Source organism: Pelodiscus sinensis, chromosome 26 (assembly GCF_049634645.1).
Source record: "Pelodiscus sinensis isolate JC-2024 chromosome 26, ASM4963464v1, whole genome shotgun sequence".
Lineage (NCBI taxonomy): Eukaryota > Metazoa > Chordata > Testudines > Trionychidae > Pelodiscus > Pelodiscus sinensis.
This window is the reverse complement of record NC_134736.1, coordinates 17,117,643-17,239,538: the sequence shown is the minus strand read 5'-3', so window position 1 is coordinate 17,239,538 and position 121,896 is coordinate 17,117,643. Positions and strand designations below refer to the sequence as shown.

The 121,896-nt window shown below is 48.9% G+C and overlaps 4 protein-coding genes and 4 long non-coding RNA genes across 8 annotated transcripts; all 8 read right to left on the bottom strand.

Moving 5' to 3' along the window:
* Positions 1–857: 857 nt before the first annotated feature.
* Positions 858–10,032, bottom strand: LOC142820520 (uncharacterized protein CXorf65 homolog). The gene is made up of 6 exons (XM_075909674.1): positions 9,449–10,032; positions 6,803–6,889; positions 4,539–4,655; positions 4,299–4,373; positions 2,073–2,177; positions 858–1,973 (listed from the first exon to the last, which is right to left on the bottom strand). The coding sequence occupies exons 1-6, from the start codon at positions 9,471–9,473 to the stop codon at positions 1,897–1,899; spliced, it is 486 nt and encodes a 161-aa protein (XP_075765789.1). The 5' UTR covers positions 9,474–10,032; the 3' UTR covers positions 858–1,896.
* Positions 10,033–10,915: 883 nt separating this feature from the next.
* Positions 10,916–44,414, bottom strand: LOC142820499 (uncharacterized). The gene is made up of 17 exons (XM_075909530.1): positions 43,811–44,414; positions 43,094–43,306; positions 42,492–42,618; positions 41,951–42,162; positions 39,775–39,937; positions 39,030–39,112; positions 35,649–35,809; positions 34,003–34,156; positions 32,216–32,391; positions 32,050–32,119; positions 30,922–31,074; positions 28,844–29,179; positions 26,701–26,810; positions 25,661–25,776; positions 18,319–18,448; positions 15,839–15,970; positions 10,916–12,280 (listed from the first exon to the last, which is right to left on the bottom strand). Exons 4-17 carry the CDS (start codon positions 42,066–42,068, stop codon positions 12,065–12,067), a joined length of 2,118 nt encoding a protein of 705 aa, XP_075765645.1. The 5' UTR covers positions 42,069–42,162; positions 42,492–42,618; positions 43,094–43,306; positions 43,811–44,414; the 3' UTR covers positions 10,916–12,064.
* Positions 42,488–67,971, bottom strand: LOC112544722 (uncharacterized). The gene is made up of 18 exons (XM_075909274.1): positions 65,300–67,971; positions 65,036–65,182; positions 64,125–64,289; positions 62,538–62,689; positions 62,079–62,247; positions 58,810–58,918; positions 57,815–57,960; positions 56,832–56,957; positions 56,161–56,340; positions 55,758–55,982; positions 54,779–54,905; positions 53,658–53,857; positions 52,631–52,843; positions 46,464–46,609; positions 45,814–45,941; positions 44,301–44,433; positions 43,811–43,943; positions 42,488–42,618 (listed from the first exon to the last, which is right to left on the bottom strand). The coding sequence occupies exons 1-18, from the start codon at positions 65,385–65,387 to the stop codon at positions 42,488–42,490; spliced, it is 2,718 nt and encodes a 905-aa protein (XP_075765389.1). The 5' UTR covers positions 65,388–67,971.
* A 1,261-nt stretch (positions 67,972–69,232) lies between these two features.
* On the bottom strand, positions 69,233–73,123 carry LOC142820561 (uncharacterized). The gene is made up of 4 exons (XR_012897788.1): positions 72,882–73,123; positions 72,323–72,514; positions 71,011–71,235; positions 69,233–69,374 (listed from the first exon to the last, which is right to left on the bottom strand). It is a non-coding gene; the product is annotated as an uncharacterized LOC142820561 (long non-coding RNA).
* A 6,827-nt stretch (positions 73,124–79,950) lies between these two features.
* On the bottom strand, positions 79,951–82,997 carry LOC142820458 (uncharacterized). The gene is made up of 4 exons (XR_012897689.1): positions 82,815–82,997; positions 81,892–81,989; positions 80,462–80,639; positions 79,951–80,160 (listed from the first exon to the last, which is right to left on the bottom strand). It is a non-coding gene; the product is annotated as an uncharacterized LOC142820458 (long non-coding RNA).
* A 2,114-nt stretch (positions 82,998–85,111) lies between these two features.
* On the bottom strand, positions 85,112–104,114 carry LOC106731521 (uncharacterized). Its single transcript, XM_075909721.1, has 14 exons — positions 104,053–104,114; positions 101,706–101,832; positions 100,960–101,099; positions 99,392–99,595; positions 98,965–99,114; positions 98,641–98,820; positions 96,109–96,225; positions 95,326–95,475; positions 91,900–92,888; positions 90,827–90,971; positions 88,767–88,981; positions 88,282–88,500; positions 87,635–87,741; positions 85,112–85,239 (listed from the first exon to the last, which is right to left on the bottom strand). The coding sequence occupies exons 4-9, from the start codon at positions 99,564–99,566 to the stop codon at positions 92,626–92,628; spliced, it is 1,035 nt and encodes a 344-aa protein (XP_075765836.1). The 5' UTR covers positions 99,567–99,595; positions 100,960–101,099; positions 101,706–101,832; positions 104,053–104,114; the 3' UTR covers positions 85,112–85,239; positions 87,635–87,741; positions 88,282–88,500; positions 88,767–88,981; positions 90,827–90,971; positions 91,900–92,625.
* A 1,557-nt stretch (positions 104,115–105,671) lies between these two features.
* Positions 105,672–107,414, bottom strand: LOC142820508 (uncharacterized). Its single transcript, XR_012897729.1, has 3 exons — positions 107,254–107,414; positions 106,967–107,107; positions 105,672–105,848 (listed from the first exon to the last, which is right to left on the bottom strand). It is a non-coding gene; the product is annotated as an uncharacterized LOC142820508 (long non-coding RNA).
* An 11,000-nt stretch (positions 107,415–118,414) lies between these two features.
* Positions 118,415–121,262, bottom strand: LOC142820465 (uncharacterized). The gene is made up of 3 exons (XR_012897701.1): positions 121,080–121,262; positions 119,332–119,468; positions 118,415–118,616 (listed from the first exon to the last, which is right to left on the bottom strand). It is a non-coding gene; the product is annotated as an uncharacterized LOC142820465 (long non-coding RNA).
* Positions 121,263–121,896: the final 634 nt, after the last annotated feature.

Below are 121,896 nucleotides of genomic sequence, written 5' to 3'. Positions count from 1 at the left end.
CTCACTCTACAGCACAGCAAAGCAAGACGGCAGCAGCCAGCAGCAGGGGGACACGCTGACAAAGTCATTGAAACAAAAAACAGGACGATGTAGCACTTTATAGACTAACAAGATGGTTTATTAGGTGATGAGCTTTTGTGGGCCAGACCCACTTCCTCAGATCAAACAGTGGAAGAAAATTGGCACAACCATATATACCAAAGGATACAATCAAAAAAATGAACACATATGAAAAGAACAAATCAAATTTCAGAACAGAAGGAGGATGGGGAGCGGGGGGGGGGGGGGGAAGATAAATGTCTGTGAGCTAATGATATTAGAGGTGATAACTGGGGGTGCTATCTTTGTAATGGGTAAGATAATTAATGTCTTTGTTTAGGCCTAAGCATAAAGTGTCGAATTTAAGCATGAATGACAGTTCAGAGGATTCTCTTTCAAGTCTGGCATTAAAAGGTCTTTGAAGCAGGTAATCAAGTCGTTGAGATAATGAGAATCCTCTGAACTGTCATTCATGCTTAAATTTGACACTTTACGCTTAGGTCTAAACAAAGACATTAATTCTCACCCATTACAAAGATAGCACCCCCAGTTATCACCTCTAATATCATTAGCTCACAGACATTTACCTCCCCCCCGACCCCCATCCTCCTTCTGTTCTGAAATTTGATTTGTCCTTTTCATATGTGTTCATTTTTTTTATTGTATCCTTTGGTATATACGGTTGTGCCAATTTTCTTCCACTATTGGATGTGAGGAAGTGGGTCTGGCCCACGAAAGCTCATCATCTAATAAACCATTTTGTTAGTCTATAAAGTGCTACATAGTCCTGTTTTTTGTTTCAGCTACACCAGACTAACACGGCTACATTTCTATCACTATTTGACAGAGTCATTGTTCTCCTGGGTAGGTGGCAGAGAGCTGAAGTGACCCGAGTCCCCAAGGATTGCATAGTTTCCCAAATATGACAGTTACAGCTGGGTCCTCTTGGGTTGCAGGGCTCTACCATGGAGGGACAGTGTCAAAATTGCACGTGTTGGGGCCAATTCTGTTGTTGATTGCTCGGGTATAAATGCCAAGTAACTTCAAAGAAATCTACTATTGTGAAGTTTCTCTCTGTAAGGGAGAGACATTCAACACAAATAGCCCTTGTGGTTCAAGGACACACCAAAGGAAGAAGTACAGAGCACAAAGCAAATGTTACATCAATCAGAAGGAACAAAGTAGAATTCTGAATCACACAGAGAAAGTAGACAAGCAACAACAGAATCTCCAACTAGTACCCATAAAACCGGTTACACAATAACAAGGACATCAGTGCAGGTTGCATTTTACAGTTTGCATCCAATAATCTTCTAGGCCCTGAACTTGTGGACCTTACACAGAGAAAGTAGACAAGCAACAACAGAATCTCCAACTAGTACCCATAAAACTGGTTACACAATAACAAAGACATCAGTGCAGGTTGCATTTTACAGTTTGCATCCAATAATCTAGTAATCTTCTAGGCCCTGAACTTGTGGACCTTACTCAGCTGCTGAATTAACAGTTAATCAGTCCAGTATTGAGCCCCACTCCAAAAGGACCCCTTTCATGCCTAGGCTTAGATTACAGTATGCCCTCTTGATGCAACTTTACATTCTTCCTTGAGCCATCAGAAAGGAATCCATTATCTCACGTCCTTTCCAATTGGCTAGCAGAGAATGGAGGAGTTTTTCCACAGCAAATCTGGGATCATTCAGAATCAATGTACGCATGGAACGCTCCGAGTGGCTCAGACTCCTGGAGTCAGCCCTAAAAGGCACTTCTCCAAGGAACAAGCCAGAAGACATCAAACATTTTCAAATAGCAGCTGGGAAGGAGAGGTCAGCATCAACCATCCCTTGGGATATGCCACTCTCAGTGTCTCCTGGATTGTTTCGGAGAGGACACTATAATTTTAGTCCTGTTGCCTTGGGGCGATGGATTCTGTTTACCTGCAGCAGAAACACACAGAGCAGATGGGTGGGTCCTGGAAATTCAAAGGGAATGAACAGGATTAAGCTCTCTGGCCTCATTAGGTTTCAGAGACTCACCTTCTTCTGATGGAATCTCTAAGAGCACACTTGTCTTTTTGCCTGCTTTTTTGGCTTTCACTCCGGTTGAAGAGACCTTGGAATCTTCCCAGTTCCCCAATTTAGCTTCACAGAGAGGAGAAAAGCACTCGGATTAGGAAAGTTCGGAAATGTCAACACTTGTACCTCCCTGGCACTCATCTGATTTCACCCAAACCAACTATTACACTAATTGTGCAATTAATATCACAACACACACAAATAAAAGGCTAAAAATAATAAAAGAAAGATTAAGGAGCAATCTAGTAGTTATTCTGAGAGACTGAGTCCAGCCTCCTCTAGGAGTGATTACAAACAGCACCAGTGCCATGAGAACTCCTGGGTTTTATTTCCAACTCTGCCACTGACTCACTGGGTGACTTTGTGCAAGTCATTTAACAGTTCTGTACTTCAATTTCACCACTGTATGACGAGGATAATAATACTGATCAGAAAAAGTGGGAGGAGTGTCATTACTTAGTTACTTAACATTTGTGAAGTGCCTAGAGAGCTACAGATAAAATATTCCATATAATTTCAAAATACAAATCAACAACAGTACTCCTGAATGTGAATGAGTGCGACAAAATGGGGATTATATGCACTCTATAGTAACCCTATGTATGGGCCTCAGTTTCCCTGGGCACTGTACCAATATGAAGATGATGGTGGGAATGTTGGTGTTCCCATGTATACAATGGCTGATGCCTTCTGTAAAGGAGGTAAACAGGGGACACCTTTCGCCCAGGAAGCTGGACAAAGGCTGGAAATGGGGCTGGCTGCAGGGGGTAGATGGGCGCTGTGTGTGAGTGTGACTCTCATTGATTTGGGGGAGGCAGAAATGGGGGGCAGGGCCCTTGGTTCTAAGGCCTCTCTCCTCAGTGTGGATTACACTGACTGCTTCTGGTTTCTGTGCTAACAAGTCTGGTTGACGCAGTGTCCCTGTGGGCTAATAAACTTTTTGTTTCACCTGCTGGCTGAGAGTCACATCTGTCTGCAGAGGGGGTGCAGGGCCTGGTGACCCCACACTTGTGAGACAGGGAGTCTATGCAGTAAATCAATCATCTCAGTCACTGATTGACATTATGGTGGACTTTTACACTGGCTACCTATCTTGAGCTGATCCAACCATTGTTCAAGAGCTCCATCAGGCCATAAAGCTCCTAGGTAACTGGTTTTGGCCATGGCAAAGCCACATGGGCCATCAGCAAGGCTGTTGCCCAGACAAGCTCTTCCTGCTCTCTGCATCCCTCTCTATGGTCTGCAGTGTGCTGGCCAAAACACATGTCACTCCCAGGATAGGCTGGGCCAGTTCAATCCTAGATCAAAATACTTTCCCAGGAGAGAAACGCGTTGCCTGCAGCACACAAACTTTCCTTAACCAAGTCAGAGACAAGTCTGCTCCTGTCTAAGATGCCAGTAAACCACCCCGACTGGAAAGAAATTCAGAGGCACTTTGGAAGTAAACACCCATAAGGAAGAGCACCATTGCTTCCTAAGCACCACACCCCCTGGCATGGTGCTAGCAGGGGTTAATCCATCCAAAGTATCCAAAGTTAGGAGCTTCTGCTCTTAAAAAAAAACCCTCCCTGGAATAGATATGGGAGCTCAGGCCAACCCACTCCCCGAGTTCCAGCTCTGGCCCCTTGTTTGAAGGGTTAGAACCAGTCCTTCTCCATCCCTTCTTTTCTGAGCTATTTCCTACCTCTCTAATCTTTCTTCCATAGCTCTAATCTGTTTCTCCCTCTTTGGGGTGTTGGTTTTGTCTAGCAGTTTCTCAACAGTCTGCTGGAAGGAGTGTCTCTCTGTAATCCCTCAGTCTCAGAAGCAGCAACAGCCTTTCTGCTTAGAAGTTCCTTTGCTAATTAAGATCGTTATCCTTGATACATGCCCAGGTGTTTTACTGCCTAAGAGACTGCCTCCCAGTTACTCAGCGAGTTAACTATTCTCAGGTGACTCAGAGCTGCCTCAGCCCCCGATATGCTAGGCCTGCTGCCCTCCTCTGACAATGCCAATTTGTCTCCAAGAAACTGCAAAGAAATATTTCTAGTACAAATTTAAATCATTCTTGCTTGGCTTGGGCTTTGATTCCTTCCTGAGAAATACAACTGAGATGGTATATTCCTTTCTCTTGGAAATACACCCAACATCCTAATACATTTTGTACATTAGTCTCATAAAACTATCTAGCTTAGCAGCACTACTTACCAAGGAATTTAGGATTAATTATGCCTTCATCTTTCAGCAGTGGGGTAAATACTGCCTCTGAAGAACCTCCACCATCTGTGAGGGACAAAGGAATTTCATAGAGAGAGAAACATTTCTCCTGCAGATGTGCTATCTAGTGGCCAGAACTGGGACTGGGCATTGCTTTTGTAGCCATCACAATGCTTGTGGCCAAAATGCAGAGGCATTTTCCTCTCGTGGCGCTGGCTATGCTGTACCTACTTGTGACACGGAGGAGGACACAGATCTCTCGCTCGCTCAGAAGCTCCGAGGCACAGCGATGTTGGTTCTGAAGCAAATTCTTCACCTGGCCACTCACATCTGCCAGCTCAATGTCATCTGCAATGCATAACGTGGGTAAGAGCTGAAGGCCAGTGAGCAAATAAAACCTGGGAGCAGGAAGAGCATCTTTAAAATGAACACATTGCTCATTCAGAGCATGAACATTGACACAGAAGCAGCTATTATCCACAACAGGTAAATATAAACATACCACTGGGGCAGACTGAAGGCAGTGGGCTGCAGGAGTTTGGTCCTATTGGGTCAGGGAGGTGGATGGGCATTCGCCCACCCCCATTAAAGGACCCTCCCCCAACCTACAGGGAAGATCCAAAGAGCCCTAGATGCCAACTAATTCCAGGGGACCAAGAAAAAAGAAAAAACAGGGACGGGGTGAAGGTCAAAGGGCTAAAACGAGGGAACCAGATAGGAACACCGATCAGAGAGCCCCGGACAGTGCCCACTGCCCCTTGAAGGTCTCAAGAGAGCCAGCGGATGCCACCCAGTGGAACTCTGCCGGGATGCATGAACAGATGCAGGAGCGGAAATAGGCTCCACAGTCACAGCCTCCCCCCACCCCCATACCTAATCTCTGCTCCCTGGTTTTATAAATTGCCAGTTTGGCAGTAGCCAGGAGGTCGATGAGGAGGTCCCGCGACTGTGTGAGGCTATGGATGGGGTGTGTGTAAATTAATAGGTGAGGGGAGAAGTGTAGCCAGAACCTCAACAAGAGGTTCTGGAGGAGCTGAAAGAGGGACTGTAAGCAGGCGCACTCGAGATAAACGTGCGCCAGGGTCTCTCTAATGCCACAGAAGGGGCAAGTGTCGGGAACAGGGGTGAACTGTGCCAAGTACATGCTCGTGCTCCCAGCACCGTGGAAGATTCTCCAGCTGATGTCTCTTGTGAGACGTAGAACCAAGGTGGAATAGAGATTGGTCCATTCGGGTTCCCCACCCTCTATTGGCGGAAGGAGGTCCTGCCACTCGGTATCTGGGTGGGACACGAGGGTGGGGAAGTGAAGAGTGTGAAGCACGAGTGTGTACAGATGACTCTTTAGTGTGGTTCGAAAGGGGACCGACTGCAACGTGTGCAGCCGGCTTGGGTAAGGAGGGGGTGGCGGTCGGGAAGGTACGCGGGGTTGGGGGCCTATGGAGAGATCAGGGGGGCGGGCAGGGTGTACCCTCTCACAGGATCCTGTCGAGATAAACCCGAGCAGCAGGCAGCAAAGCGTCCTTCACCTCCTGAAGCATGCACTGGGGAGTACGTAGGGTGGAGAGCCCCGTGTGCTGGGCAGTGCCAGAGGATCCACCCAGTCTTCCTGGTCGTAGTCTAGGAGGTGTCTGATTCTGGCGACTTCTGCCAGGACCAACCTGTGGTGCCCAAGAGGGACTCTGCCACCTGTGCACGTAGATGGGGGTTGTGTAGCAGGGGCTCCATGAGGAGGTCTGCCCCCATGGTGGCTCCCAAGGACCTGGCCACTGAAAGCATCTTCTAGGTCTGAAGGAGGTCCTGGTAGACGGTCGGCAGCTTGGAGAGGTCTCGCGGAAGACCTCTCAAATGAAGGTCATATCGGAGCCCTCAGAGGTGGCACAGGAAAGCGTGCAGCAGCATGGTCCGCACCAGAGGACATGGACCCATGTGCGCAAACACATCAGGCCCTGCCCCCCTGCCTGAGACCCCACCACTTCTGAGAATGTGGAGCTGGCCTCTCCCATCTTGCCCAGGGGCCTGGCAAGTCTGTTGGTCCCCCTGCCCACAGACACTGCTCCCTCAGCTCCCTTTGGCTGGGAACTAGCCAATGGGAATGCAGAGCAAGGGCCCAGGGTGGGGGTGGAGCCCATGATTCTCCCATCCAGCAGCCAGAACCACTGGCTGCATTGGGGCTGCAGCACGGTGCCAGGACAGAAGAGGACTAGCCTGTCTCACCCCTGCAGCACGGCTGACTGGACTTTTAATGGTCGGGTTGGTGGTGCAGACTGGAGACACCAGTGTCCCTTTTTGATTGGATGTTCCACTTGAAAACTAGATACCTGGTCATCCTGAGAAAGTCAGTGTGAAGGTTCTGCCAGATTTCAACCCTACATGGCTTGGTGACACCCCACCCTGCAACTGAAGGGCAGCAGAAGCTTGGTCTTATCCCAGTCTGCATGGTCAAGCAGAGCCGTAACAAGATGGAGCCCTTGGCAGGGCTCCATGACCTACCGTACCTTCATTCTCACAGCTACAGCCGTGTTTGATGCTCTCCAGGAGTAGCTGGACTTTGCAATGAATGTTGAAAAGAGCCTTTTCATTTTCTGTTGAGAGACATAATTCATGGAGCAAAACTGAAACCTCCTTGAGGTCGCAGGGAGCCGGCCCATCAAGAGAAATATGGGGCCCTAGGACGTGTTCACTGTGACCCCATCCCTACCATTTTGCTCCCGTTTTCACCCTTGTTACAAGATACTAAGCTTGGGGCACAAGTACAAATGTCTGTCTTCCCTCTTCCCCCATATCAGTCCTCTCCAGGAGCTCAGCACCAAACCAAAAGCTTTGTCCCTAAGGGTATGTTTGCACTGCCACCCTACTTCGAACTAGGGTGGCTAATGTAGGCATTCGAACTTGCAAATGAAGCCCGGGATTAAAATATCCCTGGCTTTATTTGCATTTTCCCAGGCACCACCATATTTAAATGCCCGGTAATTCGGACTCCCTGCCCATGGCTACACGTGGCATGGGCTAGGTAGTTCAAATTAAAGCTCCTAATTCGAACTACCGTTACTCCTCCTGCAATGAGTAGTTATAGTTAGCAGGGTATCAGCACCCTCCTTTTCCTGTGCTTCACAGGGCACATACCAGGGATGCACCAGCAGACCAATAATGCACATCCTTGTTTGAGTTTATTGCTATGGTAAAATCCAGGATCCTAACACCCAGCACAGAGAGAATTTGGGGTCTGGTTGTGGTTCCAGCATTTGCATCTTATCTCCATCTCCAGTTGCTGGACGACTTTGTCCCAGGCCTCAACCATCAAAAATGCCTATGTAACTTAAGAGCGGTAAGCGCTATATTCAATGTGATTTATGTGCCTAGGGGACAAAGGCCCAGGCCCTCAAGGATATTTAGATGGCAATCTCACTGAAAGCAGTGGGAGTGAGGCAGCTGAATAGCTTTGAGGAGCTGGGTCTAAGACCCACTGACTCTGAGGTCAAGTATCAGAGGGGTAGCCGTGTTAGTCTGAATCTGCAAAAGCGGCGAGGTGTCCTGTGGCACCTTATAGACTAACAGAAGTGTTGGAGCATAAGCTTTTGTGGGCAAAGACCCACTTTGTCAGATGCATGACTCTGAGGGCATCTCTATACTTCCCAGAAGATTGACGCTCCAGCTGTCGATCTTCTGGGCTACGTCTACACTGGCACCCTTTTCCGGAAATGCTTAAAACAGAACAGTTTTCTGTTATAAGTATTTCCAGAAAAAGCACGTCTACATTGGCAGGATGCTTTTCCGGAAAAGCACTTTTTCCGGAAAAGCGTCCGTGCCAATGTAGACGCGCTTTTCCGCAAAAAAACCCCAATCGTCATTTTTGCGATTGGGGCTTTTTTTGCAGAAAAGAAGTCTGTGCTGTCTTCACTGGCCCTTTTCGGGAACAGTTTTCCAGAAAAGGACTTTTGTCCGAACGGGAGCAGCATAGTTTTTCCGGAAAAGCACTGATGATTTTACAGTAGATCGTCATTGCTTTTCCGGAAATTCAAGGGGCCAGTGTAGACAGCTGGCAAGTTATTCTGGAAAAGCGGCTGATTTTCCGGAATAAGTGGCCAGTGTAGACACAGCCCTGGTGTTTGATTTAGTCTAGTATAGACCCATAAATCGAACACTGAGGGCAGCTCCTTCCAGCGGCCAGTATTCCTCCTTTTGCAAGCAGTAAGGGAAGCCACTGGGAATGTTTGCTCCCATCAGTCTCCTGCAATGTGCCAAAGCTCAGCTTAATATAAGCCAACTCCAGCTACACATGCTGTGTAGCTGGACTTGCATACCTTAAACTGAGCTGCCGGGTCTAGTGTAAACCTGTCCTCAGTGAGGCTAAGGATATGTCTGCACTACATACTCTCAACAGTTGTAGCGCATACATTTCCTATACAAACAGAAGAGGAAGTGTTTTCCATTGCTGTAATCCACCCCCATCAAGAGGAAATCACTATGTTGACAGAAGAATTCACGTGCTGACCTAGCTACATTTACAATAAGACCTAAGAGCAGCACACAGGGTGTGAATTTTTCACAGTGCTAGAGTGACCTACATTTTAGGTATAGATGAAGCCTTAGGCTCTTTCAGGCCCTTAGGGACAGATTTTTAAAGGTACTGAGGAACTGTTGTGCTCTGCATTTCAATGCCTTACTGATTTAGTTTTAAACTGTGATTTAGACATGTGAATTATAAATTCATCACTGTCAAGGAGATTTTGTCTATAAAGATCTTAAATCCCTTTTGGAAATGAGATTTAGGTGCCCGAATCAGTTAGGGATTGCAGTGCTGAGCCTAGTAATGCCTAAATAGCTTTTGAAAATCTGAGTCAAAATAATTTTTGAAAAGTCACTTAGGCATTCTTGAAAATTTCACCCAGAAAACTTTTCACTTATCTTCTCCTAATATTGGCATTGGCGGGGGGGGGGGGGGGGGGGGGGAACAAGTATTTTTGTAGGAACTTTTGAAAAAGAAAACCACTTCCCATGCAATATATATTTCCCCCCTGTCAAAACCAGTATATCCAGGAGGGAAAGGAATGCAGGCTTCATTGCCTCTTGTCTTGAGTAGCTAAACATTCCTTATGGACAAGAAAGAGGCAACAGAAATCAGAGGCTGGAAAGTCACTTACCTCCATGAAGCACTGTTATAAACATTTCTGCCAATAGCCTAGGAAAAGGAAGAGACCAATGACAACATTCCCACTGTCTTATATTGACACAGAAAAGCAATCCCAGAGCCAGACTTAAGAGCCCCTTGCAAATGCTTGGAGTTAGCTGTTTGCTCCCAGACAAGTTGTGTTCCCTGGACTTCTCTTGCTCTATCCTTGGCTAAAAACTCACCCAGGATGCTGGTAAGTGACTGTATCTTCCCAAGGTGGAGCTGCAACAGTAATACCAGCCATCGTGTTCCAGTTTGCCTGTGCAGGCCAGGGAAAGTCACAATCAACCGGCACAGAATGAGGGAAATAATATCTAAGAAGGGTGAGTACCTGGAAAAACTTCCCTCAGGAGAAGGACCCTGAAATTCCTTCACATCCGACCAGGCAATCACCCTGTAGAAGCCAAACTGAACATGTCTGTCCCGACTGCCAGGTGCCAGCATGACTTGTTACTCTCCCTGATGATGCCACCTGTAGAATTGCCCTGTAATCATTGTTTGTGCTTAGGAACCAGCGGGGCTCAAAAGCCTCTTCATGAGGCAACAGCTGAATAAATATTGTTTCTATCCACTAAAGGGACCAGGCAGAGGCTGCTGGAATCTACTAGTGGGCACCTGCTTGTGCAGGTTGCCATGGTGTTATGCTGGCTTCTCGCCAGGAAACTTTCCCTTACTTTCCCTTGCTTCGAATTGACAGGAAGGCACCCGGGGAGAAAGGGAGAGAGGAGGCTCCTGACTTGCACTACAGAACTCAGGCACATTTCACAGCCACGACAGACTCCATTTGCCCTTCTTTACAGGCAGGGCTGACAAGTGGAAGAGACGGATTTTTTTAAAAAGATCATAAATCTTCTGTTTCAAGATCCGTGCTGCAGGCGCTGGGATAGGTGTGTTTGATGCCCAGATGGGAGTTCTCTCTACTATGCACCAACCCCACCCTCTCAGCCGGAGAAGCTGTCCAGAACAACGTGGGCACACTGGCTGCAGAGAGAGTTTGTGGCTACTCCAGTCCTAGCCACTGGCAGCAGAGAGAGATCCAAGGAATTGTACTGGGAAAGAATTTACAACTACTGTGCTCTCATGCTCCCCCAGCAGGAGTCCCTTCAGGAAAAGAGGCTGAATGTCAGGGAATTGTCCAACCCTTTCCCAGCCTGACTAGAGAGCGGAGTTACTCCTTTCCCGTTATTACACAGCACAAACAGTTGAAAGTAGGGCGAGAACAGTGACAATTTAAAAGAGATTTGAAACATCCCATTTAAGTTCATTGCAAAATCTTTCCTTGCTAGCAGGAGATACTGAATATGAAGCTCAAAGAAGTAAGACTTGGTAGTTGTGTGTAAAGCTGACGAACTGGGGTCGCCGGCAGGTGGGCTAAAGTCCATGAGCTGAAAGCCACTTGGCTGTCTGCTAAAGCTGTAGAGCACGCTTCACTCTCCCTTGTAGTGGTCTCAGTGCCTCTGGATTACATGTTTATGGTACAAAAGAGCCTCATGAAACAAGGGGGATAACAACAAGGACAAAAATAGCTAAAATTCTGTCCATTTGTTTTCCTATTTCTTCATTTAACTTGGTTTTTGAGACATGAAAAATTTACAATACAAAACTGTCACATTAACCTCCAATGATCAGAATTCTCCAGAACAAAAATGATCTGGACGCCAAAGTATGTTTTAAATCTGAAGGTTTTCAAATATGTTAATTTAAAATCACTCCGTAAATCACAGCAACCATTCCCCTTTACACACACACTTGCATTTTTACCTTCTAGAACATTCTTTCTTTCTAAATTTGTAATTCACCATGCCAATGTAAATTGCTTTGAGATTCATGGATGAAAAGGGCCAAGCTTTATTATTAATTAGCAATTTGGTAACAGATCTATGAAATTCAGCATGAGGGGCAACAATCCATTATTGTTACAGACATCTTTGGTATTTCCTGATCCACCCTTCTTGGAACTGACATTGCTGCTTGAGTTCATGTTCACAAGCTATTAAAGTCAGACCATGCAGGACCAAAATACCCTTTTTTTTCTCCAGGAAAACAAATAACCTTAATGGTGCAACCTGCATGAGATACGCATTATTTATTTTGCTGATGGATTACCTACAACGTATGTGAAGAGTCTAATTTCCTATTCTGTTTTTGTGTCTCCAATTGAGAGTGGTATATTCAGAATCAGTGAACCATGTTAAGAACATTATGTTATTTTCAAGCCTGCAGAATTAGGGATGACTAACAGCAAGTAGGAATACATTTAAGTCTATGTCTTCACAGCTGGAATGAATGCATATATAGGAATCACAGTGTGTATCTATCAATGTGCATATGAAAATCTCTTTGTACATGTACATCTCTTCATGAACATATGTATTTCTCTCAAATTATATCCATCAGTGTCTTTGTTTCTGTGCATGTATTTCTGCCATCTGTGCCCCCAGAAGCCACATCATGCATGTGCTGATGGCTAAGTGTCTCTATATATGTACTATGTTTGCAATGTGTGAATTCCTCATGGAAATTAGGATTTATGTGCGCACAGGGCTGTTAGCCCCAGCAATGATGGAATGTCATCAGCCGGATGCTTTTAGCTAGTACAGTAGGATTGCTGGACTCCAGGAGATGAACTGATGGCTGTTGTGGTTTGCAGAAGGTGAAAAAGTTCAGATTCTATGTCTTGAATTCTCTGAGCAATACAGCTCCTCTTAATTTCCAGCAACTGGGCCTGGTCTTTCTTTGTGGCCCAGAATTCCAGCTGCTCTGCGAAGTGTTGTGCCTCTTCTTCATGAATCATGCCCCGTGTCTGCCACAAAAATGTAAAACAAAACAATAGCGCACTCCTATGGAGTTAGACTACAGCAAGTAACTAGTCCAACTTTTCTGAGGCAGCCTGGCCCAGTGGGTAGAACGTAGCACTAAGAACCAAGGGACCTGGATTTTAGTCCCAGTTTGTCCTTTGACTCACTTTTGAGTGAAAAACTGTCATTTGTGTGATTGCAGCACATATAGACCTTTCCACTGTAGTGAAGATGTGGCAGAACACAAATCTGTGCAATTAGTTCAGTTAATTGGATCAAAGGTAACCCGGGCACATCTATATGTATTGCCCTCACTCTTCCATTTGCAATGTAGATACTACCCAGTATCTCACACCAACTATTTTCGGGTCTGTTTACGCTACAGCGCTAATTCGAACTAACTTAATTCGAATTAGTTAATTCGAACTAAGCTAATTCGAACTAGTGCATCTAGACCTAAAAACTAGTTCGAATTAGCGTTTTGCTAATTCGAACTAACATGTCCACATTGAGTGGACCCTGAACCGAGGTTAAGGATGGCCGGAAGCAGTGCCGGCAGGGCATCAGATTAGGACTTAGAGTGTGGAGTTGCTGTCTCAGGCTAGCCGAGGGCTGTGCTTAAAGGGTCCCGACCTCCACCCCAGACAGACAGTTCTCAGGGGTTCCCTGCTCGCTTGTCTAACTCGATGAGGGACAGCAAAGCAGTCCTGTCTTGGAGTGCCCTGAATGCCCACACTCGGCACATCACAGCACTCGGCCATCAGCCCGGCTACACTTGCAGCAGGCTGCCATTCAGGGGGGGTCAATCAGGGGGCTGCAGGAGAGGAGCCCGCAGAGCCACCCCAGTCCTCCCCATCGGGGGCTCGTACCCCATTCCTCCCTCACCTCCTTCCACTTACCCTTCCCTAGCCCCCCTTCCTGATGTACAAAATAAAGGACACGTGTGTTCAAAAATAGAAACTCTCTTTATTTAACAAAACTTGGGGAGACTGGGAAAAGGAGGTGGGAGAGGGGAAGAGAGAGGGTGGGAGAGGGGAGGGCAACTAAAATGATCAGGGGTTTGGAACAGGTCCCATATGAAGAGAGGCTAAAGAGACTGGGACTTCTCAGCTTAGAAAAGAGGAGACCGAGGGGGGATATGATAGAGGTCTATAAAAGCATGAGTGGTGTGGAGAGGATGCATAAAGAAAAGTTCTTCATTAGTTCCCGTAATAGAAGGACTAGAGGACACTAAATGAAATGAATGGGTAGCAGGCTTCAAACTAATAAAAGAAAGTTGTTCTTCACAAAGCAAAGAGTCAACCTGTGGAACTCCTTGCTGCAGGAGGCTGTGAAGGCTAGAACTATAACAGAATTTAAAGAGAAGTTAGATAAATTCATGGAGGCTGGGTCTGTGGAGTGCTATTAGCCAGGGGATAGAAATGGTGTCCCTGGCCTCTGTTTTGGAAGTCTGGAGATGGATGGCACGAGACAAATGGCTTGGTCATTGTCTTCGGTCCATCCCCTCCAGGGTCCCTAGTGTTGGCCGCTGTCAGCAGACAGGCTACTGGGCTAGATGGACCTTTGGTCTGACCCAGTACGGCCATTCTAAGCTCAGGGTTCAGGGTCGGGGGTTTCACTGGACCACCTTGATTTTCATGGACACCTGCTCCTGGGTGGCCAGGCTGGCAGCTATCCTGCCCTAGACGGCCACTTTCCTGTGCCTAGTGTGGAGGTCATGGATGAGGTCCACGATGTCCGCACTAGACCAGGCAGGCACCCGCCTCTTGCAGCCCCGGGCAGGCTCCTGGGAGCTGCCAGCCTGGTCCTGGGAAGAGGCAGAGGGCTGTGTGGCAGCAGGTGGCTGGCTCGTGCCGTGCCAGGTGCAGGGTCTGCTGGCTGGGTGCTGGCAGGCTTGTAACTGGCACGGGCACTGTAGTCAGCTCGTGCCCCTTTAAGGGGGCCGGGGCCGGGAGGCGGGCAGAAGAGGTTCCCTGGTGGTGCCCAGAGTGGCCACCAGGGAAAGCTGGGGAGGGCTAGCCTCCCACTAGTTCGAATTAAGTGGCTACACAGCCCTTAATTCGAACTACTTAATTTGAACTAGGCGTTAGTCCTCGTAGAATGAGGTTTACCTAGTTCGAATTAAGCGCTCCGCTAGTTCGAATTAAGTTCGAACTAGCGGTTTCCCTGTGTAGCGCCTATCAAAGTTAATTCGAACTAACTTTTGTTTGTTTGAATTAACTTTGTAGTGTAGACATACCCTTAGTTACCAAATTTTAAAACTGGACATTGTCTCAAAGATTCACATCTATCTCCTGGAGTATTTTCCATCTAGAAGCCATTCTGTTTATTTGCAAACTTTTGTTCTCTCATTTATTGCCAGGGATGCATTCGCATAAAGAAAACCAGGATCTTCATCCTCCTGCAGGTTATTCCCCTCTGAAAGTCACAAACTTCGGTTGCATCATAATCCATCTCCACAGCAACTATCTGTGATGATACTAACGGAAAGTTCTGACAGACGAGCTCTTAGTAAACAGAAAATCTGTATTCATGCAACTACCCATAGTGACAAGATATGAAGGGGAAGAACAACAAGAAATAAGACACAGAAGCAGGATGCTTTTTCAACTGAATGTTTTTTCCAAATTTTCTACAGAGGGCTCTGGAAAGTTGCAATTTCCTCTGGGCGCTGTAGCTCATTCATGCAATGTTTGAAATGTGATTAATTATCTTATTTGGTTGCAACATAAAAGTCTGCAAAGTTTTTTACATGTTCCAATGAATAAACCCTCATAGCCGCTGTGAAAGTAATACTTACAGCCCATTTTATGGATGCAGAAATTGAGGGATAGGGAAGTTATGACATGTCCAAGATCATACATGGAAACTGGCAAAGAGCTAGGAATAGAACTGAAGATGCCTGGTGCTGTTCCCTGCTCCAACCACTAGTCTACACTGCTTCCATGTTCCAGTAAAAGCTGATCTGATGGACTCCCACAGACAATAAAATTATGAAACGCTCTAAATCACAGAATGCCCTGCGAAGGCCCCAGAGAAATTTGGGTTCTGCTAATGATCACAAAGCTCAATACACTTGCATAATCCAATCCCAGCCACCTTCTCCTTTTCGCTGTGCTTCAGCAGATATCTCGTTTGGTGGGATGCATAGGGAAGTGTCTCACTGACCTTGTTACGCCACCTATCTTCTGGGGCTAGATGCCTGAAGCACAGAGTTGTCAGCCTGCATGCAGCATGATGCAATGTCATGTGTGTCACAATGGAAGACTAAGTGATTGGAACACAACCTTACAGTGTAAAGTGCACGATACAAGACTTTATCCTGGAGGAAAAACTTTCCCTTTGTTCAGTGAATTAAACTCCAGATACTGGAGTTAAGGGTCTGCAGGGGAAAAGGAAATTGGTTGGAGGATGTCTGAATTGTTCACCTAACCTGGCTCTCCTCCCTGACCTTCTGCAGCATAGGAGACTGAATCATTAAGGGTTGCACCCAAGGTGAAGGTCAGCTGTTGTGGACACTTCTGTTTGGTCAATGCACCAAATCGATTAAAAGTGGCTCATACCGCAAATGATTCCTCCCGGATTTTGAGCTTCTGGTCCAGTAGTTCCTCCTCCTCCTGGCTTGCCAACGCCTGCACTGTAAGCTGGAAGAACTCCTCATTCAGCCCATCCAGCGTCTCCTCCAGCTTTGCAGCCTTCCACAAGAGAACATAGGCTACTGAGACCCTTCAGTCAAAGAGCCCTCCAGTGCATGATCAAGTCAATTAACATAACCCACACACCAAGGCTATGTCTACACTCGCGGCTTCTTGCACGAGTAATATGCAAATGAGGCTAAGTGTGGAATATCGCCGAGCCTCATTTGCATACCTAATGAGCCACCGTTTTTTTCAGAAGAGGCTCTTGCGCAAGAAGGAGCGTCTACACTGCCCCTCGTGCAAGAAAAACCCTCTTGCGCAATGTCGTTACACCTACTACTTGACAGGAAGAACGGCATTGCACAAGAGGGGTTTTCTTGCGCAAGAAGGGGCAGTGTAGACTCTCCTTCTTGCGCAAGAGCCTCTTCTGAAAAAAATGGTGGCTCATTAGGTATGCAAATGAGGCTCGGCGATATTCCACGCTTAGCCTCATTTGCATATTACTCGCAGAAGAAGCCACGAGTGTAGACATAGCCCTAGTGTGGTTACTGAACAATCCAAGTGGTACCTAGACCACAGCAACAGTTAAGACCAAGAGAACTCTACAGCATGGGCTGAGAGCCAGCTGGCTTTTAGCTCAGAGGATAGAGGCTCCTAAACTCTGCTTCCCAGGTTCAAATCCACCTGGTGGTGGTTACATTAACACTGAAAGGAACTGAAGCCCTGAACCTTTCCACATGGAAATACATAGTGCTTGGATGCAGAGGTGGAATAAATATGAAAAAAGCACCAGGAAGATCACACTACCTAATACAGCTTTTCCTAGCAGCAGTCTGTGCTGGGGACAGTTAGACATGCAAGCCATGTGGGAGATCACAGGTGCTGTAAAACCCACAAGAAGAAAGGGTAGCAGAGCAGTGGCTGTGAGTAGAGCCCCAGGCTCTCTTAGCAAGAGTGACACTAAAGAGTGCAGGGCAGAGCACCTACTCACAGACAAGCCAATTCTTGGAAGAACGTCTCCTCGTCTGTCACACTAACAAGGCTTTCCAAAGTTACTAGAGCTTTTGAGTGCCTGTCTACCAAGAGGACAGGTCCTTGGCACTTTCAGAACTTCACGCTCCTTTAGGAGGTGTCAAACTGGGCATCCAAACTGAGCCAGAGACAGGCAAGCCCAGAGAAACCTGAACTCTGAGAGCAGCAGAGGAAGATGCTTTCTGGCTCTTGGAGTCAGAGAGCTGAAGCCAGCAGGCCATAGAGGCTGTTCTGAAGAGCCGGAGCATGGTGAGGGATGTTGGGGAGGGATCAGGAAGTCGGGTCATGGAGAGGGACTCTGGTATGTGTTGCGGGGCACTGTGGCTGGGCTGGAGAGCCAGGGTGTGGTGAGGGACACCACGGTTGGGCCAGAGAGTGAGGGCAGGGGACACCGTAACTCTATCTGATGTACAGTAAACTTCCGATAATCTGGCACCTTTAGGACTCAGGGGGTGCCGGATTATCAAATATGCCGGACTATTGGAAGGGGGGTCAATGAGGGGTCTGGAGTGGGGTGGGAGGGATGCCATCCCAGACCCCTCATAGCCCCCCCTTCCAATAGTCCGGCTCTGCCGCAGGCATCCCCGATTCAGCCGCTGCTGGTCTGTTTCAGCAGCGGCTGAATCTGGGACGCCTGGGGCAGAGCAGCTGGGGTGCTGCTGGGTTGGTCTGGTAGCGCCGAGGGGCAGCACTATGGGACCAACCCGGCAGCACCCCAGCGGCTCTGCCCCCGGCGTCCCCAATTCAGCTGCTGGTCAGTTTCAGCAGCAGCTGAATCGGGGAAGCCGGGCGCAGAACAGCTCCAATTGTCCAGAAGCCAGAGCACTTCCAGGTTCCTGATGGTGCCGGACCATCAGGAGTGCCGGAGCATTGGATGCCGGACCAATGGAGTTTTACTGTAGTGCCTGGATTACAGTGTTAGTATTTGTTATGTGCATGATCCTTTCTTTTGTAGAAGTAATTCCCAAAAGGGCCTTTTGTACTGAAGGACACATTGGACTATTTCTGGCACTCTGGCGGATGGAGGATGGGTGGGCCCATCATGCTATGGCTGCAGGAGAGTATACCAAGCGGGGTCACCTTCTGAGACAGGCCCACAGCCTATGAATCAAAGAATCATAGAATACTAGGACTGGAAGGGACCTCGAGAGGTCATCAAGTCCAGTCCCCTGCCCCCATGGCAGGACCAAATACTGTCTAGACCATCCCTGATGAACATTTATCTAACTTACTCTTAAATATCTCCATAGATGGGGATTCCACAACTTCCCTGGGCAATTTATTCCAGTGTTTAACCACCCTGACAGTTAGGAACTTTTTCCTAATGTCCAACCTAAACCTCCCTTGCTGCAGTTTAAGCCCAAATGACTGACCTGAATGCCAGAGGAATCAGCATTTTTATTATCCCCCTCGCCATGCCATTTCATTATTTCTTTTCTGTTTGAGCTTTCCATCATAGCCTGAATCTCCGCCTGAAGCTGAAAACATCGGTAATGTTGCAACCTAGACACAGAAAACACAACAGGCCCTTCCATCACTCTCCAGAGTTTCCACTTTAGTTCCTTGTTCACCTGCGATAGATGGGAGGGGAGTTGGGGAAAGAGGATGAATGAACTGATTCACTTGCAATCTCATCTCAAGCCTGGAAACAAGTCTGACAGGGTATGCCTACACAGGCAAAGGCTATGGATCTGGGCTAGCAGGGCTAGCTGTGTAGACAGTGTTTTGAAGTTGTGTGTGGAGCTCTGAATCTCACCCCCTCCCTAGGGCTTCAGTAAAGCACACTAACTTCTTCACACTTTTCTTGCTCCAGAAAAAGTTACAACTAACAAAGTTACTCAGTAGCCAGCATGTTCCAATTCTCCCACCTCTGGGTGGCTATGACATTTAGAGCATCTTTTGCAGGTCTGTATAACATGAGTACACGGTGAAATTTGTCCCACAGAGAATATTCATGTAGCATAAGGGGTGGAACCAAAAGCAGGCAACGAGGCTTCCACCATTATTATTATTATTTTGGGGGAGATGGCGATCTAATAATACTATCCGTTGGGAATTTCACCTGCTATTCAGCTTAAATATTCCTGAGTGCAGGCTCATCTCATTGTTCCTTCAGTGGTCTGTCCTATCTCAATCCTCCTCACCCCTTGGTATTAACATCTTCATTTACCCGTAGACAGCTGTCATATCACCCTCAAACTACGCTGCCCATTTTCAGTGGTGCCTCTGAGTAAATCATTGCAGAAAGCCTGCACTGTTATTTGGCTCACAGGACTCTTCCTGTAAGACTGAGGGAGAAGGAGCTGCTGTATCCCTCGTCCGCATTACAACTTTATATTTATTTAGCAATAATTTTAATAGAATATTTTACAAATATTAATCAATTACACCTGATAGCTCCTGCTGTGAAATAAATAAGTCATATTTAGCCCTATTTCTGCAAAACAAGGCTCAGACAGGGCAGGGCAAATCACTTGCTTGACTATTAGAATCCTAGAGAGCATAGGCCACTAGACCACATCTCTCTCACTGCACACAAAGCATTCTCGGGGCTCCTGGCCACAGCTCATTCAGAAATGCTGCTAGGATTTAATATCAGTGGTAATAATGGCACCCATGGCTTAGATCTGTATCCAAACGAACTTTGAAAGCAAAAGCAGAAGAGTTTAATGCAAGAGTAGGTGAGATAGATGTCAATTATGTAATTAGGCAAAAACTCAATATAGCCATGTACAAACTGAAGTTTCACTCTATGCTTCCATATGGAGCAATTAATAGATTTACAGGTTCCAAGGCCAGAAGGGTTCATTCTGATTATCTACTCTAATCTCTGGTCAGATCTATGCTAGACCTAGAAGGTCGGCTTAACGTACTCAACTCCAGGTTTGTAAATAATTTAGCTGGAGTTGACAAGTATGGTGCCATGTTGACAGCAGGAGGTCTACGGGAGCAAACACTGTCGTTGACTTCCCTTACTCCTCGCAAATTGAGTACCACCAGAGCTGACCAGGTGTGTTCTCTACATTTGATTTATCGAGTCTTTACTAGACCCGCTAAATCAAACGCCAGAAGATCAATCTCTGGCGTGGTAAGTTTAGATGTGGCCTCTGGTACAATACAGGTTAGAGAGCTTCCACCAAGCCCATGGCTACTGGGCTGTGCTTCTGGCTCCTACTCGGCCTCTTCCCCTAGCATCCCGCTATGATCCCCACTCTTCTCCCTTCCTCACTGAGCTTGAGTGCTGCACATGAGCTATTTGTGGCTCTCTGGAAACTCTAGGAAGGCAGGGGAGGAGTTGTTGAACATGGGACCTGTTTTTTCCCCAGGAGTGTTCCAGCTAAGCTATGTAGTTTGAGCTCCTTGAGTCTATCACTTTAAGGCAGGTTTTCTAATCCTTTAATCATTCTTGCGGATCTTCTCTGAACCTGCTCCAATTTATCAACATCCTTCTTGAATTGTGGATGTCACAACAGGACACACTATTCTAGCAATGGTTGCTCTACAGAGGAAAATTATTCTCTCTACTCCCTGTTTATGACTCCAAGGAGCACATTAGTCCTTTTGGCCACAATATTGTACTGGTAAATAAGGAGATAAGAACGGCCATACTGGGTCAGACCAAAGGTCCATCTAGCCTAGTATCCTGTCTGCCAACAGTGGAGCAATGCCAGATGCCTTAGAGGGAGTGAAGAAAACAGTTAATCATCAAGTGATCCTTCACCTGTCATCCATTTCCAGCCCTTGACAGAGGCTAGGGACACCCTTCCTACTCATCCTGACTAATAAGTATTGATGGACTAACCTCCATGAATTTATCTAGTTCTTTTTTGAATGCTGTTAATGTCTTGGTCTTCACAACATCTTCTAGCAAGGAATTCCACAGGTTGTCTGTACTGCATGTAGAAAAACTTCAATTTGTTTTTTAAACACTGCTACCTATTAATTTCATTTGGTGATCCCTAGTTCTCATGTTATGCAAACATTGAATAACTTTTTCTTATTTACTTTCTCCAAAGCTGTCATGATTTTATAGACCTCTCTCATATCTCTCCTTAGTGTCCTCTTTTCCAAGATGCAATATCTCAGTCTTTTAAATCTCTTTTCACATGGTAACCTATTCCAAACCCCACATCATTTTTGTTGCCTTATTTCTGAACCCTTTCCAGTGCCACTATATCTTTTCTGAGATGAGGCAACCACATCTGTACACAGTATTCAAGATGTGAGCGTACCATGGATTTATATAGAGGCCATAAGATATTCTATGTCTTATTCTCTATCCCTTTTTAATTATGCCTAACATTGTTTGCTTTTTTGACTACTGCTGCACATAGAGTGGATGTTTTCAGAGAACTATCCACAATGACTCCAAGATCTCTCTCTTGAGTGGTTACAACTAAATTAGTCCCCATCATTTTGTATGTATAGTTGGGATTATTTTTCCAGTGTGCATTACTTTACATTTATCACCATTAAAATTCATTGGCAACAAAATGGCAAATCATTTAGTTTGGTGAGATCCTTTTGAAGGTTTTCACAATCTGCTTTGGTTTTTAATATCTTGAGCAGTTTAGTATTATCTGCAAATTTTGCCACCTGATTACTCCTTTCTCCAGATCATTTATAAATAGGTTGAATAGGATTGGTCCTAGTACAGACCCTTATGGGACACCACTAGTTACCTCTCTCCATTATGAAAACTGACCATTTATTCCTACCCTTTGTTTCCTGTCTTTTAACCAGTTATCAGTCCATGAGAGGACCTTCCCTCTTATCTCATGACAACTGGTAGTTTATGTTCAACTCATTATCCACCAGTGGCTTCCAAATCTTTTTCACAGGCACTGCTTCCCAGCATAGCATCCCTCATCTTGTAGGAATGATCTATGTTCTTTGTATCTCCAGGTATATATTTACGTTTAGCTGAATTAATATGGAAGAAAAGATCCGAGGACTGGAGATGCAGGTGGAAACTCTGGTCGAGTTTAGAAGGGGGTTTGAGCAGATGATGGAGCAAAGGCATGAGGTGGCTGAAGGGGAAAGCTTAGACATGCAGACTGAAGCAGGATCAAAGGCCTCTGAGGGGGGACTGATGGGTGAAGAAAATGGACAGTGGAAGCATGTGACTATGAGAACCAGGCAGAGGAAAAGATGGGCCAGTGAAGGAGAAATAGGGTATGTCTACACTACCCCCCCAGTTCGAACTAGGGGGGGTAATGTAGTCATACGGAGTTGCAAATGAAGCCCGGGATTTGAATTTCCCGGGCTTCATTTGCATAAAGCCGGCCGGCGCCATTTTTAAATGCCGGCTAGTTCGAACCCCGTGCCGCGCGGCTACATGCGGCACGGACTAGCTAGTTCGGATTAATCCTAATCCGAACTAGCTAGTCCGTGCCGCGTGTAGCCACGCGGCATGGGGTCCGAACTAGCCGGCATTTAAAAATGGCGCCGGCCGGCTTTATGCAAATGAAGCCCGGGAAATTCAAATCCCGGGCTTCATTTGCAACTCCGTATGACTACATTACCCCCCCTAGTTCGAACTAGGGGGGGGGAATGTAGACATACCCATAGAGCTCAAGAACAGGTATGTGGAGTTGGAGAATGGAGAAGGGATACAGCAGGTGGCCACTGAAGGTGGAAAGGCAAGGAAGAAGAGAAGAGTAGCTAGTCCCATACATAAAGGGGAAGAGTCGATGGAGACAACACCAATAAAGAACACCAGGAGGATACAGGATGTGTTGAAGAAGATTACAAGGGAAGATAGGAATGGAAAAGACTTGCAGCCAGAGGAAAGAAGGGATAGACCAGAGAATCGCACTGTCACCAGGAAAAGGCAGGTCTATGTGATTGGGGACTCCTTATTGAGAAGAATAGACAGGCTTGTAACCAGAGCTGATCCAGAGAACAGAAGGGTGTGCTGTCTGCCAGGTGCTAAGATACGGGATGTGGAACTGAGGTTGAAGAGGATCCTAAAGGGAGCAGGAAAGAATCCACTGATCATCCTTCATGTAGGAACAAATGATACGGCTAGATTCTCGCTGGAACGAATCAAGGGAGACTATGCCAGGTTGGGGAGGATGCTTAAGGAAATCGAGGCTCAGGTGATCTTCAGTGGGATTCTGCCTGTTCCTAGAGAAGGGCAACAAAGGTGTGACAGGATTATGGTGCTCAGGAGGTGGCTCAGGCAGTGGTGCTATAAGGAGGCTTTGGGATGTATGGCCACTGGGAAGCATTCATGGACAGATGACTGTTTTCTCGGGATGGACTTCACTTAAGTAGGGAAGGAAATAGACTTCTAGGATGGAGGCTGGCTCAACTGATTAAGGGTACGTCTACACTACAGCGCTAGTTCGAACTAACTTAGTTCGAATTAGTTAATTCGAACTAAGCTAGTTCGAACTAACGCATCTAGAACTAAAAACTAGTTCGAACTAGCGTTTTGCTAGTTCGAACTAGCAAGTCCACATTGAGTGGACTCTGAACAGGGCTTAAGGATGGCCGGAAGCAGTGCCGGCAGGGCATAAAAGGAGGACTTAGAGCATGGAGATGCTGTCTCAGGCTAGCCGAGGGCTGCGCTTAAAGGGTCCCGACCCCCACCCCGGACACACAGTTCTAAGGGGTGCCCCGCTTGCAAAGAAGTTCTGGCTTGGAGTGCCCGGAGTACCCACACTGGGCACATCACACCACTGGGCCATCAGCCCGGCTGCACTTGCCGCAGGCTGCCATCTGGGGAGAGGAGGCAATCGGGGGGCTGCAGGAGAGCTTCCACCCCCAGAAGCCCGCAGAGCCAGCCCAGTCCTCCCCATCGGGGACTTGTACCCCATTCCTCCCTCACCTCCTTCCACTTACCCTTCCCTAGCCCCCCTTCTTATTGATGTACAAAATAAAGATAACGTTTCTTCCAACATTGACTCTGTCTTTATTGAACAAAACTGGGGGAGACTGGGAAAAGGAGGTGGGAGAGGGGAAGAGAGAGGGTGGGAGAGGGGAGGGCAACTAAAATGATCAAGGGTTGGGAACAGGTCCCATATGAAGAGAGGCTAAAGAGACTGGGACTTCTCAGCTTAGAAAAGAGGAGACAGAGGGGGGACAGGATAGAGGTCTCTAAAAGCAGGAGTTGGGTGGAGAGGGTGCAATCAGAAAAGTTCTTCCTGAGTTCCCATAAAGAAGGACTAGAGGACACCAAAGGAAAGGAATGGGTAGCAGGCTTGAAACTAGTAAGAGAAAGTTGTTGTTCTTCCCAAAGCAAATAGTTAACCTGCGGAACTCCTTGCTGCAGGAGGCTGTGAAGGCTACAACTAGAACAGAATTTAAAGGGAAGTGAGATCAAGTCATGGAGGTTGGGTCCATGGAGTGGTATTAGCCAGAGGGTAGGAGTTGTGTCCCTGCCCAAAGTTTGTGGAAGGCTGGAGAGGGATGGCACGAGACAAATGGCTTGGTCACTGTCTTCGGTCCATCCCCTCCAGGGTCCCTAGGGTTGGCCGCTGTCGGCAGACAGGCTACTGGGCTAGATGGACCTTTGGTCTGACCCAGGATGGCCATTGTAAGCTCAGGGCTCAGTGTCGGGGGTCTCAGTGGACCCCCTTGATTTTCATGCACACCTGCTCCTGGGTGGCCAGGCTGGCAGCTCTCCTGCCCTAGACGGCCACTTTCCTGTGCCTAGTGCGGAGATCGTGGACGAGGTCCACGATGTCCGCACTAGCCCAGGAAGGTGCCCGCCTCTTGCGGTCCAGGGCAAGCTCCCGGGAGCCGCCAGCCTGGTCCCGGCAAGAGGGGGTGGGCTGGGGGGCATCGGGTGGGTGGCTCTGTGCCGTGCCAGGTGCAGGGTCTGCTAGCTGGGTGCTGGCAGGCTTGCACCTGGCACGGGCACCGTAGCCAGCCCGTGCCCCTTTAAGGGGTCCGGGGCCGGGAGGGGGGCATAGAGTTTCCCTGGTGTTGGCCAGAGTGGCCACCAGGGAAACCTGGGGAGGGCTAGCCTCCCACTAGTTCGAACTAAAGGGCTACACAGCCCTTAGTTCGAACTAGCTAGTTCGAACTAGGCGTTAGTCCTCGTAAAATGAGGTTTACCTAGTTCGAACTAAGCGCTCCGCTAGTTCGATTCAAATTCGAACTAGCGGAGCGCTAGTGTAGCACCTATTAAAGTTAGTTCGAACTAACGTCCGTTAGTTCGAACTAACTTTGTAGTGTAGACATACCCTAAGAGAGCTTTAAACTAGGAATTTGGAGGAGACAGTTGGGAGATCTCCAGGTAATCTCTACGCCAGATTTTAGCATTGAGAGGGAGGAAAACAAAGTAAGAAAGGATATAGCTGGGGGTAGGAGAATGGACATAAGGAGGAAGGGAAGAGTGGATACTAGTCTAACAGGTCATATTGGAGGTACAATGTCCATGCCAAATGGGGTAAAGAATGTGAGTGAGGTGAAACAGCAAAAATTAAGATGTTTGTACACCAATGCAAGGAGCCTAGGTAAGAAAATGGAGGAACTAGAGCTTAATTTTTCTACAAATCTTAACTTCACTACTATCAGTCTTGTCTGACTGTCCCCTCTAAACCAGGTGGGTTTTTTTAACCAATACAGCCCTTCTTCCTTGACTATGACATTGTGTCTTTTGGGGCATGCAGTAAAAGTGTTACTTCCCAGTTATCATTCACATTTTTCTGATTAAATTCTTCCTCCCATAATTGTTTTCAGCATTGTGTTGATCTCCAGTACCTGTCATTTTGGGATTTCTCAAGGAATTGGGGATCTGGTGACATTCGGATGCTCAGAAGTTCTTTGAATATTGTCTGGCAGTCAGAGCAAGTGGGTGATTTGTCTTCTGCAGGATCCTAGAATGGGCACAAAGAGAAAGGAAAGAACCTATGGGAATCACAGTTCCAGAGCCTTATTTCCAGAGACGCTGAGTACCTGCAATCTTCCACTGATTTCCGTAGGAATTGTGGGTATTCAGCATATCTGAAAAAAATCAGGCATGCAGACTCTCTCTCACAGAGTAAACACCAGAGGGTCAATCAAAATAGCAACATTTCTTCTGTGATTACACTGGATACTTCAAAAGTCTTACAGGAAAATTAACTAATGAAGCTCACAAGGGATTGGCTGCCTCCCATTGCAGAATTATTGCCATTCAGAGATTCTTTAAACTAGAGAAGGATATACACCATGAAGTTCAGATCCAGATTTCAAATTTGAACCATCCCCATGGTTTATGAGAGTTTAGAACTGAGGTTTTATTGTATGTCTGGTTCTAATTCACGTACAAACCAAATACTAGGGATAGTAGATGGACACATGTCTAAAGAAGGCATTGTTTAAACTTTGTAGACTAAGGGAAAATTTCTACTCGCTGTGGATCACTATTCATCCCTGAGATTAAAGAGCATTTTGGATGTGGAATGTGAGCAGAGTATGAAGTATAGACTTCCCCTGAAGTTTGAGGATTATGCTTCCCAACTTACACTTCTAGGTAAAAGTGACATTCACCAGCAACTCACAGCTTGGTGCTGATACCATATAATCCACTAGACTCTAAAGAATTCAAGTCAAAACCATGAATCAGCCCCAGGTATGCTCAGAAGATTTCTTAATGCAACAACAAACCTTACATTAAGTTTGAGTTTGCACCACACCCCGCTCAACCAGGCAAGTTTTGGGTGGATTTGAACAATTCCACACTGCTGTAATCCACTGTCCCCTTGCTCTGCAAGTATAATTGTCACGGCCACTAACAGAAGTCACATTGTCTCAACTACCTTCTCTACTGCTCCCCAGGAACACTGGAAAAAGGCATTAGCTAGAGCTGTGATGCCTCTGTTGAGTTCCATCTGAAAGCAAGAACGAGCAGTGGCAGCTGCTGTAGAACCTGGAAAAAAGACAAAAGTTGATGGAGTCACATCCCAGTTGCACTGCTCATCTGTAGCTACCATCGGCCTTTTAATCCCACGGTGCAGCCTCTTTAGCTAGTCTGTCCACTGAGCCCATAGCAGACAAAAGAGCAGCAAGGGCAGAAATAACCAAAGCATCTGTTCAGCAGAAGCGGTTTTAGAAAGAATGGAGGATGACAATGGGATTTACCAAGTTTTGTCACCAAAAACTGCCTTTTGGTGACAAAACAATAAGAACGTACATGCTGCAATGAGACTGGTCTTGGGGAAAATGCCCAGTTTTGATGACAAAAATCTTCCACCCCTACAAGAGATTCTCCCCCCCAACAACTTCATTGATCTATTGTCAGAGGACACAAATGTGAAGACCCTCTGCCTATTTCTGTTTTGTCGACTTCTGAGTGGTTACACGAGGGTATGTCTACACTACCACCCTAGTTCGAACTAGGGTGGTTATTGTAGTCATACGAACTTGCAAATGAAGCCTGGGATTTGAATTTCCCGGGCTTCATTTGCATGTTGCCGGGTGCCGCCATTTTTAAATGTCCGCTAGTGCGGACTCCATGCCCGCGGCTACACGCGGCACGAACTAGATAGTTCGGATTAGGCTTCCTATTCCGAACTATCTGTACACCTCGTTCCAGAGGGAAGTAAATTAGACATACCAAAATTGCTAATGATTTTTAAATATCCCGCGCTTCATTAGAATAAAAACGGCTCCAGCTTTTTGCCGACGTGGCACTTTTCCGGCTACAAGCGGCAGTCTAGATGGGGATCGGTCGACAAGGAAAGCCTTTTCCAACCGATCCCTTATGCCTCGTGCAATGAGGTTTACAGGACTGGTCGGAAAAGGCTTTCCTTGTTGACCGATCCCCATCTAGACTGCCGCTTGTTGCCAGCAAAGTGCTACGTCAGCAAAAAGCGGGGCCATTTTTATTCTAATGAAGCGCGGGATATTTAAATCCCCGCTTAATTAGCAATTTCTGTATGTCTACTTTACATCCCTCTGGCGACAGAGGGATGTAGTCTAAACATACCCATAGCGTGTTCCAATAGGACTCAAAGATGTCCTACACTCTATGGGCACGTCTGCACAGCAGCGTTATTTCGGAATAATGGATATTATTCTGAAATAATGAAGTGAGCATCTACACAGCAAGCCCGTTATTTCCAAATATATTATCAAAATAACGGGTGTCTTATTCCAGATTCTGGAACCCTCATTTTACGAGGAATAACGCCCATTCCAAACTAGCTATTTCAGAATAGGGCTTGAGTAGCTGGGGCAGCTAGGGTTATTTCAAAATAAGAGGCCTCCAGTAAATCCCACGGGTACCTAGCTGGCCACTCTGGCCACACTCATCAGAATTCTATTGCCTCGCTTCCCCTGTAGTCCTTAAAGCTGCAGCCATAGGGGTAAGGGCTTGTGGCACACAGCAGGTCCTGACAGCAGTGAGCCACAGAGTAGCAGACTGCACAGTGTTGGCAGCTGCCATGGGCCACCCTGTTGCACCCACTGAGCCCTTTACAGCTGCAAGGGAGCTCCCAGGACCTTGCCTGGGGACGAAAGAGGCTCTCGCCTTCCTGGTCTGGTGCAGAGCTCCTGGATCACTGAGGTTGACCCGACTCTCAAAAAATCCAAACGTTAAATGAAAGCTTCCCTTTTACTTGGGCTGCAATCCCACTGCTGGGGAGTGCCCTGTGCCTTCGAAGCTACTCCTCTGTTCCTAGTTTTGGGTCTCAGCACGAGGGCCAGAAAGGACCCAAAGCACCTGGGAAAAGGAGATAACACGTGAGGTCATGTAGAGCAGTACGGCAAGGCTGGAGATAGAGCTGTGTCCAGGAGCAAAGAAAACCAAACTGTGCCCAGACAGCAAACTCTTACTAAGAAATGAAGAAATGATTGGGACTATGAAGCCATCCCTGTAAAAGAATCTGTTCTTTCCCATTGCGTCGCAGATAGAGTATAAATAGCAGACATCCTGATCCCATCGATTGCTGAAACTCATACCTGCTTTGATCCATGCCATGGCATTCAGAAGGATGGCTATAAATTCACCGGCATTCTCCAGGCAGGCTGAACATATATACAGGAACCTGTTGGTGGCATCATAGTAAGAATCTCTAGGGCATTGGAGAACTTCTTGGACCCTTTCTGAGCTTTGGTCTGGGACTGTCTGAGCCAACATGAGTACTACGCCTGGGTGGGAGCAGGCCCTGCTTAGCAGGCGAACCACAGTGCAGCCGAAGCGGTAAACCACAAACTGGCGAGGGGACAGGCTGGCTAAATCCATTGTGACCAATGTATTCCCGGTGGACCCTGGAGAACTGTCACTCCGATGTGCCTCTGGAAAGGAAAAGACACAGGTAAGCAATCTAGCGTCATTCGCTGCTCCCTGGAGCGGTCTTCTTCCCTCTGCAAATCAACACCACTTACTGCTCCCTAGGGAAGTCCACCATCTGGGAACTAGCACCATGCCCCACAATGCACTGCTCTCCTCCTTCCTCTGTGAACTTCTCCACCACAAGCTACAATTCCACCAGTTATTTCCTTCCCTTTGTCACAGGCTTCCAGAGATAGTTCTGGAGAAGCACAGAGTGTAGCTGCAAAGGCACCGTACACAGCAGGCTATGTCAGTATAAACGGCTGGGTTCCTGAAAGCAGGCAGGGGCCAGTGAGTCCAGTGTCCTCTGCCAGACCATGCTTTTGTGGTCTCCTTGTACAAATCGACCACATGGGGATACCTCCCGCCCCCACCCACCTCACCACGATCGAAGGCTCCATGCAGCTCCAGGGTTGGCAGTTTGCCTCTGACATGTCCAATGCCCCAGGAGAGGTATCCTCAGTCTCCCCTAAGCCCTGTCCCTCTCACTGTCATTATCAGCAGGGAAGCCAAGTGGCAAATGGGACCCAGAGATTAATTTTTCCTCCAATCTTTCTTAGGCGGGAGTGAGACGCATTGCCAGGGAAGCTTGCCCTTCTAATACCTATGCCAGGAGGAGTGGGCAATAATTTTTGCCCAGGGGTCATTTCAAAACTTTTTGAAGTAGCCCCGGGCCACCCCAGAAGGGGTGGGGCCGAAACAGGAAGGGGTAGGCGTGATTGGTCTGGGGGTTGGCGAGCCCCTTTGCCCCTCCTCCCACTAGGCACCCATGCCCTTTAAGAGGCTTGGCACGCTTCCCCACCCCCAGGCGAATCAGGGTCTGGGGCGGGGGAGTGCAGGAAGCCTCCTCCCACCCTGCAAGAAGCACGTGGCACTTTGAAGTGACGCGGGCTCCTCCCAGGGCTGTGGCAGGGTGAAGGAAACTTCACGCAGCTTCCCCACTCCCAAGCCCTGATTGGCCTGGGGACAGGGGAGCACGCGAAGTCTCCTCGCTCTCCCCCCTGCCCTGTGAGCAGCACACAGTGCTTTAAAGCGCCATGTGCTCCTGGCAGAGCGGGAGGAGGCTTCAGGTGCTCCCCCGCCCCCAGGTCCTAATTGGTCTCCGCAGGCCAGCCAGACCCCTGACCCTTGCTCTATATATGGATCACTAAGGCTATGTCTAGACTGCAAGCCTCTTTCAAAAGAGAGCGTCTAGACTGCACGTTGAACTTTCGAAAGAGCAAGCCGCTTTTTCGAAAGAAAGCACCCAGTGAGTCTGGATGCTCTTTCGAAGAAGCCCTATTTACATTCAAGAACGCCTTCTTTCGAAAGAAGCACTTTCGAAAGAAGGCGTTCTTCCTCGTGAAATGAGGTTTACTGCCGTCGAAAGAAAAGCCGCGTTCTTTCGATTTAATTTCGAAAGAACGCGGCTGCAGTCTAGACGCAGGTGAAGTTTTTTCGGAAAAAGGCTACTTTTCCCAAAAAAAACCCTGAGTCTGGACACAGCCTAGGAGGACTTCATTCTCCACCAGCTCCAACCTATGCTAAGCTATTTAATGACCTGCTGAGATATTTCATCTATGAAAAAGTCCCTCATCTGAGCACAAATGTAGAGTGAACTTGAGAATTACTCATTCCTTTCCCTGGCACCAGTCCTGTATGTTTGCACTCTGCACTTCAAGAGGGACGGGCTGGAGGACATGCAAGAGGAATTTTGCTACTTTACCTGAAGCAGAAGCAATAGGATGTTGTTGCTGCTTCTCCAAAGCCTGCCTGATCTCACGCAGAGTCTTGGCGAGGGGGGAAGTCGCCAGCAGACTCTCCACCTCAAGCTCAGTCAGACAGGCCAGCGTGGCCCTCCCAGGCTGTGGACATAGCTCTATGGAACACAGACATGGCGTGTCATCTAGCAATGCACCTCCCAGGCGGGAGAAAGGAAGAGGATTCATGATGACGGAGGGGCAGGTGGACAGTTAGAGTATGTCTACACTAGCCCCCTAGTTCGAACTAGGGTGGTAATGTAGGCAACCGGAGTTGCAAATGAAGCCCAGGATTTGAATTTCCCGGGCTTCATTTGCATATTGCCGGGCACCGCCATTTTTAAATGTCCACTAGTGCGGACTCCGTGCCGTGCGGCTACACGCGGCACGGACTAGGTAGTTTGGATTAGGCTTCCTAGTCCGAACTACCGTTACTCCTCGTTCCACGGATGTGTACTGCCTACAGCCTCGAGAGAATGCTGCTCCTGAACCCCACCTGCTAAAGAGCCATGAGTTCATGCTCCTTCATATCGAGCTGGTGATCAGTTTTCCTGAGAGCGTCCACCCAGTGGCTGATCAGTGCATGGCATCCAACATCTTTCACAGCAGATGCTTGCAGCATGCACGGCTGCAAAGTGGCTAGGAGTGCTGTGGGTCTCTGAGGGCTGCCGACAGGATTGCCAGGCCCATGGGCAAGGCAGGGTGACCTGCAAGGGGTGGGGTTGAGATTAGCCTCCCCCAGCCTGTCCTTCAGTACTGCCCAGTCTGCACAACCCACAGCGCTAGAGGTGATTTAAAGGGCATGGGGCAGCTGTCCCTTTCCCTTCCATCATGGTTCTAGGATCTCCCTCATCACAGTATAGTTCTCTGCAGGGCCTTTCCTGGACTGATGAGCAATGGGAGCTTACTGAGTAATGCTCCTTCACCGTCCCACCATCACAAAAAGACCTCTCCATACATACTAACCATGAAACACCAAAGAACATTTTAAGTGTCACTACTCATATACTCTGGGGATTATTTTAACCAAGTATCAGTCTCCTACAGCACCCCCAGACTTGTTACTGTGTCCACAGCTGGACCATCACTCTTACCTTGTTCTTCACAGGTGACAAAAGTGCCTTTCTTATTGGAGTGTTCATGCTGCTGGAGCATGCCGGGATCCTGTAGGATATAAAAGGGCCAAGTGTCAGACATGGACAGAGACACAAGTCATTGGGAATAAGGCAGATGTCTATTTGGGGTCAGCTCCTTCTTCACCTGCCCTTGCTCTGCTCCTGCTTTCCTTTGATGGGTTCGGCTGGATTCTGCTGTCCCATCCTGTCCCTGAACAAGCTGTAGTGGCTCTTGCTTCACCATCATCTTCCCACAATGGACTTTGCCAATCAGGATTTTCAGAGCTTTCATTAACTCTGTTGCCTCCCGCCACTCAGCACCTAGTGAGTGATTCAGCAACAGCAATAATCAAGGATTGTTCCACACTTTTATAAAGCCCTGCTCATTCTCAAGTGCTTATGAACCCATGCACAAGTCTCATCATTCTAGCACTGACATACAGCCACGTAGCTGTGCTTTGCAAGTGCATGGCATTTTAGAATAGGAAGCTAGGAATGCTGTGCCACCCTACAGGGAGACTATACAGAAGCGCAGTGGGGTTTAGAGAGCTGGGAATGGATTCAGGCACGGAGGTTGGGATTAACAACCATAGCAGAGCCTCTACTGTATGTCTCTTTTGCAAAGGAGCTCTGGGAGACACGGTTCCAGGTTTCAGCTTCTCTGCAGACCTACTGCTGATGGCAATAGGTTCATTGAGGATCAGCCCATCAGTGGCTTTTAGCCAAGATAGTTTGGGGCACAACCCCATGGTCCGGATGACCAAAAGCATCTGACTGCCAAAAGCTGGGACTGGACAATAGGGGATAGGTCACTTGCAAATTGCTCATTTCTGTTCATCCTTCTGAGCCACCTGGCACTGGCCACTGTCAGGGTACGTCTACACTAGCTCGTTAGTTGGAGCTAGGTAGGGTAATTAGGGCAAGCGGAGTTGCAAATGAAGCCCGGGATTTAAATATCCCGGGCTGAAACCTGGAACCGTGTCTCCCAGAGCTCCTTTGCAAAAGAGACGTACAGTAGAGGCTCTGCTATGGTTGTTAATCCCAACCTCCGTGCCTGAATCCGTTCCCAGCTCTCTAAACCCCACTGCGCTTCTGTATAGTCTCCCTGTAGGGTAGCACAGCATTCCTAGCTTCCTATTCTAAAATGCCATGCACTTGCAAAGCACGTTAGAGATCCTAATTCGAACTACCTACTCTGTGCTGCGTGTAGCCGCGGGCACGGAGTTCGGACTAAGGGGGATTTAAAAATGGCGGTGCCTGGGAACATGCAAATGAACCCCCGGAATATTTAAATCCTGGGCTTCATTTGCAACTCCGCTTGCCCTAATTAGCCTACCTAGCTCGAACTAACGAGCTAGTGTAGACGTACCCTCAGAAACCAGGATACTGGGCTAAATGGACCATTGGTCTGACCCAGGATGGTTGTTCTTATGTTCTTACTACCTGTCTAACACTGCACAGCCAGCACATCTCCCCTCCAGCCCTTGTGGAAGAATCCCACAGATTGGAGTTTGATAGGGCTGATGTCTCTTAAAATTAGAACTCTGTGGAGCTGGTTGGAGAATTATAACATATCTTGTGCCATTCCACAGAATTTAATAAAGAATTATAACTCTGCTATGGAATCCTACAGGCTGGGTTGAATAAAGCCAATGTAAAATGTCGAACGTTCCCTATTGAATTTCTTAAGGTTTACAGTAATTTCTATAGACAGTTCTACACGTCTATAGGACTCTATTGATTTCACCGTTTGATAGGCCACTTCCGCAAGGGAACTCACCTCGGAAGCTGCCATCCATTCTTATGGAAATTGTGACCGCCAGTGACATGGAGAGCTGTGATACTGGAGTCATCTCTGCTCTCCATTAGCACGAACGATGGTTTTCCTAACCAGTCCCTGCAGCTCTCTTTCCCCCATTGTGGATCTCTCACCTGTGTAGAACATTGCTTGAAAATCTTGGCTGGTCAATGTGTCATTTTGCCCAGTGTCCATGGCGACCTGGGTGCTGCCCTGGGCTCTATCCACAGAGATGCTTTGCCTGGTGAGGTCTTTCAGCCCTTCAGAGTCCAGAGTTTGCACCAAGTCCTAGTTACAGAGAACAGCAATGTCATGCTCTACCGCTCAGTCTCTCCAACGAAGCATAGAGACACCACGGGCTACCTGCTACCTTCACACTCAGCAAGTCCTATGCTGGCATTCCAGGGCAGAATTTGACCCCAGATCATCTGTATGTGTAAGGACACTATAGTATCAGGGGAGCTTTGTGTGGCTTTGAATACGAGGCCAAGAGTACGCTATACCACAACTGACAGGTGCCACAGTGGATGTGCATCTCCGAAACCCTGGAAAGCTCCAGAAAGGGTTACAGGAGCCACAATGGCTGTGCCTACATGCTCTATGGAGCCCTCAGGGAGGAAAGGCACTGCAGCTCCTTGAAGAATTACAACTGCTACCCCATGCTGCTGCTGCCTTATAGTGCAAAGAAATCTAGCACCTCCCTTCTGGACCAGGCCATAGTACGAGACGCAGAGCAAGGGGTCATGCTTTCAGCAAAAACGTAGTAGGTAGCAGAAACAGATATAATTGTGAAAACCACCCTGGGCATTTCAAATGAGCTGCCCTTCTGATCACCATGACTCAGGGCAGCTGAGTTCCAAAGTGCTACTTGAGAGGTCACTCCTGAAAGGAATGATGCATTATGGGATTACAGCTAGAGAACCGTTTAGACAGTAGCACAGTGTCCACACTGCTACTGTGCTAACAAAACTGCAGTGACAGAATCTCATGTCCCTCCCCAAAGGGAGAAGAAATGACAGAAATAGCAGAGGGTTCATAGTCTGGGGACAGATATAAGGGATAATCACCACCAAGTGCTGAAACGGATCCATTTTGCTGGTACAACTTTCTAGCACAGACCAGACCTAATAATCTATTAGCTAGATTCTCAGTGTCTAAGTGGTAGGGATCCAGAGCTGAGAGGTAGCTGGGTCCAAGAGTTTAATCCAATACTGCACTAATACATGGCCAAGATCAGGCTCAGAAGAATTTCCACCGGGAGCAAATTCCAAAACTGAAAGTGAGGAAATGCTTTTCGCTGGCTGTTATGCATGTCACGCTAGGGATGGGGAGTAAAAACAATCCAGTTGCTAGGGGAAGCTTTTGCTTGAGATAGGTGGGCTCTGTGCACTTCAGTGCTCTGTAATCACTAGCTCCCTCACTAGCTCCCTAACCTTCACCGAGAAGTGGGCTGGTAGCCAGTGCAGAATGAGATATTCCTGCGGGTCTGCCCTGCTCAGAGTGGACAGCTGTATGCTGCACCTGGTAGCCTTTTATGGGTAGCTCCAACACGCTGCTGCAGTTTAGCTTATATGGAGGTAACAGAGGCATTGCTAACCTTAGTGAAATGAGAACAGAAGGAGGGACTCTCTTGCCCAGCTGCATGCGTCTCGACCATTGCTGTTACTGGGAATCCTCAGCCACAGCAGCTGTGCTGAGCCAATCCCTACCCAGTAAATGATCTATGCTACAAGTTCCAAGGCTCTGAGATCCCTTTGGTTAAGCTCCTTCCCATACTGACCATCAGACCCTGTATCCTCTGGCTGATCCCCCTGTAAAAGGCCAAGGCATCCGTCCTGTGTTTTGCCATTTGAGAAGCCAGATGAAGATTTTGGTCCTCCAGTTTATCATACAAGGTGCGGACACTGAAGTCTTCCAGATCCCTCAGTGCAGCCTGCTCACCTGAAACACAAAACACCTCTCATTTCCATTGCTGTTTGAAAGGCCTGAAGATATTTCTCCCCTTGAGAGGCACCTGCTGAATCTCAAGTGGCTATTATCTCATGATACATCATTGCATTACGGGCCAGGACTTTAATAGCGACCTATATCCCAGCATGCTTCACAAAGTGTAATAAATAATAATGGGGGAGAGAGAAATGTGGTGCAAAGGAGGAAAGGAGAGTCAATGAGGCAGGGGACACAGGGAGGCTATTTCACATGGCTGGAGCTCCCAATGGCTGCAAAACAGATGTCCCTCACCCCAACAATAGCAAGACTGTGAGGGTCAGCGTCAATGCTAGACACCTGTGGGAATGGAGTAGAGCGAGATAACACCCATCAGGGTGTCTGGATAAAATGCCTCAAGCGTTCTAATAACCAAGAATCCTCCATGGGTCGGTCTTCTGAAACTGAAGGGGAGACGCCATGGCTCTGTGGATACGGGTGATGTAGTCTGATACTTTTATATGGGAGAAGAGAGCAGTGGGCTTCCTATGAACTGCACATTTGTTTTACAAAGCCCACTGGTTTCAGCTCCACTGCCCTTTCCTTGTCCTCAAGGAAGAGGCTTAGAGAACAGAATCCCTGTCTCAAAGGGAAAGCAGAAGGAATGCCAACCCTAAGGGCCAGATACAGCCTATTCACAACTCTGCCCTGTGCTTCATGGGTCCTTAAGTCACATCTCCGGCAGGGACCTTATTCTGCTGGGCTCCCCACAGGAATAAAGACATCAGCCTCTGTAATGCACTTTGAGGCCTGGAGGCTTGTGGCTGAAAAGAGGCGGTTACTCACCCTGTACAGTAACTCATGTCCCTGTGGGTGCTCCACTCCCAGTCAATGTGCATCTCCACATCTTCGATTGCAGCAGTTCATGTAAGGGCTGCGCATGCACGGAGCCAACCTCATGAGCTGTCAGTGCTTGAATAGCACGTGCATGGCCCAGACTGCTCAGTTCCTTCTCTACAACGGAGCATGCTGCAAAGTCCAAACCAGAGGGGAGGAGGGTGGGTAGTGGAGCACCCACAGGGACTTCTCTCAAAAGACATCTAATCTTGTTTTCTGTACCACTCCGTACAGCAGAGTTATTGGCGGGAATACATACAGCACAGTGTTCATGTGATTATGAATTCATCTCCCAGAGAGCACTTCCCAGACCAGCTCTGGAGCAGAATTTGGGACATTTCTTGTTTGTTGCAGTTGCAAAGAGATCCAGTTGGCGATAGCCCCCAGTTCTGGGGTCAGGGAAGTAATAACTGAACCTTATCTAAAAACCCCCATTAAAACTAACGAACAGCTAGAACCAAATAAAGGTGCAAAGTGTGAAATTAGCAAGACTGCTAGACTCTGTCTCTAGCCAGGAATGGTAGTAAAGGAACTGAGGAGTCTGGGCTTTGCATGTGCTACTTGGGCACTGACAGCTCACGAGGCAGACACTTTGTGTGCATGGCCCTTATGGGAACTGCTATGAAAGTCTCTGATCAAAGGCCCAGGGCTGACCTGGAGTGGAGCACCCAGACTGACATCTCTAGAAGTGCCAGTGAAATGCTAAAGTGCCATTCATTTTCTGATCTTACCATTGGGCTTGTGTGATTTAGGCTGCTGCAGCTTTTTCCTCTTTGTATGTTCTGACTCTTGCAGTGCCTAGCTGTAATCACACTAAATATCTATTTATTATTGTTTTTCTAGGAGATGCAAACGAACAAGTGCATGATGCAAGGACCTGGGTATGACAGCGCTCTCCTGTCTGTCTCAGAGCAGGTGCCAGTAAAGAGACAGCCACGGAGCAGGGACAGCAGGTACCGTTTTTTCAGAACTTCAGGCATTCTTTTGCTGAACAGAGAATAGAATCATCCCCCCTTGGAAGTTCCAGTCTCCACAGCACCAACCCACTGGCTACGTCTACACTGGCATGATTTTCCGGAAATTCTTTTAATGGAAAAGTTTTCCGTTAAAAGCATTTTCGGAAAAGTGCGTCTAGATTGGCAGGATGCTTTTCCGCACAAGCACTTTTTGCGGAAAAGCGTCCATGGCCAATCTAGACGCGCTTTTCCACAAAAAAGCCCCGATCGCCATTTTCACGATCGGGGCTTTTTTGCGGAAAACAAATCTCTGCTGCCTACACTGGCCCTTTTGCGCAAAAGTTTTCCGGAAAAAGACTTTTGCCCGAACGGGAGCAGCATAGTATTTCCGCAAAAGCACTGACAATCTTACATGAGATCGTCAATGTTCTTGCGGAAATTCAAGCAGCCAGTGTAGACAGCTGGCAAGTTTTTCCACAAAAGCAGATGATTTTGCGGAAAAACTTGCCAGTCTAGACACAGCCACTGTGTCCTGTTGGGCTCTTAAAGTTAGCTTTTTACAGCACAAGAATTCCCAGAGCTAGTAGATGGTGCCACCTGCTGGGCCCTAAATTTATTGCATTAGCATGAACCATGTCTTGAGACCATCACCTCAGGGGTGTCACTGAAGGAGGGGAAGAAAGACTGTAGGTCACTGGGCACTTGGAGAACATCAGAGCCAACATGAGGCTCTTGTTTTCAGTAGCTTGGCTTTGCTCATTAACGCTGTGCATCCCTCCCCCACCTCAGATGTCCTTCCTTTATATGAGGGTGGACCTCTTAATCTCATCACACAGCTGGCAGGCTAGTGTGAAAGGCAAGTGTTGGAATGGAAGGAGGAGCCCATGAGATGTCTGTGTCTGCGAGTGCATGGCAGACTGAGTGAATGTGTGACCACAAGTGACTGGGCAGCAGCAGGAGTTCCCAAATGTGCAAGCACTTGGTAAGGGTGTGGTACATGAATGAGAACACAACAGAATTGGTGGGAATGAGGACGAGCAAGTCTAAAGGAAAGTCTGGCCTTAACAAAGTGCTTTACCCAGGACTGGCGACACATTTTGCTTGGTCATGGCCAAATGTGTGTGTGGTGAAGAGAGGGGAGGCTTGGCTTTGGGTCCCAAGAAGGGGTGAGGACTCAGGCAGAAGGGGTGAGACTAGCAGCAGCCAGACCTCAGAGCTGCCTGGACCCTGCCACGTGGGTCTCTGGTGGCAATTTAAAGGTCCTAAGGGCTCTGGCTGCTGTAGAAGCAGCAGCAACAGCTGAGATCCCTGAGCCCTTTTAAATCAGTGAGCCCTAGGGCAACCTCTTTGCTCCCCTGGTCCCATCAGCAGCCTGGCTTTACCTGGACCATGGACAACTCCTTTCTCTCCGCCATCATTTCCTCCTCCTGAACCATGAGGACCAAGGGCTTCATAGAACTGAAGGCTGGAAGGAGAAAAAGACAATGCCCATGGACAGATTAGCACATGCCCGCAGGGCCAATGCTGGCTCTCAGTAGCAGTGCAGCATCACCAGTTCAGTTCAGATTAACTTTTTCCTTGTACATTCTGCAGTACAAGGGCGATGGAGCATCGAACCAGGCAAAATGGTTCATATGAAAAGAGCGAGATGATGGCACTGTGCAAGGGGTGCAGGTGGAGATGTGAATAGGAAGTCCCTGGAGTGCAATAGAGGAAACACCGCTCTGTGGGGAAACAGAGAAGCTTCCTCTATGTGCAGCTGAGGACCCATCACACTGTGACGGTGGATGGGCGTGTAGTGCCAAAGGGCAACAGGGGTCAGCATCCACCTGGACAGTGCAGTAAGAAGCCAGTTTCCTTTACTGCACTGATGTAACCAGTGCCAGGTGGATTTGAACCTAGGATCTCTGAAGCAGAGAATAGGAGCCTCTACCCTCTGAGCTAAAAGCCAGCTGGCTCCCAGCCTATGCTGAAGAGGTCTCTTGATCTTAGCTGTTGCTGTGGTTTAGGTACCACTTGCATTGCTCAGTAACCACATTAGGTGTGTGGGTTACACTTGCACGCTACCCTACAGGTCTCTTTGTATGCTCCAGAGCTAGCAGCGTGCCAGTGTGCAGACAGACTCACCTGTCTTTAATGAGGATGTATTCAGGTGGGATGTGTGGCTCACCCAGGCTCCTCCACCGTGGTTTCCAATTTTTCATGGGGCTTGGGCTGGAAATGGGGGGCCTCAGCATGATAGCCAGGCTCAACAGCAAAACTGTCAGGAAGCCCAGGACAAAGAGGACTGCTAGAAAGACCAGGAGAGATGGCTAATTGAAGGAGCTATGTGACTGAGTGCATGCACAGTCCCTAGGATGGCATCATGGAACAGAACAGTGGGGGTCTGGGCTTCCCTTTTATCTAGTGTATCTAGGGGAATCATGGAAGAGGTATCACCTAGTGGAGGACTGGCCTTGCACATCCAACAAGGGAAACCTACAGACCACTTGCAAGTGAAATCGACAGCATTCCATTGACTTCCCCCATTGAAAAAATCAACAGCATTCCATTGCCTTCCCCCATTGAAAAAATCAACAGCATTCCATTGCCTTCCCCCATTGAAAAAAATCAACAGCATTCCATTGCCTTCCCCCATTGAAAAAAATCAACAGCATTCCATTGCCTTCCCCCATTGAAAAAATCAACAGCATTCCATTGCCTTCCCCCATTGAAAAAATCAACAGCATTCCATTGCCTTCCCCCATTGGTGCTGATGCTTCCAGCAGGGGCACTTGCCATTTCTGATGCCCAGGAGAAGAAAGGCATTTGTCAATCATCGCTTATATGCTTCAAAGGGGCACTATCTTCTCCCAGTAACAGGGACATCTAGCAACCTTGACAGCTTCAGGTAACCCCTTCTAATATCTCACTTAGCCATGAGGAACATTTAGCCACACCCCCTTCACTAATCACACTCAGATAGGTGGACTGTGCAATGATCCCTGCAGGCCTGGCATGCGTGTGGAGGAAAGGGTAGATCAGCACTGACAGCCAGAGCCAGTGATGGAAGTTGGTGCTCCCACTTGCGGGCCGCACTTCCATGTATATTTCTGCTCTCTCTCAGCTAGCTGAGGGATGACAAGCCAGGCCGTGGAGAGCTGAGCCCCCTCCAGAGTTGCTGGAATCAGACCTTCCCAAGCTGTGTTACAATACATTTATTTCCTTTCCATTTATCAGGGAAGCGCTAACAATTGGCATGGTGGTGCGGAAAAGGTAGCTATTGTTTAGCTGCATCCCTTCCAAGGTGAATGAGGGGAAAGGCAGCTACTCTGGGCATCTTCCCCACTTTAATCCCCTGCCTCTGGCCTATTTCTAGCTCAGGATAGCTAAAGAAGCCTTGAGAGGGCTGGCTTCAGAAAGGAAGGGCACCAATTAGAACTGGAATAGTACAGGGGCTTTTTCCAGAGAGGATGAGTGGCTTAAGCATTTGTTGATGTTGCCTGATGAGCTTAAGGACCCTGGTTCATCTGGTGCATCTGCGGATGGACTGATGAGTGAATGAGAAGGAAGATTCTGGCAATGGGACAATAGCAAAGTGATAGGGACCCCTTACATAAAATATAAATAAATTCCTGTGCAGGAACAGGGGCTTAGCACCAGCGGCGGATATAGGGCAGGGCGAGCGGGGCAGCTGCCCTGAGCCCCATGCTTCAATAGGCCCTGGGCATGTGCACTACCTGTCGGCTGTGGCTGTGGAACATGCACGAAATTGTGCTGCCCCGGGCCCCACGCTTCAATAGGCCCCACGCCCTGGGCTCCACAAGACTCTCATTCGCCCCTGCTTAGCACTGCAGGGCTATGAAGTGCAAGGTGCTTTTCCATTCTGGACACAAGCCCTTCGAAGGCTATATTTCTATGAGCACCTCCTCACTCCCAATGAACATCTGCCTCAGTGGCACCCAATAACCCCTCTTGTGGCTGGTCCCGCTACAATGCAGGTCTTCTGGAAGCTTTGAGAATGAGCTCGCCATTCACATGCACAAATGATGTTTATCTCATGATGCATCTGTCTCTCTGCAGGGCAAGAGCACTAAATGCTCCCCACAGATGATAGCAGTTGACTTTGCAAGAGGCACATGAGTTTCCTGGACCATCCAAGGTAATCCTTGGAGCAAACTCACTAATCTGAAGGGACCAGTTGGGCCAATCAATGCATGGTGCCTATATAAGTCCTCTCTGGTTAATGGAAAGAGGAAGGGTCCCAGGAATGTCAGCAATAGGCCCCTTTGGTTTAAGATATCATATGCCCTGGCTACTGTACCTGTGATAGTTGCCCAGTCAGGGGCTAAATGTAGTGCCCGATGTTTCAGAATCCCATGCCTGGCCAGTTGGTATGGAGAAGAGGGCTGGAAGGAAGCACTGACAGGGTCACAGCCCATGTTCTCCTCATTCACAGCCACAATCAAGATATGCTCCTGGATGATGTTATCCCTGAAAACGTATCTCCCAGGAGCTAGGAAAACATGGGCAAACCTGCAAGAGAGAAGGCAGATACAGGTAGATCCAGCTGCCTTTGGCAGTAGGATCTGTAGCCACTAGTTTCTCCAGCCAGAAAGCTAAATGCCTTCTTAGGAAGACTCAATGTCTGTGTTAATTCAGGACCTGATCCAAAGCTCACTGAAGTCAAGGGGAGGACTTTCCCTGGACTTCAGTGCATAAAACCCTCAGGCCTGGATTTTCATGTGCTGCTCCCTGTCACACACCCAGCCTTTCGCGGAAGGAAAGAAGGGAAATGTGCAACATCTCATCGAGGCAACTCTACTCACTCTTGAGCTCCCTTTCCCAGTAGCATAAGGAGTTACCTGGAGATATTGAGGTGAGTCTCCCGAATGAGATAGTCCAGTCTTCGGAAAGGGCCAAAATCCCAGCTAGGATTGCTGTTGAACAGGTGCTGCTTCTGATAGACAGGGTAGTGGCTGGAAGCACGATCTGAGCAAGAGAAGCACAGAGTTAGCCATTCTGAGCCTCTTGGTTAGGGTGGGTGCAATCATGCTGCATGGCACTGAGAAGTGCATGGGACCCAAGGGGTGTGACACCACCTAATGATAACACTTCGAATGTGCATACCACTGGGGGGCTCACTGTGCTTTCCACACAGACAAGAGAAGCCTCACAATCCGGGGGAGGTACTTCAATCCTCATTATACAAATAGGAAAATTAAGAGAATAGTTAAGTGCCATGTCCATGGCGTCACACTGAGCCAGTGGCAGGTCCTAGAATAGACTCCAGGAGCCTTGCAGGCAGGCATGTCTAAAGGTAGAAAGGCAGGGGACATGTGGAAGAGATTCAGGCATGCAGTACCAGCTGACACTTTGGTAGACAGTCAAGGCGTGGTGGTTCCAGGCAAACAGGATGACTAGACTGACTAGAAGACAGCATGAGACTCTACATGACGAGACTCACCCTGGGGATGGATGGTGAGCTGGAAAAGGATGGCATCTCCCACACTCAAACACAAGATAGGGTTGGGGATGTGGAGTAAAGGGCGAGTGTCCTTGGAGGAGGCAGTCTGCTCGCTACGCCGTCCTCTCTGCAATGGCAGATCCAACCCAACATTTTCCAGGGCTGGGCGTGGTGAAAAAGAGGACAGGAGAGGGAACTTCACTGGGAAAGTGCCTGCCAGAGAGGCAAGATCAGACACAATCTACTCCTGGACATGGAAAAGCTGCTTTTCCCCATCCCACCACACCACACCACCCCCCCTTCTACTCTTGGAACCCAACTCTACTCTCACTGAGACTGGTGTCAATCAGGAAACACCCAACTGAAATCAAAGGTCCACTGGCGGGAGAGGCGCGTCAGACCTTTGCTCAGCACTGCACTGGTTGGCAATGACACCGAATCCTCCAGTAGTTTATTGGAAAACTAGAGTGATCTCATAGCCACCAACCAGATAGTTGTGGCAGGTAGGTGCCGGGAGGGAGGGGGGGGGGCGGAGCTGAAAGTGCAGCCAATCAATGTTCCTCTGACTACAGGGCCACATTCTAGATTTCCTGTAAAAGGGGACCTCCTTGTTTAACATGGAACATTTGGACACAAATCTCTGCTGCCCCATGTAGCTCAGAGGGAATATAAGGCTATTTGCTGACTCTTCATCTTTACTGAGATCTCATGACTCACCTGTGAGGAATGCATCCAGTACGGCTGCACTGGAAATAATGAAACCAAATACCCCCGTGGGATCAAACAGAACCAAATGCACTTGCTGGCTCTTCTGCACATTTTCATCTGGGCCCAGAACATTTGTCACCTTCTGCAAAGTAGAGCAGGGCCAAAGGGGACTAGAGAATGACCAGTGATACTACAGTATTAACGTTGGAAGCAGCCTCCCTCCCGCAACCCTGCTCCATCTTTACCTTCAATGAATGTGTCTAAGACTCCCTAGAGACACCTCTTTCCTACATTCAGCCCCATTCAGTACATCCTTGCTATTCTGTAAGGATTCACCATCTTCTTGCTTTCTCAGTATTCCATGTCCTCTGGACAATACGGAGTCACTCCCTCCTTCCTGTGCACAGCCTGGATTCTCCACATCACACCAACACGCCTGGCACAATCCCCATACCTATGTGCAATGTACTAGTGTTCTCCTCAGCCTGCCTCTACTCACTCTGTGCTCTCCTGCTTCAGTCTTCAGGAAAAGCTCTGAATCAGTGCCCAGGCTCAGAGAGATCTGTGGGGCATTCTGCAAGCACTCTCGATCGCACAGCTCTTCGGCAGAGACGTACTGCTCACAGCGACACCTTGCCAAGGAGAGAAAGGGTTGTGGTTACTCATAGTCACTGGGTACGCAGCTGCAAGATGCTGATGGTCAGACTAGCTTCATTATTCTGTAATCTGCATAGTCAAGTGATTATTTCTGTAAAAGCTGTAAAAACATAGTGAACTTACAGAGTCAATGACATGTGAGGTCCATCTACTGCAGTACCTCAGAGTGAGTGATAAGAACCAGACTGGTTTCAGAGGCAGTCATGTTAGTCTGTTTCAGCACACACAACAAATAGTCCAATGGCACCTTAAAGACTAACAATTTTATTATGGCATAAACTTTCGTGAATTGCAACTCACTTCATCAGATGCATGAAGTGAAAGAAACAGAAACAAATAGTAGGGATACAGAAGTGGGTGTGTTACATCAGAGCTAATTTAATCAGGGTGGATGGATAAGGAGGTGAGAATAGCTAAAGTGGAAAATTACTTATTGTAATGAAAGAGCCATTGTCAAATTTGCATATGAGTTCCAGCTCAGCAGTTTCACACTGCAGTCTGTGAAGTTTTTTTTGCTTGCGGATGGCAACTTTCAAATCAACTTTCAAAACAGTTCAGTTTGGCCAATGTACATGGCAGAGGGGCATTGCTGGCGTACGCTGGACTATATCGCATTAGTAGATGTGCAGGTGAACAAGCCTTCGATGATATGGTTGATGTGGTTAGATCCTATGATAGTGTCACTAAGGTAGATGTGTGGACAGTTGGCAACAGGGTTTGTTGGAGGGATCAGATCCTGGGTTAGTGTTTCTGTTGTGGGGTGTGTGGCTGGTTGTGAGTGTGTGTTTCAGGTTGGGGGGCTGTCTGTAAGTGAGGCGTGGCCTGCTTCCCACAAAGCAAGGGATCATCATCTAGGATAGGCTGAAGACAGCAAAGCCAACAGCCACCGTGGGCCCCATGGCCAGGTGTGTGTGGGGCCTGTATCCGTGCCCAGAAGGGGTGGGGCTGAGGATGAGGGCAGTCAGCCCTTAGCACCACCCACTCTGCGGCAACCCCAACCCAGGCCTTCAGTGTCACACAAAGCACCCAGCACGGCACTCCAGTTCTCTGGTGGCAATTCAAAGGGGCCTGGGGCTCCAGCCACTGCTGCTGCTGGGAGCCCTGGGCCCTTCTCAGTCACTGGGCCCCGGGGCAGTTGTTCCCAATTTGGCAGGCCTTGATGCGGGTTCCTCTACAGTGAGGACCTGGGCTGAGGACATCATCTCATTCACACAGACCACACAGCACTTCCTCCGCTCCCGACCTGGGCCAGTTTCACGTGATGAACTGACCGGGAAGTCACTGGCTACGTAACCCATCACAAATACTCTGAGCTGGCTGGTGCTTTCCTAGCAGGAGGCTGGAGTGAGACTTACATGCCCAGCTCTGCACTGAGCTCTCCACTCGGCGCACCGCAGAAGGGAGAGCAGTCATGTAGTTCGGGGGCAATGCATTTGCGTGTGGATGCCAGACGGACTTCCCCAGGAGCACAGCGCTCCTCTACCTGCAACAACAACACGAGCACACACACGCAAGACAGGCTTAGGCACAAACACATTACGCCATGGCCAGAGCAGCATCACTTGAGTGGTCTCTCCCCGCCCCAGCCAACAACCAAGCCCCAATATTGGGCGGGTAACTTCTCCTCCGGTGAATGGGTGGTGAGGAGGAACAATGAGAACAATTTCACATCCGCTCTGACTGAACTAAGCCAGAATGACAATCCCAGAGACACAAGTCCCATAAATATAGCCTCATGCCATAGTACATAAGCACCTCGTAGCACTGTGGTGAGGGAGAGAAGTATTATCCCCATTTCACAGACAGGGAAGTGAGGCACAGAAAGACTGAGTGTCTTGCCCAGGGTCACGGAGGAGTATTTTGTGGCAGAACAGGGAATTGGTCCCCCGATTCTTCAGTCCCAAATTTGTATTCTCACCACAGCACCATCCTCCCATATGTTACATTACCTGCCCCTCAGCCATCCAGCCTCAGCTCGTAGGGCTGTTCTGCAGAAATATCTTACCTGAGGCTGGCAGTCTTGATCACTGTTGGTGTCAGAATTTGTCTTGCCTCTCTCATCATAGTAGATGTATCCTGCTTGACAGATACAAGAGCCATCTGACTCCTGAAAAGCCCGGTTCAGCCCATGGCAGCTACAGCTCCGAGCCCCTTTGGAGACAAGAACAACAGTGCTATGGAATTAGATGTGCAAATCAATGGAAGGGAGCATATTTTGTGGAACAAACTGTGCCCACCAAAAGGGAACTTTCCCTATGTCATCTGCTTCCCATCTGGCTCCATGGTGTACCTGACAGCTTTATTGACATACCCAAATGCACAGTCACTTTATCCTTGGAAGGTTTATATATCTCCCTCTCTCACTCTGTGTGTGTGGGGGGGGGGGGGGGGAGGGGGGAAGCATGATTCAGCTGCCTTATGCAGCTGCAATATTGTCAGAGAAGTTCCTGTGGCAGGATCCTTCACTGAGAGGTGGGAAAGACCCAAGTGGGGTTGGGGTGGGTTGGGATGCAGAAGTGGTAGGTAGACAAGCCCTCTTAACTTGTCCACTGAGCCATCTGGGTCATGATGGTACCTGCTGAGGCCTCTGTGGATTGCTGTCCCAGACCACTAGGGGTGACTGGAAATGCTGGAGTTATGCAGGAAGGCAGAACCCATCCTGTTATCTACTCTTCCCTCTCTCTTGTGCCCAATGGGACTAAATCCCCTCAGCTACCACAGTTTGTGTGGGGAAGGTTAAAGTTCTGTGCACTCAGTCTCAGGTGTGGTACAGAGGAGGCGGGAGCTGAGGGTTGGAGGCAAGCACAGACCATCCCAGAGACCCCAGATGGTCGTCCTATTCACGGATCAGGAAGTCAGTCATAATGAGCAGAGGCCAATGGTGTTTTACCATCCCTCTCGAAGCAAGCAAAGAGAAGTTACTCACTTCGTATAGTAACAATTGTTCTTCGAGATGTGTGTCCCTGTGAGTGCTCCACAGCTGGTGTCAGGCTCGTCCTGGCACCACAGAGTGGAGACTTTGAGAGCAGTGATCGGGTGGGCTGCACATGAGCTGCACATGCGCGAGTGGAGAGCGACGCTTCTGCCTTTGAAGTAGCGTGCGCAGCCTGCTTCTTTGTTTCTTCTTTGACACCCTCATGGGCTGCTATTATTGCCCAAAGAAGCGGGGAGGAAGGTGTGTAGTGGAGCACCCACAGGGCCACACATCTCGAAGAACAATCGTTACTGCACGAATCAAGTAACTTCTCTTTCTTCTTTGAGTGATGTCCCTGTGGGTGCTCCACAGTTGGTGACTGTGTAGACGTGCCTATTGAGATGGATGATGGACTTCGATCAATTGCTACAGATCGTGGAGAGACCTGCATTGGCTACTGCGGTATCTGTTGTGGAGCATGGTGGAATAGCGTAATGCTTTCTGAAGGTGTGATTAGATGACCATGTCGCTGCTCTGCGTATTTCCTGGAGTAAAACTCCCTTTAGGAAAGCAACGGATGTCACCATAGCTCTGGTGGAGTGGGCCTTCAGATTCATTGGTAATGCCCTATTGATGTTATGAGCTTTGCTATGCACTGGGAACACAGTGGATTTTCCTTGGACCTCTCAGCCAGGGAAACCATCAATCTCTGGGACGAATGAAAGGATCGAGTTCTATCGAGATAGAAGGCAATTGCGCTTCTGATGTCCAGGGTGTGTAATATAGCTTCTTTCCTGGAATGATGTGGTTTTGGGTAGAAAGTGGGAAGGATTATTGGTTCATTGATATGGAATTCTGAGTTCACTTTGGGTAAGGAGGACAGGTGTGGCCACAGGATGACCTTGTGCTTGTAAAAGGTTGTGTATGGAGGTGAGAAAGTGAGAGCTGCGTGTTCGCTGACAGGCTTGCAGAAGTGATCACCAGAAGGAAAAACGTTTTCATGGTAAGAAAGGTAAGTGGTGCAGTTGCCATTGGTTCAAAAGGTGGTCTTGTGAGAGAGTGTACGACCAATTCTAAGTCCCACATGAGGGGAAAGGGTTTTTGAGGTGGGTGAAAGTTCTGCAGGCCTTTCCAGAATCTTTTTGAGATGGGGTGGGCAACTATGGAGAACCCATCAATGGAAGGGTGGAAGGCCATAATGTGCACCAGGAGCAGTGAAACTGGCAAATTTTGTTGTTTCAGGTGCATGATGTACTCCTGTACTTGGTGGAGCAGTGACCTGGATGGTCCGAGTGCCCTATGTGTGCACCACTGTGCAAACTGGTGCCACTTGTATAGGTAAGTCTTGCATGTTGTTCATCTCCTGCTATGCAGCAGAACATTTTTCACTTGTTGGGAGCACTGCTGCTCCGCTCCCAAGAACCAGATAGGTACCATGCCATCTGGTGGAGCCTTTGTGGTTGGGGGTGAAGTATTGGCCCCCGGTTCTAGGAGCGCAGGCCTGGGTGGTTTGGAAGTGGGTAGGGAGGTTGTAGAGACAGGTGATAAAGACATGTGAACCATGTCTATTGGCGCTAGGCTGGAGCTATCAAGATCACCCGGGCCCCATCCATCTGTATCTTCCGGAGGACTCTGGGAATGAGAGGAATGGGTAGGAAGGTGTATGGGTATAATAGGTGCTGCCCCTCTCCCCCAAGTGAGAAGCATGGCATCACCCAAGGAGCCATGCCCTGTGCCCACTCTGGAGGAGTGTCCATCATAATTTGTTTGGACGGCTGGTCCTGGTGGAAAGGTACCCCGTTGCAGAGGTTGTGTACCTGTGTCCACCATTGTAGGGAGGTGAGGACTTTTGGGGGAGGGGAAACGTGCCTGTGGAACTGACAGCTGGCTGATGTGTACACTGAAGAGATGTTGGAAACAAGAGAGGTGTTGGAAACAAGGGAGGTGCAGCCTGGCATGCAGGACCACATATGTGGTAGCCGCCATGTGCCCCATAAGTTTGAGGCACTTTATGATGGGTACCGTTAGGCTGGTGGTAATGGTCATAATGAGATTTCTTATATTGTCGAACCAGTGATTGGGGAGATAGGCTCGAGCTGTTGTGGAGTCTATACAAGCCCCTATGAACTCCAAAGATTATGTGGGGCGTAGTATGGATTTCTGCTCCTTGATGATGAAGCCCAGAGACTGAAGCGTAGTCTTCATGATTGTGACCATGTCTTTGATGGTCCGTTGTGAGGTACCTCGGATAAGACAATCATCTAGATAGGGGATATTGTGATCCCATTACGTCTTAGATATGCCGGTCACCACAAGGGTCTTGGAAAAAACTGTGAGGGCAGATGAAAGTCCGAACAGGAGAACTCTGCATTGAAAGTGGTCTGAGGCTACCGTGAATGTAGGAAGCGCCAGTGTGTCGGGTGCATTGTGATGTGAAAATACGCATCTCAAAGGCTGAGGGCTGTGAACCAGTCCCCCCTCTCCAGTGTTGGAATTATTGTGGTGAGCATGACCATTTTGAAGCATTGCCTGTGAAGATATTTGCTTAATTGGTCTCCAACCTCCTGTTCTCCTTTCAGTGAGAGAGTAATTCAAATAAAATCTGCTCCCTTTGTATTTTTTGGGGACCCGCTCTATGGCTCCTATTTTGAGAAGGTGTAAAACCTCCTGCTGGAGCAGAGTCTCGTGAGAGGGGTCCCTGAAGAGGGAGGAAGAGGGTAAGGAGGTTGAAGTAATTGCCGTGAAAGGGATAGAATAACCATAGTTGACAATTTCTAGGACCCACTGGTCTGTAGTGATTACTGCCCACTGATCGTAGAAGGGGCACAAGTGATGATGAAATATATTGTGCTCACCTGGTTCTGTAATTGGGGGAAGGTTGGGCAAACTTGCTGCCTCGAGGCCTGGGTCGCAAAAGAATGGTTGTTTGGGGCCCTCTTTCGTTGGTTTCGAGATCTGAAGTGGTTTTGCTCAAAGGGTCGGTATTGGTGCTGTCTAGTGAAGGTTGTGTCCCTGTGTCTTTGATAGGGCGTGTAGCGCTTTCTTTGGTAAGGAGGAGTGTACATCCGTAATGTGCAAAGGGTAGTGCGTGAATCTTTGCTGTAATTAGTGCTTCATTGGTACCTGCAGCAAACAATTTTGCTTTGTTGAAAGGCAGGTCCTCTACTTTGGCCTGAGGTTCTTAGAGACTCCCACTGCTTGCGGCCCAGATGAATGTCTCGTCACCATGGATGTCGCAGTGGACCTAGCCACAGTGTCTGTGGCATCCCGGGCCATTTGCAGCACTGTACAGGATATAGTGTGACCCTGCTTAATGATTTCCTCGAGGATAGATCTTTTATCCTCTGCAAGATTGTGTATGAGTTCTATTAATTTTGTGTAATTGTCAAAATCATGATTTGCAAGCAGTGCTGTATAGTTAGCTATGTGTAGCTAGAGGGCTGATGAAGAGTACACTTTTCTCCCAAACACAGGGAGGTGTTTGTGATCCTTGTCCTGTGTATGTGTTTAATGTTGTGGGTTCTTGGACCTATGATTAGCAACGTCAACCACTACGGAGTTTGGTTGAGGGTGCAGGTAGAGAAAGTCCATGCTTTTAGATGGCATTAAATACTTTCTATTGTCCCTTTTATTAGTTGGAGGGGCCATGGCAGGTGTTTGCCAGACTTCATCGGCAGCCTCAAGGATTGCTTCATCAAGAGGCAGTGCAATTTTGGACTTCGCAGAGGGCTGTAGATTCTTTAGGATTTCGTGTTGTTTCTTCCGGACCTCTGATAAAACTACCTCCTGACTGGTAGCCACCCTTTTAAATAGGTCCTGGACCTATTTAAAAGGGTGGCTACCAGTCAGGAGGTAGTTTTATATCATCAGTGGATGTTGGGTTGTTTGGAATAATCGCTTCATCAGGAGCGGAGGATGAATTATCATTCGGTGCTATATCAGATCGGTGGACAGTTGGGTCATCCTTGATCTGTCCTTCCTCTAGACCTGAGCCCTCAGATGAGGAATGTGCTGCATCTGAGTGCATGGAGAGCAGTAACGTTTGTGCGGGTGTAGGTGGTGCAGTGGTGTATCATGGTGCCCACTAATGATAGAAGGACCATTGGCTGCGATGAGAGTCATAGCAATGACAATCAGTGTGCCACAGAGTATGTTGATAATGTGGTGGTTTGTAAGCCTCATAACGTGCGTGTGCCCTATCTGGGGAGGAATTTTGTGAGTAGAACATGCTCCCTGTATCCCCGTAGTAGGCACTGAATTGTGATAAGGACGGTGACCTGAATTGTGATAAGGACGAGCCCCTTGTTTGTAGTGAGCCAGATGCCTTTAATGCCAGTGGTGCCTCTGTCACCACAGGGCCCTTACTAGGTCCCGTTTTTTTGGTAGTTGATTGAGAGGGCTGTTTCGAGCACATCTTTGAGCCAGCTCATTATTGAGGAGGCTTGAGACATTTCCGTTCCTGGCTCATCTCCTTTGCTAATTCTTGAGGAGTAGAGAGCAGGCTGGTGCGGGTCTAGGTTCTGAGCGTGTTCTCTGAGGAGAAGGGCTTGGATGTTTGCCCTGAGGAGAAGTTGTGCTCGAGACCTTATTTCCCTCTTGATAATTATGGGGGTCTATCCATAGACTCCGTGCGCACTGTGAGCTCCCTTTCTTTGCAAGCTCTGGTTGTGAGGCAATGGCAATGGACACATTTCTGAGGTACATGTGTCACCCCAAACAGTGGGCATCAGAGGCTGACAAATTCTCATCATTTGCTGCATCTTTTCTCCTTAGGAGAGTCTGGCATGTCTCTCAGAAGCTATCTATAGTGGTACGAGCAGCTGAGACTGTTTGTGGGTCGCTGGTTTCTGTTTCCTTTTTCTTTTGTTTGCCACTGCGCGGCGGTAAAAGCTGGAGGCGGCGGCTTTTTTGTTTTGTTTTTGTTTTCTGTGTAAAAAGAAGGTAGTGCTGAGTGCCTCAGGGCTATCTAACCTGATAAGGTGGTTCCGCCTTGTCTTGCAGAGCGCGCTGAAGAGGAGAGAACTGAGCTCCGTCTGTGGCCGAGGGCGGCGAAGAGGGAACTGAGGAGAGACGGCCGCGCGCGCTACTTCAAAAGGCGGGAGCGCTGCTCTCCGCTCGCGCATGCACAGCCCGCCTGCTCGCTGCTCTCAAAGTCTCCGATCTGCGGGTCCAGGACGAGCCTGGCACCAACTGTGGAGCACCCGTGGGGACATCACTCGAAGGAGAACGTGGCTTTCCCCACACTGGCCATGACTCACCTGGCTGTGAGGAGGAAGAGCTCCCACAAGGGAAACACCCTGTCTGAGCAGAGAGGTGGTTGAAGGATCCAGCAGGGCAGGCATGACATTCTTCAGGCTGCTTTGCCAGACTGCTGTTCCCATGGGTCCCAGGGGGGCAGGGCACTGGTGCAGGAGCCATGGCAGGGCAGTAATACCCCCTGGGGCAGGGCTGCTGGAGATAACTTGCTGTGCCTGGGAAAAGCAATGGGGGCATTTCAGACACAGAGACTGCTGTCCCCTCCAATGGGGAAACACTGGGCAGAAAAGGAAAAACCCAGCCCAGTGCAATTCAGGAGACAGGCCCGGGGAATAAATTATTCTATTGGGATGGGGCCTGTGGCACCCAATGTGTAAATACATGAGCCTCACCATGCCCTGCACAAGTAGCTCGTGTGCCCAGCATGCCTAATAAAGGATCCAGGTGGAAACATCGCCATCAGCTGCTTGAAAGATTCTTCCTTTCCCTTGAAAGCTAACATGTGGCTGTGTCTACATTGGCGCGATCTTGCGCAAAAGCGGCCGCTTTTGTGCAAAGCTTGCTGCCTGTCTACACTGGCCCCAAGTTCTTGTGCAAGAACACTGACGTTCTAATGTGTGAAATCAGGGCTTCTTGCGCAAGAACTGCGATGCTCCCGCTCAGGAATAAGCCCTCCTGCGCAACTGTTCTTGTGCAAGAGGCCAGTGTAGACAGGCAACATGAATTCCTTGCGCGAGAAAGCCCGATGGTTAAAATGGCCTTCGGCGCTTTCTTGCGCAAGAGAGCGTCTACACTGGCACGGATGCTCTTGTGCAAAGGCACATGCCAGTGTAGATGTTCTCTTGCGCAAATACTTTAACGCAAGAACGCTTGCGCTAAAGAATATTTGCGCAAGATCATGCCAATGTAAACGTAGCCCCACAGTCACATGGGAAGTCCTGAGGGTTCTGTAACACCCAGATTCACCATGGGGCCCTCCTCCCACAGTCCAGCCTCCTCCTCCATGCATTCCCCTCCTCCCTCAGTTACCTTGTGGGCAGCTGAAGCCTGATGGGCAGGGCTGGCAGGTGGAACCGATCAGGGAATCACTCCGGTAGGTGCCTGGATCACAAACCCTGCAGCATTTTTCAAAGGAGTCCCTTGAGCCGGTCACATTCAGGGCTGTGTATCCTCCCTTACAAAGCAGTGGATGGGCGCTGCCTGGAGGGCAGTAATAGGGGAACACACATCTATGGGGAGAGACAAAGGCCAGAAGCAAAGTTAATGGGCAACACTCTTTTGCTGAATTTCCTGGTGGCCAGGCTGGGAGGTAACTAGTCTTCACAGCATCCCAGAAGGTTTATATATCCAAAGGAGAGGAGGAGGAGGAGAGAGGATATAGTCCCCAGGAAAAATAGCAGTTAAACTTCTGCCTGGGAGGAAATAGTTGCTACATTTTCAGAGAAGTGATAGAACGGAACCTGTTTCAAATGGAAGGGTCTGTATATATTTAGTCAAACTCCATTCGAACGCAGTGAAGCTTCTCTCACTACACTATAAACAGAGTTTCACCATATCACAGTTCCCTGAAAGCAGGTTTGAATGCATAGGCAACCGTCTAAAACCCAGAGCTAGATGGAGAGTGATACTTGCATGGATACATTCAGAATGACCCTCAGGGGCACTACAATATAACACCAGAGTGGACTGTTAGACTATACAATGTGAAAATATCACCTCATATTAAATTAGCAAAAGCAGCATTTAATTCAGAACCTTTGGAAAGGCTCTCACGTTTCTGAGCACACAGTTCTGGATTATGGTGTCATGGGGATGCAGATAACACGTAGCCATGCAAACCTACATTTTATAATTTCCCAGAATGAATTTCCAAAAACATGAAAGTAACTTACAGGCCAAATTCTTGCTTCCAGCCCCTTTCCCCAATCCAGCCTCAGGCTGCTTGCTACAAATTGAGGACCACTTTATTTGGTCCCAATAGTTTAAGTCCTAATATTTCAAAATCTGTAATTGTGTTGGAAAATATTGTTGCACCGTTTGCAAAATGCATGAAGGTTGTGACTAAAATCTTCTGATGCTGCAGCAGGTGCATTTCAGAGTCTACAGAGCTGCCAAGAGCCTCGTGCTACCTACATCCCAAGAATACTCACCGCTGCTCAGGAGTGTTGTATGTGGACGACCCTTCTGGACAATAATATCCCCCAGGACACATGGAAGGGACCGCTGTGCGGAGCCCACAATAGGAGCCATGTCTGCATATGACTGGATTCACTGAACCTGATGGGGAACATAAGAACTGGTGAAATGTGATGTTCCAGGGAGCAGGGGAAGGGAACGGAAGGGATAACCCTGTAATCATTCAGTGGGCGAGACGTGGCTAGGATGATGGAGGTCACATCAGTGAAGTGCCTTGTGACATCATTATGGTGTGCAACCTCATGGCCTGCCAAGGAATAGATGGAGGGATAACACTGAACAAGACCTAAGAGTTCCTAATGTGAATTACCTCCAATGGGAAAAGTATGCCCTTAACAGAGAGAGGCAGAGGAGACTGTGAGAGCAGCCAGAGAGTTGTGTGGTCTATAGACCAGGTATGACAGCACATCCCTATATGCCCCACCTTGCTCAGTGAAGGACTCAGATTCATTTGCTGCGAGTCCATTGACTTGTCTATTAGTGTCATCTTTAAATACAGAAAGGGACTGGCTCATGTCCGGCTGTTGCAAAGAACCTGTTCTTCTCCAGTTGCAGCTCATTGTTTGGGTGTCACGATCACAGAAACTGAGGGTGGGATCCTAAGGGTGACAACCTGCTCACAATGTCACTTCAGGGTGAGAGGCAGCCAGGAGCAGTTCCCTCTCATTTTTTTCAATCCATGTGCAGAATAAATTTTGTTATGTGCACTGAGGCATGTGTGGATGTGCACCACCAGTAGAAACACATGCTGCTGGCTGTGGGCCTGCAGGCACTCTGCTAATCAGCTCAGTGACATTTGAATCTCCCCTGGATGGCACCTAAATGTTCAGCTTACAGGGAACACTGCCCAGGAGGCTCATTGCAAGGAAGTGATCACAGGGTCCTGTCAGAGTCAGGAGCCACTGTACTCAGTGGTGTGCATGGGCATCTCACCTGGTGGGCACTCATAGCCAGATGGGCAAAGAGTTCCTTGGATATTGGGCAGCCCCGTCTCTGCTGGGTCCGGGCAATAATATCCAGGAGAGCAGAGGTCACATTCTTCCAAAGATGCTGCACCAGGATGGGTCCTGAAGGTTCCAGGAGGGCAAAAAACCCTGTCCCCTTTACCTGGGCACCAGTACCCAGGGGGGCAAAGATAGTCCTCAAAACTGGTGAGGCCTGGCGGAGAGAGAGAAGAGGAGAGCAGGGGAGGGAGAAAGTGCCAAGCTGTGCCGGCTCTGCCATATCCGTGAGCTAGAATTTCCACCCCCTCCTGTCTCAGGATTGACCTGCAGCAATGGGAGATTTGCAGCTGACTCCAACAGCAGCAATACTGGACCCTCAGATGGCAGCTCACCTGGTGTTTGGCAGAGGTAACCTGGGGGGCAAGGCTGGCAATCCGCCAGGCTCCGTGCCCCTGGTGCTGTGCGGTAAGTGTGCTCAGGGCATTGCTGAGGTGCCAGGACTGTGACGGGCTCAGTGCGATTCACCCCACCACAGTAGTGTCCAGGGGGACACGGATAGGTCACTGGGTCCCCTGAAGAAACAGAAAACAGGAGCATCAGCAGAGACACTCTCCAGCCAAAACTTCTTCCCCAGACTCCTCTTGGGCATCTCATACTGGATCCTATTCGCATACCCACATGCACAGAACCCAGCCACAAACAGCACACCGCTCTTCTGGGGGACTAGAACTACGGGACATGGGGGGACTGGAGACTGAATTTGATTTGAGGCCCTTCTCTAGATTCTGAATCCCTGCATACTACTGTATTACATGAGTAGTAATAGTAGAAGTATAATGTACATAGAGTGGGTACTTATTCTTTCCTCTGCAGTAGCCAGCCCTGGTCACCCGCGGATGACGACAGGGTAGCTTACTGGGTGGACCATGGATTTGTCCAAGCTCCCTGTGTTCCACATTCCAGACCCTGCATCAGTACCAGCCTGACGAGGTCAGTAATTTCATGCACACACTTTCCTCAGTGACACATGATCTATAACTCCTACTGTCTCCCAAGTTTGGACCTGCTTTGCACCAGTGGCCCGGTGGACAGGGTAGGCAGTCCTCTCTCCGCTTCGCCCCCGGGATGGCTCCAATGGTGTTGGGGGGGCATGGCGTGGGCACCTCTGAGCCTTCGTGGCAGTAGAAACCTGAGAGAGAAACAACAAAACGTCCCTTCTGACAGGCAAGTGTCTCCGTAGCTGTCTCCCTGTGATACAGCAAAATAGTCCCCTTCAGAGCGTGACAAGCCACGAATCCAGGATCATGAATTCTCACGGCAGACACTGGAACCATTAGCTTCACCTGACAGGCCAAAGAGGTGAGAACTGGCAGTGGGCGGAGTCCAGAGCTCCAGAAGCCCCGCTCCGACATAAAGATAGACCAGAGGGAGAACTGTCTCCTCTGGCAGCTAACCCGGAAGAGCCCACCTTCTGGGACCCTCTCTCCTGCCCATGGTGAATGACTGGGAGGTGATGAAGCTTATGGACAAAAGCCAGAACTGACCATTCAGAACTCTAATCCAGGTCTCGCTTCGACGCCAAGGCGTTCCATCCACAGCCAGAGGCAAAGCACAACGAACTCTTATGTGAAGGGATCAGAACTTAGGTCTCAAGGCTCTTTTTCCAGATTCAGCACAGAAGGGGGAACAGCGAGCGGGTTGCTCAGCACCTTAGAGCAGCACTTACAAGAGACCGTGGCGCTAGATGGGGCTGAGCATACAGTTCAGCCAGGCTCCGGGTTTGAACACCCGAATTGCTTGAATCGGGGATTTTGGGTCAAGCCCGTCTTTGTTTTGAAATCAGGGAAATGGAAGGAGCTGGTGAGGAAGCAATTACGAATGCAGCACTTTCAATACAGATATATCCTCCTTTAGCTAAGCTGATGGGACCATCAAATCAGGGGTCAGAACAGGTCATGAAGAGATACTAGATACTTGCTCATATCCTGGCTGGTTAAAACCAGATATCTACTGTGCACTTCACATATCACCGTGATTCTCACTCACCTGCTGGGCAGAGACCCGCATGCATCTGCCCCGAGCGGCATTCTGTCAGGGAGCTCCAGGGTACATCATCGCCTTGGGGAGTAGACTCAGAGCTCCCGGCCTGGCAGAAGTACCCAGCAGCACACTTCCCCTCCAAACGCCCGCCCCTGGGGTAGAGAGAGCAGTGGGGATTTTCATATGACGCTGCTTGTGATAGGATATAGGCAAACATTCACTCGTGTCGGACCCCGCCTGCCAAGTACCTATTGCTGGCAAGCTGAGGTACCGGGATGTGGTCCTTTGGCATAAGTATACACATAGACTTAGAGCTCTTTAAAGATTAAGCTGTCACTTGGTACCATTATTTCTATTTTCTATCTTTATTTTCTTTGTAACCATTTTTAAAATCTGTATTTGCTAGCAGTTAAGAAATAGAGCAATAGCCATTGTAACCATTTGCTTGTATAAGTCTTTTTAATAAACCTGTAACTGTTTAAGTTTTAACCTGACTCCTTCAGTTGCTGTAACAGAACCAAGCACAATTTAAAAGAACTTCAGCTGGTCATAAGGGACAGGTATAGGAAGAGCTTGGGCATTTTGGATCGTGTCACTCCCAGGTGACAGATCCCTTGGGGCATCTCTCTGTCTTCCCTAGTCTGCCCACTACGTAGGGATCCTGTATCCTAGCAGCTGAAATCTGAGATGTAATAAGCTCTTCCTATAAACTCTGGGGCATCTGTCAGCCTGTTGACTGCCCTCTGCGACGGGACCCCAGTCCTAGCGGTAAAGGCACGGACGTTAAAGACTCACACACACGCACACACACAGACACACTGCCCTGACTGTCGGCTGACACAGGTTTAACCCAGTGTATATTGGGATCACTTCACCAACTACTGACATACAGCCACCTCTGGGGTAGAAAAGGCAGCTCCTTAACTGTGCACAGCAATGTGGCAGGGAGGTAAAATACTAACATCAACTAAAACTACACAGGCAACCAGCAGAATAAGGACCTGCAGTAGTGACCGGGTGAACAGGCCAGGCATTCTCTCTCTTCCCTCAGGCCAATCATGTCTGGAAGGGTGAACGTGCCATCAGGACACGGAGAAGGAACCAGTGCACCTAGCACAGAAACATGAGAGTAAATATAAAGCCAGAGAAGGCCTGGAAATGCTTTACAGTCCTTTCCTTGTGCAGGTAGTCTGTTATTTGTAACCACTACTATACTGTTTTGAATTGGGAATTCCAATCCCGTGTATGTGCATAGGCACTGTCAGGGTGACAAAACTAGCCATGTCACAAACATGATCTCACTTACAGGGCATAATTATTCACATGCACGGTGCTGACCTAGAAGGACTACAGGGTATCAGGGTCTGAGCAGTGTAGAGGGCATTGCAGAGCCCTTAAGAGCAAATCATCGAATGTTAGAACTGGAAGGGACCTTGAGAGGTCATCAAGTCCAGTCTCCTGCCCTCACGGCAGGACCAAACACCATCTAGATCATCCCTGACAGATGTCTATCCAACCTGCTCTTAAATATCTCCAATGGTGGAGACTTCACGACCTCCCTAGGCAATTTATTCCAGTGCTTTACCACCCTGACAGGTAAGAAGCTTTTCCTAATGTCCAACCTAAACCTCCCTTGCTGCAATTTAAGCCCATTGCTTCTTGTCTTATCCTCAGAGATTAAGGAGAATAATTTCTCTCTCTCCTTCTTCCAACACCCTTTTAGGTGCTTGAAAGCTGCCATCATGTCCCCTCTCAGTCTTCTCTTTTCTAAACTAAACAAACCCAGCTCTTTCAATCTTCCCTCATAGGTCATGTTTTCTAGACCTTTCATCATTTTTGTTGCTCTTCTCTTGACCTTCTCCAGTTTCGCCTCATCTTTCCAGAAATGTGGTGCTCAGAACTGAACACAATACTTTAGTTGAGGCCTAATCAGTGCAGAGTAGAGGGGAAGAATTACTTGTGTTTTGCTCACAACACTCCTGTTAATGCATCCCAGAATCATGTTTGCTTTTTTTGCACGTGTATCACATTGTTGACTCATATTTAGCTTGTGGTCCACTGTGACCCCTAGATCCCTTTCAGCAGTTCTTCTTTCTAGACAGTCACTTCCCATTCTGTATGTGTGCAACTGATTGTTCCACCCTAAGAGGAGTACTTTGCATTTGTCCTTATTAAACTTCATCCTATTTACCTCAGAACGTTTCTCTAGTTTGTCCAGATCATTTTGAATTATGACCCTATTCTCCAAAGCACTTGCAACCCCTCCCAGCTTGGTATCATCTGCAAACTTAATAAGCATACTCTGTATGTCATCATCTAAATTCTTGAAGATATTGAACAGAATTGGCCCCAAAACAGACCCCTGTGGAACCCTACTTATGTCCTTCCAGCATGACTGTGAACCGATAACTACTACACTGTGACAACAGTTATCCAGCCAGTTATGCACCCACTTCATAGTAGCCCCAGCTAGATTGTATTTCCCTAGTTTATTAATAAGAAGGTCATGCAAGACCATGTTAAATGCCTTACTAAAGTCTATGTACACCATGTCCACCACTTCTCCCTTATCTACAAAGCTAGATATCCTATCAAAGAAAGCTATCAGATTGGTTTGACATGATTTGTTCTTTACAAATCCGTGCTAGCTGTTACCTATCACCTTATTATCTTTCAGATGTTTGCAGATGGATTCTTTAATTACTTGCTCCATTATCTTCCCTGGCACAGATGTTAGTCTGATTGGTCTGTAGTTTCCTGGGTTGTTCTTATTTCCCTTTTTATTGATGGGCACTATATTTGCCCTTTTCCAGTCTTCTGGAATCTCTCCCAACTTCCATGATTTTTCAAAGATGATTGCTAAAGGCTCAGATACCTCCTCTATCAGCTCCTTGAGCATTCTAGAGTGCATTTCATCAGGCCCTGCTGACTTGAAGACATCTATCTTTTCTACATATTTTTTTACTTGTTCTTTTTTTATTTTAACTTCTAAACCTACCCCATTTCCACTAGCATTCACTATGTTAGGTATCCCGTCACCATAAAACTGCTTGGTGAAAACTGAAACAAAGAAGTCATTAAGTACCTCTGCCATTTCCAAGTATCCTGTTATTGTTTCTCCCTCTTCACTGAGCAATGGGCCTACCCTGTCCTTGGTCTTCCTCTTGCTTCTAATATGTTTGTAGAATGTCTTCTTGTTACCCTTTATGTCTCTAGCTACATAGTGCTAGAATATTAGAACTGGAAGAGACCTCGAGTGGTCATCAAGTCCAGTCCCCTGCCCTCACAGCAGGACCAAGCACCATCTAAATCAAGGCTTTATTACACTACAAGCCTTTATTTCAGGATAATATTGAACTGGAGGACTTCTTACTCTGACTCCTGTAACCCTCATTTTATGAGGAATAAGAGAAGTCAAAGGAAGAGTCTTCTCCCTTCAACTTCCTGTTGTGTGGACAGCACCAAAAGCCAAATTAAGCTATTTCGACATCTGCTACGCAATTGACATAGCTGAAGTTGCGTATCTTAATTCGACTTTTGCCCTGCTGTGTAGATGTACCCTAAGTGGAGTACTTTGCATATTGAACTTCACCCTATTTACCTTAGACCATTTCTCCAGTTTGTCCAGTTGATTCTGAATTATGACCCTATCCTCCAAAGCCCTTGCAACCCTTCCCCGCTTGATATAATCCACAAACTTTATAAATCACTGCATCCTGAGGCCAAGGCACTACCGAATGAAGAAGGGCTCTGCTTGGCTCCTGCCTGTCAGAGCTCTTCTCCTGTGACTAATCAAATCTAGTAATCTCACACACACTTACACTACTTCTTCTCTCCCTCCTCTCATCAACTTGGGGGAAGATATGCACAAAGGGTCTGATTCTTGCCCGCCAGGCACCCTGTGAGTCATTCACACTAGTGCAGAGGGACTGCATTGTCACTGGATAATGTTTTACATCCAGATCACACGGGTGTAAATGAGTCCATCAGGTATAAGGCAAAGGTAGGTATGGCCCAAGGTTTGCTCCACTTCTACACTCCCATTCCCCAGCTGCTAGAAGATTCCCTCCTTACTTATAGTGAGATGCACTGACATAGGACCAATGGGAAGGTGTATACCCAGCAGAGAAGGGACCAGAAGCGGAAGGGAAAGCAGACGTAGCAGTGTGGCAGGGAAGGGTATATTCTGGCACATGCTATACAGCCAGCCAGGAGAGCAGTATGAACCAGCATATACTAGCGTGCCTGTGAAGGGACATCGATTACATACCTTCAGGGCAGTAGGAGTGTGGTGGGCAGGGCTGGGGGTCTCCTGCAGTTGCCTCTTGGCAGTAGAAACCTGGTTGGCAAGGAATGCAGGACTCAGAACCCCTGTTGGGCTGGTATTCCCCTGTGGGGCAGGGGGTTGGTTGGGCAGACCCAGAGGAACAGAAATGACCCTAGAAATCAGAAACAGAAGGAAGAGCAATGCATAGAGATCCAAGCACATTCATTTGTAAGGGCCACAATCAGAGCTGCTGAAGCCTATGGCAAAACTCCTCTTGACTCATCTGAGGCGGGATTGGACCCATGGCCTCTGCCACTTCTCTCCAAATGAAAGGTGGAAACTCTTTAGCTTAATGCTACCTGGCATTGTTGGCCGTTACCAATGGGCAATACCGACAGAGGTTACAAGACTGAATGGGTTTGGAGACCCAATCGCTGTCTGATCCCAGCCAGAGATCAGTACCTTGGGGCAGAGGAATGCAGTGGGGCTGAAGGAGCTGAAGTTTGCTGGGCAGTAGAAACCCCCTGCACAGGGTCCTGTAGGTGAGCTCAGACCGATACTGGCACAGAAGAACCCAGGATAGCATGGCACACAGCTGCCCGGGGAGGAACCACCTGGAAGGGAAGGGGGAAGTTAGAGTTACAGGGAATGGCAGGTAGGGGAGGAAGAACTCATCTGAACCAGTCACATCAGCGTTGTATTTGCTTATGATCATTATATTGCAATCAGGAGGCTAACGTCTGCACCACTGTCCCCACTGGCTGTAAACCAAACTGTCCTACTGTACGTCACAGGCACTATGCTGCTGAGCACGAAGGCTGTGTCTAGACTGCAGGCTTCTTTCAGAAGAAGCTTTTCCAGAAGAGATCTTCAAAAAAACTTCTTCCGAAAGAGAGCGTCCACACTGCCAGAGCACATCGAAAAGCGATCTGCTTTCTTGAAAGATAGTGTCCCCGCAATGGACGCCATCTCGCATTCAGGCTGTGATTACTATGGATGGAGTGGCCACCAAAGCACCTGTGCTTTTTCCTCTTTCCTCTTCTTGGCTACGTCTAGACTGGCATGATTTTCCGGAAATGCTTTTAACGGAAAAGTTTTCTGTTAAAAGCATTTTCAGAACAGAGCGTCTAGATTGGCACGGACACTTTTCTGCAAAAGCACTTTTGTGCAAAAAAGTCCCGATCACCATTTTCGCGATCGGGGCTTTTTTATGGAAAACAAATCTCAGCTGTCTACACTGGCCCTTTTGCACAAAAGTTTTGCGCAAAAGGGACTTTTACCCGAACGGGAGCAGCATAGTATTTCCGCAAGAAGCACTGATTTCTTACAGTAGGAAGTCAGTGCTTTTGTGGAAATTCAAACGGGCAGTATAGACAGCTGGCAAGTTTTTCCGGAAAAGCGGCTGATTTTCTGGAAAAACTGGCCAGTCTAGACACAGCCCTTGTTAAAGAACTCCGGGTATGTCTACACTACCCCCCTAGTTCGAACTAGGGGGGTAATGAATGCATACCGAACTTGCTAATGAAGCCTGGGATTTGAATTTCCCGGGCTTCATTAGCATAAAGCCGGCTCTGCCATTTTTAAAAGCCGGCTTGTTCGAACCCCGTGCCGCGCGGCTACACGCGGCACGGGCTAGATAGTTCGAACTATGTAGTTATTCCAAACTATCTGTACGCCTCATAGAAAGAGGTTTACCAATGTCAGAAAGACCCCTCTTCTTTCGATTTTCTTTCGAAAGAATGTGATTGCAGTGTGGATGTAATTCAAGTTTTTTTCAGAAAAATAGCCATTTTTCTGAAAAAAAACAACTTTGTAGTGTCGACATAGCCTAAGGAAGAATCTCCTTTAATGCAAGGGACAGGGACTTGGCTTCTATAATTGCATCTTCATTTTAAACCTGGAATTTCCCAGTGGCCCTGGCGTCCCGCGCTGTATCAACCACAATGTTCCCAGGCAGCCATAGATCTGTCACTATACGCTGCACAAGCATCATTAGGCCCGGTTGCTCCGTGTATCCCAGGCAAAATGCCCAAGAGGAGACGCACTCACCGGTGGCGTTACTCAGGGTGCCCACGGGGCAAGCGACTGGGAACTGAGTGCCCTCCGGACAGTAGTGTCCTGGTGGGCAGGGCCCATTGAGGGGGAGCCTGGGTGTCCTCTGTGGAACAGCATCGGCAGCTCCTCCTGAGCAGTAATAGCCGGCTGAACACAGACCTGCCATTGGAAAAAAGGGGGTGCTCAGGGCTCAGCCCGTGGCACTTAGTTCCACAGAGGTTGGGGGAAGAACCTACCTCAACCCCAGAACCAGGCAGCCGGGCCAGGAGAAAAGCAGCTTTCTACTGTCTCCTGTACAGAGTCCACCAGAGGTTTCCCTGTATCCCCACCTCCTTCTGACTTCCTGGGCCCTTTTATTCTAGACTGACCTCCCTTCCTCGGTGTCTACCTCCACCCTCCCTGAATCATTTATACTACCCCCCCCTTCCGCCCCCCGCCCTGGCCTTTCCTTCCCTCCTGTGGAGTGACTGTCCTGTGGAATGAGCTCAGTTTTTCTTCTCTCCCTTCATAACTCAAACCTCTGCATCTTGGCATCATCTTAATTGCTCTGTGCTAGGGAGAGACAGAGAGTAGGGGAGGGGATGCAGGGAAGGAGAGAGCACAGCAAGCTAGGAAGAAACTAGAAATGGGAGAAACAATAGGAAAAGAGAACAGGAAGGAGAGGGGGAAGGGAACAAGCACAGGAATTGCAGGGAGGGGAACTAAAGGACTCAAGATGACAGATCCAAATCTCTTCATACACATTCAGTGAACAGTATGACAGAGTGATGGAGCGAATGAGGTTCCTTTAATTCCCTTCCTTTGATCTCTGTAGAGGAGTCTCCACCACCTCCCCATGCAGCTCAGAAAGACCCACTCGTGGACTTCCAGTGCTTGGTGGTCCTGGATCTATCAGGACAACTTACCATCTGGTTCCCAGTTACCGTCCCCGCTGCAGTACCTCCCCACTGGGCACAGTTTGCATGCAGTGGGAGACAGTGCCCCCTCCAGGGTGTTCATGGTACCTTCAGGGCATGGCAGGGGCATGGCAGTGTGAGCAGGGCAATAGTAACCTGTAAATGCAAAGGGTGCATTAGGAACTCCTCATGCAACAAAGCAACGTCAAGATTCCACCCCATGAACCTCTCATCGGGGGTGTGGGGGTTCTGCTGTGAAGCTGGGCTCCTCACCTTTGGGGCAGCTGACTGGCTCCACAGTGGCAGCAAGTCTGCAGGTCATACCAGCCGGGCAAGGGAGGCAGGTGCTTGCTCCAGGCATAGGGCTGAACGTTCCCGGTTCACAGGGTATTTCCTGCCTGGTGCCTGTAGGACAATGGAAGCCACTTGGGCATTTGTAACCACGAATCCCATCAGAAGGGCAGGGGGCGGAGTTTCCTTCATGGCAAACATACCTGCAAGTGAGAGGAGAGAATTCAAAGAGCTGGAACGTGGGGCTCTCAGCACCGCTGTGATGGAGGAAATGGGCGGGGGCTGGGCATATCTGGGACTTTTGATTGTCAGTGTAAATGACAGTTGTAAAATGTTTATTTGTTTCTGCTGTTGCAACTGAGGTTTGGCTCCACTTGGAGCTTGGGGTATAAATTCCAACCTGAGCCCATATATCCCCGAACAAGCTCAGATCCAGCAAATGTGCTAAAAATCTACCTCCAGCATTCAATGCAAATGTAGCTTAGGGCTCACACCATGCCCCCCGTCTGGCCAGATGGGGGTTTTCATAATGACAGATCTGGAAACTGCTCTTTTCAAAACAGAGGTTTTTACTTCAACTGGGCGAAACTGCTCAGCTCCCCTTGTCCTCGGTCCGGAGAAGTGTGCAGCCACGGAGAGTTAGGCCACTGTCATTTGGGTGGCTAACTTTACTTCTTTATTATTGAGTCACATTTCTGCTGCACAGAACACCAATTCCAAGCAGGGGGGAGGAGGGGAAGGGAGTCCCCATACAACCTGCATCTGGGGCAGCAAACAAACTCCAGTAATTACCTGTGGATATCACTGCCCCAGCGGTGACATAAATACAAGCAGCATTTAATAAGCCCGGTCATTAAAATCCCCATGCCCCCACAACCTCTCCCATCTCCCTCTGGGCTAAGGAGACCACATGGACCCTGATGCACGCCCTGCCTAAAGGATAGACTCTCCAGCCAAAGGGAGACTGACTTCCCAGTTCCTCTCAGGGAGGCTGTACTGCCAGAAGCCGTCTTTCCTACACCAAACGGGGTCCAGCCTCTCCCCATACAGGTGTTCGTCATGTGACCAAGTCACCCCTGAGCTTTCTCTTCAATAAACTACACACACGGAGCATGGTTCGTCTCTCGCTGTGAGGGATGTTTGTGAGATGGATGAGCAATGGCCAAGCAGCATTTTGTAATGTCCTTCTTATTGATAATTGCACCACCTTGTGGGAAAAGAACCTAATGCAGGAAGAGAAAGGAAAACTAAAAGAAAATCATCTGTGTTAATAAATTGCCAGGGGTGCTGACAGTCTGCAGGGGACCCTAGGCCAAGTGGAGGCAGGGCGGCTGGGGGCTTGGGCAGAAGGGGCAGGGCAGCCAGACCTCAATACCACCTGGAGCATGGCGTGCCCCCCCCCAGTCCTCAGAGCTGCCTAGAACAGGCAGTGCAGTGCTCAAGGCAGCAATTTAAAGGGCCTGGAGCTCCAGCAGCTGCTGTTGTCACAGTAGCAGCAGTGGCAGCCAGAATCTCCGGTCCCTTTGAATCACCAGGCCCCAGGGTAACCACCCCCTTTGCCCTACCCCCGCCCTGTCAGCAAGCCTGTAAATTGTACAGTACGTGGCATCACAATAGGCAAGATCTCTGAGCTGAATCATAAGTTTGCAGCAAATGAAACACCTCTGCATTGAATATAGCGCTGGTGGAGGCGCACGGTTAACAGCCATGAAGACTGAAGGCTTCCGTACCGTCTACACACCTTCTGGCTGCATAAGGGACCTGAAATGTCCAGTGCCCGTTCAGGGGGAGACAGTAGGGTCTGTGCGGTTCGGTTCATCCTTGACATCTCTTTGGAGATTGTCAACAAGAGGGCCAGTTGTGTCGCTAGACTGGACTTTCTGTTGGCTGCTCGTGCAAAGACAGTTACAGAATGACCCAGGTGTTGTGGGGTCGCACGTTACACCCAGCTGGCATAAACAATTACGAACAAGTGCAGGACAACAGAGATTCAGACCCAATGTCTTACGGGTCTGAACTCCTATCCGAGCAGGACTGGACTGACCCTGCCAATGCGATTTGCACAGGTTAGTGGACAGCCACCTGCCAACAATGATATTTGATGACTATCAATTCGGGCTGGATTCCAACTGGTGACCTGCGAGGCAAAAGCTCAATATCCTGTTACCAAACTGCTGGATCAGCTGAGTCCTGTGCCCGTATTTGTTAATGACGATGTGTTCCTGGGTGCCCCAGGGTTACTTGCAAAGGAGGCCTGCAGGTCTCAGTTTGCCAATAGAAAAGAGAATGAGAACACTGCACACCCTGCATTGCACGGCGATGTCTGGGACAGATCAGACAACCCTGCCTGACTGCAGTAGCGTCCTGCTGGGCAGGGCTGGCACTGCTCCTCTGCCCCCAGGCCCAGGGAGGGGGAATAGGTTCCAGGAGGGCAGGGCAGAGGATGGCTTGTGCCAGTGGGGCAGAAATGCCCAGGAGGGCAGATGTCATTTCCACGCGGAGGTGGGCCAGCAGATTCCATCTGTGAAACAAAAAAAAACAAAAAAAAAGAGGGAAAATCAGCAGGTTTAAAACTAATCAGCAGGTTTAAAACTAATAACAGAAAGTTCTTTTTCACACAGCGTGTAGTCAACCTGTGGAACTCCTTGCCAGAGGAGGCTGTGAAGGCTAGGACTATAATAGAGTTTAAAGAGAAGCTAGATAATTTCACGGAGGTTAGGTCCATAAAAGGCTAATAGCCAGGGGATAAAATGGTGTCCTTGGCCTCTGTCTGTCAGAGGCTGGAGAGGGATGGCAGGAGACAAATGGCTTGATCATTGTCTTCGGTCCACCCTCTCTGGGGCACCTGGTGCTGGCCACTGTCGGTAGACAGGCTACTGGGCTAGATGGACCTTTGGTCTGACCCAGTACGGACGTTCTTATGTACCCTGGACACATGGGGCTGTCATTTAGTGCTGCAGAAAGATGGAAAGCACGGATGTGAGCTAAGCACTGTAGGTCTGCTCCCATGGGAGCACTCGCTGCAGTACAACTTGTCTGGCTTAAAAGGGCCCTCTGGCATGCTGGTCGGTCCAGCGCTGGCCATGAATCAGCCAGTGGGATCTCTAGGCTGCACAGCACCCGTGTGAGAGGTGCAGGAATGAAGACATGGAAGGGATGGATTCCAAGGCATCCTCACATCTCAGCAGGCAGGCACCGCCTAGTCCTTTCAGCACTCTTCAGGAGTGGAGCAGCCTCCAAGCGCCAAGGAGCTCACCCACAACATCTGAGACATCCCAGCGCTCTGCTGGAATGGCCCCTAGCACTGCAGCTTCCACGGGCATTACTGAAGTGTCGGGAAGTTATTACCCGGGAATATTACAGTGTTACCAAATCCTTAGTCCCTGGTCCAAACCCAGGATGGCTGCATTGGGATGCCATGGTGGGCAGCTAAGCCTTCACCGGGCATTCACACACCTTGTGTCTGATGGGGGCTGGGTGGATGGCTCCTTGGGTGCAATAAAAGCCCGAGTGGCAAAGCCCCGAGGGCTGGGACAGTCCTAGAGATGAACAATACATGCCTGAAATAAGCAGAAAAGAAACCCAAAGTGAGGGAGTCTCCAGTGTGTCATCTCTGCTGAGAAAGCCTCAGAGGGGTCGTCATGTTGGTCTAACTAAAAAAAACGATAGTCCTGTAGCACCTTAGAGACAACACACATATTTAAATAGTATCATGAGCTTTTGTGGGCACAACCCACTTCTTCAGATGACAAAACATGGAGCATGGGGTACAGATTTTCTGCTTTATATTTCAAAAAGAGGGGAGAAGGGGAGGAGAAAGGAAGAAAAACCCATCAACTGCTGAGAAAGTGACCGAAGGCAGAATTTGACCTTTCATCTTTCCTTCAAGTGCTAGACTTTTCTTTACCTGCTGGGCAGGGTTCACAGTCCGATTCCGCAGTGGCACCAGTCGTGGGTCCAGATGTACCCCTGGGACATGGATGTTCTGTACCAAAGCTGGTACCGGGTGGACAGAAGTGCCCTTTAGGGCACAGCCTTGGTGTCTGTGTCCCAGAACCTAGGACACAAACAGTGGCAATTTGCTCGGGGGATTTCATGACCGTTTCCCTTGTGACAAGGGAGTTATTAATTGCGTAGCTGAAGTCGAAGTAGCTTTACTCGGCTTTTGGTGCTGTCCACACTGCAGGAAGTGGAAGGAAGAATGCTCTTCCTTGGACTTCCCTTACTCCTCGTAAAAGCAGGGGTACCAGCATCCACCGGAGTGCCCCTCCCACGTCGAATTAACTCTCTTAACTCGACCGCTAGTTCGAACCCTGCAAGTTCGACAGCGGCAGCTTCAATCTTCCTCTCTAGTGCAGACGTCTAGAGCAGCGCAGGGGTGAGAGGATTATTCTAGGAGGGGTGGGGGAGATTCTGTGGCCTGCACTGTGCAGGGGGTCAGACTAGATGATCATAATGGTCCCTTCTGACCTTAAAGTCTATGAGTCTATGAGACCTGCCCAGGGCTTTGATCCGGCCCGTGAGGCAGTTCCAGGTCCAGCCCCCAGCACGTTGCCTGGGATTCAGAGATGCGTGAGCCTTTTTAACTGCTTCTATTGAAAGGGCTGGAGCCTTCCCCGCGCCTGTCGGGTAACATGTTGCCTGGCAGCCGGGGGGAACACAAGAGCCCTTTAAATAGAAACAGCTTGAAGGGCTCCCAGCACCTCTCGTGCATTGCTAGGGAGCTGGACATGCACGAGCCCTTTCGACTGCTTCAATTTAAAGGGCTCACGTCTGCTGGGTGGCTGCATTTCCTGACGGTCACCCGGCAGGCGCAAGCCCTTTGGACAGAAGCAATTGAAAGGGCTCGCAGCTCTCGGGCCCACTGGCCAGGGAGCTGACCGGGATGCACGAGCCCTTTCAACTGTTTCTATTCGAAGGGCTTGTGCCTGCCGTGCGGCTGCCAGATGACAGGTTAAGTGGGGCCAGGAGCTGCGAGTCGTGTTATGTGAATTCTAAACCCCCACCCCAGACAGCTCCGGAAGGAGACTAGCCCCCAGCACCTCCCCTCTGCCCCAGGGCTCTTCCATTGGCCAGAAGTCGGGGGAGGGACCCCAGGCCAAGCAAAGCTCCCAGTAGGGTCGTTCTTGACCCCACCCCTGCCACCTGAGACCCAGCCCCTTCCCAGTGGCCTGCAGCCACTTCTGAAATTTGAGGTCCCCCCCGTTCAAAAATGATTGCCCACCCCTGGCGTAGGGACAGCCACCTTCCTCCCAAGACGAGGCAAAAGTAGGGCAATGTGTGAAATGCTCATGGTAGGTAGCTCTTGCTAAGTGCTTTTGGTTCTCCGGATGGGAGGTGCTACCGGAATAGCCATCACCATTATTGGTTGCTATGTTAGTCTGGCTGCAAAGCTTCATTGCTTGGATGGTAGAAATGCCTAGTGTTGTCCGCCCCTCCTGGCCTGCTGCTTGGCTTTCTGGCAGGTCTATTTCTTCTCCGCCTAGGGCAGAACTACATTCCACCCTTCCCCTCTATACCAATGCATGCGATGCCGACCGGGAAAGCACGTACTGAAATGAGTAAGCACAGGCCGAAGTCAACGAAACACTCGCGTTTCTCGGAGGAGAATACATCCCACTGTGCTGAACTAGAAGAGAGTTTCCAGCCTTTCCCCAGCAACAGATACCACAGCCCTCCCCAGCATCCCTCACTTTTGCTGGATGGTTCACAGAAGAATCCTGCTGGGCAGGTGTCACATGATTCTTTCCCTTCCTGTGTCTGGTGAGTCCCTCTCTCACAGGCCACGGGAACGGCAGATCCTGCAGGGCAGTAGAAGCCACGGGGGCAACGATAGGAGGGAGGAGTAGCTGAGGTCTGGCCTGGTGGGCAGTAGTAACCAGCAGAGCACAGTCCCTCTACAGCAGTTTTTCCTTGCCCTGCAGTTATGGAGGGAAAAGATCCTTTTGGTTCCCATCCTATCCCTCAGGTACATGGCCTCATCACACACGCAGTCAAATCTGGAAGTAAATGCCCTTCGCAGCCTCAGAAAGTCAGATGTTTATTACTGCATTGCCCAGGCAAGCCAGTCACTGCACCAAACGAATCAGAGACCTGCTCTAAAGTATCTATCCTGGGGCTGCCTGGCGTTCTGGGTTCAACTCTGAGTTGGGACCCAAGAGGTCTGAGCTTCATTTCCTGCTCACTGACAGATTCCTTGTGGGAACTTGGGCACCACACTTCGCCTCTGGTTCCCGGTCTGTAAAATGGGGACAGCAATCTTTTGCCTTCCAGGAGGGAGAGTGAGCTAGTGGTTGGGAGGTGCTCAAATATTACAGTGATAGAGACAAATAAACGCCTGGATACACAGACAGGAGGCACAAGTCCTTGGAACAGTAGCAGCCATCTCAGAGCAATAATATGATCCTTCACTTATGGGCTCTCCTGGATACTAAGCACTGTCAAACACCTGCTAGCTAGGCTATGTCATGTCCCCGGAGTATGGGGGAGACATCTCTAGCATTGAGAGCGTGCAGTGCCTTTGTCTTCCTGTTAGGGCTTTATTATGCTGTTAAGAAGGTCCTACATTGCTTCATTTTACTGAGCCACACCAGACATTTTCTTTGTGACTCTGAGCACATGGGCAATGTGGTAAGAAGAGGCAGAGGAAAAGAGAAATGGGATGAAGGCAAGTGAAAGAAACCCCTGTCCTGCCAAGAAGCCCTTCGGAATGGTGAAATGTCTAAGCCTGGAAGAGGCACCCACGGGAAGTGTTGGAAGACACGTCACTTGAGACATATCAAACTAGCCTGGGCAAACCCTGCAGGGAACGATCCCACAACACTGGCCAAAGGAAACGGGCTATTGATTGAATGTGATTCTCTGCAGTGATAGCAGGATAGATCCTGGAATGTTGGTTAAGACAAATGTGCAGGAAATAAAGCTGGGAAGACCATCTGCTCCCACTTGACTGCTTCTCCACCACCTCCTCCCCATGCATCAAACAACACTGATGAAAACGAATACCACTGCAGAAATATCCAGCTGGGCAGAGCTGACAGTCTGTTGAGTGCCATTTCCCACCATGGGGGTTGAGACTTCCAGCGCCACATGGAATTGGGGACTCAGTGCCTTTGGGGCAATAGAATCCAGGTGGACAGTGTTTCTGGTCTGGCCGGGTGGATTTCATATCACAGTAATACCCAGCATGACAGGTTCCTGCAAAGCAGAGAATTTCAAGAGCAAGACTAAGCAACTGATGAATCTCAGAAAGGCCAGTGCACTGGTGGCTTTTCTGGTCTTGTCTTAGAAGGTTTTGCTCTAGAAATCTAGCTGTTAAATTCATAAGGGTTTGAGAGATTTCGGTCTCACCCAGCTTTTAATCTGACTAGGGATTGTCCACATTTAGTTCCCATTTGATTAAAGCTGGAACAGGACTCAGAACTTGACCCTTTCCAGCATCTTGTTGTCTGACAAATCATAATGGGCCAGTCCCAGACCTAGGTTAGCTACTGATTGGTGATGCTCTGGCATACAACCACTGTATGAACCCCATGTTTGCACATCTATGATGTATACTACTCACCTGAAACACTGGCCAACCCTTCGCCGTGGCAGAACTTCCCCCTGGGGCAGGGCAGACAAGCATTGTGAGATGCCATTCCAGGCTGGGGTAGAAAGGTGCCAGTAGGGCATGGCACTGGAGTGCTGCTCCCCTGGGGACAGAAGTGTCCTGCTGGGCACATGTCTCCAGTTTCATTGTTAACAGGATTAGGTACACGTGCCTTCAAAACACAGTAAAACCCAGGCAAACAAGGGCCACTTGGGGTCAGGAGGCCTGGTGAAGAGGATAAAAATAAACAAAACAGAAGCGTTATGTAGTTCACAGGCTCAGGGGTACCCTAAACTGGCCAAGCCATTGCATCTAGATTAATTTAGTGTCTAATGCCCCATGAAACAAAAAACAGGACAATGTAGCACTTTAAAGACTAACAAGATGGTTTATTAGGTGATGAGCTTTTGTGGGCCAGACCCACTTCCTCAGAGTGCCTTGCATGTAGAATAGTGATAGAAATGCCCCATGCAGCGCTCTCCAGCTCCCACAGGCTGTTTACACTACAGAGTTTTTTTCAGAAAAACAGCTGTTTTTCCGAAAAAAACTTCACTTACATACCAAAGGATTGGTAACAGGGTGTTTATAAGGTAGGACCTGAGTGATATGTTGACCTGGCAATCACATTATTTCGAAAGAAAATGGAAAGAACAGAGGTGGGTTTCTGACACTGGTAAACCTCTTTCTACAAGGAAGAAGCCTTTTTCCAAAGAGCTCTTTCGGAATAAAACTTGTGTAGACAGGGAAGAGGGAGTTCTTTTGAAAGAAGAAGAAAAAGGAAAAAGCACAGGTGCCCTAGTGGCCACTCAGTCCATAGTAATCACAGCTTACATGTGAGATAGCGTCCGTTCAGTGTGGATGCTATCTTTTGAAAAAGAAGATTGCTTTTCAATGTGCTTTGGCAGTGTGGATGCTCTCTTTCAGAAGTTTTTTTGGAAGATTTCTTCTGGAAAAACTTCTTCCAAAAGAACCCTACAGTCTAGATATAGCCACACTCAGATTTATCCACAGAGACATTTCTGTTTAATGAAGACCCTGGCATCCACCCACCCAAGGGGTACGTCTAGACTACATGCCTCTGGCGACAGAGGGATGTAGATTAGGCTACCTGACATGGAAAAATGAAGCGGCGATTTAAATAATCACTGCTTTATTTAAATTTAAATGGTTGCTGTGCTGAGCCGATCAGCTGTTTGTCGGCTCAGCGCACTAGTCTGGATGCTCCGCGGTCTACATCAAAGGCATTTGTCGACCGCTTTGGTATACCTCATCCCACAAGGCATAACAGGGTGGTCAACAAATGCCCTTGATGTCAACCGTGGAGCGTCCAGACTAGTGCACTGAGCTGACAAACAGCTGATTGGCTCAGCGTGGCAGCCATTTAAATTTAAATTAAGCGGCGATTATTTAAATCGCCGCTTCATTTTCCTATGCTGGGTAGCCTAATCTACATGCCTCTGTCGCCAGAGGCATGTAGTCTAGACATACCCAAGGAGAGGGAATACAGGATAAACTAATCGCAGATTAGGTCTTCACCAATCAGGACTGGCCAAACCAAAACCATCATTGTCTTTGTCCTTGCCCCTTTCTGTTTAGCTTGCGGAGACGAAGGCTTTATAATGACATTGGGATCTTCTATATCTAGAGCATGTTTCATCTTAAAGAATCCCTAGAAGACTGTGCAGGGATGGCTTCACCCACTGCTGAAATGTGGCCACTTCTGGGGTGAAGCAAAACAGCGGTTTACCAGGACACAATGTCACCACACAACAGTGCACGGCAGGGACTGGAAAGGATAAAATATATTCAGTGTGTAAATAGGTATCCCAGATCAAACAAGTTAATCAGGGAGGTAGTTTTCCAAGGCCAGTTTTTCTTATGCGTGATGAGAAAACTTGTGGCTCTGTCTAGACCGCATTGTTTTTTCGGGATGCCGGAAGTATCCCGAAAAAGCAACTCCACGTCCAAGGAACGTGTCCGCTTTTTCAATTTTTTTTCCAAAAGAAGGGACATGCTCTTTCATCATCCCTGTAAACTTTGTTCTACGAGGAATATGGGATGGCTCGAAAGAGCACTTTTCCCCAAAAATTTGGCGCCATGCAGACATGCAAAATTTTGAAAAAGCCTTTTTTGAAATTAAATCGAAAAAAAGATATGACATTTTTCCCTATTTTAGAGTGCAGTCTAGATGCACCATCCTTGCTCCAATTTCAGCGGGGTCCTCCAAGACAAAATGCAGGATCTTTCCAGCCTGGACAGGGAAGCTAATCTCTGCCTGACTGCTCCTTACCTGCATCTGCACAGAATTTTCCCCCAGGGCAAGCCCTGCAGTCCTTGGCGCTGCTCAGCCCAGTCTGGTTACTAAAAGTGCCCTCAGGGCATGGGTCCTGCTTGGCAGCTTTGGTTCCTGAGAGGCAGTAGTACCCAGCCGGGCAATCAGCTGGCTTGATCACTCCACGTGGAAAGGTCTCCTTGTGATCTTGGATTTGGACTTCTGGGCCACAGAACCTAACAATAAAAGGCTAAGTTGGCATTAACCTGTCACAGCCCACACTTTCACCAGGACAAAGAAGAGCCATTCTCCATGCAACAGCCATAGCCTGTGACTGTAAGACAAGGCAATGGGGAATGCCCCTCGGAAAATGAATGAAGGACTTAGGACAGTGAAGCCTGTTTGGGAGAAGCTGTTATTTTGGGGACCGTTTTGCTACTCCCTGGAGACATGCCTACAGGGCGATAACTCTGTGATGAAGGGCACATGATACAGAAATTGGTATATGAGAGAGGGAGATACAAGGACAGGATGAAGGAGACCAGTCATGTATATCAAAGGGTATAACAGAGCAGCTCAAGGCAATTCAGATGTTAATTTCCAGCCCAAGAGCCAGGATACTGGAAGAGACTCACTGCAAGATTCCACTTACTTTCCTGCTGGGCACATTTTACACAGGCTTTGACCAGTCTGGTCCTGGTATTTCCCAGAGGGACAGGGTTTGGGCTCTGGGCTGCCTCTGGGGCAATAGTGGCCAACAGGACATATATAATCTAGGAATAAAAGAAGAGATCTGGTTAATGCTGAGGCTCTGCATAACTCCCGAGTGGTATCGTGTAGTTCTGTAATGGCCAGCAGTAGTAAGGGATGGTGTCAAAGGGAAAGAGCTATTAGATTTAATAAGGAGAACGTTTTATGAAGAACTAAAGAGAAACCGGGGAAAGTTAACAGCTTCATCAAACACACCCAGCCAGACTGGAGGCTACAATATCTCACTAAGGCCCAGGTCCAATGGACAGTGAAATCGTTCCACTGACTTTGCTGGGGTCTGGGTGTCCCAAATGCTCCTGAAGCCCACTCCTGACCCACAATGGGCTTCGTGAACAAGGACAAGGCAGGGATTTCCTGTTTCTTTTGTTCCAGAGCATGAACACAAAGGGATAATCTTTGCTTCCTGGTTGGGTGGGGTGAGCTCTTTGAGATAGGAGCTGTCTCTTTGCTCTGTGTTTGTCCAGAACCTAGCACACTGGGCTGCTGCTCCATGACCGGGGCTCCAACATGAGATCACAATAGAAATAATAATTAACAATGTGGGTACCACACCAACCTAATCCCAGCTCAGCAACTCAGAGTCTGGTGGCTCTCGGGCTGCATCAGAGCTGCTCAGAGCTCCCCCATTGGGCTAAGCTGGGTACAGCCCTGGCAGTGACATTCCTCACTGATACGGGCGACTTTGAAACATTTCCATTATTGCTAATGTCACTCGTTTCCCTGTGAGACAGGGGTCCAAGAACTCTCCTACCTGGGTTGGAGCCTGATACAGACCCTTCTGGGCAAAACCAGCCTTCCTTACACTGCCCCTCTGGTGCACTTTGACCCCGGTGGGAGCAGAACCATCCTGCTAAACAGGGCTGGCAATCTTGTGATGATTGGCCACCGCGATGGGCCAAAAAAGAACCTTGAAAAGAAGCACACGTAGATGGAGAGCTGAGTGCTGGGGAAGAATACATGTTTGTTCTAGGCTGCAGAGGCAGCATCGCTGTTATTGAGCTAACATTTCGGGATGGATGCTCTTCATTTAACAGCCCCAGGGTATGTCTACACTACAAAGTTAATTCGAACTAATAGACGTTAGTCTGAATTAACTTTAATAGGCGCTACGCTGGCGCTCCGCTAGTTGGAACTTAATTCAAACTAGCGGAGCGCTTAATTCGACCTAGGTAAACCTCATTCCACGAGGACTAACGCCTAGTTTGAATTAACTAGTTCGAATTAAGAGCTGTGTAGCCACTTAATTCGAACTAGTGGGAGGCTAGCCCTCCCCAGCTTTCCCTGGTGGCCACTCTGGGCACCACCAGGGAAACTCTTCTGCCCCCCTCCCGGCCCCGGAGCCCTTAAAGGGGCACGGGCTGGCTACGGTGCCCATGCCAGGTGCAAGCCTGCCAGCACCCAGCCAGCAGACCCTGCACCTGGCAGGGCTTGAGCCAGCCACCCGCTGCCACCCAGCCCTGCGCCTCTTCCCAGGACCAGGCTGGTGGCTCCCGGGAGCCTGTCCAGGTCCGCAAGAGGCGGGCGCCCGCCTGGTCTAGTGCGGACATTGTGGACCTCATCCACAGCCTCCGCACTAGGCACAGGAAAGTGGCCGGCTAGGGCAGGAGAGCTGCCAGCCTGGCCACCCAGGAGCAGGTTTGCATGAAAATCAAGGTGGTCCAGTGGGACCCCCGACCCTGAGCCCTGAGCTTAGAATGTCCATCCTGGGTCAGACCAAAGGTCCATCTAGCCCAGTAGCCTGTCTGCCGACAGCGGCCAACGCTAGGGACCCAGAAGGGGATGGACCGAAACAATGACCAAGCCATTTGTCTCGTGCCATCCCTCTCCAGCCTTCCACAAACAGAGGCCAGGGACACCATTTCTACCCCTTGGCTAATACCATTCCATGGACCCAACCTCCATGACTTTATCTCACTTCTCTGTAAACTCTGTTATAGTTCTAGCCTTTACAGCCTCCTGCAGCAAGGAGTTCCACAGGTTGACTATTTGCTTTGTGAAGAAGAACTTTCTGTTATTAGTTTGAAGCCTGCTACCCATTCATTTCATTTGGTGTCCTCTAGTCCTTCTATTATGGGAACGCATGAAGAACTTTTCTTTATGCATCCTCTCCACACCACTCGTGCTTTTATAGACCTCTATCATATTCTCCTTCAGTCTCCTCTTTTCTAAGCTGAGACGTCCCAGTCTCTTTAGCCTCTCTTCATATGGGACCTGTTCCAAACCTCTGATCATTTTAGTTGCCCTCCCCTCTCCCACCCTCTGTCTTCCCCTCTCCCACCTCCTTTTCCCAGTCTCCCCCATTTTTGTTCAATAAAGAGAGTTTCTATTTTTGAACACATGTGTCCTTTATTTTGTACATCAGGAAGGGGGGCTAGGGAAGGGTAAGTGGAAGCAGATGAGGGAGGAATGGGGTACGAACCCCCAATGGGGAGGACTGGGGTGGCTCTGCGGGCTCCTCGGGGTGGAAGTTCTCCTGAAGCCCCTTGATTAACCGCCCCTCCACATGGCAGCCTGCGGCAAGTGCAGCCGGGCTGGTGGCCGAGGGCTGTGATGTGCCCAGTGTGGGCACTGAGGGCACTCCAAGCCAGGACTGCTTTGCAAGTGGGGAACCCCTGAGAACTGTGTGTCCGGGGTGGGGGTTAGGTCCCTTTAAGCACAGCCCTCGGCTAGCCTGAGACAGCAGCTCCACGCTCTAAGTCCTAATCTGATCTCCTGCCGGCACTGCTTCCGGCCATCCTTAACCTCGGTTCAGGGTCCACTCAGTGTGGACATCCTATTCTGAATTAACAAAACGCTAATTCGAACTAGTTTTTAAGTCTAGATGTGCTAATTCGAATTAGCTTAGTTCGAATTAACTAATTCGAACTAAGTTAGTTCGAATTAGTGCTGTAGTGTAGACAGACCCCCAGAGTGAAAGCTAAGATCCCATCCCTTAAGCACTGTGGCTGCTAGCTTCATACCACACAGCAAGGGACTTTAGAGCAGGAACTCGTGTCCCACAAGATATCAGACACAGGAAAGAAAGGCACCCGGCTGCTGTCTGATTTACCTGGGGGACAAGGAGAAGGAGAGGAACTTCCTTGGGGACACACGTAGCCTTGAGGACAAATATTTCCCATTGCTCCATCTGTTGGGTTGGGAACCGTGGACCTCCCAGTGCAGTAAAAACCAGCATCACATGGACCTGATGGAGCTGCCAGCTCTGCGGATGCACAATACGAGCCTAGAAAAGGGAACAGAAGGGAGACCTTCATTCAGCGTCCAAGTCCCCGAGCTTGCGCCACCAGATCCTCAAAGCAATTGGACTGCAACACTGTCATGGCCCAGAGGCCAGGGAAGCAACGGTCACTAGGAGATCACAGCAGTGTCGCAGAGAAAGCCTGGGAGAGTCCGGGGAGTATGGCAGTATGTATGGGGGGGAAGGGTTTGTATTAAAAATGTTGATTCTCAGGCAAAAAATAACATTTTCTCCTACCTGAAGTACAGGGAATAGGAAGGGACGAGCCACTGGGACAAAACGTTCCTGCTTGGCACAATCTGAAGGAGCCGGGAGGTGAAGCTTCTGACCCTGCTAATGGAAAGGATGGGACCTGAGAGAGGCAAAGGAACACAGAGCAGCAGAACTTCTATTTCTCTGTGGGTACTTACAGCATGTGACCCTCACCACTACCGTAGGTGAGCACCATCCACATGCGTTAGATGGCTGGAGAGCCTCCTTGAGCACATCCTCCCACAATGGAAATACCCACCCAGCCTCTCCCTGGGGAAGTGATGTTCTCCTGCCAAGATCGCAGACCCATCACAAACACACATCCTCTCCACAAGCAAGGGTTCTTGTTTACTTAATGTTACTGCATGCAGCAGCATCTTTTCCCCCCTTCACTGGATCTATGGGACCTTTCCTTCAACTCTTGATGGTTGTATAGAACCACCACATCTAACACTAGTCCCAATAACATTCCACTTCTCCATTTGATGCCAGAGAGTGATTACCTGGGGATGTTGGCTCATGTGATGCTGATCCAGGTGGGCAAAACCATCCAGGCATGCAGGGTCCATCAGGACTTGTCAGGCCTGGCTTGGAGCAGAGCTTTCCAGGAGGACACACCTGGCACTTGGAGGCATCCTTCATGTTTAAATCCTTGCTGTAAGTTCCCTGTGGACAGGGGTACTGTGTGGCAAACCCTGTATTCCTTGGGCAGTAATGTCCTAGGAGAGAGATGATGGTTTTCCTCATCGCGAAGACAGGCTTGAAATGTCTCACGCTACTAGCAAGGGCGCTGGGGTGCCCTCTCCATCAGTTCTCCCAAAGGAACAGATCCCGGGATGTGTCACCCTGTGCACAGACTGATTCACCAGTACTGTTCAGGGTCTCCCACCCAGAGGGAAGCATTCCTTGAAGCCACTAGCTCTTTTCCTTTGTGAGGAGCCTTACAAGGAGCTGCCAGTGCACCGATGGCACACTTTCCCACGCTCCCTGTGAGGGACAGATAGCTGTGACCGCACTCACCTGCGGGACAGTCTGTGTAATTGGTGGCACCAGCCTTACAGTAAAAGCCCGCTGGGCAGGCCAAACACTGTGCCATGCCCCAGAGTGGGCTGTAGCTCCCTGTAGGGCACGGCTGGGCTCTGCTGCTCCCAGTTATGCAGTAGTGTCCGGGAGGACATGGCCCTCCGCTGCTTGTTGTCTGTGAAGACAAAGTGCGGTTTTTAGAAAGGATGTTCCCACTGGGGTCACTGGCCCAGATCCTCAAATGTCTTTAGTCTCCTAACTTCCACTGATTTAAATGGAAATTAAAAGACCGAATATCTGTGTGAATCTGGGCCTGTTTGCAACCTCAGAGGAAATGCATCTTGTAGCAGGAGCACACCAGATCCTAATGGGGCTGACAGCCGGAGTGATGGAGTGAAGAACAAAATGCTTTGTTCATTATTCACCTCTGTCCAAACCCTGCTGGTGTAATCCCATCATATCTCCAGAATGAGCTGGGGGGTGGTTAGGAGGCTGCCCAGGAATACTCAGGCTTGCTGTAGGAAGTGATGCTGATAATTTATCAAGTAGTCCGGCCTGTCCTTCAGAGTCAGTGTAGTGCTATGCTACTGGGGCAGGGGAAAGGTATCATGGCATGACACCAGTGTCCTGAGTCTCTGCATTCTTTAAAGTTCGCAAGGTATTTGGGGTAAGAGCCATGTTGAGAGTTTCAGCATTCTGGTCATATTCAAGTTCTGCAGACTTCTGTGATTGCAGGGAAATGGCACTGTTCTTCGCTTGCTCTCATGTTGTACAGCGTTACTGCGTGCTGGCAAGAGGGTCATGAATCCCACCCCAAAGGCTGATACATGACCTCCTGAGGTCTCTCTCAACCCTATGACTCTGTGATACATCAGCGCTGGGTGAGTAACTGCTGTGTATAGCTTGCAATAGTCTGGGATTCTTGGGGATGAAAGATACAATTTTTCTTTACCTATCTTTGTCCACTGGCCATAATAGGACAACTGGGAGTGAGGCAGCATGGATATGAAAAGGTTGTACTGTTATGGACATGCTTTATATCTAGAACAGAGAGGGGATGTTTGGTGTCTGTACACTCCTTCGGCTGTAATAAACTATGTGTGTCAAGAAAGGAAGTTATACCAACAGTTTCAGAAATCCAGAGAGAAGTTTGCCTGGGATAGAACCCTTCCCCTCAAACAATAGCTTTTGGGAATGGTACTGATGGGGGGGGGGGGAGTCATGGAGGGGTTGACACAACAAGTGTTCCAATGGCAAGAACAAATAAGGGGGAGAGAGTTTAATGTAGGAACTGCAAATATGTATGTTTGATGCCCCCTGAGGTGGTGGGACTTATATGACAGGGAGAGAAAAACTACACAGACATTTGGTTCTTTACATCCACAAACTCTGGTTTTGATCATGTTTATGCACCAGGCACAGCTCACCATGGATGGTCTAGGAGAAACAGCCCCTCTGGTGCAATAGAACCCAGCTTCACAGACACCAGCAGGAGATATGAGTCCAGTTACATTGCAGAAGTACCCTGAAAGTAAGAAAAGGGAGCATGGAGTCTGTCTGTCATTGAGCTGACAGAGAGCAGCAGGTGAAAACTGAAGAGTAAACCATAAAAAGTAAGAGGTCTGGCTACCCCCATACACATTATGGAGATGTTTCCATATGGAACAGCTTTAACATAAAATGTACCTAACGTGCCAAGAAAGACAGCACTCATTGCACCATCAATACACTCCAATCCATCCTGTAAAGGGAATGAGGAAATCGGTAGGAAGTTGCACAATGAAACAGCTGGACACACAGGGTATGTTTAAGCTAGCCCCCTACTTCGAACTAGGGAGGTTAATGTAGGCATTCGAACTTGCAAATGAAGCCCGGGATTTAAATATCCCGGGCTTCATTTGCATGTTCCTGGGCGGGCGCCATTTTTAAATCCCCTTAGTTTGAACTAACTGAGGTGTGACAGTTAATACGAACCAAGGATTTAGTTCGGATTAACTTCTGACTGCCGCGTGTAGCCATGGCAGTCAGTTCGAACTAAGGGGATTTAAAAATGGCTCCCGCCCGGGAACATACGAATTAAGCCCGGGATATTTAAATTCCGGGCGTTGCAAGTTCGAATGCCTACATTAGCCACCCTAGTTCGAACTAGGGGGCTAGTGTAGACATACCCACACTCTCCTGGGTGAGGAATAGCAAGAGACTTTATTTTCAACTTGGTCCATTTAACCTATGTATCCCTGAAATAGCAGTTATCCCCATTGCATGATTTAAAGATGCCGAGTTTCTCAGAAGACTTCACAACTTCTAGAAACAGCTTAGAATCACTTTGATCCTTCTCCCATTATTGTACCTGGGGCACACAGGAGGCAGTCTTCAATCTTAGTATTCCTGGTAGAGTTGCTATAATAACCAAGAGGGCATGGCTGTGGAAGAGCAGATCCCTTAGGGCAGTAATTTCCCACAGGACATAAGTTCCCCGTCAGGCCCTGGGTAGGTGTGGATGTGGGATTCCCTGCACTGCAGTAATACCCAGCTGAACAAGGTCCTGTGACATGCGACTGTCCTGCTAATACACAGTAATGACCTGAAAAAACAATGGAATCGGCATTAGCAAAAGGTAATAGGAGGGTATTTAAAAGAAAGGGTTGGATATTTACACAAACAAGAAATGCATAGGAGTTAAAGTGAGATAAAAACATTGCAAGGGATGTCAGCCTTCATAACTCAAGCCGTAACTTATGAGCTGTAAGTTATCAGCAGGGGAGGTCTGGCAATCAGCAGACTAACTAGACTATAAAGTCCCTTTGTCTTTTTCTAAAGTATCATGCACATATGCTGTTATGTAAATGGATTATAAAGGCAATGAAGAAGGTTTCCCTTTCATAATATAGCATTGTATACAAAGGTCTGTCCTATGGCAAAAAAGTAACGCCTTGCTCCAAAATATTTTGCATTGAGACAGGACCTCAGAGTAAATGGACCATTGGGTCTTTTCTAGGCTGGTAATTCTTAAGACTAGAGGGTCTCCATGCAGCTGAGTGTCGGCCTGTCTCAAACTTTAACCAGTGATCCAATGGCAAAGAGCTTCATAACCCATTATCACTCTCCAGAGCCCCACAAACCTCTGCCGAAGTGCAAGCCTCCCTAGCACATGTTGTTCCTATGCCATTCACGATGATGTTCACTAGGATCCTACCTGGATCACAAGGGATACAGTGAGACACATGGCTGCTGCCAGTCTGTGGGTTGTACGTCCCTCTGGGACATGGGTATTGAGTTGCTGAAGCTGTACCCGCGGGGCAGTAATGGCCAGCTGGACATTCACTCCCAGCAAGAGAAGAGGAATTCTTAGCACAAAAGAACCTGCAGCCATAAGGGGAAAGAGCAGAAGGAAGAAAGTTAAAACTCTCAGGCCAACACTCCATCGGCTCAGCAAAGTGAATGGCTTGTCTCTGTGTGCTTGTTGTACTGAATTGGATGGGCATTATATCAGGCCTGCTCATGCATATAAGGACCGTAAGGGCATAGGAGTCTTCACTCCAGTCATACCACTAGGACTGTGATTTCATCAGCTCCTAGATCGTGGTGGGCAATAAGAAAATGGCAGCCAGCCAGAGTTACTTAGTCCATGTCAGGATGCCGCTGCTTTATTCACCTGGGCTTCTGCAGGTATCGGATGACCGCAGCTCTTGTTGGCCAATGGGAGCTGCAGGAAGCTCTGCAGACCAGGACACAATTCCCCATTGCTCCCATTGGCCATGGAAGGAAATCCACAGCCAATGAGACCTGCGATGGCCCCATACCTGCAGAGGCACAGGTAAATATACAGGTGGGGGCCCACCAGGAACTAATCTGGTGGACTGGATCTGGACTGTAGGCCGGAATTTGCCCATCCCCTTGCTAGATGCTAAAAACTGGGTCAGTTGTTGGATGCGAATCCTTCAAGGACAAGTCACATGCAGCAAGAAGCTTACAGAGAGAGCAACAGACCAATATTCAGCGTGGTGCCAGCAGGCATTGTTTATTGGAAGAGACATGAAAGTGAAATCCTTTATCCCCTAGGGACACAGTGTGGAACCATTGGTGTTAATGGTGGTTTCCTGGCCAGCAGGCAGTTTCAGTTACCTTCTCAATTAGCTCACCTAATTTCCAGTGCTAATCATTTGTGTAGTGTCGCTTGGCTGCTTTATTGCAATGGTCCTCTATTTATACTGCACACAGTAATGAACACACTCTCATTCTTACCCTCTAGCACAGAGGAGGCAGCTGGCTTGCCCTTGTAGAGGGTTATATGACCCAGCTGGACAAGCCTGTGGAACGGCTGTACCCTTGGGGCAGAAATACCCTGATAAAAGAAAGAATAAGGCAGAGTCAGCAGATTCTTTCAAAATCAGGACTAGCGGGCAAATTCACCCTGTCCCAAAACAGGCAATGCATAAACCCCGAGGCTTTGAGAAGATGAAAGAGCTGTGATGTCTCAGGTTCTTGCAGCCTGCGATGGAGTTCTTTTCATGACCTGCTGAACTCCCAGACTCTGCAATGGAATTTGCTTGACTCTAACTCAGACTAGTAATAAGTCATCAATTATCTTGATATGAACCAAGATCTGCAAACAATCTACCTGCAGGACAGGGGCCTCCGGTCTCATCTGGGATGTGAATGCTGGCAATGGTGGACCCCAGCGTGCAGTAGAATCCTTCTTGGCATTGCCCTGTAGGGGCCTGGAGGCCAGTGGAGTTGCAATAATGTCCAGGTAGACAGGGAAAGCACTGGGTCTGTGAGAAATAAATGAGAATATCCACTTTTTCACCTCTGGACAGATAGGAAAGAGTACTGCAGAAAGGGACCTCAGGAGTAGAGTGGTTAGCTAGCCAAATATGTCAACAGTGTAACACCGTTGGAAAAAAAAAGCAAACATCATAACATCACTCTAATGTATTAACAAGAATGTTATAAACAAGACATAAGTAGTAATTCTTCTCCTCTACTCTGCACTAATTAGGCCTCCACTGGAGTATTGTGTCCAGTTCTGGGCTCCACGTTTCAGGAAAGACGTGGACAAATTGGAAAAAGTCCAGAAAAGAGCAACACAAATGATTAAATGTCTAAAACCATGGCCTCTGAGAGAAGACTGAACAACTTGGGTTTGTTTAGTCGTTTGAAGAGAAGACTGAGGGAAGAGCAGGGTAACAGTTTCCATGTCTGTAGAAGGTTGTTAAAAGGAAGAGGGAGAAGTTCTCCTATCCTCAAAGGCTAAGGCGAAGCTGCAATGGACTTTAATTACAGCAAGGGAGGTCTAGGTCGGACATTAGGAAACATTTCCTGTCGAGGTCAGTAAGCAGGAGGGGAAGCTGTGAAATCTCCATCACTGGAGATTTTTAAGAGCAGGTTATACAAATGTTTGTCAGATAATACTTAGTCCCACCAAGAGAACGGGGAGACTGGACTAAATGACCTGTGAGGTCCTTTCCAGCCCTATGATTCTATATGAATCCTGCCTCTGCCACTGATTCACTGTGGGATCTCAGGTCAGGCACATCATCTCTGTGAGCTTAAGTTCCCCATCTATGCAATGGCAGTAACTTTCCCATCTTGTAGGGATGCTGTGAGGCTCATTAAAGTGCTTTCATAGCCTCAGATGCCACGGTCTCTAATTTTGGGATATTACTTTTTTGCTGTTCTTCAAAGAAAGGATGCAGGAAATGCTAAGCATGTAATCAGTTGTACATGTTACTCGGGCAGCGAGGCACTTGTGACAGGAGGAGGTCACAGAAGATCCCTTGGAGTGCTTCCTGGGGTGCTGCCAAGGTCACTGCTACTCACCTTCCTGCTCTCTGGGGCTTCTCGCTACCCTGTCCCACTGGGCCAGCTCCCTGGTCTCCCCCAGCCAAGGCACAGAGCTGAGATCATGCCTCCCCCCAGGAGCAGTACAGACACTGAAGTTCTTCAAGTCCAAGGAAAATGTAGTTTTGGGTTCAGCTTCCTCGGAAATGGAATCCCAAATGAATTACTTAGGTAAGCCCCTTTAACAATGAAAGGAGGATGTACACACTGAATGCTCCCCCAGGTAACAATTATTTACACTGGGCTTGATAGTAAATAAAGTGATTTTATTAAGTACAAGCAACAGGAATTAAATGGTTATAAGTGAGAGCAGGCAGAGCAAAGTAGATTACAAACTTAAAACAACAGAAAAAGCAGAGCTAATTCTAACCTTAAAATCTCAGGACAAACTTATTACAAAGTCACCCTAAAACTGTTTTTGTTCCAACTAAGTTCCTTCTCCCTGGGGTCTTTGGTTCCCTCTTTTGGATGTGCCACGCCAGCCAAAGACAAAGACCTGCTAGCTTCCTATTGTTTTATAGAATCCACTTTGGGTGGGAATTCTGCTTCTATATTCCATCCTTCGGCTACATCTCCCCTGTAGCCTTCTTGCAAAAAAGCTTATGCAAATATAGCTCGGTGTAGAATATCTCTGCATTTCATTTGCATAGTTAATGAGCTGCCACTTTTGCGCAGGAGGCTTTTGCACAAAAAAGAGCCATGTAAACGACTCCTTTTTGTGCAAAAACCTCTTCTTGCGCAAGAGCCATTCTTCCTCAGGTCCTCAGGAAGAACGGCGCTTGCGCAAGAGGGGTTTTTTGCTGAAAAAGGAGCGATCTACATGGCTCTTTTTCGCTCAAAAGTGTCTTGCGCAAAAACAGCTGCTCATTAATTATGCAAACGAAGCGCGATATTCCATGCTGAGCTTCATTTGCATAAGCTTTTCCGCAAGAAGTCTACAGTGTAGTCATAGCCTTAGATGGGAAGTTACCTGGCCAACCCCTACCAGTTAGGGAGGTCACATGCAGGGCCGGCTTGAGCCATTCCTGCCCCCCGGGCAGCGCTGTGCACCTTACAGCTGCAATCGAGCGCACAGTGCCTGATGGCAGCTCTAAGGAGCGCCACGCAGCCCCCGGCCCCAGCAGATTATGACATGAAGATTGGTAGGTTACTGATGGGTTACATGAGGCAATTTGTCCCAAACGTCTTCGACTTACGTATATTTGTATCCATAAATCTATTTCAGAAAGCATGGGGAGGGGGAAGCCTTCCATCACAGCACTAGGTGGACTTAAGCTCTCCAAGTGCACAAACACCATTGCTAGTTTACCCTGTGCATTTTCCTACCTCTGAGCTCAACTTGATTTTCATGCTGAAGGTTCCCACAGGACAACGGCTGGGGACAGCAGTGCCTCTTGGACAGTAGTGGCCTGGAGGACAAGGGCCAGCCTGACCTGAAATCAAGAGGGGAGAAAGGAGTGCAGCTGGTTAAAGGCTATTATGGAAATTAGCACTACAAGCATTCAGTGCTTCTGTAATAGCCATAGCAATTCAAGCCAGCAGCAATTCATCTGTAGATTTCCCACAAGTCTTTAATTTTCTCCCATTGAAGATGGTTGAGCTACCATACAGGGCCATTCAGCTATTGTGTCCTCACAGCTAGAAAAAGTGAGTGGGAATCTGAATTCACTCCCCAGCTCAGGGAATGAGTGTGATCTAATGATGAGACCAGGGAACAGAGAGGCAGGATTCTAGCTAGTTGTTGGGACTGGGAGGCAGGACTCATCCGGTACAGAGTCATTTCCTCACAAGTCACACATCTGGGGTTCAACCAGCCAGAGGGAATTTTGCACGGGGCTAGAAAGGCAGAATCTAAAGAAGCAGCTGAACCAGGGGGCTGAAAAGATCAAGGCCTATGGGCCAGATGCCAAAGGGGGCATCGCCACAGCACACACAAAATCCAGTGTTGTTTAAGCAAAAGAAAAAGGCAGCACCTTGGAGCTTGGCCTGTGGATCAGGCCTGTCTGATCCTCGTGTACAGTAGTAGCCTTCCCAGCACTCTCCAGTCACGTCTGTCGCATTATGGTACAGACAGAACTTCCCTCCATCACAAACTCTGCACCCAGTGCTGCTCTCCAGCCCTTGCTCGGGGCTGTAGGTCCCTGGTGGGCAAGGCTGCCAATCTAGACCTGTTCCTTTGGGGCAGAAGAAGCCTGCAAGGAGAGAACAGTCACATTTATGGGTGGGAGAGAGACCTAAAGAAGACAAATCAGTAACTGGGATTTCAGCACATTGATTGTATAGACTCCCTAGGGTCACATGGGCTGGTCTTGTCAGACTGAACATGGAGCTGAAGGCACAGGGACAGGACTCATGCCCTGGTTAATTTTCCATGGCTCAAGCTCTGCCCTGCACACAGGGACTTAACCTCTTCGGAAAGCAGGGAACAATCTAGCCATTTAGTGGATGCAAAACTCACCTTTAGGACATAATTGTGGCTTCTGAAGAGGGACACAGTATTTACCCTCTGGGCAGATGTAGCACTCTTCTCCATGTGTCTGTGGCATGTAAGTGCCAGGGGAGCAGGGGACGGGACTCTGGCTTCCCAGGGGACAGGAGTGTCCCACGGGGCATGGAGCTCCTGAGAGACCATCGGTGGGTGCTGGTGTTCTGGCTCCCACTGTGCAGTAAAACCTGGAAAAGCAAAAGGAAAAGCAAAAGGAAAAGCAAGCTGTGACAGGGCAGAGGCGCCCCGCACTCCGATCCCCCTGGAAGCTGCCTTTGCGGCGACCCAGGAGTCTAAGCGAGAAGCCCCAGCACCAGCCACACTACGAGCGGTGGCGTGCGGGCAGGAGCCGGAGGTGCCGGGGACAAACCGGGTGACCCCAGCGCGGGGCGAGCGGCGATGTGCCGGGTGCTCCTGGGCCGCGGCGGCGGCAACGCGCCTGCACCCGTCGAGACCACGCCTGACATCACGCGGGGGGCAGCACCAGATGGCGGGTACGCCGCCCTGCTGAAAGTTGACCTGCGTACAGGGGGAAGAGCCCCCCCCTGGCCACAAGTGGCGCAGGGATTTAAAAGGTCGGACGCCAGCGGCGAGAAGGGGGGGAAGACCGGAGAGCATTCCTCCACACGGCTGCCCAACGGACGGGACCCAAACTGTGGAGGTAAGCCCCCACATCAGCGAGACAGCGGGGCAGGGAGAGGAAGCAGCCCAGGGCAGGCGAAGGGAGCTTGAGGGCTGGCGCCAGCCGGACCGGACGCCGTAAGTGTTCTGAGTCCTTAGGGCCCTGGGCTGGGGTCCGTGAGAGGGGGCGGGCCCGGACCCCCCTCTCCCTGCTACGGGAAGCCTGGAGACCCCTGGTGTTAAAGGGGCCCCCTGGGCCAAGAGGATATTTGACTGGGGACGCCAGACGGCGAACCACTGGGTGAGGGGAGCACGAGATGCCGGCGGAGAGCACAGGGTGCCAGTGGGTGCTCCGATAGAGTCCTTTACACAAGCCATCAAACATCAACAGCCTCAGGTGAAAAACAATCCCCTAAAGGCAGCAGGTGGGTAACTGACTGAACAGCGACTGTGAGAAATGCCCAAGGCTCGGCACACAAAGCTGCTGGATCCTCTGGATATCTATGGAAAGAGCATTTCTGCAGGTCTGATAGAGTTCTTTGAGGAGGCCAACACATATAGGGATCCAGTAGATATAGTGTACTTGGATTTCCAGAAAGCGTTTGGCAAGGTCCCTCACCAAAGGCTCCTAAGTAAAATAAGTTGTCATGGGATAAGAGGAAAGGTCCTTTTGTGGATTGAGAACTGGTTAAAAGACAGGAAGCCCCCCAAGGTCTGTCCTGGGACCAATCCTATTCAACCTATTTATAAATGATCTAGAGAAAGGGGTAAACAGTGAGGCGGCAAAATTTGTAGATGACACTAAACTGCTCAAGATAGTTAAGACCAAAGCAGACTGTGAAGAGCTTCAGAAAGAGCTCACCGAACTCAGTGATTGGGCAACAAAATGGCAACTGAAATGTAATGTTGATAAATATAAAGTAATGCACGTTGGAAAACATAATCCCAACCATACACACAACAAGATGGGGACTAATTTGGCTACAACTACTCAAGAGAGATCTTGGAGTCATTGTGGAGAGTTCTCTGAAAATATCCACTCAATGTGCAGCGGCAGGCAAAAAAGCAACTAGAATGTTAGGAGTCATTTAAAAAGGGATAGAGAAGAAGATAGAAAATATCTTATTGCCTCTATATACAACCATTTCCCCACCACTCCCTCCTTCCCTTATTTATTCTTGGTTCTGGACTTCCAACACTCTGGTCATCTGAAGAAGTGGGCTGTGCCCACGAAAGCTCATGATCCCATCTGCACGTTTTGTTAGTCTTGAAGGTGCTACTAGACTATGGGTTGTTTTTAAAGTTTTTCCTGTTACAGACTAACTCGGCTCCCCCTCTGAAGCTTTATTGCAATTACAGGAGAGGTTGGCACTGGGTTACTGGGTAACGTTTGTGTACTGCTCTGTCCTTACCCTGGGCTGCAGTGTCCTGATGGTGTTACCAGTCCAGTGCTGTTGCAGTAGCGTCCTCCAGGACAAGGCTGGCATCCCCGTAGATTCTTATTCCCTTCGTTGCTTGACCAGGTGCCATGTGGGCACAGAGATGGAGTGGGTGTTCCTGATGAGAGAAGTGCTTCAGAGCCCCTCGGCACAAACAGGGGGAGAAAGCAGCAAATCACACAGATGGGCGTTGAAATCAGCGTGAACTGGTCATAGACATTGGATTGGATTAAGCCTGATCCAGGAGCAGCGTGAGCCCAGCACAGCTGTATCTAGTTGAAGTGTACGCAATGACTGTGGGCATGCATAGGAGTACAGGCTACAAAGGAGCAAGAGGAAGCCGGTCCAGTTGTTCAGGTCCTAGCCCGGACTTGAGTTCACGTCCCTGCTCCTCTGCAAATCTCTTATGGAAAGTCACACAGGGTCAGATGGAACATTAGGCAGCTGAACACTAGGGATATAAAATCTATATCTAGGGATTAACCTGTTAACCAGTTAAATGTTAGCTTAACCTCATGTTTAACCAGTTACCAACTAAGCGGGATCCCCAGCCCCAGGGCTGCTGCCACCAGTGACAGGTGACTCCTGGCCCCAGAGGCTCCGGGGGGGGGGGGGGGAGGGGGCTGCTGCCTGCTCCCGGCCTCCTGGAGCATCCTGCTGCCCATGGCAGGCCCTGGGTGGGAGGCTTCTAACTGGTTAACTGGTTAACTGGTTACCCGTTCACATCCCGACTAAACACTCTTTAAAAAACTGAGATTTGGCCTCTCTGTGCCTCAGTTCCCCACTTGTAAAATGGGGATAATAGCACGGCCCTACCAGGAGGATAAAGATTGTGGGGCATTCCGTTACTCTGGGAATGGGGGCCATATAAATACAAAGACAGAGCTAGCAGCTAGTGCAGTTCCAGACTCCTTCTGCCAAAGGCACTGTAGGAAGTGTTAGTGGAGGATCTGGAATCTCAGTCTCTCTGCAGGAAACACAGCAGAGCAATCCCAGTTCAAGCTTCACAGAAATATAGAAGAATTATGTTCAATAGGTCACTGTACCTGCAAGACAATAATGTCCAGGAGGACATAGGAGCCCTGTTATTCCATCTATAGGGTCTCTTACTTGGGCACTTCCCTTGCACCAGAATCCTTCAGAGCAGTCCCCTAGAAGATACACATTCATACATATAAATGAGGACAAAAGAAAATAATGAGGGTCTAAATAAAAGTTCCAGGATACAGACGTAACGTGGCAGCCTTAGTTGGAACCGTGATATCTTCCCCAACCTGACTCAAAGGAATGAAAGGAATTACAGTGTGATTTGTTCCTTCCTTAGCAAAGGATTTATTGTTACATAAACACCTGTCTATCAGGAGAAGAACTGAAACTATGAACTAATTTCAACTAGGCCACCAAACAGCTACGATCTTGGGCAGCTACAAACCCTGAAGATATTCACACGGGTATCCTAGAAGCTAAAGTGTTCCATTCCCTTCATCCATTCTTGCAATTTTACTTACTGAATGGAGCCTTTCCTTCATTTTAGTTCTGATCAGGAAGGGGAAGGATGGGCCAACTGTTCATTTTAGGCAAATATCCCAAGGCACTTTACAAAGTGGATCTTACTCACATTTAATAGATGAGCAAAATGAGGCACCAACAGGGGAATAACGTGTAAGGAAAGTCCGTGCCTGAGTAATAGACCCCAGGAGTTCTGTCTCCCAGGCCTTTGCTCTAATCATCGGGCAACACCCCCTCCCCTTGACCCCCACTCCTCATGAGACTCACCCAATTCGGTCAGATTTCTTCCCAGCGCTGAATGCCAACGTACCTGTGGGGGCTGAGAGCCCAGGAAACTCACAATATTTTCCAGGTGGACATCCCTGACATTCCTGGATATTCTTCAACTTCTGCCTGGAACCAAAAGTACCTGGGGGACAGCTGTACTGAGTGCTCTGGTGAGTCCCAGGGGGGCAATAAAAGCCCTGTGGGCATGGGTAAAGGGTGAAATCACTGACTGGCCCTTGGCTGTTGTCACAGTAATAACCTGAAGGGAAGGCCAAGAAAGAAGAACCAGCTTAGTTACTAGGAGATATTAGCGACTAAATCTCTGCTCCAACAGACTCTTCAAAAGCTCCTAACTCACTGGTCCCCAACGCGGTGCCCGTGGGCGCCATGGCGCCCGCCAGGCCATTTCTGTGTGCCCGCCGAGTGACCAGGGCCAGCCCTGCCCCCAGGCACGTGGTGCATGAGCAGTGCTGGCCCCTGGCTGCTCAGCATATGGGTAGCCCCGCCCCCGGGTGCACGGCGCAAGGGCCCCTGGGTGCTTAGCATATGGGTAGCCCCGCCCCCTCGGCGCGTGGCACATGAGTGGCCCTGCCCCTGGGTGCATGGTACATGGGCTGTGCTGGCTCCGGGCATGTGGCGTATGAGCATCCCCCCCCCTCGGCACGTGGCACAGGAGCGGCGCCGGCCCAGGCGCGCAGTGCATGGGTGCTGCTGGCTCCTGGGCGTGCGGCACAGGAGTGGTGCCGGCCCCAGGAGTGCAACGCATGGGTGGCACCGGCACCGGGCACGCGGTGTATGGGCAGCCCCGCCCCCGGGTGCCCGGTGCGTGAGTGGCCCTGCCCCCGGGCGCCCAGCAGCCCCAAAAGGTTGGGGACCACTGTGGTAACTGGTCACTCAAGGAAGAAATCTGTTACTAATCTTTAATTATTTTATTGATCTCAATCACACCACTGTTGGGACTGATCGAGTTTCCCCACCACTGCATGCATAGATGCCCGTGGTCTCCAGGGTACGGGTCACTGGCCATTACGAGAGCACTTACATCCCCAAGAGAGCTGTCTTTCAGATGTGTGTTTTCACTTGCATTTGCATGTAACCATTTCTGCCTATATCCCTTTTACCTGGACTATGGCCTTTGTTAGGAAACTGGTTTTATTTGTACTTTTTTTTGTAAGCTGCCTCGAATATTTTAAATGGAGAGGCGAGATAAAAATATTTAAATAAATTAAATAAATATAAACCAACTCAGTGCTATGTTTGAAGGCAAATGTGTGTTTATCCCTATTAAATTAATCAAATGTAATACACTGACTTATACAAGAGTAGCAAGCTTAATATATTCTGTGAGTGCCCAGCAGCAGGGATGGCACATTGCAGAAATATCTGGGGAGCCTTGGGGCTGGAGTTCATGGATTGTGACTTGGTAGGTGAGATTTGGAAAGACTGTACTGCTGAGGAAGAGAGACTGGTGTGGCAGGGAGCTAATGCACAACCTAATCTCCAGCAAATCTCATGCATGCTGAGGCATAAGGGGAACAGTGGTGCACAGACTTGGGTATCCCCTGCAGTGTGTATTTCAAGTTTCCAAAGCACATGGCCAAAAAATTCTGATCCACAAACTGATCTGTGATCATCCTTACTTGAAGCAGCAGCAAAATCAAGTCATATGTGGGGATTGCTCGCAGGGATGGGGGGGATCAGGTTGGATAAAGCCGTAATTTTCCCTCATGTGCAGAAACAACCTTGAATCCAAATATTTTGTGTACAAGCTTCAGAAACGTGCTGCTAACTTTAATGCTGCTGGTTTCATCTCTGAAATGCCAATAGATAGGCTCCTCCTAGTGGTATTTGCACCCAGGACCAGATGTTGGCTACCCAATGAAAGCAGATTGAAGGTGGAGCAGGCCTACCAGGCAGTCCCCTAAATAGATATCCAGACACTTGACGGTGGTGAGAGACCAGAACCTTCTCCCACAACAAGACTTGTGAGCGAGGGGCTGACAGCCTGCACAGGCCCTGAGTGGAGGGGGTGGGGGAAGAGAAGGAGGGCTGGCTTTGTGCTCCGAAAAGGGGTGGGGCCTCAGGCAGAAGGGGCAGAGCCAGAGGCAGCTAGCCCTATGTGCTGCCTGCAGTGCAGTGCACCCCCCCTTCACCCCCGCAGTCCTCAGAACTTCATGGAGTGTGCGGTATGGCGCAGCGGGGTGCTCCAGTGGTTATTTAAAGGGCTCAGGGCTCTGCCTGCCAGAGTAGCAGTAGTGGTGGCCAAGAGCCCGGGCCCCTCTGAATAGCTGGATCCCAGGGCAATTGCCCCCTTTGCCCACCTCCTTGCTTCTGATCTAGTGACCATCTCTTTGGGAAGGTGCATTGCATAGGGGCCAAGAGGGAAAGTCACATGTACTGGGGAAGAGACTGACTAGGATTCCAATTCTTAGAGATTTGCCTGGAGTGAATCATTCTCTGTACCTCCTGTCTGTATCCCCATTCCCCATTGCTGAAAGGGAAACACACTGGATTTTCACCATCAAGCCAGTGAGTAACAAACACCCTTGCTTAGAACAAGTTCCTGGCCAACATGCAGGTGCTACTCTGTGTTTCCCAAGATACTCTCCCTCTTCTCTTTGGCTCTCACTTGTCTGTGCCATTGGACTCACCCATTCCCTGTACTCGATGCTGGGGTTTGCTCTCGTGTGCCTTACCTTCCTGGCACTCTCCAGTGGGGGCACTGAGGCCGGAACCCGCACAGTAAAATCCAGAGGGACAAATCTGGCATTGAGAAACCATGCTCTGCCCTAGCAGGTTGGAAAAGGTGCCAGGTGGACAGAGCCTGGGCATTGTTGACCCCGCAGCTGGGGGAAGAAAAACAAAACATAACAAACTGACTCTGAAACAGTCTAAAGGCTGCTGCATCCAGGACAAAAAGACTCAAGTAGCCCAGATCAATACAGAAATAAGAGTTGATTTCTTACGGTGTGTCTACACTGCACTGTAACGCAAAATAAAATGCAATTTGAACTACGCAAATTGCTTATCTTATTTCGATGCTATTTCGAAATAGCTCGTTTCATCATATTTCGAAATAAAGCACAATTCTGAAATGTCCCTTAGTACTTGTAGAATGAGGTTTACAGGAATGTTGGAATAGCGAGCCCAAAATAACGGGCTTGCTGTGAAGACTCGGGATACTCTGGTATGCCGAAATAGCGTTGCAGCGTAGGCATACCCTTATGAAGCACTTTTCACCCATAGGTCTTTAAGTACCTTGAAAAGGAGACTCCGCATCACTAGTCCCCAGGCTAAGTCAGAAAGAGGGAGGGACTTGCCCAACACCACACAGCAGACGAGGCAGGAACAGAACCCAAATCTCTGGCCACTGGCCCACCCTGCCTTTCAACGCTTTGCTGCAAAATCTCTTCTCCGCAGGCTAAGCATTTTGTGGCTTGGAGTTCCCACTCCTGGCACAGGGTCCTCCAGATACTCACCGCAGTAGCTGCCCAGGGGACAGATATTCCCAGTGACACCCTCAGTCGGTTTAGGGCTGGATGCTCCTCCCGTGCAATAAAAGCCGGTAGCACATTCCCCGCTGGGCTCAGACAGACCTGGGGGATGGAGAAGACACAGAGGCTCAGCCTAAGGCCAAAGCCTTGCAACGGTGGCATGGAAGCAGCAGGAGCAAGTCAGGCCAACAAGTCTGCAAGGCAGCAGGCTCAAACCTTGCCAAGGAGGCAGCATCGGAAGAGACAGCTGAGCTCCTGGCCTACACAGGAGCGCTGGCGGATCCCCACGGCTCAGCAGCAGCTTTGTTCCCCCTGATAAATATTACGCTAGGTGATGAAGTTATTTCGAGGTAGTGTTACACTGCTGTCCCGCTGAAGGCTTTCTTACTCCAACTCCTGTAACTCTCATTGTACGAGGAGGAAGGGAAGGTGGAGGAGGAGTGCTCTGTTTCAAAATGAGTGCCATGTAGACGCTCCCTATTTGGAAATAAGCCACGCAATGGACATACCTCAATTTGTGTAGCTTATTTCGAGTTAAGCCCTGCTGCACAGCCAGTTCTGGCCAGTGGGAGAACAATGGATCTGTAGAGAGAGGACCCTGGTGACCTGACCAGCTGGTTCCAGCCTGGGCCCAGGGAACAAAGGAGGGGGATTGAGAGAAGAGGTGGTGAATAGAGGAACATAAGAACATAAGAACGGCCATACTGGGTCAGACCAAAGGTCCTTCTAGCCCAGTATCCTGTCTGCCAACAGTGGCCAGCACCAGGTGCCCCAGAGAGGGTGGACCGAAGACACAATCAAGCAAATTGTCTCCTGCCATCCCTCTCCAGCCTCTGACAGACAGAGGCCAAGGACACCATTTTATCCCTGGCTAATAGCCTTTTATGGACCTAACCTCCATGAAATTATCTAGCTTCTCTTTAAACTCTGTTATAGTCCTAGCCTTCACAGCCTCCTCTGGCAAGGAGTTCCACAGGTTGACTACACGCTGTGTGAAGAAGAACTTTCTTTTATTAGTTTTAAACCTGCTACCCATTAAACAGGTACAGAAGACAAAGGACAGGAGAGGAGCTGCTGGGACAGAGATATCAGAGGCTCAGCTAGAAGATTGTGCACTGGGCAGAAAGAGCAAACAGAGCCCCCCAGATGCAGGGGAGACTCAAACATGGTGTGCTGAAGAAGGCTGGGCCTACAGGCCCTAATTGTTACTGCCTTGTGTTCAGATGTTCAGCAAACTCTCCTATTTTATTCTGGCTGAGAGAGTTGCTCTGGTCTAGAGAACAGGGTTACATTATTCCCTCTGCAAAAGTGACGAGGAGTCCTGTGGCACCTTATAGACTAACTGAAGTGTAGGAGCATAAGCTTTCGTGGGCAAAGACCCACTTCGTCAGATGCATCTGACGACGTGGGTCTTTGCCCACGAAAGCTTATGCTCCTACACTTCAGTTAGTCTATAAGGTGCCACAGGACTCCTCGTCGCTTTTGCAGATTCAGACTAACACGGCTACCCCTCTGATATTATTCCCTCTGGCTGCGTCTACACTGGGCCACTTATTCCGGAAAATCAGACGCTTTTCCGGAATAAGCTGCGAGCTGTCTACACTGGCCCTTGAATTTCCAGAAAAGCAATGACGCTCTACTGTACAAAATCAGCTGCTATTCTGGAAAAACTATTCTGCTCCCACTCGGGCATAAGTCCTTATTCCGGAACACTGTTCTGGAAAAGGGCCAGTGTAGACAGCCCAGTAGTCTTTTCCGGAAAAGCGCGTCTACTTTGGCCACAGACGCTTTTCCGGAAAAAGGGCTTTTCCGGAAAAGCAGCCTGCCAATGTAGACGCTCCTTTTCCGGAAAAATTGAAAACGGAATAGTATTCCGTTTAAGCATTTCCAGAAATTCATGCCAGTGTAGAGACAGCCTCTGGGAGTGGAGGCCGCAGGGGCCCAGAGTGAGGAGACTCCCTGAGGGGACCCACAGTGAGAGACAGGCATGCTGAAGACTCAGAGAGGTGCAGTTCCATGAGTTAAAGGAGCTGACCCCCAAGAGAACCCCGAGAAGGGGCTGTCACGCTGAAGGGGGATCCCCCTGGGGATCTTACGGGGCCACGAGTAGGCCTGACCTGTGAGTCTGTGACACACTAATAATAGCTCATGTTAAACACACCAAAATGGCATTGAAAGAATAAAAGAAACAGCAGGGGAAATGAACGACCGGCCATGACAGCTCTATCTCCAGCCCAAATGGAAGCCGAGAGTGGAATGAGTCTGAGGCGACACCCTGGCCTTTTAGAGCCAAGAGTTTTGGACAGTTGGGCTGGGAGGCTGAGTGACTCACCCAAGGTCATGGAGAGGCCTGTAACAGTCAGGGATAGATCACAGGTCCCCTGCTCCCTGATGGGAACTCAAGGTGAGCCCTGTGGCTGGAGGCAGGGCTGGAATAGCAAACTGACTGGGAAACAGAGACAAATATTTGCATCATCTCTCTATCCTCCGCCCCAGTTGGCATGGCTGTCGCCTCACCTGACGCATGGCAGTAAAACCCTGGAGGGCAGGGAATGGGCTCCAGGCTGCCCGCGGGGCAGTAGAATCCAGCCATGCACTTCCCTCCGGTGGCTGTGGCTGGACACAGGCAGTTGGCATTGGTGTAATTATCCAGGTCGAAAGGCTGTGGGGTCCATGCAGCCGACACACAGAACCAGCCTGCGCAATGAAAACACAAAGAGAACTGCAGCAGCGGGGCAACCCACTGTGTTACAATGGATAAACGGGGTGTATGAGCTAGCAGCAACCTCACAGGGCCCTCTCCGCCCTCTGAAACATGCAGCCAGACGGTTCTGGACTCACCTGCATCACACTTCCCCGACACAGTCGTTAAATTCTCCTTCCCACAGTAGTGCCCTGGAGGGCAGGGCAGGCAGCTGTCCAGGCTCTGGGTCATGGGGTCAGGGTTATAGTAACCTCGGGGGCAAGGAAACTCAGTAGCGAACCTTGTTGCTTAGAAATAAAGATAATTTTTTGTGGTACTTGTGGGACATAAATACAAGCCCTCCTATAAGCTCTCGCATAATAACGCTGCCCTTGTTGAGGTAGCTCAGATGGCAATTCCCAGTCGGTCTCTGGTCTCACCTGAGGTTGTGGATAAGGGGGATTCCAGCCAGTTGCATTCATGATTTGTGTGATCCAGACACTTATTCATGAAGAACTGGACTGAGACCCACTAGCTCGTTTCTCAGAGGCCACTGTTGGCCCAGGAGCAGGGCTTGCGTCTCACCTTTGGGGCAGTAGAAGCCAGGTGGGCAGGGGTAGGCATAGTAGCTGGTGGTGTTTTCAGGGCAGTAGTAGCCAGCTGCACACGGCAAACACGCAGCTTGTCTGGTGAGGTTGTTGTAAGTCCCTGCAAGGCAGGGAAAGGGGTAGCTGGTCCCTTCTGGGCAGAAGTGGCTCATGGGGCAAGGTCCTCCTTTGTGCCATACATCTATGAGGAAGAAAGTGAAAAGCCGTGGGAACAAAGACTGTGTCCAGCTACTGGGTGCATCTCTTTTGTTGTGTTCCTTGTGATCCCACAAGGGAGATGGAGAGGAGGCAGTGTCAGGTTAGAAAATGACCAGACAGCACCCTCCAGGGTATGTGAGCTATGGTGTGACGGGGCGCCGCGGCCCCGCACTCTAAGTCCCCCGGCGCCGGCTCTGTATGGGGCACGACGAGAGACCAGGCGCGGCGCGGCCTCGTTTCAAACTCCCGGACTCCGGCCAAAAGGGGATGGGGTGGGGCATTGACGGGGCATGCTCGGTGTGCTCTCGGGCCGCGAGGACGCTGAGAGGGGAGGTGCCCTGGCATGTTGTAATGTCAGGGCGCTAAGAATCAAAAGGGACCGGACTGGAGAGGGGAGGGGAGGGGAGAGGAGTCATGGGGCTACACCCCCTCGAATATTCTCCGGCTCCAGAGGCAGGCTCAGGAGGGACAGGAGGGAGGCAGACCAGGAGAGAGGAGAGGAAGCAGCCCAGGGCAGGGCGTATTACGGTGGGAAGTCCCGCCAGCTGGACCGGACCTGGACAGGTCCACGTCCTTAGGGCCCTGGGCTGGGGTCCGTGAGTGAGGGTGGGCCCGGACCCCCCTCTCCCTGCTGTCGGAGGCGGTGCGAGAAGCCCTGGGCACAGTCGGGGCAGGCTGGCTCAGGAGCTGAACACCGAGGAGTGGACTTAAACGAGGAGACTTGGCGCGGGTCAGACCCTGGTACCCATGCCGGCACAGGAGGGTGAGGGAGAGTGAGAGGTAAATAAAGGCACAAGTGGGCTAATCGAGGTCTACACATGTACATATGGGAACGATCAGTGCAGTGTGCACACAGCCCTTCCTCACAGGCAAGGCTGAGCCGAGTCCCACCCTATATCTAGCCTCCCTCTGTTTTTCCCATGAACTTAACCGGGTGCAATGCCCAACAGACCCACAACTGGGATATTGCAGTGTGCTGCCCAACACCTGTGCATGGGTTGCTACCAATATCCTTCCCTAGAGGGCAATGCACATGGCTCATGCAAGAGCCAAGCCAAACACATACAAGGGAGTAAGCAGATAAAAGATCGGGCACTGTTCTGCTGGTGACAGCGATCCAGAAGCTGAGTGCGGCAGACAAGAGTCGTTAGGGAGGGAGACATCAGAGGTAGTGGAGGGAATGCTGGGAAGTCAGCCCTACACCTCAGCTCTTTATGTTGGGCCCCATGAGTCCAGGCAGCAATGCCTTCCGCCCGATAGTGAACGCCGAAAGCGGGGGACGGCACCACTTACAGGGAATCACCCTGGCTTAAAATTGTTCAGACCTTCATTCAGTGACACCCTGACCTTCTGGGGATGAGGAGGAGGCTCCCGAGAGGCAGTAGTAGCCAGCTGAGCAGGGTCCTGACGGGGCTGCGAGGCCGGCTGAGCTGCAGTAATAGCCAGGTGGGCACACGGTGCAGCTGGATTCTAGCCAGAGGTAGAGCCTGGGGGGACAATTGAGGCATAGCTGGGAAAGATGGCAGGCTGCAGCTAATCCCCATTAGCCACCAACACCTAGCACCATGTGCTGCGATAAATGTTCTGCTTTACAGCACCCACTGCTCTTTATACATATGGGGGCAGGGATCACTCTTCTCCCATCCAGAAACCACAGCATGATACAGCTCCACTGCTTCTGTAACACCCCGGCAATCCCACCACCTACCCCTCACTCCCTGGCACCCAACCACCAGTACTTGTCTGTTCCTGTTTCCAGTCACACGCTGTCCCCAGTGTGGTTTGGACCTTGCCCTGTGCTTCATTGCATACAGTCGGGCAGCTGTATCACCAATGTGCTGGCACTAGCACTGCCAACAAGCCTTGACCCTCAGGCTCCTATAGTCAATATAGGCAACTGCCCCATGAACCATGCACCATTGCACTCTGCTGCTGAAAGAGTAAGCATGAGAAACCACCTAGAGGGGAGGGGAGAGACCACAGAAGTGGGGAAGGAATGCATATAGCGCACCTGCCCTTGGGAACACCAGGAGAAAGACAGACAGACAGAGCCTCTGTTTCCAAACCAGCATGACCACAGCCAAAGAGTTCACCTGTCAGAGAACGTGCCCACAGGGCATGGCAATGGGATGCTGGTGCCAGCTGGGCAAAAGTGCCCAGGTGGGCATGGGCCTCCGGTGCTTGTATTGGTGGCTCCATCAGGGTTTGACGTACTGGCTCCTGTATTGACATACAAAGGGGAAATAAATCCAAAGCGACAAACATTGCAACCCTTTGGCCTCTTTGGGCCTTGTGCTGGGGTGGCCACACTATGGCTTATGAGCCACATGTGGCTCTTTTACAGGCAAAATGTGGCTTGCAGAGCCCCTCCCCCCTATTCTTCACTTACCAAACTGGGGTGCTTCTACCCTGCAGTGGGGTGGTGGACTAGGGGCTTCTGCCCATTAGAGGGGGGTGAGGTCTAGGGGCTACCGCATTGCAGGAAGCATCTGCCAAGGCTCAGGGCTTCAGTGCTGCTTCTGCTGAAGCCCTGAGCAACAGCAGGCATCTCCTGCTGGGCTGAAGTCCAAAGCCCCACCCTCCTGCTACAGAGCAGAAGCTCCAAACTAGTGCACTTGGCACTTGAACCTCTGAGGGTGATCGTATGTGAATCAGTAAGTTCGGTTCCCCTGGCATACACAGAGGGATGTACTGCGTTTAACCCAAGCTCTCCTGGCACTGAGATGCAAACATCACAGATAGATACTTGTTTCTGAATATTCCGTCTGGACTGGACTCCGGCTAGGGGAAAATCTTAGAATTGGACTCCATGTCAATAAAATATTAATGAGAATTGAGAGAGAAAGAGTGAAGTGCACACATGGGCAAAGATCTGAAACTAATCTAAGGTGTGGCCAGGCCTAACAGTTCCATACAGGATGGCTGTGTCTAGACTGGCCAGTTTTTCCGGAAAATCAGCCACTTTTCCGGAAAAACTTGCCAGCTGTCTACACTGGCTGCTAGAATTTCCGCAAAAGCACTGACTTCCTACTGTAAGAAATCAGTGCTTCTTGCGGAAATACTATGCTGCTCCCGTTCAGGCAAAAGTCCCTTTTGCGCAAAGCTTTTGCTCAGAAGGGCCAGTGTAGACAGCTCAGATTTATTTTCCACAAAAAAGCCCTGATCGCGAAAATGGCAATTGGGGCTTTTTTGAGGAAAAGTGCGTCTAGATTGGCACAGTCCGTGCCAATCTAGATGCTCTGTTCCAAAAATGCTTTTAATGGAAAACTTTTCCGTTAAAAGCATTTCCGGAAAATCATGCCAGTCTAGACGCAGCCCATGAGTTCAAGCCTCAAACAACCATGAGAACTGTTACCTTTTTAATAGGTTTGATTTGATGTGTGTCTTGGTATCAGAGGCCTTTGGCTGCACTTGCATCACTTTTCAGCCTTTGATCCATAACCATGAGAGCTAGAAAGAAACTTAATAATCCCCTCCCTGCCCCCCAACACATACACACACAATACTGAGAATCTCATGAAATCACATGAATCTCAAGTTGCAGTTGGGAGAGGTCCAGGTTGGATATTAGGAAAAACTATTTCCCTAGGCGGGTGGGGAAGCACTGGGATGGGTTCCCTAGGGAGGGGGTGGAATCTCCATCCCTAGAGGTGTTTAAGTCCCGGCTTGACAAAGCCCTGGCTGGGTTGATTTAGTTGGGATTGGTCCTGCCTTGGGCAGGGGGCTGGACTGATGACTCCTGAGGTCTTTTCCAGCTCTAGGATTCTATCCAGGGGCTTGAAGAAAACCCATCCAATATTTTGGAGCACAAAGACTCATCAGCGAGAAACCTATGTGGTTTGGTAAACAAAACCTACAGAGTGTTTTGTGCTGACTAGCAGCACAGGCTGTAGCCAGAGCCCAGAATTGCTGTTGACCTCCTCTCATTTTGCAGCCCCTGGCTCTGAGAAATCTGAATTCTGATTTGGTATGAGCAGCATCACAGAGATGCTGAGGCATCTGCTCATGCACCAGAATCAACCTCCCGTATTTCACAGATAATTTCCATTACTTGCCAAGAGTCAATACAGTTTCTAGCCACATCCTGCCAAATAAACACTCATAATTTAAGGGATTATATTGTTTGTTATGCCAACAAACCATGCCAACACCATCATTATGAACTCCTGTTCCAAAACCTCTGTCATCACCTCGTATTTATGCTACTGCTCCAGCTTCCCACTGCATTGCAACATGCTAATCTCACACCAGCATCCTCCCATTGAAAGCTTCTATACCAACCTCATGCCTCAGTAACCTGATTGCAATGTCTCTTTTCAGGAGGGGACAGGACAAATTAAACCGACAGGGCAGAGGAGCTCAGGGAATAGGGAGAAGAAAAATATCAAAGGACCCTGGTTCTTCTGCTCCCTTTGCCCATGGGAATGCTACATCAAATACCTGCTGTGCAGAAGAATCCTGGTGCGCAAGGGCCACTTGGGAAGGATAATCCCCATTCTCCACAAAACATCCCTGGAGAAACACACAGGGGACAGATTATCATGTAAGTGGAAAGAGCACCGGGAGATCCAGCGCACAGTTTGCGCTTCTGAGCAGGCAGAGGGGGAATCAGTGAGAGATCCCGTAACAGCCTCACCATCTTTCCCATTTAAACTGTGCTCCTATGAGACATCATGGATCTAAGAGCCTCTTAATCTCCCCCAGGGCATTAGCAGACACCCATTCACAACGGGGACACTACAGATAGCAAGTAAGTATGTTTTGATTGGATTGTTTATTATATATTTGTTTTGTGGAGGTAAAATGCATTAATTAGGGCATGAGTGAGGAACCTAAGGCCTGGGGGCTGGATCTGGCCTCCAAGGCTTTGGGCTCCCCCCTACCCCAGCATGGGGAAGCCTGTGCTCCACTCCAGCCCCTCTGCCGTCCCTCTGTGCAGCTGTAGCGCGCACACACACGCACGCACACACACAGCCTGCCCAACACCCACCCACCCACCCACACACACAGCCTGCCCAACACCCACACACACACACACACACACACACACACAGCCTGCCCAACACCCACCCACCCACACAGCCTGCCCCACCCCACCAAGCTCTGATGTGCCAGGGGAATGTCTTTCTCCTTCTCACATCAGTAAGGGTATGTCTACACTAGCCCCCTAGTTCGAACTAGGGAGGCTAATGTAGGCATTTGAAGTTGCAAATGAAGCCCGGGATTTAAATATCTCGGGCTTCATTTGCATCTTGCCGGGCACGGAGTTTGGACTAAGGGGGATTTAAAAATGGCGGCGCCCGGGAAGATGCAAATAAAGCCCAGGATATTTATATCCCGGGCTTCATTTGCAACTTCGAATGCCTGCATTAGTCTCCCTAGTTCAAACTAGGGGGCTAGTGTAGACATACCCTAAGGGTTTTGGGGTTTTTTTTTTGCCTTCTCACTTGTTTGGGCCCCCGACTGATTTTTCTGTGGGTCAGCAGCCCCTAACCCAAATTCAGACATTTCTCAGGAGGTGGGGGAATTTTAGTCTTTGCACTCCCCAGCAGGACCCCTATGATGGTGCTGCTCATTCCTCCTCTTTCTTCCTGCCGGGATCCCCATTTTTCTTCTGGTGTGGAGTTTCCCCTTTCTTGCCCATGCTCCCAGGAATTGAGTTCTCAGCAGCTTTCCCTGCACTCTTCTGTACTGGGACAGATTCCCTGCATACCAGGTTGCAGTACAATTTGGCCCTGCTGTGATGGAGGGCCATATGGGTCAAATTTGAGCGGCATAGTAACCATGCAGCTGGAGTGATGCTTTGGATCATGTTGGCAGCACCTGTACTGATCCAGTACACAACTGCTGCTTAAAAGTAGTCAGCCCCCACCCCACAACTTACGGAATTGCAAGGAAGTGGAAAAACTTTGACTAAAGGGTTGTACCACTGACCTCCCCAATTGGCAACACTGGCCGTGGGAACAGAGGTAGTACATGGAGTGGTGTCTCTCTTTCAGAGTGGTCCACAGGATGGGAGAGTTGACAATTACTGTGTTCAGAGGGCTCCTTACCTGCTGGGCACCACAGGCACTTTTCAGCCTGACTGGTTCCATGAGATGGGTTGTAAGTCCCTGCTGGACAAGGGTAAAAGCTGATTCCAGTCTTCTCGGGACAATAAAAGCCAGGTGGACAGTGGTGAATTATGCCGCGCTGACAGTGAAATCCAGCTGGACAGGGAAAGCATTTGTCTTGACCTGAGAGGGCAGTTCAGGAAAGGAAAGAAAAAGCACCACTGAGCAGACTCACTTCTGTAGGACTCTGTCTTGCCTGGTTCTGGACTTGAAACAGGATTGGAAATACCCTAAAAATGGTATTTCCTTTCCTTTCCTGGTTTCACTGGTCTGCAGACATACTGCAAAGCTCACGAGGTAGCTTGCTCTAGCAAGCGTTCTAGCCCTGGATTGCAGGGCCAGGAAGTTTGCAGAAGCATCTACTTTTCAGAGTGCTTACCCAGAAGGCTAGCAGCCCCTGGAAGAGGATTTCTACTCATCCCCAGCTCTGCTCATTTAATGGATGAGGAAATCTGGTTGAGTATTTAACAGCTCTGTTAATGTACAACATAGCTGCCACTTTGCTTCTGGGACTTGGACCATGTATGGAACGTGGTCCTCTGGGACATCTCCCCATCACACAGCATCCCCATCAACTGCGGCATCCTTATTCCATTACAGTGCAACAGCCCTGGAGCTATTTGGAGACATATTTGTGTCTCTCAGCCTTGTGGAGCTGACAGCCTCTGTGGACCCCTGGGCAAAGTGTGTGTGTGGGGGGGTCCGGCTCAGTGCTCCCAGAAGGGGCAGGGCCGAGGGTGCCAGGGGTGGGGCCAATGGCGGCTGGCCTTCAGTGCGGCGTGGGGTGCGATGCGCCTCTCCCAATCCTTAGTGCTGCCCAGAGCGCACAGCCTGGCGCTCCAGAGCGATAATTTAAAGAGCCTGTGGCTCTGGCTGTCACTGCTGCTACAGCCCTGGGGCCCAGGACAACTATTCCCTTTGTCCCGGTGGCAGCAGGCCTGTATGGGACTGCCCCCACGCCAGTCAGAATGGGTGAGATCCGGCTTTGCCGTTGAGGGGGTTTTATGACTCTGTAGGGGTGAACGCTGGGCACACGGCTGACTCCCAGGAGGCACAGCTCTGCTGGACTTTAGAAGTGTTCCATTCACTTACACCAGCAAGTATTCGGCTTGGAAGGCTCATTGCACTGTGATAGGGAAACAGGACACTACCACGGGGGCCATGCTGTGCAAGCTGGATTGCTAGATCCCTCCCACGTAGAGAGCAGCGCAAGCAAAGCGTCACTCTCCCCAGCTCCAGACCTGTTGCATTGCTATAGTCCCCATCTGGGCAGGGGGAAGGTGCCGCTGAGCCTGCTGGGCAGAAGTGTCCTTCAGGACAGCGATCGCCTGTCACAGCATCCAAGGGCCTTGGGGTCTGCGTCCCTCCTGTGCAGTAATAGCCTGAAACAGAGAACGCAGGGATCCCATCACACACCTTGTCTTGCTGCAGCAGTGGGAGGGTACCCAGCAGAAAACAATAGCCATTAAAACGGGGGGGGGGGGGAGTCAACTGCCTGGGGGTTGGAAAAGCCGAAACCATGTCTTACCTGGTGCACAAGGCGCTGCGGGGGAAGCTCGACCTGCCACGTTGCAGAAGAACCCAGGGGGACAGGGCAGACACCAGGTGGCATCATGGGCTCCCCTCCTCTCATTCCAGGTTCCAGCAGGACATGGCATCTCCCTCGGGTGTTTCGTGCCAGCAGGGCAGTAATACCCTGCTAGGCAAAGATCACCAAAAGGAAGTCCCACCTGGAACAAAGGAAACAGGTTAATATTGTGCCTGAATCACTTCATGCTGCGTAAGAAGGGCGGCCTCCATCGGCCAGTCCAATACTCACAGGTGAGGTACTGTTGGACCCTTGAGCACAATAGTGTCCTGGCTGGCAGAGCCCCTCAGGCACGGCCAGACCAGCTGTGCTGCAGTACATGCCTGCCTTGCAGGGTTTGCAGGATCCTGCTCCTGTAGCACTGGGCATGTCCATATAGGTGCCCTGCACAGAGAGAGCAACTGAAGCCCTCTGAGGGCAAGAAGTCTCCAAGGAAGAACGTTTAGATGGAAGGAAACACACTTGACTCTTACCACTGGACACGGGAGAGGCAGGATACTCTGAGCTGGGCAGTAATGTCCTTTGGGACAAGTCACAGGCTCGGCCAGGCCTGTCTGATTGCAAAATGTTCCCTCTGGGCACTTCCTGCACAGAGACTGACCAAGGGCCTAGAGGGAGAACAGCAGGAACTGAGCATTAGAGCACCCACTGGTTCAAAAGGAGGGTTGCGAGCAATGGGAAAGGAAGTGTAGGTGTAACAGGCTGCACACCCTGTTGTGGATAACACCATGGGTGCATCTAGACTGGCAAGATTTTGTGCAAAAGCAAGTGCTTTTGCGCAAAAACTTGCCAGCAGTCTACACTGGCTGCTTGAATTTGCGCAAGAGCACTGACTTTGTAATGTACAAAATCAGTGCTTCTTGCACAAATACTTTCATGCTCCTGCTCGGGAAAAAGCCCTCTTGTACAAGAATACTTGCGCAAGAGGGCCAGCGTAGAGAGGGAAGAACTGTTTTGTGCAAAAAAGCCCCGATGGCTAAAATGGCGATCGGAGCTTTCCTGCGCAAAATTGCGACTAGACTGGCCACGGATGCTTTTGCACAAAAGCCCTTTTGCACAAAAGCATCCATGCCAATCTAGATGCACTTTTGCGGAAATACTTTTAACGGAAAAACTTTTCCGTTAAAAGTATTTCTGCAAAGTCATGCCAGTCTAGACGCAGCCCATGTGTCTGGCTAGGACCAACAGGGGTAAGGTTTCCAAGGCAATTTAAAGATATCAGAGCAGCTCCCTGTCCCAGACCACAGGTCAGACTGTCCCTCTTCCACCCCACTCCAGACATGGGCAGAATTTAGTCTGTCACACCTGGGGCGAGTGTCGAGTTTAAGAGAAAACCTGAAGCCAGCAGAGTCACTCAGTCTGGTGCTAACATCTCTTAAATATCTGCTCTACTGATTCAGACTCTGAAGGCTTCTGTGTTCCCAGAATAGGTGTAACTTAGTTCACGGCACTTACAGGCTGGAAACTCCCAAGAGGGCAGGGTTCTGGTCTGAAAGCTCCTGCCAGAGAATAATGCCCCTCCATGACCACCTGCTGAAGGGCAGTTTTGGCAGCTGCAGTACAGAAGTAGCCAGGTTTGCAGGGTCCGGTGGGAGCCTGGCTGTTTATCCCATCACAGTACAGCCTGGGTATGGAGAAAAGCACAAATCATAATTAAAAATAGTTCCTTTCGCCACAGGAAAGCACTGTCTTGCAACAATAAAGGACGCATTAACTGATTGGAAGCACATAGGACCCATGTGCATGGGTCTTGTAGGGATTACACAGGATGGGCTATTCTTTTTTCAGAATGTAATTATTTTAATCAAGACAGTAAACTTCTACATTTAACAGTTTGGTAGAGAGAATAAAGCTTCTTTCCTCTTAGTAGCTGTTAAGGAAACATGAACCAAAACTTTTCAGTAGTGGTCAGATAAACTCACTAATGTTCACAGGTTCTTCCCCCCACAGCCCACAAACTTCTAGCTTCATGACCTTGGGTGGAAAATTTCACAAAGGAGATAGTCTCATGAAATTCCTGGTAGATTCCAGTTCCTTGGTGGAACACAAATATTATCATATACGTCTTTCTTATATTGTTGTGTATCTTACTGGCTGCAAACAGGGTGCACAAGAATGTAGTAATGTAAAATACCAAGGTGAAGGGATGGTTTGGATTCCCTCTGAGCTTTGGGTCTTATCCAGACTTATTGTCCCCTTCATAATAAAGTACAAAGGAAATTGCACGGACCAAACAACACCAGATATCACACTGACAGCATTTACTAGAACACTTGGGCTACGTCTACACTGGCCCCTTTTCCGGAAGGGGCATGTAAATTTCACCAGTCGTCGTAGGGAAATCCGCGGGGGATTTAAATATCCCCCGCGGCATTTAAATAAAAATGTCTGCCGCTTTTTTCCGGCTTTTAAAAAAGCCGGAAAAGAGCATCTACACTGGCCCCGATCCTCCGGAAAAAGTGCCCTTTTCCGGAGGCTCTTATTCCTACTTCAAAGTAGGAATAAGAGCCTCCGGAAAAGGGCACTTTTTCCGGAGGATCGGGGCCAGTCTAGACGCTCTTTTCCGGCTTTTTTAAAAGCCGGAAAAAAGCGGCGGACATTTTTATTTAAATGCCGCGGGGGATATTTAAATCCCCCGCGGATTTCCCTACGACGACTGGTGAAATTTACATGCCCCTTCCGGAAAAGGGGCCAGTGTAGACGTAGCCAGAGGGTGTGTCTAAACTACATGGCTCTGTCAATGCTGATCAGCAGAGGGAAATGAAGCCGCTATTGTGATCATCTAGTCTGCCCCCCTGCGTAACACAGGCCAGCAAGCATCCTAAAATAATCCCTAGAACAGAACTTCTAGGAAAACATCCCATCTTGAGAATCCACCATGAATTGTTCTATGGTTAATTACTCTCACTGTTAAAGATTTATGCCTTTTCCTGTCTGAACTGCTCTAGCTGGCTTCAGTTTCTAACCATTGGAAGCCTTGGCTGTCAATGGGAATGTCACACACTGAACAATGGGGAGAATACCCCATCCAGCCTACACCACAAACGGTCTCTCACTGACAGGGTCTAACATTAATCGGATGGAGAGTCTCTGGGTCTGGGATCCTGCACTTTGGATTCAACAAACCTAACGTTAAGCATGTGAATAGCCAAAGAGATCAGTCTCACGCTGAGGGTCCCTCACTGCGGAGTCTCTGACGATCACATGCGTTTACAGCAGGAGAGAGCAGTCACACGGCATCCTTGTAAAACTGAGCAATGTTCTTCTGCAGGATGGAAAACTCACCCAGGTGGACAGTCTAAACACTGCTCCAGGCTCCTCAACCCACTCACATTACTATAGGTCCCTGGAGGACAGGGTGTAGGCAAGGGGGAGCCAGGTGGGCAGTATGCTCCCGCAGGGCAGATATCACCTGTCACGCCATCCATAGGCAACTGAAATTGGAAAACAGACCCGTTAAAAGCATTTGCGGAAAATCATGCCAGTCTAGACGCAGCCATTGGGTTTGTAGGCCCAAGCAGTGCCTCAACATCCACACAGCTACTTCTAGGTAGTAGCTGGAGCCACCTAGTGCAAGCCTGACAATGTGGGAAGCTTGCTTCCAGCTGCAGGGCAGACTGACCCTGGAGTCCGTCACACCTAGCCAGTGAAATGGAGTCCAGCTCTGAGTGGGGAAGGACCTAACACGCAACTTACCGGCGTCACTGCTCTGCCCTGGCAGAGGAACCCAGCCTCACAGAGGCCGCTGGGGCCCGTCTGTCCTTGACCAGCACAGTAGAATCCACGTCCACACGGGCTGCAGTCTAGCAATGCTGCCAGCTTCTTCCTGGTACCATAAGTGCCCGCCGGGCAGGGCTCAGGACGGGAGCTGCCTGTGGCACAGTAAGAACCCTGAAAAGCAAAGCCAGTTACTTACAGGGCTAACAGCTTTTAAAGAAACCTGAACTTGCCCCACCTGCCACCTCATTTATTACAAAACCACAGTGGAACAACTTACTACGGGGCATGGTTTGGGCTGGGTCATGGCAGGAGAATCACAATAGTACCCTGCAGGACATGGTTTGCAAGTATTTCCTCCTTCCACAGAAGAACCATTCCAGTAAAAGCCGGCCAGGCATGGAAAAGAGAAGGGGAATCCAGTCCCTGGAGGACACGTGTATCCTGCGGGACAGTCTCCAGTCTGGGAAACAAAAGGGATCATCAGTCCTGGGTTGTCCTTGCTGTTTTGAGTGAATCAATTCAGCTACAATAAGAAGTGGCTTGAGCTTTGGCCAGAATTAGAAACTTCTATTTTATTATTGGAAATGGGCAGAAAAAGAAAAAGAAAACCCCATAACATTTTCTAAATTAAATTTTGCCCTTTTTGTTTAGAATCGGTCAAAATGTTGATGAAAAAAAGTCAACAAAATCTCAAATTTTGAAGAATATCCACCAGCTCTTTGTTTATTTATTTTTATTCATTTTGTTGAGTGCTGACAATGTGCTTGGTGCTGTACAAAGACCAGTTGTTAGACACAGTCCATATCCCACAATATAAGCTGTTAAAGGAGGAAGCTTGGGAGCTAGAAGAGAGCAGACGGAGGTGTAGGAGATCAGTGATACAGGGGATGGGAGAAAGAAGGGGCCTGGCTGAGGTACAAAGGCAGCATTGCTGGTGGATGGAAAGAGGGAAGCTGTTGCATGAGCAAAGGGCAGGGTAATGACCTTGCAAAGTCAAGAGTGGGTGCAATGTTGAAGAGAACCTAACTGCAGAACATCAGCCTCATTCTGTCTCCTGATCTCAGCCCACTGCAGGTAAAAGGATCCTCCTGTTCACTCCTGCCACAGTGTGGAGTGATGGGACCCTTGGGATGCCTATAGAGTTCTGGGGCCTGAGACGCTGCCTACAGTGGAGCTGGGAACGCCTTTTCCAGAGCAGCTAGAACAGACATGCAAGCCCCCCAGGGAGGTAGCACATACACAGCAGCTTAGGCTAGCTGCTTGACTATTAATCCATGCAGCTGTGTGGGTTTATTCTTGGGTGACAAGCCCAAGTTACTGCCCAGGCTACCCACCAATTTTAAGGAGCTAGTTCAAGCAAGGAGGAAGCATGCTCCTGCATAGTGTCAACATATGCCCACCGAGGAGGGAAGGGTAGTACGGCATTGACAAACTTCTCTCTTTCAGCTAAAAGTTTGGTACTCTCCATGCTGCTGAACCTCCCATCTAATTATTGTTACTACAGCTTTCTTCCTTATATTTCTTATTGATGTAAGAGTCCCAGGTCTTTGGAGATGGGCCTGGCACAATGACAGCTCCCAAAATCCATTAGAACCAGACAGGCACCAGCTGCTGGCAACTGGGGTATCTTTCATGGATTGTATTTCATTAGAGCATCACATCACAGGAGCACTGGATAGACGATCATCTGGCTAACGATCACAAATAAGCCCCTGTCATGGCCCCCCATGCTTTATGAAAATTGGCTTATGGATATGAATATGCATAACTCAAAGATGATTTATGCAAAAACTATTTATGTAATATATTGGTATTAAAGTTACAATCTGCAGAATCTCTATATCCTATTTTTATGCATGTGTCATTCTTGTATATAAAGTTAGAATTATGAAGTGTGAATCTATTTATTCTTATAAATATGCTAATGAGGGCTATTAGTAATTCTTCAAGTACTTAATGACTCAGTACTCAAACCAATGACCTGTGATTGGTCCTGTTTGTCCTATCAGCCTGAACTATGGTTGGTCCTAGAAAGGTATGTGACAATGCCAGCTGGTATTGAAATCCATCCTGAACCTCGTACTTTTCCAGCGGGATGGAGGGTGCTAAACAAAGGGTTCCTGCCTTGGGGAAAAGTTTATTTAAGCAATGGGAAGCCATCAGTCCTTTGTCTTCAGCTGGCCTTTGAAATTGTCTGGCCCAGCCTAAGAAGATGACAAAAACTTTAAAGTAACTGTAGACCCTGGCCAGAGTAAAGATTAACTCTGATTTGGATAAGAACTAACTGGCCTTTTTTGTTCATTTCAAATGTAGTAACTTACTTTGATTTGTTTTCACTTGCAGCCATTTGAATCCCACTTTTTATATTTAATAAAACACTTCTGTTTATTATCAAGCCCAGTGTAAATAATTGTTACCTGGAGTAGGAGCAATCTCTGTGCATACCTCTGAATGAAAAGTGGGAAGACCTTATGAACTTCCTCTGTGTAAAACTTTTACACAGAGTAAGATGGGTTTATTTGGGGGTTTGGTCCCTTTTGTGGGTTGGTTTCCTGGATGTGGATCCCTTAGACCTGAGCCCTACAAGAGCTGAACGGAGTCACTGTCGGAGGCCTGTTAGGTCTGTGGGCACTCACCGGATGGGGAATTCCTCGGGGCTCTCTCCATTCCCTGTAGCAATACTTCCCTGCAGGACATAGCAAGCATTCGTCTGCTCTGCCCAGACCCTTCTGCTCACCGTAGGTTCCATTAGGGCAAGGTGTAGCATGAGAGTCCTGGAAATGAAACAGATTTCTCTTTACCACAGCATTGTCACTACCGTATCCTCCTACTGCAGAATGCACACACCAGTCCCGCTCGGGGTCTGAGAAGAAGAATATGGGAATGAATATTGTCAGGCAGAAGTGAGGATGATAGAGGGGAACAGAGGGAGGCATCAACATTTCACAGGCATAAACCTACACTCAACTTTGTGATGATCTGTCAAGGCGCCAAGGGTGCTGCTACACACATACCCAACTAAAGGGTTAGATGCTTCACCAAGTGGATTGGTGCTCACATGCACAGTCCACTGGTTTAGGAAGCCATTTTCCTGTCATTCTTTCCAGTCCTTAATAGACACTGTTGGGCCCTTGGGAATCCTTTTGCCATCTTCTGGAGCTGGGATTCTTCCATCTTTCTATTCTGCAAAGAGGTATGTTTAGGCTATAAGGGTACATCTACACTGCATCCCTAGTTCGGACTAGGGATGCAAACGGAGACGACCGAAGTAGTTAATGAAGCAGGAATTTAAATATCCCGTGCTTCATTAACATGATCTCGCCGGCGAGCTAGTTTGAATCACAGCTGATTCGAACCAGGAAGTGCGCGCCGGGACTCGTTAGTTCGGACTAAAGCCCTTAGTCGAACTAACGTTACTCGTCAAAAAATGGTTCGAATCAGCTGTAATTCGAACTAGCGCACCGGCGAGATTATGTTAATGAAGCGCGGGATATTTAAATCCCTGCTTCATTAACTACTTTAGTCATCTCCATTTGCATCCTTAGTCCGAACTAGGGATTCAGTGTAGACGTACCCTAAGCTCCCAACTCTGTTCCTGCATTTCTGGCTAACAGAGGGTCGGATGAAATGCAACTGCATAGACCTTACTCTGGATTTTAGAATTCTTATTGAGATTTATGCTCCTTGGAGCAGCAACCGTCTTTTTATTGTATTTCTATAGCATCTAGCACAGTAAGGCCCTGGATAACGACTAAAGAGCTTAGGTGCAAATACTGTATGAATAAGGAAATACATAAATGAAAGTGAATCCTATTATTCCAGGTATTACATAACTTCATCTCTTAATGGTCTTAATTAAAATGATCTGCTGGCAGCAGCACCCACAGTGTGATGGGTTCCTGACAGATTTAAAATAGACTAGTCCTTACCCTGAGTAGCTCCCAGGATAAGGACAGATGGACAAATAGACAGAGGGAAATAAAAAGGAAGGAAAACAGCATATTTTTATTTTACAAAACATATATCTTAATTCAGTTATTTGAAAGCAGTATGGTAGGAATGGCTTCAATGTGGATGAGGTATGAATAACAGCAAGGAGGTGATGTGCATTGTTTTACAAGCAAATAATATATAATATTAATAAAAACTGAATACAATGTCTACCAAGAGGAACCAAAATACTAAAAACATCCTTAAAAATATAGCTGGGAAGGTAAGAAAGAAGTCAGAGGGGAAGGTAAAGAGACCCAAAATTAGCACAATCTTGTATGCAGCAAACACTAAGGTCTCTGAACACCATGAAATCATGAAAACCGAAATAAAAAGATTAAATAGCCTAGTGCTGGTAAGGACTCACACAGCAAGACTGACTCTAATCTAGCTTCCCACCAGCAAAGCCCAGAAGATCAGAGAACGGTCAATAACAATAAACCAAAGCAGATCCGCTCACAATGTCACCCTGGAGACAGTAGTATCCTCTCGGGCAGGCATTTCCACTGGCATCTGGAGCGGTTGCCTGTCCTTCAGGGCACAGCAGGCCTGCAGGGCAAACCATAGCACGCAGCATGGCCTCTCTGCTTGTGACTTCATCAGCGCAGTAGTGTCCAGCGAGACAGGGAAAGCAGGAGGCAGAGCCTGGGTCCTATAGCATAGAGGTCACATGATATAGTTCCCATTTTCATAGCACAAAAGGAACCCAAAGCATTTTCTAAGATATATCCAGGTGCAGAACAGTTTGCAAATGAATGCAGCTCTGGGCTGGAGGATTGCATGCAGATAGACAAATTGCCCCAGAAATACTGCAGCTGAGTGGAACAACTCGAGCCCGAGGAACCATGAGGGCAGGGGACTGGACTCGATGCCCTCTCGAGGTCCCTTCCAGTCCGAGTATTCTATGATTTTAACCCTGCTCTTATAGAAAGTATTGTGGCAGCTTTAATACCTACAAAGGATTAAAAGGTCTCACAGAACATACCTCTATCAGAAACAACATGCCATTCAGTTTATTTACCCTGGAAGCATGAAAGACTGAGCCTCAACTAGGATGCTCCCCCTGCCACTGCCCGTGGCCTATATGGAGATAAAGGACTTTGTTCTCCAGCACTGTCAATCCAACAGCTTACATCGGTATAATAGAAAAGGAGACGAACACAGAAATCCCCTGTTCCTCTCTTCCCGGAGCCTCTCCATGTCACACAGGATTGGAAGGCACAACAGAGAGATAATCTAGGCCTATCTGTCATACATAAGTCCCATTCATTTATCTCCCCTCTGATCTTAATGAATAGTTCCAGCAATAATTACCAAATCTCTGCAGCAATAGAAAGTTGGCCCGGGTGGAGATAGTAGGGCGATTTGATAGTGATGACATGCCAGTTTCCCATCAATATGGAAATTTGGTAATTATCGCTAGAATTATTCATTACAGCTTACTGACAGACAAATAAGGAATACACCAAGCTTTGTTTGTTGGAACAGCTCTCTCACCCGTTGTCCCCTTCTGTGGACCTGACCCATTGTTTTGCCTTCCACAGTCAAATGAATATTTGATTCCATTGAAATCCCCCAGGAGCAGGGTCTGAACAGAGAAGCCTGCTCCTGTCATTCCTCAGCAATAATTAGCAGCTGACATTGAAAGGGAAAAAAACCCATCAAAATTACAAATATCTACAAAACTGCAAGCAGCCAGCTGAGGGGAACAAATGAAACCAGAACCTATTAACACAATGGCTATTTTCATGGCAAATGGATTGTGGTTACAGCTGTTCCATTAACTTGCATTCATAATAATGGAAATTGGGGTTAGGACTGGTCTGTGCAGCAACCCAGAACTCTGGACCTGCAGCATCATTCCTTGTCCAGGCCTTTCATTGAGCCAGCTTTTATGTAAATCATGACAACGCTTCGTCATTGCTTTCCATAAGAGACAATCCCATTGTCGAATAGATCCTGCTGCTAGGCCTTGTCTGTATTTTACGTAACATTTCCCACCATCCTGCTCCAATCAGTGCAGCTCTGTTGGAGAGAGCACTTGTGCAGACAGGCCCCGGGCAGTTTGAACACCGGCTCTGAGCCTGCTTAGAGGATAGAACACTAATGCCAGTGCCTCGTTGAACGATGGCTCCCTCCCTTGTCAATGGAAGGTTGAGAAATGTTGAGACAAAAGTTCACTGCAGACCCAGCCTTTAAACCCAAAGGGGAGAGACTGTTCTGGTCACAGTTTGGACGTCCAGCCCTGCCACTCTTCTTCTGCTGCACAGCAACTAGAGTGAATCAGTGGCCACTTACTGAAAAGCTGCCAGTGCCACATACTAGGGGAACCCCTGTGCCAAGCTCAGGGCAGCGGTATCCTCCAGGGCAGGGGACGCAGTCTCTGGCCATCTTTGCTCCTTGCTCGGTGCGGTAAGTTCCCCTGAATAAGGATAGAAGAGAGGAGGCAGAGTCACCCATGGCAGTGAATTTGGTAGAGTGTGGGTGTTGCTCTTTCCTTGGCTATAATACAGGGGAGACCCCAGAGGAGGAAACCCAGACAAACTGAGCAAATGCACCTTATCCAGAGCCATGGGAAACGTCCCACCTGGGATGGAATTCACACAAACCTTGACCACCCAGAAACATGCAGATTGCTACGGAGCATGCACCCACTTAGGATGTGCACGCGCACAGGATGTTCTGAGGTCCCACTTTAGGCCCTGCTCAAACGAGTCAGGCATTGGTCTTAAGGTCTCTTTTGCACAACACAGAATTGACTTACACTGGGCAGAGAGTTGGCTTGGAGGTTCCCTCTGTGCAGTATGATCCCACAGGGCAGGCAGTGCAGTCTTCCACTTGGCCATTTCCCAGCCTGGTACTGTAGGTTCCCGCAGGACAGGGGAACTGGCTGCTTGTCCGTGTACCTTTCCCAAAGATGAGGAGGTGATGGAAATCCTAACACTAGCCCCTCTCACTACATGAGAGAGAATGGAAAGGCGCTTCCTTGCCTAGATCTAAGGAATACTTTGGTGAACAAGTTTACCAACATGAGTAATCACTGACATGGCGGATATTGCAGAAAGTTTGCCACCAGTTCTGGATTTGGAATCACATGCATTTGCACCAGAAGCTTGATTCTAAACTTTATGTTGATGCAAACAAGGGATGGAAAATACCACGTGACCTACATGTTCAGTCCAAACAGCTTGAGTTTCAAATATCAAATACTCAGAGAGCACCATTTGCTATCAACCCACAGGCTGAAATATGTTGGTACAAACCACGGGCTGAATGAACAAATGCATGAACACCATGATCTGTGTGCTCATAGTTACTAAACACAAAAATGAGCTAAATTCCTCCTCCTCTGCTTAGGTTCTACTTACCATCTGGGCAGTAATGCCCCGGGCTGCATCTCCCGGAAGGCACATGAGCTCCTGCCACACAAAACCAGCCTGCAGGACAGGGCAAACACTCCTCCTCTGATGCCAGGCTTGTCCTATTGCTCCAGGTACCAGGGGCACACTTGTATTGTGCTGGATATTTTGTGCCTGGGGGACAGTAGTGGCCAACTGGGCATGGGATAGGGGGCTTCTGCTTCCCCCCTGTTCCTGCAAATACAAGACTGGCCATAAGGAGAGGCAATGCAACATAGTGGACAAAGCACTGGACTGGGATTCAAGAGCCCTTGGTTTTGTTTCTAGCTCTGCCCCTGAGCTGCTGGGTGGCTCATACACAAGCCATTCCATCTTTATGTGCCTCAGTTGCCCCTCTGTAAAATGGGGATAATGTTACAGACCTCCTTTGTAAAGCGCTTTGCAATCTATGGATGAAAGGGGCTATCTAAGACCTAGGGATTATAATGATCAGAGAATCACTTTGCAGGCAACACTCTGAAGAATCTGATGTCCAACAAGAGTGGTCAAAGTGAAGAGGCAATCATGCCAGTCTAGACGCAGCCTAGTTTACAGTTGCTGGATCTGGGTCTCACAGCCATGCTGAGATGTCCATACTGCATGACACACATCTTCTGGCAGGTCTGTGGCTTGGGCTATGGTCACACTGCAGAATGACAGGCGTGGACCAAGTCACAGCAGGACATAGGCTCTGACCAGCCCTTTAGGAGTGTCCTAGGACCTGAGGTTTGATACTTATATTGATCGGAGTCAGACTGATTTGTGTGTGGACAGAAGTGGGGATTGGGTTCGAACATGCAGCATAGTGTGATGTGTAGACAGACCCACAAGGACTGGAAACCCTGCTGTCCAATGACCCACAGCACTGGGTTATTCCCATAGAGATGCAAGGGTCCAAGAAGTTACACACCTCTCGTGCAGATGAATCTGGCAGGACACGTTTCACACTGAGACTTATCAAACAGACCGAAATGGTTGCTGAATGTTCCTGGGGGGCAGGCATTGCTGGGAGCATGAGGGCTGGAGGACCCCGCTGGACACACATAACTATAAAAACACAAACAAGCCGGATAGGTGCACAGTTCACATATGGCAGAGCCCCTCCTGCCCCTCCCTACTGGGGCTGCTTGTCACGCGGATGGGGCTGTGGGTGAATTCTGCAGCTAAGCAGAAGTTGGGTCACTTGATCTTGCAGGTGAGTTAGGCTGCTTGATAAGGACTGGACAGCCTCTGCTGAAGTGGCAGGTCAGTTAAGGAACTGGTTTGGAGACAGGAAACTTGTCCAGGGAGTTGCAAGAAGGCCATAAAGATGGGAGTTGGTCAGGACACTTCTCTGGCATGTGGGAGAAGAGTTGGGCAGTATATGTGGATCTTTGGGGGGGGGGGGGGGGGTGAGAGAGAGAGAGAGAGAAGAGGGGCGGAAAAGATTATTTTTATTCTACTTGTACAGCACCTAGCACAATGGAGTCCTGTTCTAGAACTTAGGGTAATATGAATAAAATAATAATACAATTTACAATGTAAGGGCTTATCTCTCTCTCTCTCATCTAACAAGAAGGAGCTTTTTTATGCTCTCTCTCATCTAACAAGAAGGAGCTTTTTTATGCCCTTATATTTCCTTTACACCAAGGGTCTCACATTCGCAGTCCACAGGCCAGTCCCAGATGGAATAACTGTGCAATCTGACCAGAGACTCCTGGTGGGCATGCTGCTTTGGGGCTCGCCAGGCGGCCTGGTGTTGCGGGCCAGCACTGGTCATGCCGTCCTGCATGCCCTGCAGCTGCAGGAACCACAAGGGAAACAGAGCAAGTCCACCTGTCCAGTGCACACCACTTCCCTGTGGCTCCTACCACTGGGGGAGTGTGGGAGGGTGTAACCAAAGCTGCATGCTCAAGGTTCAGGAGGCCATGAGGGGAAAGAGGGTGGGACAAGGAGCGGGGCTGGGAGCTAGTAATGGACAGCCCCTCCCCGCCGACTGGGAGTCCCTGGCCAGATTGTCTAATTGCTTGAGCTGGGACGGGCCCACATGCTGGGAGTCTGAGACCCCTGCTTGACATCTTGACAAAGCCTCCATTTTGGCATTTCTCTTGTGCGGCCGGTACTCTGGAGTCCTTCACCTAATGCAGGTCTGAAGAACTGGTGTAAATATTTCCCTGGAATTTGTGTCCCTTCAAAAAGTTTGTCAACATTGAAATGTGTGAAACCCATTCGATTTCTACTAATTAAAAACAAATTAATGCAAAGACTAAAAATTAAAAGAAAACGTTTGTTCTGCTATTTTGTGAAATAGTTTGTTCTCCGTTTTCAATAAATAAGGTTCAATTTTTCAGTCATGTCTAGATGTTCAGAACTGGGATGCTACATATGACTATGCTCGCTGACACCCCATAATTTGGTATTATTATTATTTATGTGTATTATGGCAGACCTAGGATTCCTGGTCACAGAGCAAAACGCCATTGAGCCAGGTGCTGTAAAAATGCAGAAGAAAAGCTGTTCCCTTCTTTAAAGATCTTATGGTCTGTTTAAAACTCTGATTTTCTCTAAGGCTGCTGGTGGAAAGGTGACAGCTCAGACCCTAATGCATCAAACAAAAGAGACAGAACCAAAGATCACAACCACACAAAAAAAACAGTGCAAAGAAAATCTGATGCTTACCCAGCCATGCACTCAGAGTCTGGCTGAGCCAAGCCAGCCTGGGTGCAAACTCTCCCTGCAGGGCAGGCAGTGCAGTCTGTGGCATCATCCTGCCCCTGGAGAGGATTATATGTACCCGGTTGGCACGGGCGTGGGTAACTAACACCAGCAGGGCAGTAGTGTCCAGCAGGACATTTGAGACACTGTTTGATTCCTAAGGAGAGAGAGAATACTTAGGGTATGTCTGCACTAGCCCCCTAGTTCGAACTAGGGTGGCTAATGTAGGCATTCGAAGTTGCAAATGAAGGCTGGGATTTAAATATCCCAGGCTTTATTTGCATCTTCCCATCCGGGCGCTATTTTTAAATCGCCTTAGTCCGAACTAACTGCCCGCGGCTACACGCGGCAGTCAAACGTTAACTCGAACTAAGTCCTTAGTTCAAGTTAACAGTTACACCTCGTGGAATGAGGTGTAACAGTTAACTCAAACTAAGGACTTAGTTCGAGTTAACGTTTGACTGCCGCGTGTAGCCGCGGGCAGTTAGTTCAGACTAAGGGGATTTAAAAATGGCGCGCGGATGGGAAGATGCAAATAAAGCCTGGGATATTTAAATCCCGGGCTTCATTTGCAACTTCGAATGCCTACATTAGCCTCCCTAGTTCGAACTAGGGGGCTGGTGTAGATGTATCCTTAGGGCCTCTAGAGAGTGTGAAATTGTAAAAAAAGGGTTGCCATGTACACAACGTGGGTTCCCTTTCTTTTACCATGAGTCCTACTGCAAGGAAACATAATGGAGATATGCTCCTAAACAGGGTAATAAAATCACTGCAGCACCAG

What these genes read in the sequence shown, in the direction of transcription:
- LOC142820520 (XM_075909674.1), bottom strand. Translation starts at nt 9,473, where the DNA reads ATGTTTATAACAGTGCTTCATGGAG. An exon ending in CTGTAGCTGTGAGAATGAAG is followed by an intron (nt 4,656 to 6,802) that starts GTACGGTAGGTC and finishes TATGCATTGCAG; the next exon opens with ATGACATTGAGCTGGCAGAT. An exon ending in TGTCCTCCTCCGTGTCACAA is followed by an intron (nt 4,374 to 4,538) that starts GTAGGTACAGCA and finishes TGTCCCTCACAG; the next exon opens with ATGGTGGAGGTTCTTCAGAG.
- LOC142820499 (XM_075909530.1), bottom strand. Translation starts at nt 42,068, where the DNA reads ATGGGCTGTGACCCTGTCAGTGCTTCCTTCCAGCCCTCTTCTCCATAC. An exon ending in TCCTATTGCTTCTGCTTCAG is followed by an intron (nt 29,180 to 30,921) that starts GTAAAGTAGCAA and finishes TTTCCTTTCCAG; the next exon opens with AGGCACATCGGAGTGACAGT. An exon ending in CTGATTCCTCTGGCATTCAG is followed by an intron (nt 15,971 to 18,318) that starts GTCAGTCATTTG and finishes CTCTTGTGGAAG; the next exon opens with GCTGCAAAGCTGGAGGAGAC.
- LOC112544722 (XM_075909274.1), bottom strand. Translation starts at nt 65,387, where the DNA reads ATGCCTGGAGCAAGCACCTGCCTCCCTTGCCCGGCTGGTATGACCTGC. An exon ending in CTGCATTCCTCTGCCCCAAG is followed by an intron (nt 62,248 to 62,537) that starts GTACTGATCTCT and finishes TCTGATTTCTAG; the next exon opens with GGTCATTTCTGTTCCTCTGG. An exon ending in ACACTCCTACTGCCCTGAAG is followed by an intron (nt 58,919 to 62,078) that starts GTATGTAATCGA and finishes TTTCTGTGCTAG; the next exon opens with GTGCACTGGTTCCTTCTCCG.
- LOC106731521 (XM_075909721.1), bottom strand. Translation starts at nt 99,566, where the DNA reads ATGAGCCACTTCTGCCCAGAAGGGACCAGCTACCCCTTTCCCTGCCTT. An exon ending in GTTTTACTGCCATGCGTCAG is followed by an intron (nt 96,226 to 98,640) that starts GTGAGGCGACAG and finishes TCCATCCCCCAG; the next exon opens with GTCTGTCTGAGCCCAGCGGG. An exon ending in TCCCCTGGGCAGCTACTGCG is followed by an intron (nt 95,476 to 96,108) that starts GTGAGTATCTGG and finishes TTCTTCCCCCAG; the next exon opens with CTGCGGGGTCAACAATGCCC.